General features: G+C 38.1%; 5 protein-coding genes and 1 long non-coding RNA gene across 7 annotated transcripts in view; 3 read left to right on the top strand and 3 right to left on the bottom strand.

The window, feature by feature from the left end:
- Nucleotides 1-21,334: 21,334 nt before the first annotated feature.
- On the bottom strand, nt 21,335-49,645 carry LOC311081605 (verrucotoxin subunit beta-like). Of its 2 annotated transcripts, none has more exons than XM_084112170.1 (4): nt 49,589-49,645; nt 48,957-49,049; nt 42,549-44,270; nt 21,335-25,927 (listed from the first exon to the last, which is right to left on the bottom strand). In XM_084112170.1, exons 2-4 carry the CDS (start codon nt 49,045-49,047, stop codon nt 24,867-24,869), a joined length of 2,874 nt encoding a protein of 957 aa, XP_083968296.1. In that variant the 5' UTR covers nt 49,048-49,049; nt 49,589-49,645; the 3' UTR covers nt 21,335-24,866. The 2 variants fall into 2 exon arrangements, with proteins under 2 accessions (XP_083968296.1, XP_083968295.1); XM_084112169.1 differs by lacking the exon at nt 49,589-49,645 and adding an exon at nt 49,322-49,449 and having other exon boundaries at nt 21,336-25,927.
- A 13,909-nt stretch (nt 49,646-63,554) lies between these two features.
- LOC311082046 (uncharacterized protein) lies at nt 63,555-66,897 on the bottom strand (the record flags this gene model as incomplete). Its single annotated transcript, XM_084112790.1, has 2 exons — nt 66,431-66,897; nt 63,555-65,419 (listed from the first exon to the last, which is right to left on the bottom strand). Exon 2 carries the CDS (start codon nt 65,316-65,318, stop codon nt 63,555-63,557), a length of 1,764 nt encoding a protein of 587 aa, XP_083968916.1. The 5' UTR covers nt 65,319-65,419; nt 66,431-66,897.
- A 16,776-nt stretch (nt 66,898-83,673) lies between these two features.
- On the bottom strand, nt 83,674-84,687 carry LOC311082045 (putative inhibitor of apoptosis; the record flags this gene model as incomplete). The annotated part of the gene is made up of 1 exon (XM_084112789.1): nt 83,674-84,687. One exon carries the CDS (start codon nt 84,685-84,687, stop codon nt 83,674-83,676), a length of 1,014 nt encoding a protein of 337 aa, XP_083968915.1.
- A 1,382-nt stretch (nt 84,688-86,069) lies between these two features.
- Nucleotides 86,070-87,422, top strand: LOC311081767. Its single transcript, XR_014606005.1, has 3 exons — nt 86,070-86,214; nt 86,890-87,014; nt 87,126-87,422. It is a non-coding gene; the product is annotated as an uncharacterized lncRNA (long non-coding RNA).
- Nucleotides 87,423-99,400: 11,978 nt separating this feature from the next.
- Nucleotides 99,401-117,053, top strand: LOC311082044 (uncharacterized protein; the record flags this gene model as incomplete). Its single annotated transcript, XM_084112788.1, has 6 exons — nt 99,401-99,517; nt 103,196-103,395; nt 103,497-103,656; nt 103,890-104,003; nt 116,059-116,118; nt 116,872-117,053. The coding sequence occupies exons 1-6, from the start codon at nt 99,514-99,516 to the stop codon at nt 117,051-117,053; spliced, it is 720 nt and encodes a 239-aa protein (XP_083968914.1). The 5' UTR covers nt 99,401-99,513.
- Nucleotides 117,054-129,932: 12,879 nt separating this feature from the next.
- The window catches only part of LOC311081871 (uncharacterized protein), a 4,725-nt gene continuing 1,191 nt past the window's right edge, over nt 129,933-133,466 (top strand). The window contains exons 1-7 of the mRNA XM_084112571.1: nt 129,933-130,321; nt 130,858-131,554; nt 131,715-132,193; nt 132,290-132,366; nt 132,461-132,638; nt 132,785-132,861; nt 133,039-133,171. Coding sequence (XP_083968697.1) covers nt 131,320-131,554; nt 131,715-132,193; nt 132,290-132,366; nt 132,461-132,638; nt 132,785-132,861; nt 133,039-133,081 — 1,089 coding nt within the window. The 5' untranslated portion in view covers nt 129,933-130,321; nt 130,858-131,319 and the 3' untranslated portion in view covers nt 133,082-133,171. The remainder of the gene's footprint in view (nt 130,322-130,857; nt 131,555-131,714; nt 132,194-132,289; nt 132,367-132,460; nt 132,639-132,784; nt 132,862-133,038; nt 133,172-133,466) is intronic.

Raw genomic sequence — 133,466 nt, 5'->3', positions numbered from 1 at the left:
GAGTTTTATGATCCGTTGCCCCACTAATAAATATTATGGTCTGAACCGCCATTTTTGTTATCCGTTGCCCCCCTAATAAATATTATGGTAAGTGCATTATGAAAGACAATCAATGAAAGTTATTTAGATGCAAATTAAGGCTATGTCTGGTTAAACAGTTATTGTGTGATTTCGTTTATTGTGCTTTGTCAACTTGAAGCATGAATTTGAGAAAGAAAATCATTTTTGGAAGAAAATGCACCACACACTTTTGTCAATGATATATAGCTAAAAGATTGTAAAAGCTTTCAGTTCACCCTGCCTAATTGTAGTTGAAAAGTCAAATTAAGCTTGATTAATGATATACTGTGACTGATAAAATAAACTACAGCATCGAGAATATAACTCCCATGTGTTTTTGCAGCATTTACAATTTTAGTCATAGTGTTATTATGCGAAAAAAACACACATAAGAAATTATTGCTGACAGCACTTTTATTTTCAGAGACAGTTTTTTCTTTCACACAAAAACACAACAGTGAGTGTCTTTCAATGCTTTTAAACACTTGTTTCCTTGTTCTTTGTCATATCACAAATGATATGAACACCGGTAAGCATTAGCCTCGATAGAGACGTATATAGTAGTCGTGTCTCCTTCATTGCTTATTTTTATATTTTGAATATATCCCTCCACTGCATACTGTAACCTTTTGCCTCGATCTGGAGGATATCGCGGAGGTATTGCTCCAAAAAAGGTCACTGACACGCACGGGTATACCTCTTCCCGTCATGCCAATCTGTCGCGCTGGTCGTGTTTGACCATTTGTTTGTCGGACATAGCAACAGTAACTAAGGGGGGCGGGGCTCGGCGAAAGGCTAATTGACCACTTCTAAAATCAGGAGAGAGAGAAGGCCATATCAAGAGGTTACAGTCACCTTCGTATTTGAATTTTTTCACAGTGTCCCACCAAAGCTTAATGGTTGTTTCGACTATGGGACTCCCCTCTTTTAACTGTATACTAGTTTTGTCACCCAGTCTTGATTGAGGTAGGGACGTTGGGATATAGTTAATTTCAATTTGTTTCCATTTAGAATAATACTTAGGTGAGCACCAATAGACAATATACCTCAATTGGGCAGCTGAGAAGTAATCTTTGAAATTTGAAAGGGAGAACCCCCCTTTCAATTTCTCCAACTGAAGCGTTTTAAATCTAATCCTTGGTTTTGCCCCTTTCCATACAAATCTACTCACTTGCTTATCCCATTTAGCAAACTGAGAGTCGGGTATTACAACTGGTAGAGATATAAATAAGTACATCAATCGGGGTAACAGATTCATCTTTATCACCTCAATCCTGGAATTAAAATCTAAAACTAGGTTTGTCCATTTTGTCAGATCCCTCTGTATTACCTCATTTATTTTACTATAATTAGCCTCGTATAATGTACTGAGTTCTCGCGTCAAATAAATCCCTAGATATTTAATTTGTTCTGAGTCCCATTTAAGTTTGTGTTTTCCCATAATTTGATCAGCTGGACTGTAATTTATACAGAGGACTTGAGTCTTGGTAATATTTAATTTGTAGCCTGATTTTTCTCCAAAGTCTTTTAAGATGTTTAAAAGTTTGGGGAACGTTTGATCAGGATTTTGAAGATATGCTATTATGTCATCTGCAAAGAGACTTATTCTTTGTTCTTCATTGGACACCATTACTCCTTTGAGCTCTGATGTTTGTCGCATATATTGGGCCAGAGGCTCAATAAACAGGGCAAAGAGGGAGGGGCTTAAACAGCAGCCCTGCCTGCTTCCTCTGAAGAGCTCAAAGTTGTCAGTCAAGTCACCGTTTAATTGAATCCCAGTCTTTTCAAAACTGCAAAAAGATAGTTCCAGCTGACTCTATCAAAGGCCTTTTAGGCATCAAGGCTTACTAAGACTGTTGGAATATTTTGTTTTTTAACTTCATTAATAATGTGTAAGGAACGTCGTATGTTGTCTTGAGCTTGGCGCCCCTTAATAAATCCCGTCTGATCCTCGTCTATTAAATCAGGAAGAAAGGACTCTCATCTTTTGGCTATAATGGAGGTAAATATTTTATAATCGCATTTAGGATAGAAATTGGGCGATATGATTCACAATATTCACACTTTTTCCCCTCGTTTAGTATGACTGAGATAATAGCCCCCCTCCATGAAGGGAGACATTTTGCATATTTTAGAGTATAATTAAATGAGTCCAACAGTAAAGGAGTCAAGTCGTCTCGAAATACCTTGTACCATTCATTGGGAAAGCCATCGCTCCCTTGGCTTTTATAACTTTTCAATCCACTTATTGCCTTATTGTTACGGCCAGCTCGTTTCGACCGTACATAAAGTATACAAGTACACTTAATTAATGACTTGCAAGATTTTATTAGTCTTCAAAATACAGAAATTAATATAACAAAGTCTAGGGTTCAAAATCAAAGGGGAAAAATCATAATCCAGATGGGGAGGAGAAAAGAGTTGGTATGGGCTGTAAACAAATAAAGGTTTGCAACAAATGACTTCTCCAGAGGGTGTCGATCCCCTGGACGAAGCGAAGAAGAGTGGTGGAGGCCAATGTTTTATCCTCTCCATAATTAAGTGGTGAACAGGTAACAGGTGTGTGCAATCTCCTGCGCTCTCATGGAAGAACAACGCCACCAGCAGGCGAACAAGTAAAACGCAGGGTCGTAACACCTCCCTCCTCAAAAAAAGATTCGGCAACGAATCTAAAACAAAAACAAAGAAAAGACAGTTAAACACTACCCAGAACGAACACAATAAAAGTTCTGGTGGTCCAGAGGAACGTCGTCTTCACTTCACTCTTCAACACCTCTGGGCCCTAGAGATGCAAAGAAAAAGAAGCGGACAACGCAGAAATAATGTTACGCTCTAGAAAGTGTGTCAGCTATAACGTTATCTTTTCCTCGAATATGTTTAATCTCAAGATGGAAAGGTTGTAAAATGAGACTCCATCGCATAAGTCGCTGATTTCGATTCCTCATCCGATTCAAGAAGACCAAAGGATAACTCCACACAAGGAGAACTCCATGAACTGAAACTAGATTCAGCCAGATTATGAGCAAGCAGATAGTTCACCTCTTGTTTCAGCAAATCTCTTTTAAAAGGATTGACTCGATAGGTGTTCTGTTTAACTGGACACGAGGTTCCTACGTCGATATCATGTTCTATGACAGAAGTGCGACCAGGAACGTCAAGGAAAAGAGAGGGAAATGACATCAACTCAGTGACATCACTCCTCTCTTTCTCTGTCAAATAAGAAAGATGAGAGGACAGGTTAAGAAGAATCTCAGAGTTTTTAAGTCGCCCGTCGACCTTTTCTCGAGAAAGAAAACTCTCATCCTCATCAGCATTCTCTAAAGAATCCCCACTCGTGCTGCGAAAGAGAGGAGACGATTCTGGAAAAGAGTCACAAGAGTTTACCACATTAACAGTAACAGAACGAACAGAAGCTATATACAATTTCAGCAAGTTACTGTGACAGACTTGTACTTTTTTTCTCCGGTCAGGAGTATTCAACAGATAATTATTATCGGAAAGACGTTTAGCTACACTGTAGGGGCCTGTAAATTTAGCCTGAAATGGATTGGCAGGTAGAGGCAGCAAAGCCAATACTTGATCACCCACCTGAAACTCTCTTACCTTAGCTTTTCTATCAAAATGTTGTTGCATTTTTAATTGAGACTTACTCAACTTCTTTTTAGCGAGAGCTCGTGCCTCATACAACCTACGCCGGAATCCACTCACATAATCTGAAATGTTTTCAGAAGGTTTAGACATTCGCCACTCCTCAGCTAACACAGCCGTAGGTCCTCGCACTACATGTCCGAACACTAATTCATTTGGGCTAAACCCAAGGCTTTCTTGGATTACCTCACGTATCGCTAATAACATCCATGGCAGACCTTCTTCCCAATCCGCATCGAGTTCCACACAATATGACCTCAAAAGGGACTTCAGGGTTTGGTGAAACCTCTCAAGAACTCCTTGACTCTGCGGATGATAGGCACTAGAAATATTGTGGTTTACTCGAAGTTGACGCAGGGCTTTTGAGAACTGTTTTGACATGAAGTTCGAACCCTGATCGGATTGAATAACTTTGGGAATTCCGAAGGTCGACATAAAATTAGTGAGGGCCTTCAAGACAGATTTTGTAGTGATGGACCTTAGCGGATAAGCAGCAGGATAACGAGTAGTCTGGCACATGACGGTTAGAAGGTATTGGTGACCAGTCTTAGACCGGGGCAGAGGACCAACACAGTCAACTATCAAATGCTCGAAAGGAGTGGAAACGACGGAAATAGGCTGCAACGGAGCAACAGGCACTTTTTGATTTGGCTTACCGGTGATCTGGCATGTATGACAAGATCGAATATGTTTTGCCACATCTCGTTTTACCTTAGGCCAATAGAACTGTCGCAAGACACGATCATACGTTTTACGAACTCCGGTATGACCAGCAAGTCCTTGATGAGCCAAATGTAACAGAGTCTCTCACTGTAAAAGGAAGCACAATCTGAGTTTTAGGTTCTAGAGAAACATCTTTATGCAGGACCACTGTCCGACAAAGCAGACCATCTTCAAGAAAATACGAAGAGGACAGAGGATCAGAACACTTCTTAGACCCTGCTGCAGAAAATAAAGGTTTAAGAGTGTCATCGCTCTGTTGAGCTCTAATTAAATCCTCTCGAGAGATCTGTAACAAAGAAGTCAGAGAACAGTCATCAACATCAGAAAGATCAACATTAGTTTTCTCAGGAGTGGACAGAACCTCAGATGTATCCGCAGATTCATTTTGCAACACTGTTGAATCTTTTTGGTCAGAAGACAACGAAGAGCAGGGCTTCAGGTCTCTTTGCTCAGGACATTTAGACACATCAAATCCTGGCTCACCTGTATTAACAGTATAAAAGAAGGTGTCATGCAGTGGAACTTCAACTTGATTTTCAGATAATGGTTTAGCCATTGATCGAGTAACTGCACAAGCTGGAAACAAAGCAGGAAATTCTCTACGATTTTCAACATCAGATTTCCTAGGTGTCGATGCTATTATGGGCGGAGCTGCCACACCACTCCGTCCCCAAACATTCCCACCAGCTAAATCATTTCCCAGAATAAATGTAATCCCAGGGACTGGAAGTGCAGAACGAACACCAACTACTACATCACCAGATACAATGGCAGAGGAAAGATGGATTCGATGCAAAGGCACTTCAACAAACCCCATCTCAAAACCTCGCACTAATACATGAGTTCCAGTAGCAGTTTCAGAAGTTAAAGGCAAAATTCCTTCTAAAAGAAACGACTGCGCGGCTCCCGTATCTCGAAGACGACGTACTGGCACCGTTCCATTTGAACCAGGCAATGACACATTTCCTTCAGTGATAAAGGGTGTATAATCAACGGAGGAAGTTATACACTGATCAACAAATTTATCACTAGAACCAGATAAATGACGATCTTTCTCATCACGAGTATCAACAGTGAATGGTGAGGTAGAAACCAAAGCAACACGTTTCGACAATCTCTCTTTCTTCTTGAGAATGAGACAGTCAGATATTTTATGACCAGGCTTTTTACAATAAAAGCAAACCATGACTCGTGAGAGTACAGGTTTACTAACATGTTCAGCAACTGTCGCCTTAATATTCCTACTCATCACAGGAGACTTCGTCTTAGGTTGAAAGCAAAACTTAGACTTACTCATATCGTTGGTTTTAAGACTGACTGAACTAAATGACCCACGATGGGTTAAGTAAGGAATAATTGACGACAGGCCGTTGAATTATTAGAAAAATAATGCACACCCGAGGTGGTAATGCGGTCACGACGCGAAGCGGAGTGGCCGTTCACCTCGGGTGTGCATTATTTTTCTAATAATTCAACGGCCTGAAGTCAATTATTCCGCTTATACTACAGTTACCACACCTCGAAACATTGTTCAGATTATGTATTTCAAGACGTTTGTAAAGTTTTTGTCATTAAAACGCTCTTGTATGTAGGCCTAATTTCTTACGCATCTAATCCCATGCCTCCGTTGCTAATTCCAAAACGTCATTTTAGAGTTAGTAACGGAGGTTTGAGCCACTGATAGCAGACTAATGCTGGGGACGACTAGCTGACACATGCTCTGACTGTTTTCATCGCAGCATATTTTAAACACCGACTTTGAACACAGACTGAATGCGCTGAACACGCGTTTGGACATGATCAGTCATAAGAATCAAATAACATTCATAACCGGCCTTAAAGTGTGTCCCCGGCTTTATGCAGTTGTTAATGCAGTTATTAGAGAGAGATGTGCAATAATGAGACAGAAAAGCATGTGCGTCAATATTATTATTTATTTATTAATTCAATTCGTTTTAATTAATTCGTTCATTCTTTTGTTTCTATTATTGACAGATGACAGTAGACTAGCCAAATAAATGAAACACAAAGCCCTTTTAACAAGTAGGCCAATCAATAATTATTTATTTGTTAAATTATCTGCAATAAAAATCCGTGCTGCAGGACTATCCATTTATTTAGCCTATATTCAGTTTAATTTTCTATTGATTATATAGGACTATATACTTTATTTATTAAAATTAAACTGCATGTTTCCATTGATTGTGAAGCTAGACATTGAAAATTGCAGATCAAGCGCATGGGGCTAAATGTTTTTTCTTGTTATGAATTGTATCCTATTTTCCGTTATTACAGTTGACTACGCGAAGTGATATGGAACTGTAATGCGGTCAAGACCTGCCTGGAACTACTTTAGCTGTGCGTTTCCCTGAAAATAATGCACACCTTAGAACGTTCGTCAACCAATCAGATTCAAGCATTCAACGGCCCTGTAGTATAACACAAATTCATCAGCCATGATAGCAGCTTCAGAAAGTGTATTCACCTTGTGTTCAGTGAGATGCGTAGCTACAGCGTGAGGAACACAATGTTTAAACTCCTCTAAGAGCACTAATTCTCTTAAGTGCTCTTTAGTTGTAACTTTCATTGAAGTGCACCAACGATCAAATAAATTCTCTTTCTCTTGCAAATTCAACATGAGTACATTCATCAGCTTTACTCAAATTCCTAAATTTTTGACGATATGCCTCAGGCACGAGTTCATATGCATGTAACACAGCAGATTTTACAACATCATACTCACCACTCTGTTCCAGTGAGAGTGCAGAATAAACTTCCTGAGCTTTACCTGTGAACACACACTGCAACAATAAAGTCCAAAAACTTTTCGGCCATTTCATGGATAAAGCAACACGTTCAAAGTGATAGAAATATTTGTCCACTTCTTTTTCAGAAAATGGCGGCACTAATCTCATATTTCTGTGAACATCAAACACAGGTTCACCTGCATTCGCATGTTGTTGTAGACCACGAGGCACATTCGCTTGTGAAACTTCAGCTGTCTTTGCTGCTAATTCTAACTTCTTTATCTGAAACGCTCTTTCTTCTCGTTCCTTCACTAACTCAAGCTCCATTCTTCGCATAGCTAACTGATGATCTAATTTTCTCTCTTCAAATTCTCTTTCTACCGCTCGCTCTTTCATAGCGCGATCGTCACATTCAGCACGAATTTTCGCGGCATCTAAACACAATTGCTTCTCTTGCAAAGACAATTCTGGAAATTTTGTCTCACTTTCACTCAGTGGCGGTTCTAGGATTTTTCTGTAACAGGGGCCATTAAGGGGCCACTTGTTACATTCAGGGGCCAAATACAGGGTACATTCAAGCACACAAAATCATTTATTCAGTACGGTGCAAATACATTTCGGCAGTCATTCCTTTTTCAAACGCTCTAATAAAAAATTCTGAGCCAGTAACGTTCGTAATGATTTTTTTCATTTATTTATACTGTGCATAAAGGACACAATGCACTTCTTTTTGAATTCCACCTTTCAAGTTTCATAATCATGTCGTCGCTTATAAAAAGTAAATTATTTTTAATTGTTTGGGGGTGGAATTGCATCTGTGAAAATCATCTCTTCTCGTCGACGATTGATGGGTGGGAATCTCTAGGCACCTCACGATTAGATTCGATTACGATTACGATTCAGAGGGAAGCGATTATAGATTATTAACGATTTTTTTTTTTTTTTTACTACTTGCTACTTTAAAAGCCAAGTATTCATGATGACCCATAACGAACTTACTTCCAATACTTCCTACAGTACCAGTCAAAAGTTTGGAAACATTACTATTTTTAATGTTTTTGAAAGAAGTCTCTTATGCTCATCAAGCCTGCAACAAAACAAAAAAAAAACAGTAATATTATGAAATATTATTACAATTTAAAATAATGGTTCTCTTTTTTAATATATTTTAAAATGTAATTTATTTTTGTGATGCAAAGCTGAATTTTCATCAGCAAGTACTCCAGTCTTTGGTGTCTTATGATCCTTCAGAAATCATTCTAATATGATGATTTGATACTCAGTTATTATCAATGATGGAAACAGATGTGCTGTTTAATATATTTTTTTGGAATACTTTTTTCAGGATTCATTGATGAGTAAAACGTTAACAGCATTTATTCATAAAAACAGCATTTATTCAAAATAAAAACATTTCTAACAATATAAATCGTTACCATCACCTTTTATCAATTTAACGCATCCTTGTTGAATTAAAGTACTAATTTCTTTAAAAAAAAATAGTTATTGTTCCCAAACTTTTGAACGGTAGTGTATATTGTTACAAAATATTTCTATTCTAAATAAATACAGTTCTTTTTAACTTTTTATTCATCAAATAATCCTGAAAAAAGTATCTCAGGTTATAAAAAAATATTAAGCAGCACAACTGTTTCCAACATTGATCATAAATCAGCATATTAGAATGATTTCTGAAGGATCATAAGACACCAAAGACTGGAGTACTTGCTGATGAAAATTCAGCTTTGCATCACAAAAATAAATTACATTTTAAAGTATATTAAAAAAGAGAACCATTATTTTAAATTGTAATAATATTTCATAATATTACTGGGGGTTTTTTTTGTTTGTTTTTTTTTAACTGCAGGCTTGATGAGCATAAGAGACTTCTTTCAAAAACATTAAAAATAGTAAAGTTTCCAAACTTTTGACTGGTACTGTATATACATTTTATTAATAAAACAAATGGAAGTGATTTGGCAAGTCAACTGTAAGGTTACATTTGCCAGCATATGTCCCAACCAAAGAACTAACAGGAAAATAAAGGTGTGCCTGTACTAGCAGCATACTTGTAAATTAATACACACTTCAGCATATTCTGAATCTCTAGCATTTAATAATAGACTTCTAACCAACATCCTCCTGTTAGTTCCAATGAGCAATATAATCCTTCAGACAAAAAAAAAAAACATTTTGCTGTAGCAAATTCACAAACCGTTTTCGTTCAAAAATATAGAATTATGTAGGCTACCAGCAGCTCTTATATAATGCTTGTGGACTTATGCATTTTCTGAATATACAAAGCCGCTCTTTAATATACACAACTAAATAATAAAGAGTTATGACTTGAAATGTTTGCTGTATACCACAATCAAAAACAGCTTATACAGTGAATGAACATCTGCAGAGAGCACAGTCAAAATGTAACTTTGTGTGACTGGCATTGCACTGATACACACTGTGAGTGTTGAGGGCAGTAACGTACGTATAACAGATCGGTTTACAGCATATTGAGGTGAAAACTAAACAATACAGAAAGCAGCTCTCATACAAAAAATACTAAATAGGTCACAATGAAATTGCCAGTTTTACATACGTTAGCTTTTAATGAAGAGGGTGCCGTTCGGATTTGGCGCTCAGCCATCATGCGTCTGTTATGTGCGCGCCACAGACTGTCCGCGCACTGCACGTCCGCATTAGAGTTCCGCCTTTTGCATTCCGTCAATATTACGTTATTAGGGAAAAATATATATATATTTTTTTAGAAATCGATTTTTGACATTTGTGAATCGATTCAGAATCGTCCACGTCCGCATCGCGATGCATCTAAGAATCGATTTTTCCCACCTCCCCTAGGAACGGGGGCCAATCAGGGGCCAATCAGATTTTAGCAGGGGCCAGGGCCCCTGTGGCCCCGCCTCTAGAACCGCCCCTGCTTTCACTATAAACATCAGCAGGAGTAGACACAAACGATTCACTGGGAGTAATTAACTCAGTGCTTACCTCTATAACTCCTCTATCAACAAGTGACCGCTTCAAAGTAGTTACAATAGTTTCCTTCAGCCTCTTTTCTTGAGAAGTAAGATCGACACTGAAGCGTTCGGCGATTTGCACTAACTGCTCCTTTGTACAACTCTCAAGCAAAGCTTCTGACGGACACGCAAAGAAATCTTCGACCACCGAAGACATTTTGTTCGTATATGTATACGCACAATAACACAAACGAAACTACTTAATTTAGCTTACACACGTGAGACGCTGTTTACCCGAAATACAACTCCCATAAGCCACTACTTCAAAAAGAAACTACGTCACTGTATTACGCAACCTATGCTCATTCACAAAACTTCCGAAGACTTCCCACAAGTCAAAACACAGTGTAGGCTAAGCGCGAGAATAAACCGCACTATACACACGAACGCAATGATTTACCTTTACTTATTTTTGTTGAATGGATTTACCGTTTACAATATGAGAAAACTCCAGCTCCTAACTCAGAAAACACTAACTAAATCCTACCTGGTCTTCAGAGATGTACCGGGCTCGGGGCGGCATTAAACGCTGAACTCCGCGACAATCAGTCAAACTGAAGGTCCGGAAGCGTACCCCCTACAGAGAGTTAATCTCCACCCAGGATAACCTCCAAAAACAAGAAAGGCAAAATAACAAAACAAAACAACAAACAGTGCTCCATCGGAAGGATTGTATTCACAATCCAGCTGGAAACACTCTAACTAACCAGAGTTCTCATTTATAAAAGGTAACCATTCACAAAAACATACACACACAACCCATACTTACCAACGTTTCCTACCCCCATAGGATCGCGGACGAGACACCCAATTTATGTTACGGCCAGCTCGTTTCGACCGTACATAAAGTATACAAGTACACTTAATTAATGACTTGCAAGATTTTATTAGTCTTCAAAATACAGAAATTAATATAACAAAGTCTAGGGTTCAAAATCAAAGGGGAAAAATCATAATCCAGATGGGGAGGAGAAAAGGGTTGGTATGGGCTGTAAACAAATAAAGGTTTGCAACAAATGACTTCTCCAGAGGGTGTCGATCCCCTGGACGAAGCGAAGAAGAGTGGTGGAGGCCAATGTTTTATCCTCTCCATAATTAAGTGGTGAACAGGTAACAGGTGTGTGCAATCTCCTGCGCTCTCATGGAAGAACAACGCCACCAGCAGGCGAACAAGTAAAACGCAGGGTCGTAACACTTATCAAGTTCTACTTTAGTAATGGGTCTAGATAACATCTCGTTCTGGGTAGTTCCTATGGAGGGGAGATCTAAATTTGTCAAAAAATCTTCAATTTCGTTTTCGTCTACTTGATCCGATTGATCATACAAGATTTTATAGTAGGATTGAAAGGTATCTTTAATTTTTCCTGGGTCATAATTTAACTCTCCAGTTGAAGGATCTCTAATTTTATTAATTGAATTTCTCATTTGTTGTGATCTTAGATGTCTTGCCAATATTTTTGTTGCCTTCGGGCCTGATTCATAAAAGGTTTGTTTTGTAAATCTCATTTTCTTTTCAATCTCTTCTTTTGCTAGTTCTGACAGTTGATTTCTTAAGTCTTTTATACTTTCAGCCAGCGGTACACTTTTATCTGAATGCTGTTTTATTTCTTGTTCTCTCAATTGTTCTCTTCTAATTTGGCCTGAGTTAGTCTTTTCAATTTATGCATATGTGCCGTTCTTGATATCAATTTGCCTCGCATAACAGCTTTTACAGTATCCCATATAATTATTGATTCTATTTGGTCATCCTTGTTATCAGAAATACAGTCTTGAATTTCTTTTCTCATTTCTTGCACCACCTTTTCATTATTAATGATGCTGACATTCATCCTCCATGTTGTTTTTCTAATTAGATTACTTAAATGAATGGTTAAATGGAGAGCATTACTCTGGCATTATTTTCATTAAAGAGTTAAAAGGAATAGTCAAACATTCGCTCACATTTAATGATGCACAGATATCATTAAAACCTTTTCATTTATGGAGTCAGATGAAATAACGAGAGAATACATATTCAATTGTATTGCATTTAATCAAAAAAATACTTTGCCTCAAGAAAAGACAGTAACACGTTAAGACCTTCCGCGCTGGTCGGATGCCGGCTTTGGGCCGATCAAGCGCAAGCTTACATTTATGACTATTTTCTAATCAGAAACATGTGGAGTCAGATTAAGCATAGAGCTAATAATACTAAAACTAAATTCTAATAAATTAAGTGAACTTCACTGGAGCGCTGAAAAGACATACACGCATTATACCTTCGCCCACCATTAGATTCTGTCGTTGGGCCAATGGGTGGTCTTTACAGTTCTGATGCACAAAGTTGTTTTTATTCTCTCTTATAACAATTTTCTTTTTATTTAAACCTATAAAAATGCAAATTCAGTTGACAGATTTCAACTCATATATAAGTATTTACAGATTGTTTGATACCTTTAGGACAAACAGTGTTGTAGTTCAATGGATTTACATTATTGCATACATTTATATTTCAGAAATGATTATAAAATGTGTAAAGCTAATTACAAAAACAGAGCCTGAACATTTACTATTAGTTTAATATCATAATGTCATAGTTAAATTGTTTAATTGATTTATAGGGCTAATTAATATATATTTTATTTGTTGAAATTAATCATTATCCAATGCAAAGGACATTAGTTTATTACGGAGCCCCTAAATGGACGTGGTGGGAAAATGTGGGATGGGAATATATTTTTCAAATCTTTTGCGTTCCCCAAAGAAACTTTGCGTTCCCTCGCAAACCTATAGTGAGCTCGACACACACCTGGTGTTTAATGTCCCGCTGGCAGTGTTTCAGACAGATCTGTGTGTTAATAATGAAGCGTTTACAGTGGTTGAACTTTGACTCAAATATAAAGAAAATACAGTCAGTGCTTAACTCAAGGAGTTCAGTGAAGTTAGCAATATATTCACAGATTCCAACTTCCCGGATCAATATCCGTGAGCTATGATTATTTATTATTAAACAATATAATTTGTGTCTTAACAACGTTTAAAGATAAACACTGAACTCCTTGAGTTAAGCACTGACCACATTTCTTTATATGAACATTTCTGGAAAGTCATAAAAACTTTAGTTCTGGTTTTCCTCAGTCAGTGACGTCTTTTCAACATAAGTCATGAAATCATTTTGCTTAGTGTTTCACCCAAAAATGTAAATTCTGTCATCATGTAGCCTATACTCACCCTCATGTCGTTTCAAACCTATGAGACTTTCGTACAACTTCCAAACACAAATGAAGATATTTCAGGAGAAAAGAAAATAATCAGGAGGAAGAGAACGGAGCGACTGACGTCCCATTAAAACACCACGCGTGTGTTATTCTCTGTCAATCTGAACATGAGAACATGAGGGGAATTATACAGATCATTCAGTCGAACTGACGGATTATTTGTAGCGCAAACTCATGATTTGTTTCAGTCTTGGTGAGTGGATCTTCCCCAAGCTGGAAGTGCCTCCCCTGATCTAACACACAGTCGACTCGTTAGGAAAAAGTGTGGATATAATCTCATCTAATGTCGACACACAAACATCACGAAAATACATTACAACATCATGGAAGTTATTATGAGAAGGACATCGCTGAACTTACCAATAATTTCGATGGAACTGTGTTGGTTTACGGTAGTCTCGTCTGAAGTGTGTGGACGAGAGCGGAACTGCGAGTTTATCTCTCACAACTCGGACTCTGTACTCCTCATAACTCATAATTCTCAGAACCAAAGGTAGCCTAGAATTTGTCAGATAAAAGTCGCAATTACATTTTTTAATAGCTAGTTAGTTTCAGTCACGCTTCTGTGGATGAACTGCAGGTCTTCTAAATGGTTTAAGTGAGGATTTAAGCCTCCTTTAAACTCTTAACAAGCTGTTTTATCTAGTGCATGTATATTGTACAACAAAACTCACCTATTAAGACTGCTGATGCTTGTTTTCCTCCCGCATCTGTTCTTCTTCTTTTATTGAAGAAATATCAAAACAAACAATACTTCAATCAAATCAAATGCTAGGGGAGGTATAACAGTATTATAGGAATACTTATGTACATGCCTGTAAAATTCTGATAGCTTTTTGTTTCTTCGAGTGCAATATTTACTCTATATAATGCTTTACTCATTGCATTCACTCACTCATGAATGTGAAATTTGGCCATCAAAATAAAAGCATTAATAAAATAAGTGTGTGTTTATCTTTGGGTTTACAATAATCCCTAGTAGAACATCTTTCCACATTAATGTCAAATTTGTATCAACATTTCCAACAATGAAATCAAGTACAGTGAAATCCTAATGAACATTTTTGTGGATAATTTGTAATTTATGCACATTCGTTCAACTTAAATTTCTTAAATTTCATGCATAACCCTTTTAATTCAGCTGTAAATATCTTACATTGGGTGTGGTTGCCGACCTCTTGTGGATAAATAATAATATAATATGATATTTCATGACTCTAGATGGCCTTATAGCTGTTAAATGAGCTGTTCCTCTGGGTCCTAAAGTCAGTTCACTTCAGTATGCGTTCAGATACACATGTAGACATTGGGTGCTTCTCAATATCCCTCCTTGTCTCCTCGCTCCTCCGTCCTCCATCCTATGACCCGGAAACCGATCGAGCTCAGCCATCTTGAAGGACATCTCAATTCTCTAATTGCACCGCAAGGAGTCAAGGATCGAGGAGTTAGGAGACTTCCTGAGGAGTCATGAGCGAGGATACACAGGTGTATCCTATGCGGAAGAGTTTTATCGACTTAAACGTGACGCACGTCTAAATTCTCCTCCCCCTTCACATCGGTCACAATCATTTTAATTTATACTTTACCTTTGCAGTTTATATAAACCACACATCTCACATATTTCAACAGGGTATCTTGCTTTATTATTATTTATTATGAATTTCTTAAATAAACAAACTTCAACAACATAAGGGCAGATCCTTTGAGCGCTGCTGATGACGCGATTAAGTGACGCTCGAGTGATCAAGTATTCCAATGTATAAAAAAAAGTTACATTCGAATCCTCCATCCTCGCGTCTTTTCCTTGCAGCCTTCCCTCGCATCCTACAGGGGGCGGAGCTGAGACGCGAGGAAAGGAAGCGAGGAAAGGAAACGAGGATGCACAAATAAGAAATGAGAAGCACCCATTATAAAATCATTTTTTGGAATTTTTTTTAGCATTTTTAGGTTTTTCTATGTGTACTGAAGCATTCCTCACATTCCCTTCATTCCTGAGGGGGTCAGATTGCCCAGCGAGGGTATTTCTTACCGTTTTAAATATCAACCACAAAACTCCTCAAATCCATTACTTTTTTTGTGTGTGTATTCGTGGTTCAAGTGTGACAAAAGTCCTGGGGTCTTGGGGTGCTTCTCAATATCCCTCCTCGTCTCCTCGCTCCTCCGTCCTCCAGCCTATGACCCGGAAACCGATTGTGCTCAGCCATCTTGAAGGACATCTCAATTCTCTAAATGCACCTCGAGGAGTTGAGGATTGAGGAGTGAGGAGGCTTCCTGAGGAGTCTTGAGCGAGGATACACAGGTGTATCCTATGCGGAAGAGTTTTATCGACTTAAACGTGACGCACGTCTAAATTCTCCTCCCCCTTCACATCGGTCACAATCATTTTAATTTATACTTTACCTTTGCAGTTTATATAAACCACACATCTCACATATTTCAACAGGGTATCTTGCTTTATTATTATTTATTATGAATTTCTTAAATAAACAAACTTCAACAACATAAGGGCAGATCCTCTGAGCGCTGCTGATGACGCGATGAAGTGACGCTTGAGTGATCAAGTATTCCAATGTATAAAAAAAAGTTACATTCGATTCCTCCGTCCTCGCATCCTACAGGGGGCGGAGCTGAGACGCGAGGAAAGGAAACGAGGATGCACAAATAAGAAATGAGAAGCACCCTTGGACCCCTCTGATGAACACTCAATAAAAAAAAATAAAAAAAAATATTTTCCAGGTCAAAATGACCCGAGAGAATGATGAATTAATGTATTGTTTAATGTAGTTCAGGAACTTGAGACCACCATTTTCATGAGTTCACTAAGTTTTTCTTATATAATGTATCCTATTTTTCCACACAGAATCAGAGAGCATCTTATCGATCTCCCTGGATATTTCATCATCAACCCGAAGAGCCAAAGCTGTACAAGTTAAGCGGGATATAAGATCAGAGCTCTCACTCTCATTGACAAGTCTCTTAGAAGACATTGATTAAAGTTTACTGAACTTCTATTCTTTGACTCTTATTTATAGTAATTCCTAGGTATTTGACTTGTGCTTGACTGGAATGTTATAATAAGATGCCCTGAACATTCTCTGACCGTCACAAGTTCACACTTCTTTACATTCAGATGAACACCAGATGCTTTAGAAAACTCTCCTATCACTTTAATCGCAGTGGGTATTTGTGTTATGATGAGGCAGGAATGAAGCGGGGAGAGAATCCATATGCAAGCATTACTTTTAATAAAACAAACAGGTAATCCAGGCAGACAACAGAACACAGAACTTAGGACAGGAACATGCAAACAGCTACAACGACCAACAAACAACAGCTGAAGCACAGAGGTTTAAATACACAGGCAAACAAGCTAAACAAGATAACAAGGGGGCGGGGCTAATTAGAAACACCTGGGAGACTAATAAACGAGAAAAACTACAAAGGACTACAAAACATGGCACAGGACAGGAAATAACTAAAATCCACACAAGACAAGGGGAACACAAGACAGGAATCATGACAATTTGGTTATCAATTTGGAGAAAGAGGGTGATGTCTTCTGCTAATTGTGTTATAACAAGTTCTCTATCAATAATAAACATACCTTTAACCGTACAGGCACTCTCACATGAACACCAGATTCAAGGACTTTTTAAAGCACCTTTTATTTTATATCAAGCACAATCAAATTCACTCCCCAGCATATGGAGCGTCATGAAAGACCTCTTAAAGACCTCAGCATTTCAACCCTCCTATTGCATGTGCATCTGTTTTCACCCAGAAGAGGTACAGAAACATTTCTACAAAAATACAGTTTTTTAGTATGAAAAATAAATGTTAGATTGTGTTTAGACGTTCTGTCACGTTCTGTCATGCTTTTCGTATTCTTCATTTATCTTTCTTTCTTTTTCTTTATATTGAAGAGATATAAAATTGTTACACATTTAGTGTCTGGGTCCGTTTCAACCCAGAAGTGAACTGTGACTTTACACATGAAATTATGCTGATATTATTTTAGTTAGATTATTACTTCTGTAAAATACATTTAGCCTCTTTCCTATAAACTCACACCCTTTTTTTCCTTCCAACTGAGACTGCATTTTGTTCATTAAAATGTTTGGGCATGCACACACACACATATTCAGAAAACAGAATATATTTTGTTTAAAAAAATGTTAATATAAAAAAAAAAAAAAAAAAAAAAAAAAAAATATATATATATATATATAATTCAGAGTAATACTGATGTTTTGAATGAGTAGGTTTCATAAATTTAGACCGGTTTGAGCTTCCTCAGACTGGTCTACTGGAAAAAGTCTCCTCTCAGAGAAGTGGGAGAAAGAGAGACCCTGTCTGGTGAATACCATGGTGGCACAACAAAATGTGACAACTCAGATCTGCCAACAATGAGGCAGCAGTCCAGCTTCTGTCCGCTGTCATGACTGCCGACCACAACCATTCTTCTGTGCTGATTGTGATGTCAGTATACACCGAAACCACGTCATAATTCCACATCAGGGATGCAACAATATGCTGTATTTCTTTTCTTTTTTTTTAGTGTCCCATTTAGGGCTGCACAATTATTGCAATCGTAATCGCAATATGATCCAACGCAACTGCCTAATGGTAAAATCTGCACATAATCATGCATAGGTACATTTGTGCCATTTGACTTTTATATTCACGTCATCTTCCTTGACTGTGCCACTTCTGGTTGGTGGGTGTGTGTAGTGCGTGAAGGGTACAAAACTTCTGATTGGTGAACTTCAGTCGGTCAGTGGGTGTTAGTCTTCTTGTACACTGGCTGTGCTTGCCTATCAGGGGTGGCACAAATTAAAGAGACATTTGGAATATTGACCTGAATCAAATCATTCACATTAAAAAATCGTATTGGAAATGGTAATCGCTTTATCTGTCAGAAAAAGCGTAATTATATATTGTGCAGCCCTAGTCTTGTTCTCAGTTTATTTAAATAACTTCACACTATAATAGGCTTCACAGGAATCTTTAAAGCTTTTCAAATCATTGATTTTTTTTTAATACTTCCCAGTAAGTACATAGGATGATGCATGTCTTTAATCCCTGCATATGATGTGTCTTTCAGTGTGTATTGTGCCGTTGAAGATGCCAGAGAAAATATGTAGTGGTTCTCCGGGATCGTTGAGTGTCAACACAGGAAAAGTTGTTGCTGTGGTTGCAATGAATGGTAAGAATAAAATGAACTTAAGGGAACATTCCAGATCAAGTGTAGCGTCCATATCACATTCTGGGCAAAGTGCCCATAGGGACCTGGTTTGGACTTTAACCTGATCCCACCCCATAGGGCTCTCCCACTCGCTTCCTGACACTTTTCATTGTCCTATTTGAATTAAAAAAAAACAAGGCTGTGCTATTGGCTTTGTAAATGTGTCCTGATCTATTTCTATTAATACGTTCCCTATAGAGGTCTGCGCTGGGCAGGATTTTCAGTCCTGCGTCCCCCGTTCCCGCAATATTCTGTCCCGTTCCGCAATAATGTGTAGTTTTTAGTCCTACTCCCGCCCGCATCTATAGCCTTATGTGCATCTCCCGCCCATGAAAGGCCGCAGGATAGGCAGGAGGGATGTTCAGTTTTGTGTTCTGTCTCACGAAAGAGGCACTTAAAAACTGAGAAAGACTGCCAGATGTTGTTTTACGCACATATTTCATTTGTGGAAGTGCAGTGAATCATCTGTTCCAGAGTTGTGCATAATACAGTGTGTTCTTGATTTTTCCAGGACGATATGATCTCGGTATGCCTGAGATGAAATGCGAGGCATGCAAAGCCACTTGTAGCGCTGGAGTGGATGACTTGGTCCGTAATGACTACTGGCCTGCTACCCTTCACTTTTCCACGGTGTACGCTACAGATGTGAAGAGTTGAAGATGGCAGCACCAGGACTGTCCTGCCAAGCATTTTTAAGAATGTTTGATCAACGAACTGTCCGCTTTGGCCGTGTGAGTATTAGTGGTGGGAATCACTAACAATTAGTACTAGTATTGACCAGTATCACAGAATGACTATGGTGACATTATCAACACATTGACTATTATAATTGGAGCATGTTGATGATATCAAGACAGAGATTCAGCTATACTCGATACATTGATAGAACATCATCTAAGATTCAAAGTCTTTGTGTAAAAACTACCGCTCAGTAAAAAATCGAAATTCGTACACTACATGTACAAAAGTATTGGAGCAATTTATCAACTCAGTCACTCAAAACATTAGACCTGTGTATAAGATCAAGTAGTGATGTCCTTGTCACATCCTAGTCATGCAGTTTGCATTCAGAAAAAAAGAAATAGGTCCATAAAGACATGGTTGGTTAAGTTTGCTGTGGGAGTTGAGGTTTTTTTTGGGACTTTGGTTGTAATGTTTTCTGTCCGTTACATACAAAGAGCCAAAAGATTTCCCATGATGCACTGGGCGGAGCGGCTGCCTGTGGAGGCTCGATGCTGGAGGATTTGGCGTCACCTTTGACCTTATTAACTTTAGTAACTTTAGTTAAAGTAACCTTTGCTGTGTCATATTGAAGGTCAATGTGTACCTTTCTTTCATTTAGATCTGAAGAACAAGCCTTATTTGATGGCATCTTCATTGCAAAAGGTGATGAAGTAGAGAGATTTGTGGATTACATTCATTCTACCACCAACCATGTAAACTTGTATAATATTTCTAAAAACACCACCAATAACATCTTACAGTTGACATTGTTTGGGTGAGTCCTGACTATTTATATCAACCTTTTTCCATGTTGTAGGTCTGGAAGAGGTGTCTGTGGAGGGGTCAGCTGCCAGGGAAACGTCTCAGAGATCCTCAAGTAAACTTGATGAGGAGGGACTTGAGCTTGCGGTCTGTCGACATGGAGTTTTTCTCGGCACTCTCAACATGTTCAGGGGAGAAATCTATGCTTATCCCCTCCACCTGCAGAACAAGCTGGCAAATAAGCCAATAAGTTTTTTTGCCATGGATGTAACCTGCAAGTACTGGCCCTACCTCAACAAAGTGGCAAACAGCTGCCCGGAGCTCCAGCACCTTCTTAGCATGAAACCATTCCTCTCAGTGTTTCATGCCAAAGCCCATGATTTTAAATGCGAGGTAAGAAAACATTAGCATGTCATTGACTGTCCCTGAACACCTGCAAAGGTATGTTGGCAGCTTTTAAGTATTTCCTTTAATAGGTTAAATGGAGTGGAGCTTGCCAGCAAGTTTTCTTTTATTGTAAATACCTTCTATTGTATGTTTTTGTAGGTATAACATTTTTCTTCTTTCGTTTCCTTTTTTTGTTATTTGAAGGCCACAAAACGCCTGGAAAGCCAACTTTAGGACCTGGAAAGCATGAGAATCCAGCTCAAGCTGAAGTTGAGGGCTGGGTCACTGATATTAAGGAGTGGGCAGAAGGTGAGAGTTATACTATTACTTCAATGTCTCAGTTCTGCAGAATAATGGGAGACATGCTTCTGCAAGTATTTACTGTTTTAAAATGAAATCATACATACACTGTTTTACTGGTCATGTACTTATACAATTAAAATTTTGATTTGAATTATTATTACCCATCATTTAAAGTCAACTTCATGTTATCAGGCCCATTTTTAATCTTTGAATATAGTCAATTTTATATAGTCAAATTTCAGCTTAAGAGGCAGTGTAGAGAGAAAAAAATATCTCTGATAGCCGAGGCACTCCTTAATTAAAATGTCTTTATTGTAAAAATGACATGTCCTAAATGGACAACTTTAAAATGCCCACGCGTAGCGGCATGGGGCCTTCTTCAGGGCATAGTGAAGCAGATAAAAAACTGATCTTATAATGACAAAGACACACAGGTAGAAGCAAACACACAGGTGCTGACAATCAGTATTGAAGGTCTGCAGGTAATTGCTAGGACACACCTCTCACACGGTTCTCAGCACTAAAGCTATAAGTCACAATAATAAACAGAAACACAGGCAACAAATAACATGCATATATATTCATAAATACCTCTCACATGGTTCTCAACACTGAAGCTGTTGGTCACAATAATAAACAAAGAAGCAACAGATACATTCATGCATATATTACTAGGGCACGCCTCTCACATGATTCTCAGCACTAAAGCTGTTGGTCACAATGTAAGCAAAAACACAAGCAACAGGTAGCATGCATATATTCATGCATACATATTCATGCATACATATGCATACACATATACATATACAATACATATGAAAAGTGAGTAGTCACAGGAAAGAACAATGTTCCAAAATCACAGAAAAGGTCTATAATCTATCTCCTCATTTAATCCTGGATAGTCCATTGCTTTGAAACTCCATATCCAAAAGGTTTCACGTTGCAATAACTGTTTTAAAATATCACCTCCACGTATTGATTTTTTAATAATTTCAATGCCCTGAATTCTCAAAGATGAAGGGTCACTATGGTGTATTTCTTTATAGTGTTTGGCCATAGGGTAATCTTCGTTATTGACTCGAATTGCGTATTTGTGTTCATAAAACCGCTCTTTTAGTTTTCTTTTAGTTCTGCCCACATAGAAACACCCACATGGGCATTGTAGGCGGTAAACCACATATTCAGAGTTACAGTTAATAAAACCATTAGTCTTAAATTCTCTCTGCGTTCTCAGATCACAAAAAGTCTTACTTTGAATAACACCCTCACAATGACTGCAAAATCCACAGTCAAATTTCAGCTTATCAGCCTATATATTGTTTTATATTTATTCATGCATATTTTAGTTAACTCGTTTACTCATTATTGTCAGTATCTATAAATGAACAGTATTTGCGCGCACCGTAACACAACACAGGCGCTAGAATCAGCGTGTTTTCAAGAGCGCAGGCTGGCCTGACCGCAGTTATTTAACCAGCACAATCACAGAGGCGTTTCCAAACACGACAGGCCTTTGCAACGTTTTTCACACAGGTTATGTTGTGACATTTGTTTCAGTGGAAAGTGACGACACTTGTGAGTGCATTAAAGTGTTTATTTTGTTTCTTCGCAATGTGACATCGCCACCTACTGGCCTGGCAGCAGAATACAGCGTTTTTAGTCGTTTTCACTGATCCGTGTGAACGGGGGTTTTGACAGCTTTATCGTCTGTCCAAAGGAAGAACTTTTCCATTTTTTGTACATCGTTGTCGTGTAAACGTTCCCTCCACTCTGTTGTAAAGATCATTAATTATTAAATGAGTTCAGGCTATAAAGCAGCTCTGCTGAAACAGCGATGCCGTCGATCAGCTCAGTTCAGCTCTTATCCTTGTTTAAAACAGTGTCTGATGAGATATTATCCTGTCCTTTAATTATTAATGAGAGAAAAGCAGTGGATGAGGATGAGGAGCAACAGAGGAAGAGGGACGAAGAGGATGGACAGACTATCACTGTACTCGAGAGATTGGCAGAAAAATAAATGTGAGGTTTTTAATATATCAAACGAAAGATAATAAAGCAATTTACAGTTGAAATACAACAGGAAAAAAAAAATTGACAGTAAAGAAAACAATGGATTAAAAGTAAACAAGAAAACAATTGTGTATTTTTAATGAAATCATATAAATGTACAATTAAAATGAATCATTTTAAAATAAAAGGTTACACTTCAGTCTGTTGTGTATAGTGAGGTTGTGTGTGTTTGGGTGCAGTCCCTCAGTTCTCAGTTCTCATGTTCCCTTGTTTTAATCATTAAATCCACTCCTCCGTCTCCGTCTCCTGCCTTTGCTCCTCGTTTCACAGAATGACTGACTGAGGATAACATACACAAGAGCAACAGGCTAACAGCGGCGAACAATCAAGTCTAATCACGGGGAAAACTTCAGAGAACTACAAACACACAACAGGAACAGCAGAACATAAGAGTCCAGGACACGTGCGACACGTTTCAGATCTGAGTTAAAGTAGGAGAAATATCCTGATTATCATAACCATCATATATGCTACCACTTTATAATCAGGTTCATCAGTTAACATTAGTTAACTAACTTAGTTAAGATGAACTAGGAGTGAACAATACTAATACAGCATTAATTAATATTAGTTCATATTAATTTCAACATTTACTAATACATTATCAACAGTGAAAGGTTGAATTTGTTAACATTAGTTAATGCACTGTGAACTAACATGAACAAACAATAAACAGCTGGATTTATACTAACATTAACAAAGATTAATAATTACTGTAACCAATTTATTGCTCATTGTTAGTTCATGCTAGTAAATACATTAACTAATGAACCTTATTGTAAAGTGTTACCATATATATATATATGGTAATACTTTACAATAAGGTTCATAATGTATTAACTAACATGAACTAACAATAAACGTGTGTGTGTGTGTGTGGTGTTTTAAATGCATTCATTGATTTAATTAACTTTACTTTTTTTCTTGTTCATACAGAATGAATAACTAGAATCAATGAAAGTAAAATAACAACATCCCAAAACAGCAGTTTGATACTTTCTGATCATTTGTGATACATGACATATTCATATTCAGCTCGTTCAATATAACATAAGTAAATTTTAGATGTATGATTTTCTCACAAGCCGTTCAGCAAAATAATACAGGTTTACATATACTGTACATCAGGTTTAGAAGATGAAGACCCTTTAAACTACTGTATTTTTCAAAGTATTGTAAGTATAATAAAAATGCATGCAGAGCATCTTAAGACAGAGTCAAATGTTTTAGTTTATAGTCGTAGTAATAGTAGATAAACGGTTAAAGTTTCACTTGAACAGATAATTCTTTACATTACTGAACAGGGCTCTTGGATCATAGGCTGGTATGTTTTCCAGTCTTCAGGAAGCACTTCTCCTCTGGACACCTTACTGATGATCTCTGCACTCTTCCTGACCTCCATCAAAGCCTGAATGCGATCTCGAAATCCAGTCCTGGCTTCTTGTTTCTCAGACTCGATCATCAGATCAATGTAGTCAGGAGTGGACAGAGGATTGGGCTTGAGGGCGATTTCCTCCAGACACTCCAAAGACTTTTGAGAACTTTCAATCAATCCAGTCACAATATCCTGGACAATCTCTAACTCCTTTTCAAGCTCTTCAAAGATCTTTTCTTTTGACATGACCTGTCCATGTGCATCCTCATATCGCCTTTTTAAATCCTGACAGGTTCCCTTTCTCTTTTCTGTGACATATTCCCATTTGTATTTCTGAGCAAAATGCACATTCCAGGCACACTTTCCTGGACACACCGTACACACTCCAGCTTTCATGACAATGCACTTATATCTATCTCTGTCATTTATACAAGTGCATTTGTCATTACATGTGAAGTGACACATCTGGCAGTTCATTAAGTAGTAGCCAGTTTTGCTTTCGTTCTGTTTTGGGACAGTTACTTCTACTTCATATTAATAATCCTTGTTTGCATCCATTTCCGCCTTGTGTTGCTCCAGAGCTGCTCTTGTCTTCTTGATTTCATCCAGTTTGATCAGACCAGCATTGATTTGGGGCTGAAGGCCTTTCACATGCACTTCAAGCTGCTGTCGCTCTTTCAGGACTTCCCGTGTCAGAGACAAGCTCTTGGTTTGCATCTTTATAAGGGATGTGAAGAACTTTCTCATGCTAGAAAATCCCAGCTTCCAGAACATCTTGTCAAAGTTGTCACAGTCAGACTCCTCATCGTCTGCAGATGTGTTATTGGTAGCAAACAGAGCAGAGTTGTTGAACTTGAAGTGCAGTGGCTCTCCAGACTCATTGGTAGAACAGGGAACCTCAGAGACTTTGATGGCCTCGAGAACAGGAGGTTTTTTCACATCTGCAAAGGTGACCATCACAAGGATGTTTTCAGCAATATCCTTCCCAAATATGGAAAGAATGGAGTCAAAGACGTATTTCTGTGTGTGTGTCAGACGGGCAAGTGAAGCCTGTACTACAAAACACATGGCATCAATGCGGTCGATCCCTCCACGGGCAGAAAAGAACTCCTGAATGTGCGTTGTGATTTTCTGGTCATGTGAAATTCCTCTGGTATCACCGAAGCCTGGTGTGTCCACAATGGTCAGAGAATATGGGACCTGGAAACCATCCCTGTAATTGATTTGATATGCCGTGATCTCTGGAGTCTGACTTTCAGCCTGGGATTTCTGCTTCCCTTCATCTACCAGCACAAACCGGAAGTCATCTTCCCATTGCACTCCCAGGATGTAGTTGATCATGCTGTTAATCAGAGTGGTTTTTCCTGCACCTGTGGCTCCGATCATCATGATGGTCTTGTTCTCTTTTCTGACGTTTTTCCCAAACGTTATTCTTCTGCAGAATCCATCACGGTTCTTCCACGCTTCAGACAGATGGAGTTTAAACATGGGCAGGTTTTCATTGCTTCCATTTTCTATTTTTCTGCTCCAGTTGTTCTTGATATCATGTGCAACACTTAAACTCTTTCCATCACTGTGGTCTTTTCTGCTGCTTGCTTAAAGAGAAACAATACAATAGTGTGAACATCCGGTCATCAATACAGTATAATTACTCAGTGTTCACACTGTGTAAGGCTGTACTGTATCTAGACTGAATCTGATGTCTTGTGTGAACAGCCTAATCTTTACACATGCTGTCATGACATGTTTCAAATGCATGTTACACAGTTTTGGATATTTAGCTGTTTTCCAAAAAATGTCAGACATTTTTAATTTCGAGATAATCTAAATCTTGAAGAGAAAATAAACAGATAATGATAAATAATAATAAAGCTAGTAGGTGATTTTCTGGCTCCTTGCAGACCTTGATAATCCTATTACAATACAACTACAAACGTCCCAAGGAAATCCTACAGGAACACCTGAGTTTTATGGAGATGGCCGTGACTGAAGGGACACACTGCCCGAATACTGTTTACAGGGTTCATACAGATTCTGCAAAATGAAATTGCAGGACTTTAAGCAGTACTTTTTTGGATTTCAAGGACTTCAATCAGCACTTATCAAACAATATCTTTATTTTATTTTATTGTTTTACTCAAATTACATATATATGGTATCTAATGTTTCATGTCATAGAGATCAGTCCATGACCAGCGCTGTCAGGCATGGGAAATCACCTTAACCATTGAAATGATATTGAAACTTTTTTTTTTTTTCCATGAATATATGATTGACTTGAAGAATCAAAGTTGTATTATATACTTATCATATAATATTAATATTAATATCATGCTCATTAATTAATATCATTAATATCATCATTAATATCATGCTCATAGCCATGCGAAATAGCATGCATAATTAGGGATGCGCCGATACCACTTTTTGCAGAACGAGTCTGATACCCATACTTTCATTTTTGGTGCTCGACGATACCGATTACCGTAACCGATCCCTGAATTATCACTGCATTTGTCATTTTTAAATGTATTAGTAGATAAACCAAAAGAATATAAATCATATTAGTTGGCTTAATTTGTTCATCAAATATATATTTCCTTCAGTTATTTCCATGCTTAATTAAGCCTGCTAAAATGCATTGTATGAGCTTCTGTTACTGTCACTGTTCATTATATTCCTCTATCATATTTTATCTGTCATTTAATAGCACAGCACATATTTAGAGCAGCTCCAGCAGGGCTCAGTGCTGAGGATCGGGTCAGCGGTTCAGATGTTGAGATACCAGTGAAATATCAATTATTTAATCCAAATTTGATACAGCAAAAACTACCAGCCTAATTAATGTGAATTTAAAACATTATTAAAGGTAAGTAAGCAGTCAGTAACAAAATAAGAGCAACTAATCAAATTACAATCATGACAAATAAATACAATAGAACAAAGAAAGGCTACAAATGAAATAAACCGTGTTTAGAGTTTTTCGGGTAGATCTAACAGGTACAGAAATATGAATAAAGTCATCAAATGTGAAAAAAATGCACATTCATTACTGTATAAATTAAATATAGATGGATATTTTTGTAAAGTTGAAAAGGGTAGCCTATTTAGTCAAGAGCAGTGAGTCATGTATTTGTCCTTTGTTTGATTAACACTGAAACACAGCATCAGGTTTATTAGACTGCTGTCCCTTTAAGACCGAACGCACCGACCCCATCTGAACATGACTACGGTCACTTGAGATATAACCGACTTTGTTTACTAGGATACTCGCTAAGACAGACTTTTTTACATAATTTAGTGTGAATTCGTCCGTACAAGCACAAGATGTGAAAGAGAATTTAATTCAGTATTCGCGCGCTGTCTGAGACGCTGGTTTGCGGCGCGTGCGCTTCAGATGTTTGCATTCATGAAACTTCTTGACCTGCACACGTCCTGTAATAATGTAGGGAACCACTCGTTATACATAAATCAGGTAACAGTTCATGTTTTACTTTACTTACATATACGATTTAGTTTTAATCCAAATAACACGTGCTGAGTGAACGATCAGCAATCAAGAGCATTCAACAGAAGTGCGCTCTCTCTCTCTCTCTCTCTCTCTCTCTCTCTCTCTCTCTCCTTCTCTCTCTCTCTCTCTCCTTCTCTCTCTCTCTCGTCAGTTAACATTATTAATAAGCTAACGTTACATGCTTAGTTTTATTTTCTTTGCCATTGATATCCGACTGAACTACAAACTTTCCACTGATGTCTGTTTAAAGGGATGTGCTCGACCAGCTCGCGCGTCTGTGCCGGTGCGCGCTCAATCCACTGCGTGTTTTCCTCTTATCAGCTCGCGCACCACAGCTATGTGTTACTGTACACATGCTGCCTGGTAGGCCTATCGGTTGTCGGAGCATTTTTACAAGTTCACGTGCTCGGTATCGGTGCTTCCCTATTTTTTAAAAAAAATTTTTTATTAATATGCAACAAAAACAAAACATACATAACAGCAGGTGACAGATACAAAAAAAAATACATACATAACAACCAACATGGTTTGTGTGAGTGTGTGCGCGTGCATGTGTGCGTGTATGCAAGTGTAATTGGGTGTGTGAGTGGAAGTAACTTTACAGATGTACAACAGACGTAATAAAAATTAATAAACACATAAAATACATATTTATGACAGTAATATTGATGAAGATAATATTAGTAAAAATAATAACTTGACGATGAGGAATAAATGATAATATAGTCTTATATAATAATTTAATAATACTAATATTAGTAGCAATAATAACAGCAATTAGACTTTTCATCAGGAATGAGGGGGAGGCCGGATGACAAGGAAGAGGAATAATGATAATAATAATAATAATAGTAACAATAACACTAACATTAGTAAGGCTATTACTAATATGGTATTAAAAGGCTGCCTCTGATCCCTCCTTGGCCACGGCATAAGCCAGACCCCCGCCCACGCCACACTACAATGGTCCACCAAGAAGAGGAGCTGCGCCCCCGACCCCCCCAAGAACACTCCCAACCTCCGTCCGCCACACACATTCGTACCCTAAATTATTATTATTATTTATTTTTTTTTTTCGTGATGGGCATATATGTATGTTTGCTAGTGTGTTGCAATAAAAAAGTGAGACAGGCAGTGTGGAACCAGCTCCATGCAAAGCCCAGGTCACCACGCCCATGCTACACTTGTCCTGCGTATGTTATTTAATATATATATACCTTACACCACTTGTTTAAGCTCCCAATCAATGTGTATGTATCTCATCTAATATGTGATGCATTAAAAAATCAAAAAAAAAAAATCTAACCTTTCATTGAAGTAAAAGAATTGAAAGTGGGGGGTAAATCACATTATAAAATAAATGCTTTTCTCCAAAACACGCTGGCCATAATTATTGGCTCCCTGTTATTAAATACTTTTTGCAACCTCCTTTTTCCAAGATAACAGAGAGTCTTCTCCTATAATGCCTGATGAGTTTGGAGAACACCTGACAAGAGATCAGAGACCATTCCTCCATGCAGAATCTCTCCAGATCCTTCAGATTCACAAGTTCATGTTGGCGCTTCTCCTCTTCAGTTCAGCCCACTCCTCCTCTATTCACCTTATTTTCCATGACAACAAGGGCGACACCATTACGCTCATTTTGTCATCTTACTTCCGGCTGAGCGGGACTTCAACTTCCGGCTGAAAGGACCTATGCTAGTTTCTATCGTAATTCTAAAGTTGTAACGGTAAAATATGTAAAGTATTATATGCTCAGTTAGGGGCTGCCATAACAATTGGATTAAGAGGATAGAACAATTTAACCAACGGTGTTACGAACACAATGTAGGCTAAAGCGATTGGAATGTTTTGGTGTACTTTATGATTTACACCACCACCACCACCTCAAGACGAGGAGCACCTGAGGAAATGGCGGAAGGCGCTAAACTTGAAGTGCTCACCCAAGCGCTCTTATGTGTGTTCGTACCATTTTATGGACGGGGAGCAGACTGACGAACGAACACCCTAACCCCGAGTACAGGCTCGGCTACGATGTTCTGGTAAAGAAGTCCCGCCGAGTGCTGAACAGGTTGTCAGATTCAGGTAAGCTAACTTACCTAACTGTTGTTACCCAACGTACCTATCTATGTGCTTGTTAGCCTAACGTTAGATGAAGTCCGTTCTATGAATACATTTAAGATTAGTAACGGGCCGTTCACAAAATACAACGAATCTTGCATGATTACCATTGGCCACCTATATGTCATATTTATTATATTTCGTTTACTTTGTGATATAGACCTAATTGGGTCTGAAATAAAGAATGAATGAATGAATATTCACGATAGTACAATATATTATGGTACATTACAGTCTTACAATAGCTCACATTATTCCTGTAAGGAGGCCAGCTAGCTACATCTCTCATTCAGATATTGATATTGACCTACGTAGAGTTAGGAGATTGTGTGTATACTGTCTCGTTTTTAATGCATCTCTCTTTTTCACACTGTTCTAAGTATGAGTGCATCATAAATTAATTCTCATGATCTATTTTAAGTACTAATGTATGAATGTTTATGGTTATATTATTTCCATAGATGCATCGATGGGCGTCAGTGTTGCAGTGGACAACTGTGAGGATGATCACAACCACAGGCCCCAGACCTGTGATGCAGACACACAATGGGAGGATCCATCTGTCTCTGACCACAACTACACTCCAAAATCTCAACTCAACCTGAAGCCACCTACATCCGAAATGAGAACACAATGCGTTGAGCCAGTGCCATAGTACATAACTCTGCTGAGAAAGACCACCTTTGTCAGCTCTACACAGGGTGGACATTGATGCATTCCGTTCAGTTGCCGAGCACCTTACCAGTTCACACACCAACAGCTTTCAGCTACACACTTGGGCTCCTGATGACTCTGATGAAGCTGCGTCTTAAAGGGTTAGTTCACCCAAAAATGAAAATTCTGTCAGTAATTACTCACCCTCATGTTGTTCCAACCCCGTAAGACCTTTGGTCTGTCTCACTCCATTTTTTTTTTTTTTTTGTGTTCCGAAGATGAACAAAGGTCTTACAGGGTTGAACAACATGAGGGTGAGTAATTACTGACAGAATTTTCATTTTTGGGTGAACTAACCCTTTAATTTATTGCAGGGTGATCTTGGTGAAAGGTTTGGTGTTTCTCAGTCCATTGTAAGCAAGGTGATTTCGCGCTGGCTTGACATCATGGAGGAGAAGTGTTTCAGAGAGCAGTTTCCAAACACAACATGTAGAGCACAATATATCAAAATATCACAAATGTATATATCGCAATGTGCATAATTTCTTTTAGCTTTAATAAGCTTTAATCAGTTTATATAATTCATACAGTGAAAAACTAATCAGTGTTTTACATTTACATTTGATTATTCAGTTTCTGTTGTTAATAACCCTAATGTAGGATAACCTGAACCCCTGAACCCCATGGTTTACACTGATGTTAAAATAACACTTCTTATATACAGTAAAACACTGATGTTCACTTTCACAAGTTGAAGGGATGTTTTCTTGTTACAAAAAGAATGTGAAACACATGTGTAGGTTATATAATTTTAAATCTAATTTGTTAATTTTATATACTTTAAGCATTATCGTATCACATATCGAATATCGCATTGTTTAATGAGTTATCGCATATCGCATTTTTCTTCAATATCGTGCTCTTAATAACTTTGTTTAGGCGATGAAGTAATGGCAGACAGAGGCTTCACCATTACCGATCTCCTCTATGAAAGGAAGGTGAAACTTGTCCTTCTTGTGAATCTTGTAAAACAGATTTTAACTGTTATGAATAGTTGTTTTTATAAACCTTTACAATGTGAGCAGATTTTACCTGTCAGTCATTTATTATAAAACAATATAATGTAAGCTCTGTAGATTCCCCTTAAAACTTAAATGAATTAAGTCTTCTAGTTAGAAAGAATAAGTCACGGTCAAGTTTGCAAATGAATACCATCATCTTGGTTTATTACTTATGAAATGTAATGGTGAAATGTATCTACATGAAGGTCAGTAGAAGGTGTCTCTAGCTTCCTGAAAACATCAAACACTTCTTACAACTGATTTTATACAACTTATTTAATCATTCATATTTAACCAATTACCTAATCTCCTATCCTTAAATATTCTCATTCCTTCTTATTTACAAATAATTTTCTGACAGGACGAAGTAGTTAAATATGTCCCCATAGGTTACCTCTGGCCACGTTAACAATGACGATGGATGAGACAATATGAGACCAACTGATCGTCGTATGAAGTTTTCTCAGTGCTCCCAATTTAAAACATTTACGGTATTAACGTTATTTGTCATTTTGATAAAGTTTTGGCTAACTATAAACAATCTTCTAACTACTGAAATAGCTACCGGATGTGCCGTGTCAGTTTAGCGGAAGTCGGATGACAAAATGCGGAAGCGCGAAGTATTAAAAGTGGGCGGGGCGGAATAAGGTGAATAGGGTTCAGGTCAGGGAACTGGGACGGTCATGGCAGAAGCTTCATTTTGTGCTCAGTTACCCATTTTTGTGTTGATTTTGATGTTTGTTTTGGACTGTTGTCCTGATGGAAGATCCAACCACGGCCCATTATAAGATTTCTAACAGAGGCCGTCAGATTTTGATTTTTTTATCTGTTGGTATTTGCTAGAATCCATAATACTGAACAAGATGTCCAGGACCTCCAGCAAATAAATAGGCCCACAACATATAAGATCCAGCAGTGTATTTAACCGTAGACATGGGGTACTCTTCATCCCTGTTTGCACCAAACACATCTGCTGGGTTTGCTGCCAAAAAGCCCTTTTTTTGTTTCATCTGACCACAGAATCCGGTCCCTTTTGAAGATCCAGTCATGTCTGATAACTGAATATGCTGGAGTTTATTTTTGGAGGAGCAAGGAGGATTTTTCTTGAAACCCTCCCAAACAACTCAAACTTTGGCCACTCAAACACTCCTCCTCACCGTACAATATAGACACACGACCTCTTCCTGGCAGATTCGTCTCATCTTTAGTTGATTATAACTTCCTAATTATTGCCCTGATGGTCAAAGTGGGGATTTTCAATTCTTTAGCTATTTTCTTACAGCCACTTTCTATTTTGTGATGCTCAACAATCTTTTGCTACGCATCAGAACTATATTCTGTGGTTTTACTCATTGTGATGGATGATTAACAGGGTTCCTGCAGGTTTCAGTAAGTCAAATTTAAGACCTTTTTAAGACATTTTAAGACCAAAAAGATTGAAATTTAAGACCTACATGGCGCATAACCAAAAAAAATTAAATTAAAAGAATTCTGAAAAAAATATTTTTATTTCAATGAATTCAGTAATTGAAAAAGCATTAATTTAATTTACAGACAAAGCAATCACATTAGTAACCTTCCACACCCAACAACATGCCAAATGCCCAAAACCTTAGGCCTAAAATGAAAATAGGCTAAAACAAACTTGCCCTCTAATAGAATATATTTCATCTCATATTTATTTACATTACGAAGCAGCATATTAATAGCCTAATAGAGATTGAACAGGCTTTAGAGATTATTTTAGAAAATTGTAGTTTGCATATTATACTGTAAAAACCATAATTATAGCTGATTTAAGTTGATCATAACTAGAGATGAAATGGCATGAACATTTATTTTCACGATTATTATGAAATCAATTTACCGAGTTTGTCGAAACCCCGCAAATAACAAATAAAATTATCAATATGCAAGTTTTGTTTACATAAACATCAAAATACTATTAAAAATGATGGCCAGATTTTAAAGTAGTGTCTTGCAACATGTTATCTACTAATATGTACAAGTTCAAATAAAGTTTTTACAAAAATGGTTTTATAAAAAGATAAACCTCACATATTTTTTTATAATACTATTATAAATTATAATATTTTTTAATATTTTTATAATAAGTCAAAAAAGATTAATTACTGACATTTACAATGCACATCCGCTTATCTAATATTATTAATAACATTTGGTCTGATTTTCCTGTGGCGTCTGTCGTTGCTAAGCAACCATACAACGCACTCTCCACAGCAACAAGGAAGATGTTTTCCATCTGGCTGCGGGTGGAAAAAAATTGCGCGTTGCTTCAATAGCTTGTTTGCATATGACGTCACGTCACTGCGTTGCCATGGCGCGAAATGCAGATGGAGGGCAGGAAGTGATTTGTTACATTTAGGAAGCACTATAACAAACTCAAAATGCCGATGTTTTGCGTCGTTTATGGTTGCTCAAATCGATTAAATCATGAGGAGTTTTATCGTGTACCAAAAGTTGTTGTTCATAAGGGGGAAAATGCATGAAATTGACCGAAAAACGCCGGAAAAAAATTACTTGCAAACCTACGTCTGCGGTCGGGAGGAGCCGAATCGTAAAACGCCCGTGTGTGCAGTGATCAGTTCGTCAAAGGTGAATTAATACAACTTATGTGGATGTTTGTGTAATGTTTGTGTTTGTGTCTTTTCTTTGAGTTTGTAAGTTACCCCTGTAACTGAAGACAAATGTAACGTTACAGGCAAATCTTTCAATTCAGTTGAAAAATCGCTCCTCTTCATAACGTAAGGATCACGTCCAACATATGTTTACATTTTTTGTTATATTTTTCGCTTGTAATAGCGTCTAAAGTAGTACAGTTCGGACTTTCCTCCATCTCGTCCATTCCGCTCTTCACTTCCTGCCCTCCATCTGAATTTCGCGCGTCATCACAATCACGTGACTGCAAACCACCAATAGCGCTTGCCTCATGCCCACATTTTAATAAACTCGAGCACACAAAAAGACGCGGTATGTGAACTGCCTGTTGGCGAGCGACCTCATATCAAGCCTCGGGCTACTGGTAGCAGGCGAGCGAGCTCCGCTTTGTAGGCTAACTTGTGTTGTGTTGAAGGCATCACGTGTTCACAGTACTGTGTGCCCCGGGGCTGCATTACATTCTCAATTATTGGTTCCGCCACTCTTTATATATACTACGTTATTTAATCAAAATAATCGTGGTTGACAAATGAAACTTTTGAGGAAAAATACAATACGGAGAAGTTACATACAGCACAATTTTTAAGACCCCGACATCAAAATTCAAGACTTTTTAAAGACTTTTTAAGGTATTATTTCCAAATTAATAAATTCAATGCTTTTAAGGCTTTTTAAGACCCCGCGGGAACCCTGGATTAAGGGGATTTGGCCTTTGTGTTTCCTCATATTTAAACTCCTGTGAAACAAGAAGTCATAGCTGGACAATTTCATGTTCCTAGTCACCCTGGTGTGCTAAATAAAGGTAAATATTAATGGGAATATACTTCAGAGATATTTTACTCGTAAAACATTCTAGGGGTGCCAATAATTGTGGCCGACGTGTTTTGGAGAAAAACATTTAATTTATAATGTGATTTACCCCCCACTTTCAATTCTTTTACTTCAATGAAAGGTTAGATTTTTGATCATATTTACCAGGGGTGCCATTAATTCTGACCACCACTGTAGCATAAATAATTTAGCTTAAATATTTAAATTATACTGCAGAACATATTAAACAGTATCAAACTAGCTTCAACATGACTTGACATGGACTTGGGCAGCAATTTACACGATAATTCCATTATTATTCAAATGACAGTAACTGAATACACAGAATATTAAAGTTTGAACAGCACAGAATGTAAAACAGATAACTTACTTCTTAATCACTCACAGAAACAACACACATGCAGCAGTGCATTTTGTGCAAGAAAACAAGTCAGTCTCTTCACCTGTGTATATAGACTCTGACACTGGTTCAGAAATGCCCTGACTTGTCCATGCCCGCTCAAGCACCAACAAAGTCACATTCATAAAGATTCCTCCAGGGGGCGTTGTTGGGCTTTCGTACAGGTGTATGTCATGGTTCTATTGTCAACTATTGTTCTATAGGAGAAAACGCCTTTTGTGTCTCACGGCAAACAAACTAAATATTACAAAATGGTTAAACGATTAAAGAAATGTTATTCATTTTACGGTTTTAAAGTGTAGTCTTGTTTAACATCATGTAATAATCCTCTGAAATGAGTTTGCAGCAGAAGTCACAAACAGAGCGAAATTTTATTATTTCTTATTAAGTAAATGAGTAAACTGCAATTAATACATGAGACTGAAAACATAATTGATAAGACAATTAAATGCAATAGAGTCAAAACATTAATGCCACTATTTTAATATTCATAAATAGGAATACGTACAAATTTGTATATCAGTTGTTAATACGTAAATATTTTACATTTTAGTGCTATAAATACGTCAGTATTATACATTTCTCTGTATTAAAACGTAAATTAATGTACGTGTAGTAGTACTACACTTTATGTAAAAATACACACGTATTCTCATGAGATCACGCTGCATTGAAGCTTGAATTTGTTGTCAGACGTTAATTTATAGATTTTATTTTCCTGTGGTTAGTTCAATTACTTCCTTTACAATGAACTTCTGTATGCTTTGCATTTATTAAGAGTAATTGAAGAGTTCAGATGCAAAAGCCTCTAAGTGCCATCTGAAATTTTCTTCTAGAATGATCATTTTAATCAAGCTCGTATATTTAAGTTCAACAATTTCACTTAAATGGCAATGCAAATGACCTATTAATCAGGCATGTACTGGCCATCGGGACTACCGGGAGATTCCCGGTGGGCCGCGGTCTGTGTGGGCTGGTGCGTGATGTATTTTGTTTTTAAATCATTATTAATCGTCAATATATTCTTAAGTATATTGTTGTATAGTCCAATTCCAGGCTTATGTGTCTCTCTCATTGGCCGCATGAAGCTGATGCGAGCTGCGAGACTGACAGGTATGTTAAACGTGTGATGAGCACATGTGACATGTTCACTGAGCATTGGCCAATCAGAATCAAGTTATAGACTTGCAAAGCGGCCGCTTTACAACTGCAGCGAATAGCCTACTGATGTGATGATGTGCAACGATGATCAAATCTCTAAACGTAAAGGAGGGGCCGATAAGTTGAGAGAAAAAAAAAAACGACAAGCACTTGAGGCCACCAAATGTGTGAAAATAAATGAATTATTTGCTAGAAGCCCGGCAAAAGACTTCATTGAAGATTTCAGCAGGGCGGGCCTGACTGCTGAGGTGAGACGGACATCTAATGATACACATACTGCATTATTTTGTTTCAAAGTTAAGAAATTGCAGCTGTAATAGGCCACCACTCACTGATCTATATAAATGACATTTATATACATCAGATCAGTGCTGCCACTGTATAATCTCACTGCTATTAAAAATAGCTTGATTAGTTTTCGTGCGCATGAAACAGTGCGTGAGTTATCTTTTGCATCTTCTTTGCGCCCGAATAGATAAATTCACACACAATTGTCAAAATAACTTTCTTGGTGAGAATAAGTGTGTAATCAATCGAGAAAAAAATCCCTTAAAGTGACAGGCAGCGCCGCAGCAGCCTTATAACTGCCGCCTAAACGATTACCGAATTTGACTAGAATTGTAATGAGACGCGTTTGTAAACCAAAATCAATTTTGATTTTGTTCCGCCAAAATAAAAGCTTGATGCAGTTTCCATTGAAGGGTTACAAATTTTAAATCTATTTCAAATATGCTTCCATACATAACATCATGGTAAAGAATATTGTATTTAGCGTTTAAGGTTGAGATAATGATTCTGCTCAGCAAAGTTGCAATTCCTGTTTTCTCCTTATTGTCTTTAATGGCTCTTGAAGTCCCAGTTTCACTCAGAGCCACAGTCCAGACGTTGAATCGTTAGGCTGATTGGATTAGCACATATGCGTTTGAATGGTTATGCTGATTGGATTGAGACTGGTAACACACTGGAGTCAGGCAGGTTCCTTAACCTGTATACTTAATTTGCATGCTTTGTTCAACCTCAATGTAAATCCCTCCCCCTAAATGTCTATAAATTTGCAAGGCAACTGTCTTGAGTTAGACTTGATGATGATGAACTACAGACTTGATGAACTACTGTCACAGTGTCTGGTTGTGTTCCCCGGGTACCCACTAGATGTCCTCCTTACCCCCACGGTGTCTTGCACTAGGAACTTCATCTCCCACAATTCTGTCTGTGATTTGCACCCAGGTGTCTGTATTTTGTATCACCAGCTGTCTCTTGTTATCCCCTTGTCATTCATGTATATAAGCCCTGTTTGTCTTGTGTTCTTTGTGAATCAATGTTTAACGTTACACCGCGTCTGTTGCCCGAGTTTTGTCCTGCCTTGTCCTGCCTTGTCCTGCCTTGTCCTGCCTTGTCTGTTTCTTGTTTTTGTTATTTGCCTACCTGGATTCTGACCTTTGCCTGTTTTGGATTTCGCTTTTTGGATTACCCTTTTGATATTAAACACCTCACTTTGCTGCACTTTGGGTCCTGTGCTTATTACCTTGGCGGTCGTGACAGATTGATTCACCCTCTAGGATCCAAGCAGTATGAGCGCCCGCCGCAATTTCCCCGCTGTCAGAGGGGAACAAGGAGGACCATCAGCACCAGAACCTAGAATGAGCATTTTTGAATGCTTTGCACTGTGGGCTCCGATTATGGAGGAGAGAATGGCGGTCAACTCCCCTGAGCCACAGCGCAAGAACACCGGGCAAACCAAGTCGGTTAAGGTTCCCCCCCGTGAACATTCTTTCGTGGGGACCCGCCTGGTAAAGTTTCGCGGTACCCGCGGAGGTCGCAGAGGAGGTGGAGGTGAGCGGGAGGAGATCCCGTTCCATTACCCGTTCTGGCCGCACATCGATCCAGAGGTTCCCCCGCAGCGGGCTCCACCTAGTCCAGAGCCGTCCACTCACCATCAGAGACGGCGGAGGAGGAGGAAACCTCTCGGCCTCGACCACGGGTCCGAGATGATGCCCGTACAGCCTGCTGTCACGCCAGAGACTGTTCACGTCACATCTGCCCAGCCAGAGACGGTTCACATCACGTCTGCCCAGCCAGAGACTGTTCACGTCACGTCTGCCCAGCCAGAGACTGTTCACGTCACGTCTGCCCAGCCAGAGACTGTTCACGTCACGTCTGCCCAGCCAGAGACTGTTCACGTCACGTCTGCCCAGCCAGAGACTGTTCACGTCACGTCTGCCCAGCCAGAGACTGTTCACGTCACGTCTGCTGAGCCGGTGTCTTCGGACAAGATGGCCGCCGCCGAAAGTGTTCCCGTCACGTTTACCGAGCCGGTGTCCATGGACAAGATGGCCGTACAGCCTGTGTCTGAGCCGGTGGTGTCTGTTCCAGAGTCGGTGGTGTCTGTTCCAGTCCCTGAGCCGGCAGTGTATGTTTCTGAGCCGGTGGTGTCTGTTCCAGTCTCTGGGCCGGAGCCAGTGTCTGTTCCTGAGTCGGAGCCAGTCTCTGTTCCTGAGCTGGAGCCAGTGTCTGTTCCTGTGTCTGTGTCTGTGTCTGTTCCTGTTCCTGAGCCTGAGCCGGTGACATCTATTCCTGAGCCCTCAGTGACCGCGACACTGGCCATTATGGCCACAGCCGTGTGGTGTGTGTGGGCTGCGCGCACGCTTGGACCGGTGGTGTCTGTTCCAGGGCCAGTGGTGCCAGTTCCAGTGCCTGAGCCGGTGGTGCCAGTTCCAGTGCCCGAGCCGGTGGTGCCAGTTCCAGTGCCCGAGCCGGTGGTGCCAGTTCCAGTGCCCGAGCCAATGGTGCCTGAGCCGGTGGTGCCAGTTCCAGTGCCTGAGCCGGTGGTGCCAGTTCCAGTGCCAGAGCCGGTGGTGCCAGTTCCAGTGCCCGAGCCGATGGTGCCTGAGTCGGTGGTGCCAGTTCCAGTGCCTGAGTCGGTGGTGCCAGTTCCAGTGCCTGAGTCGGTGGTGCCAGTTCCGGTGCCTGAGTCGGTGGTGCCAGTTCCAGTGCCATTTCCGGTGGTGCCAGTTCCAGTGCCATTTCCGGTGGTGCCAGTTCCGGTGGTGCCAGTTCCAGTGCCTGAGCCGGTGGTGCCAGTTCCAGTGCCCGAGCCGGTGGTGCCGGTTCCAGTGCCCGAGCCGGTGGTGTCTGTTCCAGTTCCTGAGCCGGTGGAGTCTGTTCCAGTTCCAGTGCCTGAGCCGTTGGTGCCAGTTCCAGTGCCTGAGCTGTTGGTGCCAGTTCCAGTGCCAGTTCCGGTGGTGCCAGTTCCAGTGCTTGAGCCGGTGGTGCCAGTTCCACCGTCCGAGGGGTCGTCTCCGCCGTGGCCGCCCGAGGGGTCGTCTCCGCCGTGGCCGCCCGAGGGGTCGTCTCCGCCATGGCCGCCCGAGGGAAAGTCTCCGCCCTGGCCGCCCGAGGGAAAGTCTCCGCTCTGGCCGCCCGAGGGAAAGTCTCCGCCCTGGCCGCCCGAGGGAAAGTCTCCGCCCTGGCCGCCCGGGGGAAAGTGTCCGCCCTGGCCGCCCGAGGGGTCTTCTCCGCCCTGGCCGCCCGAGGGGTCTTCTCCGCCCTGGCCGCCCGGGGGGTCTTCTCCGCCCTGGCCGCCCGAGGGGTCTTCTCCGCCCTGGCCGCCCGAGGGGTCTTCACCGCCCTGGCCGGCCGAGGGGTCTTCACCGCCCTGGCCGCCCGAGGGGTCTTCACCGCCGTGGCCGTCCGAGGGGTCTTCACCGCCGTGGCCGTCCGAGGGGTCTTCACCGCCGTGGCCGCCCAATGGACTGTTCGCTTTGCCCCGACCACCCGATGGACTGTTCGCTTTGCCCCGACCACCCGATGGATTGTTCGCTTGGCCCCGGCCACCTGAGAGACTTTTGGTTTTCCCCTGTTTCCCCATCCTATTGTCCATGTTTCCCTGGCCCCTGTCTTATCCTAGTTCCCCCGTGTTTGTTCCCCTGCATGGACCTGGTCCCCCGTCCCTCCCCTGGATCCTCCACCGTGTTACCTCCCTCCTGATCTCTTGGTTTGTTCTGTGTTCCGTCTTGGAGTGTCTGGGAGCCACTCCGTAGAGAGGGGGTCATGTCACAGTGTCTGGTTGTGTTCCCCGGGTACCCACTAGATGTCCTCCTTACCCCCACGGTGTCTTGCACTAGGAACTTCATCTCCCACAATTCTGTCTGTGATTTGCACCCAGGTGTCTGTATTTTGTATCACCAGCTGTCTCTTGTTATCCCCTTGTCATTCATGTATATAAGCCCTGTTTGTCTTGTGTTCTTTGTGAATCAATGTTTAACGTTACACCGCGTCTGTTGCCCGAGTTTTGCCCTGCCTTGTCCTGCCTTGTCCTGCCTTGTCTGTTTCTTGTTTTTGTTATTTGCCTACCTGGATTCTGACCTTTGCCTGTTTTGGATTTCGCTTTTTGGATTACCCTTTTGATATTAAACACCTCACTTTGCTGCACTTTGGGTCCTGTGCTTATTACCTTGGCGGTCGTGACAACTACAGACTCGGAAGAATAAATCTCTTCTGCTTATAAGATCCATCTCAAGTCTCCTGGTTTTTGCTTCGATGAAGGAATAAAAAGTTCCCAACACCATCAAAATAAAAGATCATGTGCTTATCACTTTCAAGTAGAAATTAGTACAAAACTAATTATGAAAGTTTCCTTTATTTCTCAGTGCAATTTGTTTTACAATATATGACTATTACTGCCATGGGATTAATATTATAACTATCATTAGTGTAATGCAGACAGACTAACTAAAAGATGATTGAGTTTTTCTTTGTTCAATTTGCACACTGAATATGGGTTGGAGCTTTTAATTTAGAACTCTCAAACTGCACCAGATTGATGAATTTAACATTAAAATGCACAAAATTTTATTACGGGGGTGGGGGTGGGGGTAAAACCCACCCCAGTTTTACTAAAAATCCTGTGAGAAACACTGGTATTGCTTTGTCAGTGCAGCTTATAGCTTGTTTTAGGATTCATCACTGTGGAGTATAGTTTTTTTTTTTTTTTGTAAATTTCTTTTAATAAACGACAATTTTTTTATTTTATTTCATCTGTTAACTCTCGCTCGTTCCTACTCACTCATTACATGGCATTAGTGGTTTTAAGGAAAAGGAGTTGATATACATATTCAATGGCGTGCAAAGATGGGTGGAGTTTATGATCATAATAGTGAGCCAGTATGGGCCAAAATGCCAGGGACGATTTTTTTGTCCCAGTCCAGCCCTGCTATTAATTGGCATTTAAGTGAAATTACTGAACTTAAATATACAAGCTTTATAAAAATTATCATTCTAGAAGAAAATTTCAGATGGCACTTAGAGGCTTTTGCATCTGAACTCTTCAATTAATAATGATTATTATTAAAGAATATAAATAATGAGATTTGCATTTGTTAAATATATTATTTATATGAATCATAATCCTTTCGTCTTCAGGGATGACTGAGGTCTTTCTACAGTGGGCTTAAGAGTCAACAGTTTTTGTGTGTTAAGTTGATTTTTCTCTGTGTGTGTGTGTGTGTGTTTTGTTTATTATTGTTATTGTTTATTCGTTTATTTTATTTTTATGTCAGCTATATTTTAAAATGTCCGACTGGTTTTCAAATATGAAATATGGTTGTCAATACAAACATTAACTGTGTGAAGGAAGCAAATATATATATATATATATATATATATATATATATATACACACACACACACATATCTATATACACATATACTGTATATATAGATATATATAGATATAGATATAGACATAGATATATTTTAGGATAAGGATTAATACAAAGAAAAGTGCACATGACACTCACCTGAAGACTGTATGGGGCCGATAGTGTCACTGGCTTCACTCACTCCCACTTTACCCACTATCCTGTAGCGGATCGAGTACTGCTTTCCAGACTCCAATCCAGTCAGAGTAAAGTCTTCATCAGCTGTGTTTATGATAATCCACTGTTCCTCAGTGCCAGAATCTGCTTTCTCCTGCTGGTACTCCACTCTGAACTGCACAGTTTCTCCAGTTGGGGACTTCTGCAGTTTCAGGGACACACTGTCCTCCAGGACCTTCATCACTTCTGGTGGAGGAGGCTTCGACACGGGCTGGAACTGTGTGTCTGTCAGCATCCCTGATTCATACAGATAGATAGAGGAGCCAGGACTGGAGGGATCAGAGATGGCAGAAATAATAAATCGATATCTCTTTTCATCTTTATAAGCCTCTGAAAAACTTCTGAAAAGAGATAAGTTCTTTCTCATCTTTGACATGACACCAGGATCGTTTAACCACTTTCTGACAGATGCTAACATGATAGAATGCGGTTTCATTCCCACATCAAGCTCTTTAAACTCATCAGATTCCAGAAACTTCTTCAGGGTTGAAAGATACGGGTCTTCATTCAGAGATGTGAAGGTCAAGCACACCACAACATCAATATTAGGATTAAAGAGGATGGTGTTGAGACGGTTTGAGTCTACAGTTTTGATTCCCTTCAGTATCTTGGTGTGAGAACTCAAGAGGTTAACTTCAGCCTTTGCATGATCTAACCACTGGTTAAGCATTTCGGCATTAAAGGGGGAGCTGTAGTGGATCTTCAGGATGTCTTCCAATGACTTTTCCTCCATCTCTCCTCCTCGTATAGCAGGCAAGACCTTGGCCACTGCTTTTAGGAATACCATTTTGTAAATGTTAAGAGAGCCCTGAAATAAACGGAGCCTCTCTTTGATGTCTTTGAAAACATTTAACAGAGTTTTTCTGGAGAAGTCGTTGCATGTCCTCTCTACTTTTCCCAGGTCCTCTATTATATCTTCAGTGTTGGAAACCAGACGTGTGGTGATTTCTCTCTCCAACTGAGCAGCTTTTGTATCCAGTAGAGAAAGAGGATAGAGCCAGACTTTTATTGGAACTGCATTCTCTGGTTTCTTCTCCAGTATAGTGGGAAGCTTCTTGTACACCTCTAGGGCGCCCATGTAAGTGGTGGGGTTCTGCTCAAGGTGGAAGTCACCATAAAATGTGCAGGAGATGCTCTCAGCCCTATCCTCATGACCTTCTGTCATTTCTACAGCTCCTTTCCCCTTAATAGAAAATAGAGGAATCTTTTTGACCATGACATTCAGTTCTCCCTCAATCTCCTGCTTTTCTTCGTCTTCTGAAAATGTCCGTTCAAACACCATGACGGCCTGAGCTCCGTATAGTACAGCCGTGACCACATGAGTTGCAGTTTTCTGGTCAAAGACCTGAGGGTAAGTGATCTGTCCCAGATGGCTCATAGTGAGCTGGTCAAATCTTGTGGTTTCCCTGTAATTCATTGTAACTCTGGACTGTTGGTTTGAGGATTTGGTGTCATGCAGGAACTTGGCAGATCCTTCCACCTCCACCAGCCCTCCTAAGAAGCTGGCCTTCAGGGAAGCACTCACATCCAGGAGACTGGACTTACTGGAGAGAGAGTCGGAGCTACTGAACTTCAAATCTGTCATGGGCTTTGGACGGGTGTCCAAATCTTCATTCAGTGACTTCTTATCCCACAGAGTGACACCTGAAATGAGACATGGCTTTAACAGTTCAGTCAAGTCAAGTCGCCTTTAGTTATATAGCACTTTTCACAATACAGATTGTTTCAGCTTTAGTGATAACAGGAAAATAATGCAATAAAGTTTGTTTCTAGAAGAAAATAGCACCATCATCCAGCTTAAGTAAGTTCAGTGATGGTTAATTTTTGTTGTAAAATTATTAACTTAATATATATATATATATATATATACACTCACCTAAAGGATTATTAGGAACACCTGTTCAATTTCTCATTAATGCAATTATCTAATCAACCAATCACATGGCAGTTGCTTCAATGCATTTAGGGGTGTGGTCCTGGTCAAGACAATCTCCTGAACTCCAAACTGAATGTCAGAATGGGAAAGAAAGGTGATTTAAGCAATTTTGAGCGTGGCATGGTTGTTGGTGCCAGACGGGCCGGTCTGAGTATTTCACAATCTGCTCAGTTACTGGGATTTTCACGCACAACCATTTCTAGGGTTTACAAAGAATGGTGTGAAAAGGGAAAAACATCCAGTATGCGGCAGTCCTGTGGGCGAAAATGCCTTGTTGATGCTAGAGGTCAGAGGAGAATGGGCCGACTGATTCAAGCTGATAGAAGAGCAACTTTGACTGAAATAACCACTCGTTACAACCGAGGTATGCAGCAAAGCATTTGTGAAGCCACAACACGCACAACCTTGAGGCGGATGGGCTACAACAGCAGAAGACCCCACCGGGTACCACTCATCTCCACTACAAATAGGAAAAAGAGGCTACAATTTGCACGAGCTCACCAAAATTGGACAGTTGAAGACTGGAAAAATGTTGCCTGGTCTGATGAGACTCGATTTCTGTTGAGACATTCAGATGGTAGAGTCAGAATTTGGCGTAAACAGAATGAGAACATGGATCCATCATGCCTTGTTACCACTGTGCAGGCTGGTGGTGGTGGTGTAATGGTGTGGGGGATGTTTTCTTGGCACACTTTAGGCCCCTTAGTGCCAATTGGGCATCGTTTAAATGCCACGGCCTACCTGAGCATTGTTTCTGACCATGTCCAGAAAGAATGCTTTCAGCACCTTGTTGAATCAATGCCACGTAGAATTAAGGCGAAAGGGGGTCAAACACAGTATTAGTATGGTGTTCCTAATAATCCTTTAGGTGAGTGTATATATATAATATACAGTCGTGTACAGAATTAATCATACCCCTGGTAAATATGAACAAAAATGGCTATAAAAATAAATCTGCATTGTTTATCCTTTTGATCTTTCATTCAACAAATTGGCAAAATCCTAACCTTTCATTGACGTAAAATAATTGAAAGTGGGGAGTGGGGAGTGGGGAATAATTCACATTATGAAATAAATGTTTTTCTCCAAAACACGCTGGCCACAATTATTTATACCCTTTTATTAAATACCCTTTTGCAATCTCCTTTTGCCAAGATAACTGCTGAGTCTTCTCCTATAATGCCAGATGAGTTTGGAGAATAACTGACAAGAGATCAGAGACCATTCCTCCATACAGAATCTCTCCAGATCCTCAGATTCCCAGATCCATGTTGGTGCTTCTTCTCTTCAGTTCACTCCACTCATCAGGTCAGGGAACTGGGACGGTCATGGCAGAAGCTTCATTTTGTGCTCAGTTACACATTTTTGTGTTGATTTTGATGTTTGTTTTGGATCGTTGTCCTGATGGAAGATCCAACCACGGCCCATTATAAGATTTCTAGCAGAGACAGTCAGGTTTTGATTTTTTATCTGTTGGTATTTGCTAGAATCCACAATGCCATGTATCTGAATAAGAAGTCCAGGACCTCCAGCAGAAAAATATGCCCACAACATATAAGATCCAATGGTATATTACATTGTACACATGGGGTACTTTTTATCCTTGTGTGCACCAAACCCATCTAGTGTGTTTGCTGCCAAAAAGCTCTGAAAATCCAAGCATCTGACCACAGAACCCTGTGCCGTCTGAAGTTCCAGTCATGTCTGACAACTGAATATGCTGGAGTTTGTTTTTGGATGAGCAAGGAGCATTTTTCTTGAAACCCTCCTAAACAACATGTGGGGATGTAGGGGTTGTTTGATTTTTTTTTTAATAGGCTTTCTGACCCCAAGACTTAACTAATCTCTGCAATTCTCCATCTGTGATCCTTGGAGAGTCTTTGGCCACTCAAACTTTCCTCCTCACTGTGCATTAAGACAATATAGACACACGTCCTCTTCCTGGCAGATTCGTAACATCTTTAGTTGATTATAACTTCCTAATTATTGCCCTGATGGTCAAAATGGGGACTTTCAATTCTTTAGCTATTTTCTTACAGCCACTTTCTATTTTGTGATGGTCAACAATCTTTTGCTACGCATCAGAACTATATTCTGTGGTTTTACTCATTGTGATGGATGATTAAGGGGATTTGGCCTTTGTGTTTCCTCATATTTAAACTCCTGTGAAACAAGAAGTCATAGCTGGACAATTTCATGGTCCTAGTCACCCTGGTGTGCTAAATAAAGGTAAATATTAATGGGAATATACTTCAGAGATAGTTTACTCGTAAAAAAATCTAGGGGTGCCAATAATTGTGGCCGACGTGTTTTGGAGAAAAACATTTATTTCATAATGTGATTTACCCCCCACTTTCAATTATTTTACTTCAATGAAAGGTTAGATTTATGCGATTTTTTTGAATGAAAGATCAAAAGGATAAACAATGCAGATTAATTTTTTTACAGCCATTTTTGATCATATTTACCAGGGGTGCCATTAATTCTGACCACCACTGTAGCATAAATAATTTAGCTTACATATTTAAATTATAATGCAGAACATATACAACTAAACAGTATCAAACTAGCTTAAACATGACTTGACATGGACTTGGGCAGCAATTTACACGAAAATTCCATTCTTATTCAAATGACAGTAACTGAATACACAGAATATTAAAGTTTGAACAGCATAGAATGTAACAGACAACTTCTTAATCAATCACTCACGAAAACATGAAAGATCAAAAGGATAAACAATGCAGATTTATTTTTTTACAGCCATTTTTGATCATATTTACCAGGGGTGCCATTAATTCTGAGCAGGACTGTATATATATATATATATATATATATATATATATATATATATATATATATATATATAGCCGCTCTGGGAAAAAAACGTGACGTCATCGTCCAGCTCAGTTCAGTTCTCATATAATAATGTCAATGCAGGCAGATCAATAATATTGTTGAATATTAACGTGTGATGACGCAATGTATTGTTCAAGTCATCATGCCGATTTTGTATCTCTAATGCTGCGTTCACACCAAATGCGAATATGCGTCTAAATTCGCACCTGCCGCGTCTAGTTATATGCGTGACCACTTTGTGTTCATTCGCGCGTCAAGAGCGAAATCGACGCGCGTAAAAACAAAACTTTGAAGCGAAATTTACGCGCCTCAGAGGCGAAATCCGGAGGCGAAAGTTTCGAAACCCATTGGCGGCCATCTTTTTTAGATGTTTATCGAGCATTAGCAATAGCATTAATCGAGAGAGTCACCGCTCGTATATGCTCTGGAGAGCAGAAACAGCTGCGTAGGGGACATCGTCGCTGTACTCGGGTCCACCAGACCCTCCGGAGGGTTTCAGGAGTTTCACAATTTGCTCCACGAGCTGGGTTTGGTGGACCTAACGGTGAGGACGCTGACAAGGACAGCGTAGGCCGTATAAGGCCTCGGCCTCGAGTGGTCGCTGCCTGACATTTATTCAAACATTAAACCTGAAACTAAGAAACAAAAACAGACGTAAAAAGTTTTTAAAACGCCGCCTACGTCATAGCTCAGCGCAAATCACGTTGTATCTGAAGGGCAACGTTGAACCCAGCGGCAAGCGCCGCGCATACCGCGTCCTGTGTGAAAGGCCCATACGCGCCAGACGCTCAATTCGCGTCTTTCGCGCGAACTAGACGCGCGAATGAGGCGAATTCGCGTCTACCGCGCTGCGCTAAACGCCTCATTCGCGCCGCAAGACCTCCAGACGCGCGTAAACCCGTCTTACCATTGACTTAACACCCCTCATTCACACTGCACACGTCTGCAGCACATTACGGCTGCGACACGGCTACCGGAGATGATCGCGCCCATTCTAGTCAATGCTTGTGTTTACACCGGCCGCGCCGCTTCGCTAAATATAGGCGCCTAGTCTATTTTTGACGGACGCGCGTCCAAGTCGCACCGGAAATACAAAATAAAAGTAAAAAAAAACTGTCAATTTCAAAATAAACACCCTGTGCAGACTCCCAAACATATTGCACGTATACTGGCCAACTTATCCATGGTACTAGAAACCCCAAAATCAGAAAAACACGTCGGACAGGCAAATCACGTGGTCTCACGCATCCAGTCGCTCCGCTTCTGATATGCTCCCGGTGTGAGTTGGCACCGCGTGCAGGACGGAATAAAACCTTGTCGCAGCCGTAATGCGCCGCAGGCGTGTTCAGTGTAAATGAGGGGTTAACATTGAAATCACTCGCGCCAGATGCATATTCGCGTTTGGTGTGAACGCAGCATAAGACCACTAATGTAATAGTTGAGTCCTTTATCTTAAATCTCTAAATTACCACATTGTTGATTTACATTTGGGTGAAAAAGAGAGTAATAAGTATTTTAGTAGGTACTGTACACACCTGGAATGAAGGTATCCTTGCGGCAGTCATACAGCATACCAGGATACAGAGGTCTTCCTAGAGCTGCCACTTCAATGGTCTGAGATCCCATGGCTGCAGGAAATAACAGTGAACAATGGGGATATTTATACATTTGAAGATTAATAATGACTACTTTATCATTCTAAAATTATTTTTACTTGTTGCTAATTTCATTAGTTTACTAATTGTTTTAACGTTCCTTAAAATGCAATTTAATCCAGTGTTTAAAAATTCAAAAACACATTAAGGCATAAATCCTTACGGCTACGTTTACATGCAACCAAATAATCTGTTAGTAATGGGATTGACGGCTCAATCTGACTGAAAAACCTTCATATACACACCTTAATCGATCCGACTGAGCTCGATCCAAATGAAATTTCGATCAGATTGAAAGGGGCGGTTTATTCCTTTTCTAATTTATCGAGAGAACATGTAAACACTCAATCGTATTGAAAACCGAAACTGAAAGGACTGTGCATCTGCAATGACGTAAAATGGCGAAATGACGCGCGGAACGAGCTGATGTTGTTAAATAAAATTTCATAAATGACTTGTGTTATACTAAAATATCACTATCGTCTGTGAAGTGTAGCAGAACAACATCTCACCTGTCCTTGTTTCAGACTCTCATCCACAGACGCTTAGTTTTGGCCGCGGAATGAAAATATATTGAAATATACTTTTACTGTTTGAAAAACATAAGCAGCACAGCATAATGATTCATGTGCTCGTCGTCTCCTCATGACCAGAAATAGATATGAAGTCTGCTCTTTAAAACAAAGAAAAGAAGCAATGTATGAGAATTTAATGTGCAAACAGCAGGAAATTCTGTAGAGACATTTGTGTTGCTAATGCATTTTGAGTCTTCCTGCAATACTGTTGTTTCAAACACCTCATGATCAGTAGGTGGCTGTTTCGTCCCATGTGATAAGTGTGACTTGTGTTTTGGAGTTTGTTCTCTCTCCCTCTGTCTCTCGCTTTTTACTTTCTTTTTCAGCAGGTTGATGCGGGTATTTAATTGTCTCGTTCATCTGTCAATCTTGGAGACGCATAACAACATCGCGTGACTAAATTAACACTTTTTCAGTGTTTATATAGATCCACACTAAATCGAGTTATACTTACACTTTAAGTAGTGTTTTTTTTTTTTTTTTTTTTTACACTTGATAGAGTTAAAAAACAAAAAAAAACAAAAAAAACACACTTTGCACCAGTAGCGTGGTTTTTCCCCGACGGTGGTCCGCTACCGAGCTGCTGGTTAAGCGTTTTTCTCGGTCGGTCCACGGGTCATATTATGATTTTTTTTTTCATTACTGGATAATTTTAATAGTTATAATTAGATCCAATGTAGGCTAATATGAATCTTTTATGAATTAATTAATCAAAAACAAAGTACACAACTGCTAATAACCATTGTAAATATATACATTTTATTGGATAGAAGACACAAATGGATAACATACTCAAAATAAACACATGTAAATAAACATAAAATAACGTAATAAAAAAATAACAAAAAATTCGCATAAGCTGTATGTGTGCTTGGCCATCCAGTGGTGTTTCAGACTGGACGTGCTGCGATGATAGCTCAGTTCACAACGACAAAACACACAGATCACTTTGGTCTTGTCAATTGAACCATTTGGCAACTTTATAAAAGTAAACTTTTCATTCAGAATCTTAATGGCATCCATTTCGGCGTCTCGCGCTCACCATTTATCTGTTATATATATATATATCCGTTATATCCATTATAACGTAACGTTAAAGGGGTCACACACTGGATGAGAAGCGCAGCGCAGCGCCTCGTATTTAAAACTCAAACACATTATTCTCTATGAGTGTACACACACCGGTGGCGCCATTCAGCGTTTATATTGCTGGCCATAAACTGAGAAAGTGCATGTCCGATGTGCGATACAAGTTGTCCTAGACGCGGCTTCTCGTCCACTCTTTAGTCGATAGGCAGGAGGGAAGTTCAGTTTTGCGTTCTGTCTCACGAAAGAGGCACTTGACAACTGAGAAAGCTGCCAGATGTCTGATTTTAAGTTTCTTGGTTCTGAATGTACTACATGGGAGATAGAAATGTAGGCTACTCTTCTTTATAAATTCACAAACATCTGAAGTAGCCCAGTGGTGTCCTCTTCTTCCGTCATGCTTTCAATTTCAAGTTTCAACAACGGAGCAGCAGGAAAGAGTTGAAACCACGTAAACAACACTGTCATTTAGGCTGCCTAACAGAACATCCAGCTGAACTATAATTACATACACTACTTGTCTACCGTACACTACTTGCCTGCCTTGGCTACCGTATACAGACTGGGCCTTACGCTGATTTCCTAAAAGAGTTTGCAGATTTTCTCTCAGACCTATTAGTTAATGTCGATAAAGCATTAATTGTTGGAGATTTTAACATACACGCAGATGATCCAAATGATGCGTTAGGGGCTGCGTTTACAGATTTATTAAACTCTTTTGGGGTCAAGCAAAACGTTACCGGACCAACTCATCGTTTTAATCATACACTCGATTTAATTATATCACATGGAACCGATCGAACCGATATAGATATCATTCCACAAAGTGACGATGTCACTGACCATTACATGGTAACTTGCATATTACGTACTCCTGTAATATATCATGCTGCGCCGCGTTATCGACCAGGCAGAACAATCCTCAATTTTTCAAATTGCTTATCTGATCTGTCTCAGCTGCTCAGTGAACCCAAACAAACAGATGAATTAGAGGAATTATCTAGCACTATGAGCACCATTCTCTCTGGAACATTGGATATTGTTGCACCCATTAGATTAAAAAAGGTCAGAGAGAAAAGTAAAGCACCATGGTACACCAATACTACGCATGTTCTAAAGAGAGAAACCCGTAATTTAGAGCGTAAATGGAAAAAAACTAATTTAGAGGTCTTTAGAATCGCATGGAAAGACAGTATGTCACGTTATAAAAAGGCCCTAAAAGCGGCCAGGGCTGAGCACCTCCGCAAACTAATAGAAAACAACCAAAACAATCCTAGGTTTTTATTTAACACCGTGGCTAGACTAACAAATAAACAGATGTCACCTGAACAAAATATTCCGTTACAGTTTAGTAGTAATGATTTCATGAAGTTCTTCACTGAGAAAATAGAAAACATCAGAACCACAATTGTAAACGTTCAATCCTCAATCGCGCCTTATAATTCAGCCTCAATTATCACCTCGCAAGAACAATTACAGTGCTTTACAACTATAGAACAAAAAGAGTTAAATAAACTTATCACTTCATCTAAAACAACAACATGTTTATTAGATCCTATACCCACTAAACTACTGAAAGAAGTGTTACCTGTAGTGGAAGAGCCTCTCCTCAATATTATTAACTCGTCTTTATCTTTAGGTCATGTTCCAAGAACATTTAAACTGGCAGTTATAAAACCTCTCATTAAGAAACCACAATTAGACCCACATAATCTAGCAAATTATAGACCCATTTCAAATCTACCTTTTATGTCTAAAATACTAGAAAAAGTTGTGTCCGCCCAACTGGGCTCTTTCTTGCATGAAAATGACATCTATGAAAAGTTTCAGTCTGGATTCAGACCGCATCATAGCACTGAAACTGCGCTCGTTAAAATCACAAATGATTTACTTTTAGCTTCTGACCAAGGCTGTATCTCAATAATAGTTTTGCTTGATCTTAGTGCTGCGTTCGATACTATAGATCAGTGGTTCTCAAACCTGTCCTGAAGGACCCCCAACACTGCACGTTTTCTTTGTCTCCCTAATCAAACACACCTGATTAAACTCATCAGCTCATTATCACATGGGTTAATGAGCTGATGAGTTGAATCAGGTGTGTTTGATTAGGGAGACAAAGAAAACGTGCAGTGTTGGGGGTCCTTCAGGACAGGTTTGAGAACCACTGCTATAGATCACACAATACTCTTAGATCGACTACAAAATTATACTGGTGTTCAAGGACAAGCATTAAGCTGGTTCAGATCATACTTATTAGACCGCTACCATTTTGTCTATTTGAATGGAGAAAAATCGATCATAACTCCAGTAAACTATGGAGTGCCGCAGGGATCTGTGTTGGGCCCTCTATTATTCTCAATATATATGATGCCACTTGGAAATATTATAAGGAAACATGGAATTAGTTTCCATTGTTATGCTGATAACACTCAAATATATATTTCATCACGGCCAGATGAAAACGCTAAATTATCCAAATTGACAGAGTGTGTTAAAGATATAAAAGATTGGATGACGCGCAATTTTCTTTTATTAAATCCAGACAAGACAGAGGTACTAATCATCGGTTCAAAAAACCACCCACAAAACCTCTCACAATACAACTTTAACATAGTAGGATGTCCTGTTACTTTATCCTCTACAGTAAAAGACCTGGGTGTTATATTAGACTGCAACCTGTCTTTTGAAAATCATATTTCATATGTTACAAGAACAGCCTTTTTCCACCTTAGAAACATTGCTAAGCTACGTAATATCCTATCAGTTTCTGATGCAGAAAAGCTAGTTCATGCATTCATGACCTCGAGACTAGATTACTGTAATGCTTTATTAGCTGGTTGTCCTGCATCCTCAATAAACAAGCTACAGTTAGTCCAAAATGCCGCCGCTAGAGTTCTAACTAGATCAAGAAAATATGATCATATAACACCAATTTTATCATCACTACATTGGTTACCTATAAAGTTCCGTATTAATTACAAGGTATTGCTACTGACTTATAAAGCCCTAAACGGCTTAGCTCCAGTCTATTTAACCGATCTTCTATCGCCCTATAATCCATCGCGCTCTTTAAGATCACTAAATTCGAGGCTTTTGGTCATACTTAGGATATCTAGGTCCACCAAAGGAGGGAGAGCATTTTCACATTTAGCTCCAAAACTCTGGAATAGTCTTCCTGATACTGTTCGTTGCTCAGACTCGCTCTCCCAGTTTAAAACTAGATTAAAGACGCATCTCTTCAGCCAGGCATTCATACAATACTTTTAATCTTACAGTTAAATCCGACCTCTAGTTCATAAACGCCAGAGGAGAACTGGCCCCCGACTGAGCCTGGGTTCTCCCAAGGTTTTTTTTTTTCTCCATTAGGTCACCTGATGGAGTTTTTCGGTTCCTTGCCACTGTTGCCTTTGGCTTGCTCAGTTGGTGATATTTGGGGATATTTAATTTAATTAATCAATCAACAATACTATTGATCAGCATTACCAAACGTGGACATTTTCCACTAGAAACAAACATTGATGTATTGTTTTAATTTAATACTGTGAAGCTGCTTTGATACAATCTATGTTGTGAAAAGCGCTATATAAATAAACTTGACTTGACTTGACTACTTTCTCATTTGTATATGTTGTTTTTTGTGGAAGTGCAGTGAATCATCTGTTCCTCCCGCACCAGCAAACACACCTGTCTCATCCCGGCCAGTCCCGCATAGAGCTTTCAAAACCTGTCCCGCGCTGCAGTCTTTTGTGTCGGGACATGCGGGAGGAACCTCTAGTTCCCAATGCATTTGTCAGAGTTGTGCATAATACAGTGTGTTCTTGATTTTTCCAGGACGATATGATCTCAGTATGCCTGAGATGAAATGCGAGGCATGCAAAGCCACTTGTAGCGCTGGAGTGGATGACTTGGTCCGTAATGACTACTGGCCTGCTACCCTTCACTTTTCCACGGTGTACACTACAGATGTGAAGAGTTGAAGATGGCAGCACCAGGACTGTCCTGCCAAGAATTTTTACGAATGCTTGATCAACGAACTGTCCGCTTTGGCCGTGTGAGTATTAGTGGTGGGAATCACTAACAATTAGTACTAGTATTGATGAGTATCACAGAATGACTATGGTGACATTATCAACACATTGATTATTATAATTGGAGCATGTTGATGATATCAAAACACAGAGATTCAGCTATACTCGATACATTGATAGAACATCATCTAAGATTCAAAGTCTTTGTGTAAAAACTACCGCTCAGTAAAAAATCGAAATTCGTACTCTACATGTACAAAAGTATTGGAGCAATTTATCAACTCAGTCACTCAAAACATTAGACCTGTGTATAAGATCAAGTAGTGATGTCCTTGTCACATGCTAGTCATGCAGTTTGCATTCAGAAAAAAACAAATAGGTCCATAAAGACATGGTTGGTTAAGTTTGCTGTGGGAGTTGAGTTTTTTTTTGGGACTTTGGTTGTGATGTTTTCTGTCCGTTACATACAAAGAGACAAAAGATTTCCCATGATGCACTGGGCTGAGCGGCTGCCTGTGGAGGCTCGATGCTGGAGGATTTGGCGTCACCTTTGACCTTATTAACTTTAGTAACTTTAGTTAAAGTAACCTTTGCTGTGTCATATTGAAGGTCAATGTGTACCTTTCTTTCATTTAGATCTGAAGAACAAGCCTTATTTGATGGCATCTTCATTGCAAAAGGTGATGAAGTAGAGAGATTTGTGGATTACATTCATTCTACCACCAACCATGTAAACTTGTATAATATTTATAAAAACACCACCAATAACATCTTACAGTTGACATTGTTTGGGTGAGTCCTGACTATTTATATCAACCTTTTTCCATGTTGTAGGTCTCTGGAAGAGGTGTCTGTGGAGGGGTCAGCTGCCAGGGAAACGTCTCAGAGATCCTCAAGTAAAATTGATGAGGAGGGACTTGAGCTTGCGGTCTGTCGACATGGAGTTTTTCTCGGCGCTCTCAACATGTTCAGGGGAGAAATCTATGCTTATCCCCTCTACCTGCAGAACAAGCTTTTTTGCCTTGGATGTAACCTGCAAGTACTGGCCCTACCTCAACAAAGTGGCAAACAGCTGCCCGGAGCTCCAGCACCTTCTTAGCATGAAACCATTCCTCTCAGTGTTTCATGCCAAAGCCCATGATTTTAAATGCGAGGTAAGAAAACATTAGCATGTCATTGACTGTCCCTGAACACCTGCAAAGGTATGTTGGCAGCTTTTAAGTATTTTCTTTAATAGGTTAAATGGAGTGGAGCTTGCCAGCAAGGGGCCGGATTGACACTTGGGGAGGAGGTTGAGCAGTGTAACGCCTTCCTCTCTAGGATTGCTGTGACCACGAAGCACATGTCCAGAGCAGGTAAGGTAACCACACACTGCACTACTTAGATTGAAAGTGTCACAAGAAAAGTGTAGCCAGTGAGGGACATGTGGTACAACACAGATTAGTGTATTTTTTTCTTTTTTGCAGGACGTACAGACATGCTTACACTGATGGCCATGCGCGGGAATCAGCAAAAGTTTAATAACTTGGCTACTTCACTTGCCTGCCGATACCAGAAGGTAGAGATGAGTATTGTTATTTTCTTATATTGTAGATACCTTCTATTTTATATTTTTGTAGGTATAACATTTCTCTTCTTTCATTTCCTTTTTTTGTTATTTGAAGGCCACAAAACGCCTGGAGAGCCGACTTCAGGACCTGGAAAGCATGAGAATCCAGCTGGCAGTGACCCAGGCTGAAGTTGAGGGCTGGGTCACTGATATTAAGGAGTGGGCAGAAGGTGAGAGTTATACTATTACTTCAATGTCTCAGTTCTGCAGAATAATGGGAGACATGCTTCTGCAAGTAATTACTGTTTTAAATTTAAATCATACATACACTGTTTTCTTGGTCATGTACTTATGCAATTAATTTTTTTTTTTAATTATTATTACCCATCATTTAAAGTCAACTTCACGTTATCAGGCCCATTTTTAATCTTTGAATATAGTCAATTTTATATAGTCAAATTTCAGCTTATCAGCCTATATATTGTTTTATATTTATTCATGCATATTTTAGTTTACTCGTTTACTCATTATTGTCAGTATCTATAAATGAACAGTATTTGCGCGCACCGTAACACAACACAGGCGCTAGAATCAGCGTGTTTTCAAGAGCGCAGGCTGGCCTGCAGAGGTGTCAAGTAACAAAGTACAAATACTTCGTTACCTTACTTAAGTAGAAATTTGGGGTATCTATACTTTACTGGAGTAATTATTTTTCAGACGACTTTTTACTTCTACTCCTTACATTTTGATGCAATTATCTGTACTTTCTACTCCTTACATTTTAAAAATAGCCTCGTTACTCCTATTTAATTTCGGCTTGTTTTCATTCCGGCTTGTCGTCGTAAAAAAAACAAAAAAAAGACTCCCGTCTCCTGAATACACATCGCTAAACTGATTGGCGTTGTGGTGTCTTTCTAACTTGTGAGAGGCTGTAGTCACATTTGGTTGTGCGCAGCGCCAAAAGTCCTCCGAAGGAAACCTAGATGCGGTAAGCGAGGTAGAAATCGGGGAGAGAGAGAGAGAGAGACTTTTTTTACTTTTAACCCCCCTTTATTACAAAATATTCAAGGTTTCAACAAAACCTTACATAGATTTAAAAAAGTAATTTAAAACACAAACATACAAAGATAAATAGCACAAAAAACAAGCAAGACAATAGCACAATTAAATGTAAATTTGCAAAGCACCATCAAAATCAGATTCACATATGCACTGGTTTACTCCCCAAATGTGATTGAAAGTCTCCAGGTCTTTAACCAAGTTATAGTAAGCATATTCCACCTTTAATCTAGTTTTAATTAACCCTTTTAAAATTAACATTGCATCAGTTGTCCCAACATTATTTATTTTGCTTTTACGTGAAATCCAAATTCCCATTTTTGCTTGCCCAAACAAAAAATTAAGCAAAACATGGATCTGCTTTCTGTTTCTGCTATACTTTGGTCCATAGATAAATAACATGGGTGAAAACACTTCTCCCAAAACTGTACACCATTCTTCTAATTGAGAAAAAAAATGGCACAAGCCTCCCACATTGAAAAAATAAATGAAAGACAGTTTCAGTCATCCCACAAAAAGGACATCCCTCCTGAACCTGGGGATCGAGGTGTGCTCTGTATCTGTTTGTAGCTATTAACCCATGCACAACTCTCCACTGAAGGTCTCCAGACCTTTTTTCAATGGGAGGCTTGTACAAGGCCCTCCAGCAACCCCTCAGGGAAGAGCCTGATCCGAATAGCTCTTGCCATTTTGACTCTTTAACTCCTCCTAAAGAGTGAGAGTGTGAAACTTTTACACATGTGACGTACAGTGCTTTCTTCTCAGTTTTACCGAAACGGTCCAGTACAGGTGTCTTGAAGGTCAACAAAGACCCCTCCTTTTCTTTAAAACTGATCCGAATAGCTCTTGCCATTTTGACTCTTTAACTCCTCCTAAAGAGTGAGAGTGTGAAACTTTTACACATGTGACGTACAGTGCTTTCTTCTCAGTTTTACCGAAACGGTCCAGTACAGGTGTCTTGAAGGTCAACAAAGACCCCTCCTTTTCTTCAAAAATACCCACAGCCGGAATTATTCTTAGTTCAGGAAAAGTTAAATCCATATCTTATTAGTTGTTTCCACACTGCATTTAAATTCCGTCGATAGGCTCTCAAGAATTTCATTTAACAGTCTTTGTGTCCGACGAATTGATCTTATTCCAATCTTGGAGGCTAGCATTTCAGGAGACATCCATCCATCTGAAGTTATTAAATGTCCAATCTTTACAACTCCTGCAGCTTTTAGAAGATTCCTCATCGATGGTGATTTTAAAATCGCTGAGTCCACTATAGAGCTGTGCATTAGGGGTTCCTCCCTTCACCAGAGACCTCCCTCATCCGTGATGTCTCTCGAGATATTAAAAGTCCTCCAGGCTTTGAACACTGAATGGTAAAAGGAAGTTAGTCCAGTCAAATCAACATTTTGAATGTCCAGGAGAAACAAATGTTTATCCAGCCCCATCCCTCCTGCTCTTCTAAGGATGGCACAAGCTACTCCAGACCAGCTGACATCCACTCCGTAGAGGAATCTTTTTACTGTCTGTAGTCTGAAAGCCTTAATTCGGCTTTTTATATCCACTAGTCCTTGTCCACCTTCTTGTCTGGGCAGAAACAAAGTTGATGCTTTTATCCAATGGTTACCGGACCAAAAAAAGTCTGTTAAGCGTTTTTGGATTTTTTCAACCACATCTTCAGGAGGTTCCAGAATGTTCATTTTGTGCCATAGCATTGAGGCTACAAGGTTGTTGCAGACTAGGGCTCTTCCCCTATAGGATAACTGTGGTAGCAGCCAACGCCAGCAAGACAACCGAGCACACACCTTCTCCACCAGGCCCTCCCAATTCTGTCTCTTGTAATCCTCCCTTCCTAAAAACACCCCCAAATATTTTAACCCAGATTTTCCCCATTTTAAATTACCTGGGAGAGCTGGAGTGTTGTGGTCTAAACCACACCACAATGCATCACTTTTTGCCCAGTTTACTTTTGCAGATGAGGCTTTACCATAACTTAATAAAATCTCTTTTAAAACCTGAACATCTTTAGCATCCCTTAAAACAACAGTAATATCATCAGCATAAGCTGAAACTTTTACATAATCATTAAAAATAGCACCTTGTACCCTCAAACCCATTAAACTCTCTCTTAGTTTACATAGAAGAGGTTCTATAGCTAAGCTATAAAGCTGACCAGAAATTGGGCATCCTTGCCTGATACCCCTCTGTACCTTGACAGGGACACTCAGGCCTCCTGCTATCTTTACCATACATGTTGCATTATTGTACAACAACTTTATCATTTTCCTAAATTTCTCTCCAAACCCAAAAGCTTCTAATACTTTAAAAAGATATTGATGATCAACATGATCAAAGGCTTTCTCCTGATCAAGTGACAGTATTCCTACATCAATATTATTACACATTGCATACTCAATGACATCACGTACTAAATGCAGGTTATCAGCAATACATCTGTCTTTTGTACAATAAGATTGATCTTTGTGTATAATTTTGAACAATATTTTGTTCAATCTGTTGGCAAGGCACTTTGATAAAATGTTATAATCAGTGCAGAGAATTGCCAAAGGTCTCCAGTTCTTTAACAGGGTAAGATCACCTTTTTTTGGAAGCAAAGTTAAAACAGCCCGTTGGCAGCTCTTAGGTAGAAAACCAGTACGATTACATTCCTTGAGCACCTCAAATAAATCAGATCCAAATGTTGTCCAGAAATGCTTATAAATTTCACCAGGAAGTCCATCTATGCCTGGGGTACGACCCGACGAAAGACCCGTTACGGCATCACTTAATTCCGCAAAAGTTAAACCAGACTCCAATGCTTCTTTATCTTCTTCATTTAGACAATGAAGATTTTGTAGGAATCCATTTTGTGTCGGAATGTCTATGTCCTCAGGTGAGTATAAATGCGAATAAAAATTCACTGCTAGTCTGCGCATTTCCACAGGTTCAGATGTACATTGTCCATTGTCATTCTTCAGGTTATACATTTGGTTAACTTGTACACTCTTGCGTTCCAGATTGAAAAAAAAAAAGAGTTGGGACTGTCCATATCCTTTATAGATAAGAATCTATTTCTCACAAGAGCTCCTTTAACCTTTTCATTTAAAATAGAGCTTAATTTTAATTTCTTCTCAGACCACTCATGTACATTGGAAGAAAGATCTCCTATCATGTTTTTTTCAATGACAAGGATTTCTCTTTCAAGCCATTCCAGAGATTGTTTAAAAAAAAAATTTGAGTGAGATGTATACTGCTGACAAAAATCCCTTATGTGAGCTTTACCAATTTCCCACCAAAGAATAACATTATCAAATCTTGTTTTCTCTTTTTTCCATGTCTCCCAAAAAAATGTAAAAGATTCACAAAAACTCTTGTCTTGTAGCAATTTTACATTAAAATGCCAGTAAACACTTTTGTTTTTCTTAGAATTCAAAGTACAATCAATAGTGATTAATTTGTGATCAGTGAAAGATGTGGGGACAATGGCTGTGTGAAAAATTCTACTTTTCATACTATTTGATAAGTACAGTCTATCTAGTCGTGCTGCTGAAATCCTCCCATCACTAACCTTTACCCACGTATATTGTTTAACAGAGGGATTATTTTCTCTCCATATATCAGTAAGATTAGAGGTTTTAATAACATTAACACTTGTCTCCTAAACGACAAAACGTGTTTGAGATCAGTGTTTTTACAGCCCAATGGGATGTTTCTGACAGGACTTGCGACTTTACCGTATCGGATTAATTCTTTAACAATCATTTGAGACAAAAGGCGGTACATTGGAAATAGTGACTTTAGTTGCCGGAGCCGTTAAAGGAGTAACGGGCACAAACATTTCCTTAATCCATAATCCATTCTCAGTCACCTGGTTAACTAACTGCTCTGTTTTTAAAAACACGATAACAGCTTTGTTCATACGCGATGCTGAGAGAATATTGTCGAAACCAATAATTTCTCCCACCACCACGAGAACATCCTCCATGCTCACGCCAATCTCAGGTACACACCTGCATCCATTACGCAACGACAGGTGCGAAACTCCCTGTCTAACTTCAGAGGCCATACCGGCACGCGACAAAAGCCGCGAGCGGCTTCAAATACTAAAATATAAAAAAATATAAAAAATAAATAAAAATATTAAGACAATTGAGGGGAAAAAAGAAATAAGAAACACATACAAGGTGCTCAATATTCACGCTCGCTCTAACCAACACGCTCACTCGCCCCACTACACTCGCACATGCGCAGAGAGAGAGAGAGAGAGAATTTTTTTTCCTTACATTACTTTTAGTTTTGAAACAAGTACTTTTATACTTTTACTTGAGTAAAAAGCTTGAGTTGATACTTCAACTTCTACAGAAGTCTTTTTAAACCCTAGTATCTATACTTCTACCTGAGTAATGAATGTGAATACTTTTGACATCTCTGCTGGCCTGACTGCAGTTATTTAACCAGCACTATCACAGAGGCATTTCCAAACACGACAGGCCTTTGCAACGTTTTTCACACAGGTTATGTTGTGACATTTGTTTCAGTGGAAAGTGATGACACTTGTGAGTGCATTAAAGTGTTTATTTTGTTTCTTCGCAATGTGACATCGCCACCTACTGGCAGCAGAATACAGCGTTTTTAGTCGTTTTCACTGATCCGTGTGAATGGGGATCGTTTTGACAGCTTTATCGTCTGTCCAAAGGAATAACTTTTCCAGTTTTAGTACATCGTTGCTGTGTAAACGTTCCCTCCACTGTAAAGGTTCAAATGTTGTAAAGGTCATTAATTATTAAATGAGTTCAGGCTATAAAGCAGCTCTGCTGAAACAGCGATGCCGTCGATCAGCTCAGTTCAGCTCTTATCCTTGTTTAAAACAGTGTCTTATGAGATATTATCCTGTCCTTTATTTATTAATGAGAGAAAGCAGTGGATGAGGATGAGGAGCAACAGAGGAAGAGGGACGAAGAGGATGGACAGACTATCACTGTACTCGAGAGATTGGCAGAAAAATAAAGCTGAACTTTTTAATATATCAAACGAAAGATAATAAAGCAATTTACAGTTTAAATAAACAAGTTTATCAACAGGGAAAAATAAATTGACAGTAAAGAAAACAACAGATTAAAAGTGAACAAGAAAACAATTGTGTATTTTTAATGAAATCATATAAATGTACAATTAAAATAAATCGTTTTAAAATAAAAAAAGGTTACAACTTGTCCGTCTGTTGTCTATAATGAGGTTGTGTGTGTTTGGGTGCAGTCCCTCAGTTCTCAGTTCTCATGTTCCCTTGTTTTAATCATTAAATCCACTCCTCCGTCTCCGTCTCCTGCCTTTGCTCCTCGTTTCACAGAATGACTGACTGAGGATAACATACACAAGAGCAACAGGCTAACAGCTGCGAACAATCAAGTCTAATCACTGGGAAAACTTCAGAGAACTACAAACACACAACAGGAACAGGAATATATATATATATGGTAACACTTTATAATCAGGTTCATTAGTTAACGATCTAAGAATGAACAATACTTATACAGCATTTATTAATCTTAGTTAATATTAATTTCAACATTTACTAATACATTATCAAAATCAAATGTTGTATGTGTTAACATTAGTTGATGCACTGTGAACTAACATGAACAAACAATGAACAGCTGGATTATTACTAACATTAACAAAGATTAATAATTACTGTAACCAATGTATTGATCATTGTTAGTTCATGCTAGTAAATACATTACAATAAGGTTCATCAGTTAACATTAAAGTTTTACCATATATATGTGTGTGTGTGTGTGTGTGTGTGTTAAATGCATTCATTGATTTAATTAACTTTACTTTTTTTCTTGTTCATGCATAATGAATAACTAGAATCAATGAAAGTAAAATTACATCTTCACAAAACAGCAGTTTGATTCTTTCTGATCATTTGTGATACACAACATATTCATATTCAGCTCGTTCAATATAACATAAGTCAATTTTAGATGTATGATTTTCTCACAAGCCGTTCAGCAAAATAATACAGGTTTACATATACTGTACATCATGTTTAGAAGATGAAGACCATTTAAACTACTGTATTTTTCAAAGTATTTTAAGTATAATAAAAATGCATGCAGAGCATCTTAACACAGAGTCAAATGTTTTAGTTTATAGTCATAGTAATTGTAGATAAAGGGTCAAAGTTTCACTTTAACACATGATTCTTTGCTTTACTGATCCCTTTACTGATCCCTTTACTGTTATTATTTGCCTTACTGAACAGGGCTCTTGGATCAAAGGCTGATCCTTTTTCTCTTGTTGCAGGTTTGTATTTTTTCCAGTCTTCTGAAAGCACTTCTCCTCTGGACACCTTACTGATGATCTCTGCCCTCTTCCTGACCTCCAGTAAAGACTGAATGCGATCTCGAAATCCAGGCTTGGCTTCTTGTTGCTCAGACTCGATCATCAGATCAATGTAGTCAGGAGTGGACAGAGGATTGGGCTTGAGGGCGATTTCCTCCAGACGCTCCAAAGACTTTTGAGAACTTTCAATCAATCCAGTCACAATATCCTGGACAATCTCTAACTCCTTTTCAAGCTCTTCAAAGATCTTTTCTTTTGACATGACCTGTCCATGTGCATCCTCATATCGCTTTTTTAAATCCTGATAGGTTTCCTTTCTCTTTTCTGGGACATAAGTCCATTTGTATTTCTGATTAAAGTGCACATTCCAGGCACACTTTCCTGGACACACCCTACACACTCCATCTGTCATGGCCCAGCACCTATGTCTTTCACTGTCATTTGCAATTGTGCATGTGTCATGACATGTGAAGTTACACTTCTGGCAGTTGGATAAGTAGTGGCCAGTGTTGTTTTTGATCTGTTTTGGGACATTTACTTCAAATTCATATTCAAAATCCTTGTTAGCCTTCATTTCCGCCTGGTGTTGCTCCAGAGCTGCTCTTGTCTTCTTGATTTCATCCAGTTTTGTCAGACCAGCATTGATTTGGGGCTGAAGGCATTTCACAAGCACTTCAAGCTGCTTTCGCTCTTTCAGGACTTCCCGTGTCAGAGACAAGCTCTTGGTTTCCATCGTTCTAAGGGATGTGAAGAACTTTATCATGCTAGAAAATCCCAGCTTCCAGAACATCTGATCAAAGTTGTCACAGTCAGACTCCTCATCGTCTGCCGATGTGTTATTGGTAGCAAACAGAGCAGAGTTGTTGAACTTGAAGTGAAGCGGCTCTCCAGACTCATTGGTAGAACAGGGAACCCCAGAGGCTTTGATGGCCTCGAGAACAGGAGGTGTTTTTCCATCTGCAAAGGTGACCATCAGAAGGATGTTTTCAGCAATATCCTTCCCAAATATGGAAAGAATGGAGTCAAAGACGTATTTCTGTGTGTGTGTCAGACGGGCAAGTGAAGCCTGTACTACAAAACACACGGCATCAATGCGGTCGATCCCTCTACGGGCAGAAAAGAACTCCTGAATGTGCGTTGTGATTTTCTGGTCATGTGAAATTCCTCTGGTATCACCGAAGCCTGGTGTGTCCACAATGGTCAGAGAATATTGGACCCGGAAACCATCCATGTGATTGATTTGATATGCCGTGATCTGCGAAGTCTGACTTTCAGCCTGGGATTTCTGCTTCCCTTCATCTACCAGCACAAACCGGAAGTCATCTTCCCATTCCACTCCCAGGATGTAGTTGATCATGCTGTTAATCAGAGTGGATTTTCCTGCACCTGTGGCTCCGATCATCATGATGGTCTTGTTCTCTTTAGTGATGTTTCTCCCAAACGTTCTTCTTCTGCAGAATCCATCACTGTTCTTCCACGCTTCATCCAGATTGAGTTTAAACATGGGCAGGTTTTCATTGCTTCCATCTGTTATTTTTCTGCTCCTGTTGTTCTTGATATCATGTGCAACCCTTAAACTCTTTCCATCGCTGTGGTCTTTTCCCATGGTGCTGCTGCTTGTGTTTTCTCTTGATGTCTTCAGTGTGTCATTAACAGCAGACTGGCTCAGTCTATTTGTCTTTTCCTGATCTGTTTCCACACGAGCTGCTTAAAGAAAAACAATACAATAGTTTGAACATCCAGTCATCAATACAGTATAATTACTCAGTGTTCACACTGTGTAAGGCTGTACTGTATCTAGACTAAATCTGGTGTCTTGTGTGAACAGCCTAATCTTTAAACATGCTGTCATGACGTGTTTCAAATGCATGTTATACAGTTTTTGGATATTTTCCAAAAAATGCCAGACATTTTTAATTTCGAGATAATCTAAATCTTGAAGAGAAAATAAACAGATAATGATAAATAATAATAAAGCTAGTAGGTGATTTTCTGGCTCCTTGCAGACCTTGATAATCCTATTACAATACAACTACAAACATCCCAAGGAAATCCTACAGGAACACCTGAGTTTTATGGAGATGGCCGTGGCTGAAGGGACACACTGACATTGCCTGAACCCTGTGTTTGCTGCTTAAGCAGGTGAAGAAGTGCTCTACATCACCAGAAGGGCATCTGCCTCATCACATCCTCAGATTCTTAATATCACAGCCTATTGTAGTTCTTGTGTTTCTGCTCGCCTCTTCTCTTTTTCTGTTCCTTCCTTCAGTGATTCTGCTTGTTAACAGCAGGTGTTCATCACTAATGCTCAATCGTCAATCGATTAATGTACTTTAACACTCTGTGGAGTGGGACCATATGAACACTGAGCCATGTTGATTTAACACTGAGGATTTTGATCCGTCTATCCACACCATCCTAGCAACACCGTAGCAACCATCTTACAAAGTTTATTTTATCTGTCTGTTTGTCTGAGAGACAACATTAAACCTTCAGATTTCAATATATGAAGTAGTACTTTAGGTTTTCATAAAAGCCAACAAAAAAGTTTGTCTTAACTTTTTTTTATCAAGTTGAATACAGCCAACAGGAGTGTCTACATGCACACCAATATGCTGAAATGTTGATGCAACATGATTTGATTACAGCATAAAGTGTGTGTTTTTTTGTTTTTTTACAAATAAAGATTACATTTACTCAAATGTTTTGTTGACTCACCTCTTTCTGTGGCTTCTGTAGAGAAATCTTCATATTTTTTACAAATCAAGTAACGTCCATCACTGCCTTGAACACTTTCCTCAAATTTCGCTATAAGGTCGGCAGGAGTGCTGTTTGTCCCCAGTCTGTAGTGTCTGTTACAACACTTATTGATGATTTCCTTTATGACGTCATTGACTTCGGTCGGCTCTGCCCCGTCAGGCTCTTGTGTCGTGAGCACCAGAGTGTGTTCAAACACTGTCAGAGAAACAGTTGAGCACTATCTCCACACACACTTTCTCTTCTCTCGAACACTCTTCGGGTTTGAGGACCAGAACGATCACATGAGGTCCCGGCGCAGACAGAGACACACACTCCTTCACTCCCTGTAAGATGTTATGTTGTGAGAGATCTGAGCTGAGCAGGAGAGGAGAGTTGATGACCGTCACGTGTTTTCCTCTGCGTTTCTCACTGTACAGCTCAACATCATCTGAAGGAGGTACACTGTCAAACGCTGCTCTTCCTAAGATGAAGTTTCCCACTCGGCTGTTTTCTGATACACTCCTACCCAGAAGAACAATCCTCAGATCACTCACTGAAACACACAACACACAGGATGTTACAGTGTGTCACAATATAACGTGTCACTGTGAAAATGAAAAATAGGAACCCTTTACTCAGTTCAATTCAATTCACGTTTATTTGTGTAGCGCTTTTCACAATACACATAATTTCAAAGCAGCTTTACAGAGAGTGCATGAGTCCACATTACAATCTACAGTGATCTCAGATATCAGAGGAAACTAAGTTTTGCATTTCAGAAATGTACACAAAAAATTTATTAATTTAAACAATGTAATAATTGAATGCAGAAACAATGAGCTCATTGAAGAAATGAATACTTGTATGTTAACAAATGATTATGACATTTATAAAATATAGCAAAATAAAATATATTATCTATGTAAAATATAGCCTTTAGGTTCCTCATTACCCTGTATGGTGTCTCAGTGTATCTATAAAGACTAGACTTACTCTCAGGAAGAATCATGTCTTTGCTGTTTCTTCTCCTGGTAGGACGAACACGGACCACATCTGCTGAAAAAAACATTTCAATTATATTTGATACTTACAGCACAGTAATTCTACACCTCAGTTTTACTGAATAAATAAATACTGGCAAACAAACAACAAAGCTTTCTTTCTAGACGCTTTCTTTATTAAATTCTCAACATGATCAAAATTACTGAACACAACAACAGAATTGTAATTTCAATTATTAGTGAATTTAAGTGTTTGATTTTGGTGATATTCTCTGTTGATTTATTCTGAAGATTAATCATGACATGATTTATTTATGAAGTGTTTCATACAATATACACTCAAAGGCCACTTTATTAGGTACATCTGTTCAACTGCTCGTTCACGCAAACATCGGCTGCGTCTGAAAACTTAAGGCGGGCATTAAATGTGTGATTTCAGCAAAGTTACCAACTCACACTGTACGAGTAGATCTCATGCGAAGTAAAGCCAAAGCTCATGTTTTATGTGCTTACACTGTACAGTCTGAACGTCGAGCTGCGACTTCACTGCTCACTCTATACGTGTGAAATATGTGCGATAAACTCCCGTGCCGGGTTGCGCCAATAGACCATGATATTGTGTATCCAGAGATATCGACAATTAGCATTTCCAATTTATGCATTAAATTATTGTTATTATTAGATTGATATTACAATTGCCTCACAATAATTTCATAGAGCATCACAGCATAACCGACGCGCTGTGAGGATAATAAAAGATTAGATAGATCAGCTTACTCCTCATTAAAAATGATTTAAAAACATTTAGGTCTATTACACAATGAATTATAGGCCTATAATTAAAATGATTAACAGTCTATAATATTTCTGAACACTGCAATAATCAATAATCAATGAAAATTAAGATCAGTTTTATTTAGAAAATAAATTGCTTGACATAAAATACTTTATTTTATTTTTGTATTTTACAGTATGTATATGGGCCACAAGAGAAATATTAAGAAAATACATGAATGTAGCCTACTGTCAGCTGGAGAACAATAATGTCACGTAACGTACACTTTTACCGCCTTTCAGTGTCCATAAACTCGATAGTCGGCTAGAAAAATTACTTTAGAGAGGAGCATTTTGATTAATATGCACTATATTACATATTTATTATATTTTTACTTAACATGCTGCCTACGCAATAGGTCTTCAACCCTGCTCCTAAAGGCTCAGTAGCCTTCAAAGTTTATATCTTATATTAGAGAGCCACTGCTGTGTTCCTGTATTTACAGTAGTGTCGAGATGGCATCACATGCCGTTATATTCAGAGCTGGTCACGTCCTCGGACCAGGAATTATGCGTTCCTATAACACCACTATCAACCCCTAAATGAATCTGCAGCAGTCTGCAAATAGACAGGATATGACAGCATTTATAGGATGCATTGAGGAGGAGGCCGAATTACACTCAATGGCCATTGACGCTGACATTATTATGGCCAGTGACACTGGCTCAGATTCTGTGTAAAGGACAATTCTTTGTGACTGTGTGTAGTTCTCAAGTTGAATAAAGGCGGGCATACACTGTGCGATGTCTGTTTGATTTCAGCAAGGAACCTACTCACACTGAACGAGTAGATCGCATGCGATGTAAAGCCAAAGCTCAGGATTTATGTGCTCACACTGTACGGTCCGAACGTCGAGCTGCGACTTGACTGCTCACACTATACGTGTGAAATATGCGCGAATCAGCGCGATAAATCCTCGTGCCGGGTTGCGCCTATGGAAGATATCATGTAGCCTATCCAGAGATATTGTCAAAACAAGCATCAGCTATCAATATCAAGAAGATTTAGCATTTCCAATTTATATATTAAATTATTAGTAGGCTAGTATTATTGTATTATTATTATTATTATTATTATTATTATTATTAGGGAAGGCCTATAGGCTATTAAAGTGATAGGCTACTATAATTAAATTGCCACGCAACAATTTCATAGCGCATCACCGCATAACCAACGCGCTGTGAGGATAATAAAATATTACATAGAAGCTTACTTCTCCGCATTAAAAATTGTCTAAAACATTTAGGTCGATTACAATGAATTATATACATATAATTAATTATTAACAGTCTATAATATGTCCGAACACTGCAATAATTCATCAATGAAAATTAAAAACAGCTTTATTTCCAAAACATTTTTTAACAATAAAAGAGGCAAAGTGTAGCCTACATCGCAGGTGGCTTGGAAGAAGTGGGTAATGGTTAATCCATTTTGCAACACGAACTGGAGGTAAGCAACAGTAATTTGTAGCTTTGAACTACAGAACTTTAAGATCTCCCTTTTTTCGTTTTTTTTTTTTTTTTTTTTTTGCTGCAGATGATGTTTTTGCTCAGGCGCAGTGAGGGAAAAAACACTGAGTTTAGGGCAATCGGTTCGTAGCTCTGCTTCAACTGTGCGATATAGTCACGAGGAGCGACCAAAATTTCTAACATGCCAGAAATTCATCCAACCATCCGATTGCCGGTCGTGAGAGGTTAATCGCCTCTCTTTTCCCCCTGTACACTGCACGAACACTGCACGACAAACGACGCACGACAAAGCTGAAAATCGGCCCGACCCGAAAAAGAGTCGCACGAGTCAGAATTCGGCTCAAAATCGGACGAAAATCGCACAGTGTATGCCCGCCTTTAGATATTCAGTTCCCACTTTAAGAACCTTAGTTCCCAGGACATCCACAAGATGTAAATGCTGATGCTGTTAAAGGAGGGCAGGCGTAAACGCATGACAGGATGACTGAAATTAAATGTTTAATAATTGCTTTTTTCTTTTTTGGTACTCGCCGATACCAAGTACCGTAACCGATCCCTGAATTTTCACTGAATTTGTAATTTTTAAATGTATTAGTCATGGGCGTCAGTTTGGTTTGAAATGTGCTGGGGACAGAGACGCATTCGGAAGTGCATTTTTTCCGAAAATTTTTTTTTTTCTTTTTTCATTTTTCTCTCTTTCGCGCAGGTTATGTTTTGAAAGACGATGTCCTGTAGCTCAGGCACGGCCCCACTTTTCAACAGGCCCACCCAAAAAAAAAAAAAAAAAAAATTTTTTTTTTTACTATATTCTAATTTTGTCAATAATTATAAAAAAAAACGCCAATAAGCTCATAATTTGTGCTAAAATAGTGTTTAGTTTTAAAAAACATTTTAAAAAGCTGGTTATATTTTGATGTTTCTGCTTTTAGTTGGGTCAGACAATGATTACCAAATTTCTCTCTCATATTGCTCCTCATAACCACTGAAAAAGGGTAAAAAAAACGAACCAAAAGTCAAATTAATATGGACGGAAGTTAAAAGTGGTGGGTACAAAATGACTCATGACGAAATCTGCTGGGTACGCGTCCCCACCGTCCCCCCCGGTATTAGTATTATATGGTATACGATATATGGTATTAGTAGATAAACCAAAAGAATATAAATCATATTAGTTGGTATAATTTGTTCATCAAATATATATTTCCTTCAGTTATTCTCCTGCTTAATTAAGCCTGCTAAAATGCATTGTATGAGCTTCTGTTACTGTCACTGTTCATTCTATTGCTCTGTCATATTTGATCTGTCATTTAATATCACAGCACATATTTAGAGCTGCTCCAGCAGGGCTCAGTGCTGAGGATCGGGTCAGCGGTTCAGATGTTGAGATACCAGTGAAATATCAATTATTTAATCCAATTCTGATACAACAAAAACTACCAGCCTAATTAATGTGAATTTAAAACATTATTAAAGACAAGTAAGCAGTCAGTAACAAAATAAGAGCAAATAATTGAATTACAAATAGGACAAATAAATACAATAGAACAAAGAAAGGCTACAAATGAAATAAACAGTGTTTAGAGTTTTTCGTGTAGATCTAAGAGGTACAGCAATATGAAAGTCATCAAATGTGAAAAAAACGCATATTCATAACTGTATAAATTATATATAGATGGATATTTTTGTAAAGTTGAAAAGGGTAGCCAATTTAGTCAAGAGCAGTGAGTCATTTATCTGTCCTTTGTTTGATTAACATTAAAACACAGCAGCAGGTTTATTAGACTGCTGTCCCTTTAAGACCGAACGCACGGACCCCATCTGAACATGACTACGGTCACTTTTAGATATAACCGACTTTGTTTAAGTTTAAGACAGACTCTTTTACATAATTTAGTTCATTCGTACAAGCGCAAGATGTGAAAGAGAATTCAATTCAGTATTTGCGTGCTGTCTGAGACGCTGGTTTGCGGCGTGCGCTTCAGATGTTTGCGTTCATTAAACTTCTTGACCTGCACACGTCCTGTAATAATGTAGGGAACCACTTGTTATACATAAATCAGGTAACAGTTCATGTTTTACTTTACTTACATATACGATTTAGTTTTAATCCAAATAACACGTGCTGAGTGAACGATCAGCAATCAAGAGCATTCAACAGAAGTGCGCTCTCTCTCTCTCTCTCTCTCCTTCTCTCTCTCTCTCTCGTCAGTTAACATTATTAATAAGCTAACGTTACATGCTTAGTTTTATTTTCTTTGCCATTGATATCCGACTGAACTACAAACTTTCCACTGATGTCTGTTTACAGGGATGTGCTCGACCAGCTAGTGCGTCTGTGCCGGTGCGCGCTCAATCCACTCAGTCCACAAGTTTATGAGCTTGGTATCGGTGCTTCCCTATTATTATTATTTTTTTATTAATATGCAACAAAAACAAAACATACATAACAGCAGGTGACAGATACAAAAAAAAAACAAACATACATAACAACCAACATGGTTTGTGTGTGTGTGTGTGTGTGTGCGTGTGTGTGCAAGTGTAATTGGGTGTGTGAGTGGAAGTAACTTTACAGATGTACAACAGACGTAATAAAAATTAATAAACACATAAAATACATATTTATGACAGTAATATTGATGAAGATAACGATAATATAGTCTTATATGATCATTTAAAAATACTAATAGTATTAGCATTAAATTACAATATATAAACTTAAGTTGTGATGTCACACTATTCTGAAAACTCAGATTTCTAAATATTTGCATTTTCAAACTTTGATTTTAATTTCAATATTGTAAAAACAAATTCCTTAAATAAATAAAACATAAGAGGATGTAGATCAGATGGTCCTTTATTACAAAAACAACATAAACTGAAGGAGGAATTTTTTTTTTTTTTTCAAAGAAATAACAAAAACATTCATACATCCAACGCTGTTGACGAAGATCTGACGGTGTTGACGAAAAACTGACGGTGTTGATGCAAAAACTGACGGTGTTGACGGAAAAACTGATGGTGTTGACGGAAAAACTGACAGTGTTGACAAAAAATGTTTGAATGTTTTACCTCAGATTTGTGAAGTGTTCACCTGTTTGTCCTGATATGTTCTGACAATAAAGAGTAGTTTAAAACCACAATTAACGCTCTGTTTTCTACAACTTTCACTTAGGAGCAAAAATCTGCCTTTAAACTTGAAAGAAATAAAGATTTGACATTTATCGTGATAATTATCGATATCGACTGATATAAAAAAAAATTTTACCGTGATAATTTTTTTTTGCCATATCGCCCAGCCCTACACTGGCTTCTCATTTCTCTATCTCTGTCTCTACATATAAATATATATATTAAAGTGCTGGCAAAGTTACACGTTACACAATAATAAGCAGACCACTGCCTGCCCATTATCTACAAGTCAGATGTGTATGGTTAAATAATGTAATGCATGCTATGTATGTGCATTTATGTGTAAATAAAACCCTGAAATAACAGTTTAACCCTTCACTATATTCACAAATAATATTATATTCGCACATTAAGAGGTTATTGGTGGATTTGTCAACTCCGTCAGCTTACAGGTCAACTCCGTCAGACATAGAACCTGACGGAGTTGACGTCTGACGGAGTTGACGTAAGGGCATGTATTTTCCCGCCAAAACATGTATTGTACACTGCAGCTAGGTAGTTTTTCCTCAGTTGCTTGCTGTCCCAATAACCTCACTAAAATGCTTAAATTCAATCCACTATGGTTTAAAAAAGGTATCTTAACAGAAAGATGGTATTGACATGGTGCAGCTGTGACCATAGGAATATTGACATGGTTTGTCTAATATATATAAAAAAAATGTAAAACGCACCAGAGCATGTGTGGTAGTGCTGAATTCACCACAGGCAGGGAGATGAACAGGGGTCCTCAGGGATATAGCTGACCATGCTATTTCCTGATTTAAAGAGCATTATGAAAAAATCTGACGGAGTTGACAGAAACTGAGGACACAACTTTAATAGGCAGATTTTTATGGAAAATATTGTTTGATGTTCACTTCATGCATTGTTTTTTATATTTATACCCCTTATTTTTTATTTGATATACATGTTTTCACAATTGTAGAGCTTTTTTAAAGTTTTTTTGGGATGGTTAATATTGTGACCTCTTGCTGAGGACAAGGACCTTCTAACCACAGACCATACATTTAAACAAATTTTCCCCAAAAAGATAAAAAGGTTTATTCTAAAAATCAGATAGGTATATACAATTCCTTTAGATTTAACTTTGTAAGTATGTCAATCATGATGAATTTCTTAATTTTTGCTATAAATTAGACTTTTCTATGTGGGACATGTTTTGTCCCGACTCTCAAGAATCAGTGAGCAATAATAACAGCAATTAGACTTTTCATCAGGAATGAGGGGGAGGCCGGATGACAAGGAAGAGGAATAATGATAATATTAATAATAATAATAGTAACAATAACACTAACAATAGTAAGGCTATTACTAATATGGTATTAAAAGGCTGCCTCTGATCCCTCCTTGGCCACGGCATAAGCCAGACCCCCGCCCACGCCACACTACAATGGTCCACCAAGAAGAGGAGCTGCTGAAAGTGGGGGGTAAATCACATTATAAAATAAATGTTTTTCTCCAAAACACGCTGGCCATAATTATTGGCTCCCTGTTATTAAATACTTTTTGCAATCTCCTTTTTCCAAGATAACAGAGAGTCTTCTCCTATAACGCCTGATGAGTTTGGAGAACACCTGACAAGAGATCAGAGACCATTCCTCCATGCAGAATCTCTCCAGATCCTTCAGATTCACAAGTTCATGTTGGTGCTTCTTCTGTTCAGTTCACCCCACTCCTCTCCTATGGGGTTCAGTTTAGGGAACTGGGACGGTCATGGCAGAAGCTTCATTTTGTGCTCAGTAACCCATTTTTGTGTTGATTTTAATGTTTGTATTGGACCGTTGTCCTGATGGAAGATCCAACCACGGCCCATTATAAGATTTCTAGCAGAGGCCGTCAGATTTTGATTTTTTATCTGTTGATATTTGCTAGAATCCATAATGCCATGTATCTGAACAAGAAGTCCAGGACCTCCAGCAAAAAAATAGGCCCACAACATTAATGATCCAGCAGTATATTTAACCGTAGGCATGGGGTACTCTTCATCCCTGTTTGCACCAAACACATCTGCTGGGTTTGCTGCCAAAAAGCCCTTTTTTTGTTTCATCTGACCACAGAATCCGGTCCCTTTTGAAGATCCAGTCATGTCTGATAACTGAATATGCTGGAGTTTATTTTTGGAGGAGCGAGGAGGATTTTTCTTTAAACCCTCCCAAACAACTCAAACTCTGGCCACTCAAACACTCCTCCTCACCGTACAATATAGACACACGACCTCTTCCTGGCAGATTCGTCTCATCTTTAGTTGATTATAACTTCTTTATTATTGCCCTGATGGTCAAAATGGGGATTTTCAATTCTTTAGCTATTTTCTTACAGCCACTTTCTATTTTGTGATGGTCAACAATCTTTTGCTACGCATCAGAACTATATTCTGTGGTTTTATTCATTGTAATGGATGATTCAGGGAATTTGGCCTTTGTGTTTCCTCATATTTAAACTCCTGTGAAACAAGAAGTCATAGCTGGACAATTTCATGGTCCTAGTCACCCTGGTGTGCTAAATAAAGGTAAATATTAATGGGAATATACTTCAGAGATATTTTACTCGTAAAACATTCTACGGGTGCCAATAATTGTGGCCGACGTGTTTTGGAGAAAAACATTTAATTTATAATGTGATTTCCCCCCCACTTTCAATTCTTTTACTTCAATGAAAGGTTAGATTTTTGATCATATTTACCAGGGGTGCCATTAATTCTGACCACCACTGTAGCATAAATAATTTAGCTTACATATTTAAATTATACTGCAGAACATATACAACTAAACAGTATCAAACTAGCTTCAACATGACTTGACATGGACTTGGGCAGCAATATAGACTCTATATATATATATATAATATATAGACTCTGACACTGGTTCAGAAATGCCCTGACTTGTCCATGCCCGCTCAAGCACCAACAAAGTCACATTCATAAAGATTCCTCCAGGGGGCGTTGTTGGGCTTTCGTACAGGTGTATTTTATGGTTCTATTGTCAACTATTGTTCTATAGGAGAAAACGGCTTTTGTGTCTCACGCCAAACAAACTAAATATTACAAAATGGTTACGTAAATATTCTACGCTTTAGTGCTATAAATACGTCAGTATTATACGTTTCTCTGTGTATTAAAACGTAAATAAATGTACGTGTAGCAGTACTACACTTTATGTAAAAATACACACGTATTCTCATGAGATCACGCTGCATTGAAGCTTGAATTTGTTGTCATACCTTAATTTATAAATTTTATTTTCCTGTGGTTAGTTCAATTACTTCCTTTACAATGAACTTCTGTATGCTTTGCATTTATTAAGAGTAATTAATAATGATTATTATTAAAGAATATAAATAATGAGATTTGCATTTGTTAAATATATTATTTATATTAATCATAATCATTTTGTCTTCAGGGATGACTGAGGTCTTTTTACAGTGGGCTTAAGAGTCAACAGTTTTAGTGTGTTAAGTTGTTTTTTCTGTGTGTGTGTGTGTGTGTGTGTGTGTGTGTTTGTTTTGTTTTTTATTGTTATTTATTCGTTTATTTTATTTTTATGTCAGCTATATTTTTAAATGTCTGATTGGTTTTCAAATATGGTTGTCGATACAAACATTAACTGTGTGAAGGAAGCAAATATATACACACACACACACACATATATACACATATACTGTATATGGGTGGTTGACGTGAACTCAAATCCAAAGTGGAAAAAAAAAAAATTCTAAAATGTATGTCAAATGTCTTATAATTGTATTGCTTAATGTGTGAATAACTCAAAACTGAATGTGTCCCTTTCTAATTCCTTATTTATTTAGCATTTTATTAACTTTTTTGTGTGGTAGTCCCAAATATTGTCCACCGGTGTGACAACATTTTTTATGTTAATATTTAATTCAGAGATTGTGTGACAGATAAGACAAATATGCACAATCCTTATCAATTTGTCCTCATTACATTCCCACATCAAAAGTAACCAATAAAAATTCACAATCATGTTATTATCCCACTATAAGATGTACACATAGGGACTTTACCCAAACGTCTGGATTATATTCATTATAATTAATATAAAACCTAATGAAGCTTCATTCCATCCTTATATGTGAGTAGTTCTTATACTATACCATGTGTCAAAATGATTGATGACTTCCGGTCCCGCCCACTAGATATGACATCTGGTCCCGCCCTTCCGGTTGTCCGTTGACTTGTCCCGCCCTTTCTGGTGTATATTGATAAGGATATGGATTGTCATATTGACCGTTCGATCATGTGTTTTGACAGTTTTATCTACCGGTGTCTTTCCGGCATATGTTGTTGTTATGGTTTGCCCTATTGTCCTAGCTAGTCGTAGATCATTTGGTTTGACAGAAAGTTTTTGACCCTATTTGACCCTTTTTATCCGTAGATCATGTGGTTTTGACAGAAAGTTTGAAGACTGTGTCACACAAGCATTATCTCTTGTGCACACGAGTTGGGTGTATTTTCTGTGTTTGTGATAGACATCTGTTTTTGACAGAAAGTTTGAATTTGTTGTCCAGTTCAGTTGTGTGTGTGTGTGTGTGTGTGTGTGTGTGTGTGTGTGTGTGTGTGTGTGTGTGTGTGTGTGTGTGTGTGTGTGTGTGTCTGGCTATATGGCATCACAAGTGCTGTTAGGAAATGTGTCAGCATCTGATATGATCCCCTCCACATTCCTGAGGTAACAGCAAAAGTGAGAAAAAAGAGAGTTGTCCCTAATCATGTTTTATATTTCACACAAATGATATACAATAATATCTTAGCAAAAATCTACTGAAACCATTTAATTCAGTTTTAGAGAAACAAAAGAATAAAATGAATAAGGATTTTACTAAATACTAAAACCTATCACAAAAAACAATTAAACTAAGGTTGAAAAACATTCTATCCTTTAAAAGTATATAATGAAATGCTTATACAATATATCTTACTAAAAAATAAAAATCATCTTACATGTTAGAGAGAGTTAAAGTATGTCCTACCACGGATGTCCACAAAAATGCAATGTATGAATGGGTTCAAAATTGTTTTACACAACTGAATTCATATAGTCATTCCTGAATGACCTCACACTGTCTCAAAACATAGCGCGTCTAATGTATGTGTGTCAAAAAGTAAAGGAGCCGTGCGCGTTTCTGTGTGTGTGTGTGTGTGTGTGTGTGTGTGTGTGTGCATGTGTTAAACATAAATCACAGAGTGGTTCTCTCTCACACCAGCGTCTCTGACTCAGAGGGGTGTATTCAGTGATGGGATGAGTCATTTTGAATGCTGTGTTGGGGGTAAATTGATTTCAAAGTTTTAAAAAATATTTGTTTCATAACATATAGATGTCCATACATCCTATGAATGAGATTGCAGTTGTAATAGAAAAGACTGTTTTTTTTCCTGACTCTGCTCCTTCGCATACCAGAGCACAGTGAAAGTGAGGAAGGGGTTTCCTAATATCACACTAACAAAAGTTGAAAAACATACCTTTAAAAGTATATAAAATATATCTTATTGATCCAATTGTTTTAGCTGAATAAATAAAATTGTCTTACATGTTTAGAGTTACAACTCTTGAACTTACATGTTCAAGAAGCTGTTGAGAGTTAACATAAAAATCACAGAGTGGTTCTCTCTCACACCAGCGTCTCTGACTCCTAGGGTTTATTCAGTGATCAGAATGAGACATTGTGTTAGGGCTAAATTTATTTCAAAGTTTAAATGATATCTTTATCAAATATTTTTAAATTAAATTCAGTACATTATTAAAAGTCTTAATAAAAACAAAATATTCTACAACGATGGTCTGTGGAAAAATTCGACTTGAACTTAAAGTATATTTTTTTATTTATCATGGGTATGTAAAATAATTTGAAGTGTCAAAAGTCATCTCACGCCTGTGAAATGTTCAATAATTCCTTAAGTTGTATCTGTGAGAAAATGACAACAACATAGGCTTATCTTCAGAGAGAGCAACCATGAGAACATTTAGAAACTGGGAATCTTCCAGAAATAAGGTCCTTCCGATCAGCGCTGAGAAAGAAGTTACTAGACAATAATGATAGCTTCAGGATATCGAGTGACAGACTCTGTGCATCGTGTCAGAGCGTATGTCATGTTAGTCTGCTAACGCCTTTCCAGAGCCAAAGTTTTGTACACACTAAATTTATTTCAAAGCATAACCTTAAACGTTTACATTAGATATTTTAAAAGATTGATTAAATTAAATCTTTAAAGTTTGAATACATACTCATCTTCTATTTATCTTTTAGAAGACTTATGTATGATATAAATTATTTTGCTTAACGGTGACCTAAAGTATAATTGTTATTAAACAATGTCTGTTCAAAAACTGTACTTGGTCGTCTTAAATCTCATTTATATGAAAAAGATTCAACCAGCATTTTTTGTCCATGTGAGGGTTTCAATTTTTATGGTGGCGGCTTTCCATAGCTATCCCGTACACCTAAACACGACCATCACAGAAAACTACATTTTCAAAATGAAATAAATAAATAATTTAATAAAATGTAAACAAAGTTTTAGCTAAATAAAAACACCTTACATTTCCAGAGAGGCGAAGTAGTTCTTTATGCAATGATAAAAACGATCCAAAAAGCAAATAGTTTAAGTTGTCATAAACATAACAGCCCCAGACCCTTCAGTGATAAACTACAGTGTGAACTGAAGCTTCAGCATATAGGACGACAGACCAGATGAGTCTCGGGGGACAATGTCACAGTAAATCTAGTCTGCGTTTCAGAGCATACTACATCCAGAGTTTATACAAAATTCATTTAAAAGCATAACATTAAAAGTTTAAATAAAATCTTTAAAGTTTTATTAAAATCATATCTTCTATTTATCTTCTTAGAAGACTTGGGTATTATTTTTACTAAACAGCGTCTGTCCAAAAACTTTAGATTGTTGAAAAACTGTGCTTAGACGTCTTAGATCTTTTGTCCATGAAACATGTTTGTCACAATGTTTTGCTGATGCATTGTTTTTAAGAAATCCGAGGACTTCACATTGCTCTTATTTAGACTAAGTTGTATCATTTGGAAAATCACCACACAATTTGAGATAAGTAAAAATCACACATCGTCTTAATTCAAAGTATAAGATCGTATAAGGTCATTTTTACTCGTATCTCCCGAACTAGGGTGAAACCCTTTACTGAGAATATACTATCGGTCATCTACTCAAAATACATGTAGAAGTTTCAAATGTTAGCATTTGTTGATGGTGGCCGCATGAACAGACTTTGGGGAGAGCTATAGCAGGAAGCTATGCCCTTTGACCTCCTCGATTTTGCAGGCCTTTTTGTTAAAGATTTAAAAAGATTCCCATCTAGCGGTGAAATTCTATTTTGCATTTAAACGAATAGTGCTTTCTAGCGGTTCTCCCATCTACTGGCTTTTTCAACTTTGGTAAATGTGCCAAGAATCTATGACAACATGTCTTCCGATAGCGCTTCATAGAGTTTAATTGTACATGTTCTATATAATGATTTACACAACCAAGCTTGTCATTTAGACCGTACCTTTGACTTACCCGTCGAGAAGAAAGCAGGCAACTTCCCTTTCAAAGTCTTTCTCCTTCATTAGCTCTTTCCACCTGGGAAAAGCTATCCCGATATTTATTTACATACCGATAAATTAAATTTGAATTTAATTAAAACTTCTCCTGTGGCTCGGCATAACTATGATCCAGCATTATATTGTACCGTGCAGTGCAGCCTTTCAAATGTGCCGCGGGAAGTATCAACGTCTCCCATATGGTCTAGCGGTTAGGATTCCTGGTTTTCATCCAGGCTGCCCGGGTTCGACTCCCGGTATGGGAAGACAATTTTTTTATCATTGCCAACAAAATTCAAGTTCATCAATAATTATTTTTTAGTTATTCATAGTCTTAGAGGCCTACACGAACTGCAGAAACATGCAGTTTCTTGAAGATTCGGTACTGAATCATTTTCACAAATACAATTATATTGAATTCAGAAAATTTCAATTTAGTACGTCATCATCATTTAAAAAATTTTTTTAAATGATAATTTTTTTGTCAATTACGCCTTTTTAATGTAATACTTAAAACGGTTTTAAGTCATAATTTGGTTGTTGAGTATAGTAGTGTTGCACCTGCATGCCCACTAACACACTCTGACTCTCACAAGCGAGTTAGTGTTAGTAGAGTATTAGTGGACTGGTAGGGTTAGAATAAGTAATATTAGAATAAAATATCTGTTGGGGAGCATCACAATAAAGAGTTAATGTTTAATGAGTTAAATGACAACATACCATTTTTCAACCGAGCGAATCTGAGCATGAGAGGCCTTCAGAAGTCATAACTTCAGGGGTAGGCCAGTTGGCGAAAACACTGCGTGTGTAAAAATCAAATACTGTATGACACTTTTCAAAGTTAGAATAAAAAGTTAAGCGTCACAAAGTCTGACACAAGGCCATTAACTTGTTCTTTTTGTTTTATAAATGTATTTTGCTTATTTCTACAAACATCAACCTGATAAATATGAATACGATTAAACAAGATCATTTTTAAGAAAAACAGTGTTTTTAAAATACAACAAAACCATGATAATGTTTAGTTTAGATGTGGATGGCTAAGTTTCAGGCATAGTGCAACCAGATTTCTCTAACATCTCACTCACAACGCAAAACGTTGTAAATAAACATTTTCAAACTGTAATTTAACCATATTTTATTAATATTATGTTGATTTAAAGTTTTTGTTATTAACTAATGCCTACTAACACTTCAACACATAAAATTAAAGAGATCTCAGATCTCTCAGATCACAATCTACAGTTAGATATTCTCCTATGTGTGTAAGTAGTTGTGCTTAAATCTTTGGGTGTATTTTGTCACACTCTTGTAAAGACTATGGACTAACTTAAAACATAATCCTTATACAGGAATGTCCATGTAAGATTCAAAAGACCAATTCACTAAAGTTTCCAAATGATGATGGTTTTATTACTCCGCTAGATTTAGTCATCTTGTTCAGGCGACACTGTTTCACATGTTGTATGTTGGACCGTATATTTTTTAAGTGAAGACGTTTTCTTTGAGAGTCATTTATAGAAATAAATGGCCATTAATAATTTAAGTGATAGTTTGACTAAATTGATATCAATCACACAAATACGAATCACACAAACTGTTTTACACTTAAACTATTGCACCGAGAGATGCATATTCATCAAAGCTTGAGGCTGTTTAACAAAGTTCCACACTTTGGTAAAACCTGCTGATAAAATTGCACAAAAGTAAATTCTAATTCTTCATCATCATGAGCCATTTAAAACAAATACAGAAAAGCCACTATAGTTGACATCTTGTTTCTTTAGTTTTTGTACAGTTTGCAAAAAGTACCGTACATAGAGCGTGGTCAAACATGTTCATATAGGAATGTATCCTATACATTATAGGTCCTCCTTCTACACGATAGTGTTTGACTAAATCTTTCTGCTATGTCTACGAAACAAAGGATGAGTATTGCTGTTTTTCTGTTACCTATTACACTTCAAACTCGTCTAACTATTACACTTATTTTGTTATTATTACACAGTTAAGCTAATGAATCACGGTTGATGCGTGGTATTTTTACGTGAAAGGTGGGGGTGATTCATTTTTCAGTCTGGCCCCACCAATACTGTTAGGCATCGTCTTTTAGGCCTGATCCAGAAAACAGACGTTGTGTCTTAATAATTGTTCTTCTTTTTATTCTGCAATAATGCCGAAATGTTTTAACATATCGTAAATTTCAATGGTTAGATAAATCATCTAACTATTATATCTAACAATCAACAGTTATATGTGAAACAAGCACAGTCGCATTAGAGTTGGATTCTTGTTTATATTGAACATTGTTATTGAACCGTTTTTCAATATTATTGAAAATAATTGTTAAATAAAAGCGCTATTGTTCTCGGCCTCATCAAAGTTCACATAGTTTTCACCGGAGCATATCGACTCTGAAACAAGACTTTGTTTAAAAGATTTTGTTTGCATTTCTTCTGAAACAACAATTTTTAACATCACTATCGCAACACTTATCGTATTGCCGGGTGCGATTGTAATGTTTTGTATGCCGTTTTCTTTACACTCACCCCGGATATCTGTTTCCTACAGTTAGCTGTAATGTTAGTGAACTCTAGGTCTTCTCTTTGTTCATATACGACAGTATTCGCATGAATTGGCTTGATTTGATAAAATTATGTTTTAAACCATCATCTTCACTTGAGACATTTACATGATACCGTCCTAGTTTTTAAATAGCGCTAAAATGTATATTTTAATATTTTAATTATATCTCTGGTTCTATGTTTTAAAAATGCCGCGAAACAAAGACAAGGATGCCTCTGTCTGTAAGCGACCCTCAAAATCTGTGCATACAACAAAATTTTGTCTCATTGTTTGAAGAAAAACTTAAATCAGCTGGTGCTTGATAACTATTGAAGTTATGATGCGATATTTATCACGTTTTAATTTTAACTCAATACTCTATGAACTTTAACATCTTGTTGGTCAAATTAACTTAAAGCCTGCGCATCCTAGCTACTTTCTAAATGTGTGTAACAGAACTTATGGTGAACAATTTAGCCATATGTTTTAAACGTGTAATGTTTAAACAAATTTTGTTACTGGACTGAGTGAAAATAATAAACTTCTCCTTTGTTTTTATTATTTATTAAGTTAAATGCAAATGATAGGAAAACTTTAGGATAGGAAAGTACGGACAGTGCCTTTGACCAATCCTCTACATATGGGGCACTTGCGCAGAGAAGGTGCACATTCTTTGCACACAACTAGGTGACCACAGGGGATGAAGACAATGTTCACTTCCTTATCCATGCAAACTTTGCATTTGCGCTCCTCTTGAAGTCTTTTTAACTGTTCCTCCATAGGCAAGTCTGAAAGATCTTGACTAGGGGATGCAGCTTCATTTGTCTGGGGCGTCGGGCCACACTCAAATTCCATCTCTAAAGCAGACTTCACCACAGGATTGTTCTCTTGTTCTCTCACAAATTCTCTTGAGTCGCTGTCTCCATTAGTCAATAGCTGCTCAAATAGTCTTGGCAATCTTGCTTGAATCTGATGAACAAACTCTTGGCCCTTTTCTTGCAAGAGGTATTCACATCTTGGAAACCACTTGGCATGTTCTACCCATGGATCATCACCAGACTCCCAACATCCAAGTACACCATCGCAACAAAAGCACTTCACGTCAACATTATGACCAACATAGTAAAAACCAGCCTTAGCCAATTGTTCTGGTCGAACAGTTATTCTTGAGGGCCAGTAGACAAATGTGAGCAACCTTTCTTCACACCGTTGCATTGCCGATACATTGAAAGGGCTAGATAAACGTACATTATCTGCACAGTCACCTCGAACGAAACGGCAGTTGGGGTAATGCCTCTGGTGTTCTGATACTGCACGATCTCCCGGTTCCCAGTTGCTAAGCTGGCCTCCACAACTGAAGCAAGCCACTCTGTCGCCCTGGCCAAGGTAGTAGAAACCAGCTTTGGCAAGCTCGGCCGGAGATAATGCAGCAGGAGTCCATTTCTTAAAGGTGTCAAGGCGTTCCTGTTCCCGACACATGCCAAGATTGTGACAAGCCGGAGGGCGCTGGTGAGACATATCCTGGTGAGACATATCCATGTAACCCACCCACTCCTCTGTTTGGCCTGAAACGGATGCCGTGGTGGTCGATGTTACGGGTGTGGACATATAGTCCAACATTTACATTGCGAAGCGGGGAAAAGGCACTTTTGATGAAGGCTCTGGATGAAGACATAAAATTGTGACCACTCAAACCCTTCTCTCTGCCGGACATCCCATGACTAGTGTCTAGTCGTCCGAACACATAATCTTATTAAACTGATTAAATACCGTCTATGATGCAGGACCCGATGCTAAGAACAAAATCAAATTTTGTTCAACAACACAAAATGTCCTTTTTCTGTTCTGTACACAGCGGGCAATTTAGTTGTATCATTTGAAAAATCACCACACAATTTCAGGTATTCACATCTTGGAAATGGTTGCCGCCTCAGGAATACAAATATTTAAATATTTAATCTTTTAAATCGTGTAGTATTTTTTTATTATTCTAAATATTATTATTTTTATGTATTCTATTTCAATGAGCTCAGACATTTTTTTAACCAGAAATTTTTATTTCAACATTATACTTTCATACATTGAAGAAATTTGAGTGAAAGACATTTACAGATGGTCTAACCAGAATAGAAAATCTCTGCAGGTGATCATGTCTTTCTCTAGGCTATAGTTGACCAGACTTTCAACTATTTCACCAACGTCAGTTTTTGCATTTTTTGACACCAGTGACACACAGAGATCCGTTACAAATGTCCATATACCGAGAATTTCGTCAATTTCAAATTCGTCACTACATGCACCCAACACATCCAGAACTTTTCTGAGGATTAGGCCGATCGGCTCTTTGCCGTTAAAAAACATGGGCGTTACATCAGGCCATGACTTTATTAAGCCTCTTTCGTCATCCATTTCATTTTTGAGATTTGTCACACGTTTGGTATCCTGCGCACAATCGTTTTTCATATCACACACAGCGTCGATAATCCTGTGCATCAAGCCAACCATTTGGCCTCTAAAATGATCTTTAAACATACTGTCTAACATATCTCTTAAACGACAGTCTTTGCCCGTGGCGCACTCACACGCCGGATGATACTTGTGCCCGGCATCGCCAGAACTCAACGGGGAGTCGCTCTCCTTTAGGTTTTGCGTAGCCATTTTTCAACTTTTCAAATTTTTTCAAATTTTCCTGGAATCTCCTGAGTCCTTGCGGCACAATTATCCAAGCCTTGTGTTTTTGGGTTGGAAGTTTATGGGTCAAAACTCGTAGAAGCGTAGTTTGCGTCAGGTTCAGGCAAACAGGACTTTCAACTTTTTGCAGTAGCACAGCAGTCTGAGGCTAGTAGAGCTAGAGCGTGCGTGAAATATTTATTAGGCTGGGGTCCGCCCCACTGTTGTGTGTAGAATGTACGGAGGTTGGCCTCAGGAAAGCCATAAATAACTAGTTCCTGCATAACCAACAAGTCCTACATGTCGCCAGAGAGAAGTTTGAATCGTTCGAGTCATACACACAAGTGCAGCGATGGAGCGCATGAACACAAGCAGTGTGAGAGGATTCCTGAGATCTTGCGATGATCTGACTGAGAAGATTCGCTGTTCAATACAGAAGAAACTCATCAAGAAGTACTTGAGCAGGTATAAAAACCTATTTTATTTGTGGATTAAAGAATAGAATAAAAAATAGGTATTTCTATAATAAAAGTATTTCTCTCTCACTATGGACACACAATCCCATGCATGCCAAACGATCATTTGGCACAACTTATCATTATCAACATATTTTTTTGATAAAAATAACTATAAAGAGTTCCAAATGACACTTTTAAGCGCTCCAAAGTTCACTTTGTCCACAAAAAGGAACTTTGCCTTAATTTACTGAAGGCTATGGATGTTAGGTAAATTCACAATATGTACACATTCATGTACACATGTTATTTGTTTCTTCTCCTCTCACATTAAGTCACAATTTAGAAAAAAAGAAATTAGAAACAAGTTGATTATTTTTGTCGTTGTTTAACATTTCTCAAAACATTTGTCAAATATGAAATGTTTAGTTTAGCTACTTGCACCTTATCTCGCACTTTATGACCGTTATCAGCTATTATCAGATACTATTGTCCTAACAATAGACTATTGTTTTAGCTCTGGTTTAACCTGCTGTTCACCGGCCATCATGTGCTCTAACACTGCAGCATCAGCCGGTTCATTGACTTTGAACTGGTGTATGAATGTGTTTATTTTATGTTAACTTTATTTTTGCTATTGTACATACATTTTATTCTTCTAACTGTTTATCTTTGGTTAACACAGTTGGAGAAGAACAACAGGGAGGTTGGAAGACACAGTAGAGGAACTACAGAATAAATATGGAGAGAAAACAGCATTAAAAAGGATCAAGTCCATAGTGAAAAAAATCAGAAAAAAGAATATCAAACGTAGGAAAAGATTTATAATTTACTTTGTTAGTAGTCAATATGTTTCTCAATAAGTTTTACTATAACGTTTACATGGTTTTGGTTGTGTATTTAATTGTTCATTTTTAACAGATGGTGACGTTCAGACGCTGAGCATTCAAACACATTCTGGAAACATGACAAACCAACAGCCTAACAACCTTCCACAACGACAGCATATTAATACTACATCATTCGGACGGCTATTAATTCAGATCCCTAATCAGCTTAACTTCACAATTGACCAGAAGAATGGTGGGACAATAGTTGCTCCAATCATGGTAGAAAAGACAATATATGATGATGTTAACATCAGTGTGGTGAGTGTCTGATCATTTAAGAAACAGTTGCTTAGTTAAGAAATGATTTGTGTATGTTATATATATATTTATGTATGTTTTTTTTTTTTTTTTTTTTTTTTTTTTTTAAGTTAGTCCATAGTCTTTACAAGAGTGTGACAAAATACACCCAAAGATTTAAGCACAACTACTTACACACATAGGAGAATATCTAACTGTAGATTGTGATCTGAGATCTCTTTAATTTTATGTGTTGAAGTGTTAGTAGGCATTAGTTAATAACAAAAACTTTAAATCAACATAATATTAATAAAATATGGTTAAATTACAGTTTGAAAATGTTTATTTACAACGTTTTGCGTTGTGAGTGAGATGTTAGAGAAATCTGGTTGCACTATGCCTGAAACTTAGCCATCCACATCTAAACTAAACATTATCATGGTTTTGTTGTATTTTAAAAACACTGTTTTTCTTAAAAATGATCTTGTTTAATCGTATTCATATTTATCAGGTTGATGTTTGTAGAAATAAGCAAAATACATTTATAAAACAAAAAGAACAAGTTAATGGCCTTGTGTCAGACTTTGTGACGCTTAACTTTTTATTCTAACTTTGAAAAGTGTCATACAGTATTTGATTTTTACACACGCAGTGTTTTCGCCAACTGGCCTACCCCTGAAGTTATGACTTCTGAAGGCCTCTCATGCTCAGATTCGCTCGGTTGAAAAATGGTATGTTGTCATTTAACTCATTAAACATTAACTCTTTATTGTGATGCTCCCCAACAGATATTTTATTCTAATATTACTTATTCTAACCCTACCAGTCCACTAATACTCTACTAACACTAACTCGCTTGTGAGAGTCAGAGTGTGTTAGTGGGCATGCAGGTGCAACACTACTATACTCAACAACCAAATTATGACTTAAAACCGTTTTAAGTATTACATTAAAAAGGCGTAATTGACAAAAAAATTATCATTTAAAAAAATTTTTTAAATGATGATGACGTACTAAATTGAAATTTTCTGAATTCAATATAATTGTATTTGTGAAAATGATTCAGTACCGAATCTTCAAGAAACTGCATGTTTCTGCAGTTCGTGTAGGCCTCTAAGACTATGAATAACTAAAAAATAATTATTGATGAACTTGAATTTTGTTGGCAATGATAAAAAAATTGTCTTCCCATACCGGGAGTCGAACCCGGGCAGCCTGGATGAAAACCAGGAATCCTAACCGCTAGACCATATGGGAGACGTTGATACTTCCCGCGGCACATTTGAAAGGCTGCACTGCACGGTACAATATAATGCTGGATCATAGTTATGCCGAGCCACAGGAGAAGTTTTAATTAAATTCAAATTTAATTTATCGGTATGTAAATAAATATCGGGATAGCTTTTCCCAGGTGGAAAGAGCTAATGAAGGAGAAAGACTTTGAAAGGGAAGTTGCCTGCTTTCTTCTCGACGGGTAAGTCAAAGGTACGGTCTAAATGACAAGCTTGGTTGTGTAAATCATTATATAGAACATGTACAATTAAACTCTATGAAGCGCTATCGGAAGACATGTTGTCATAGATTCTTGGCACATTTACCAAAGTTGAAAAAGCCAGTAGATGGGAGAACCGCTAGAAAGCACTATTCGTTTAAATGCAAAATAGAATTTCACCGCTAGATGGGAATCTTTTTAAATCTTTAACAAAAAGGCCTGCAAAATCGAGGAGGTCAAAGGGCATAGCTTCCTGCTATAGCTCTCCCCAAAGTCTGTTCATGCGGCCACCATCAACAAATGCTAACATTTGAAACTTCTACATGTATTTTGAGTAGATGACCGATAGTATATTCTCAGTAAAGGGTTTCACCCTAGTTCGGGAGATACGAGTAAAAATGACCTTATACGATCTTATACTTTGAATTAAGACGATGTGTGATTTTTACTTATCTCAAATTGTGTGGTGATTTTCCAAATGATACAACTTAGTCTAAATAAGAGCAATGTGAAGTCCTCGGATTTCTTAAAAACAATGCATCAGCAAAACATTGTGACAAACATGTTTCATGGACAAAAGATCTAAGACGTCTAAGCACAGTTTTTCAACAATCTAAAGTTTTTGGACAGACGCTGTTTAGTAAAAATAATACCCAAGTCTTCTAAGAAGATAAATAGAAGATATGATTTTAATAAAACTTTAAAGATTTTATTTAAACTTTTAATGTTATGCTTTTAAATGAATTTTGTATAAACTCTGGATGTAGTATGCTCTGAAACGCAGACTAGATTTACTGTGACATTGTCCCCCGAGACTCATCTGGTCTGTCGTCCTATATGCTGAAGCTTCAGTTCACACTGTAGTTTATCACTGAAGGGTCTGGGGCTGTTATGTTTATGACAACTTAAACTATTTGCTTTTTGGATCGTTTTTATCATTGCATAAAGAACTACTTCGCCTCTCTGGAAATGTAAGGTGTTTTTATTTAGCTAAAACTTTGTTTACATTTTATTAAATTATTTATTTATTTCATTTTGAAAATGTAGTTTTCTGTGATGGTCGTGTTTAGGTGTACGGGATAGCTATGGAAAGCCGCCACCATAAAAATTGAAACCCTCACATGGACAAAAAAATGCTGGTTGAATCTTTTTCATATAAATGAGATTTAAGACGACCAAGTACAGTTTTTGAACAGACATTGTTTAATAACAATTATACTTTAGGTCACCGTTAAGCAAAATAATTTATATCATACATAAGTCTTCTAAAAGATAAATAGAAGATGAGTATGTATTCAAACTTTAAAGATTTAATTTAATCAATCTTTTAAAATATCTAATGTAAACGTTTAAGGTTATGCTTTGAAATAAATTTAGTGTGTACAAAACTTTGGCTCTGGAAAGGCGTTAGCAGACTAACATGACATACGCTCTGACACGATGCACAGAGTCTGTCACTCGATATCCTGAAGCTATCATTATTGTCTAGTAACTTCTTTCTCAGCGCTGATCGGAAGGACCTTATTTCTGGAAGATTCCCAGTTTCTAAATGTTCTCATGGTTGCTCTCTCTGAAGATAAGCCTATGTTGTTGTCATTTTCTCACAGATACAACTTAAGGAATTATTGAACATTTCACAGGCGTGAGATGACTTGTGACACTTCAAATTATTTTACATACCCATGATAAATAAAAAAATATACTTTAAGTTCAAGTCGAATTTTTCCACAGACCATCGTTGTAGAATATTTTGTTTTTATTAAGACTTTTAATAATGTACTGAATTTAATTTAAAAATATTTGATAAAGATATCATTTAAACTTTGAAATAAATTTAGCCCTAACACAATGTCTCATTCTGATCACTGAATAAACCCTAGGAGTCAGAGACGCTGGTGTGAGAGAGAACCACTCTGTGATTTTTATGTTAACTCTCAACAGCTTCTTGAACATGTAAGTTCAAGAGTTGTAACTCTAAACATGTAAGACAATTTTATTTATTCAGCTAAAACAATTGGATCAATAAGATATATTTTATATACTTTTAAAGGTATGTTTTTCAACTTTTGTTAGTGTGATATTAGGAAACCCCTTCCTCACTTTCACTGTGCTCTGGTATGCGAAGGAGCAGAGTCAGGAAAAAAAAACAGTCTTTTCTATTACAACTGCAATCTCATTCATAGGATGTATGGACATCTATATGTTATGAAACAAATATTTTTTAAAACTTTGAAATCAATTTACCCCCAACACAGCATTCAAAATGACTCATCCCATCACTGAATACACCCCTCTGAGTCAGAGACGCTGGTGTGAGAGAGAACCACTCTGTGATTTATGTTTAACACATGCACACACACACACACACACACACACACACACACACACAGAAACGCGCACGGCTCCTTTACTTTTTGACACACATACATTAGACGCGCTATGTTTTGAGACAGTGTGAGGTCATTCAGGAATGACTATATGAATTCAGTTGTGTAAAACAATTTTGAACCCATTCATACATTGCATTTTTGTGGACATCCGTGGTAGGACATACTTTAACTCTCTCTAACATGTAAGATGATTTTTATTTTTTAGTAAGATATATTGTATAAGCATTTCATTATATACTTTTAAAGGATAGAATGTTTTTCAACCTTAGTTTAATTGTTTTTTGTGATAGGTTTTAGTATTTAGTAAAATCCTTATTCATTTTATTCTTTTGTTTCTCTAAAACTGAATTAAATGGTTTCAGTAGATTTTTGCTAAGATATTATTGTATATCATTTGTGTGAAATATAAAACATGATTAGGGACAACTCTCTTTTTTCTCACTTTTGCTGTTACCTCAGGAATGTGGAGGGGATCATATCAGATGCTGACACATTTCCTAACAGCACTTGTGATGCCATATAGCCAGACACACACACACACACACACACACACACACACACACACACACACACACACACACACACACACACACACACACACACACACACACACACACACACACACACACACACACACACAACTGAACTGGACAACAAATTCAAACTTTCTGTCAAAAACAGATGTCTATCACAAACACAGAAAATACACCCAACTCGTGTGCACAAGAGATAATGGTTGTGTGACACAGTCTTCAAAATTTCTGTCAAAACCACATGATCTACGACTAACTAGGACAATAGGGCAAACCATAACAACAACATATGCCGGAAAGACACCGGTAGATAAAACTGTCAAAACACATGATCGAACGGTCAATATCACAATCCATATCCATATCTATACACGCCAGAAAGGGCGGGACATGTCAACGGTCAACCGGAAGGGCGGTGACCAGATGTCTTATCTGGGGGCGGGACCGGAAGTCATCAATCATTTTGACACATGGTATAGGGTAATAACTACTAGTAGGTAGACACAACACAATGGTAGCAGGCCAACAGCATTCCCCAGCACCATGGATAGCACTTTTCTGAAACACATGGGTAGCAGCAAACCAACCAAATAAAAAACAACATAGTGTAGCAAATATATATTCTAAATTTTACACAACGAATGTTCATTTTACCTTAATTGTTCTTCTTCTTGAATTTATACTTTTTGTCTGTCCGTACTGCATCCAGGAGAGTTTTCTCTTTCAATGCATAGCTGTAGAACTCTGTGCAGCTATATCCAAAGTTGCTCTTGACTTGAATCTCACTCTTGATAAGATCCACAGAGCACCGGTTTCGTTGGTCAGTCCATGCTGCAGTCATCAGTGAAAACACTCTTTCCACATGTGCATTTGTCACAGGGATGCTAAAGAGAAAGGATTCAAGTGCAGTCAAATTTGGTGTGTTTGTGCCTTGGAGCAAAATTGACCACTTCTCCACAACAGGAACTGTTCTCTTTACAACCTCCTGCTGGCGTGGCAAAATCACACAGTATTCTTCATAGAGTTCATCCATGTTTAGTTCATCTCTCATCTGGAGGATCTCCACCACATCACAGAGATGAGAGAACGTGAATTCACTCTTAAGTCCTAACAATGCTACATGCTTGTGAAAGTTGCTGTCTGAGAAGTCATACCATTTGTCAAGGTAGCTGAGTGAAGTACTGTAGAAATTAGAGAAGTCCTGCTTGATTGCTGTTGCTTCACAGTCTGGAAACTTTTGGAGAAGTGCACTCGTTTCAACTCCAAAAAAGGAGTCTGCCTGCCGCTGCTGGAGCTTTCTCTGAAGAGTGGAGAGAATGTCATATAACTCACAGACAGTTATATTGTCTCCCTCCAACAGCAGTATAACATCATTGAATGTCTTCAGTGCATTATGGAGGAAGGACAGATAGGCCTGTAACTGAAGAGGGAGCCCATCACCGTGTTGATCCTTTTTAAAAAGCTTCCATAGCACCTTTGGACAGTGTTCCTCTCCTAATGACAGAAAGTAGGCCTTTACTGCAGGCCAGCTGACATGAAGCCTTGAGACAGCAGGCCATATACTTAGCCATCTTGTAGGTGCATGCCTCAGTACAGCATGATAGTCTTGATCCACAAATTCAAACAATGATTTCAGTTCTTCAGTGCGCTTTGCAGATGATGAGAAGTGACTGTAAATCTTGTTAATTGTACATTCGATGTCTATGTCTAGTTTGTCTCCAGCATATTTCACACAATTATGCACGACATGAGCCATACAATTAGCCTTGATAATGCCAGCATTATCTGCCTTCAGCTTCTGATAAACAGATTTGAACTTTCCATAATTCACACTTGCGTTATCAGCAGTGTAAGCAGAGATCATCTCTAGTCTTAGGCCATTCTCTTTCAGTTTGTTAGTAATCTGATGGTGAATTGATTCTGACGTCTCTGCGCTATCCTCGTAAAAATCAACAACTCTATTCTTTAACCCAAGCTCTGGGGTCCAGTATCTCACTGCCAGGGGGAAAAGCTTGGTGCTGCCGTGGTTAGAAGCATCTGACGCCACTGAAAAAAACGGTGTGTGCGTTCCACCCGCAAGCATAGGTGATGTCAGTTCTTGAATACATTTTTCCACTGAGACCGGAGCAAGGACATCTGTTACAATAGATGCTGCTTTGGTGCGGCCACACGACATTTTTTTAGCTATTTCAGAATCTGGAAAAATTACTGGGGCTAACTTGTTACTGCAGTCGGTAGAGCGATATGAATGTGTGTGATGTACGGCATGATAAATGTTCGTCACTTCTGCCGCCGAAACTTTGTCAGCCTGTGGGTCATTTGGTGTTTTAAAAAACGATTGCACTGATTTGCATGTTTCTCGATGATGTGCTTTTTTTCTGTGGTACTCACATGCACCATGTCGCTTCACATCATATTCTCCACCATGTCCCACAGAAAAACTGCTTTTGCATAAAATGCAAAAAGCTCTCTCTGCTTCGCCATCTACAGGTCTTAACCAAGAGTATGTTGCGATCCATACGCTATTAAAAGTGCATCTTCTCTTTTTCGTGGCCACACTGGCCATGGCTGCTTTGCTTAACTGACCGAACAGCGCGCGCGCTCTACTGTTTGAGTTTGTTGACAATGTTGAGGCGGCGTTCGTGCACCAGTCAACAGTTTGATTGACGTACGACTCAGCCTATCGACTAACGCTTTTATTGCTCTCCTCTGAACTAATGGATATAAGTGAACAGTACGCCTATGGACGTATCCGTGTATTTATTAGGCAGCGTCGAATGAAAAAGCGGGACAGATGCTCAATTTGCGTGAGGCTGGACAAAGGGTAAAATTGCTGTACAGTACAACGTAAATCGGGACAGGTGGTCACCCTATCCACAGGAATACTCCAGACAGTCTTTTAAAATATACAACTTATATACATAAACACGCAATACAGCCAAATTGCTCCACGTCATTTATTTTTGTGGAAAGCCAGTGCAGGCCTGAGCGGCGGTCATATTTTGTACCGCCATGCGGTACATCTAGTTAATAATGTTATTTCAACATAATATCTCGTTATTTCGTAATATGTACAATATGTGTGTGTGCAACAAGCAAGATGTGCATTTGTAAATCAGGTGACAGGCGTGCATTGATTTTTATTAATAAGCAGTGTCGGCTGCAACTGCAAAGATGAAGTTGACGATCGCCACCTCCGTAGTGAACGCGCAGAGAGAAATGCACATCATGGATTACATAATCAGAGAGTTGCCTATTTCTTTTCATTTTGAATTGTTTCGTTTAAAGACATTTCAAGCTTTCTTTATGTTTCTCATGTCTGTGTGAGGCATAGGCCTACACTGAGTTTCGGTTAAGTTAGGATGAGGTGCGCTCTAGTTCACGTGCAATGCAAGTGACCGCATCGCGCCGGCGCCTCTATGATTATATTGTCTGATTTGCTTCTTCTTTATTAAATACAGGCAATTGGTTGATGTAAAATTGATTAAAATTAAGATACAATTTATACAATATGAAATTCACTTTAAAGAAAGGCTTTCTACAAAACAAAACTTAATGAAGTTGTAAGTTGCTCGTCCCCAAATAAGGGAGTGGCAACGCTAGTAGCGTCCACAGTGTTTTCCTCATGATGTGTCGGGGAAGAGAAACACCTGTGTTTCATTATCAATCAGGGATCAAAGCCATAAAGGTATGATGAATTTGTTGTTTGGGGGTTTTTTTGTGCGTGCTGCTGAGTTCTTTGCCGAGGCTGCCGTGCCGGGACGTGGGTTGGAGATAACCCACGTTATCATACGTATCATACAAATGCACATACGCGTGCGACTGGGAGGGATATTTTGTTGGGGTTTTTCCCCTTAAAGTTTGGCGGCCGCCATCGATTTCCTTGAATGCGTGAACCCACGTCCGGTAGCGGGTAAGGAAGCCAGCAGTACACTCTCATTTTTAATGTTATTGATGTGTGTCTTGGTATTGCTATGTTCGCCGGGGAGGCCTTCATTTATGTGTGTGATTATCGGTCCCCCGGCGCTATTTGTGTGTAAAGTGAGCGTGTGTGAGTAAGGGGGTAGGAGAGCAGGTTACCTCCCATATGACTCTTATACTGTATAGCTATTGACGACGGCTATGTATTTAGCATGAGTGGTATTGATGGTATGTCCTGATATTTGGTGTGTATTTATTGCTGTGGTATTTAAGTGATTTATATGACTTTATATGAGGTTTGCAGTGCAATGAAATTATGCGTGTTATAGGTGATCACATGAATTGATTTAATGCATGTATTTAACAACCTTGGTAACCTCGTGCTGAATATATTGTCCTGTTTGATTGATGCTTTATTTCTCTTTAAGCTTATTGATTAAATGTTATCATTAATTACAAAATAGATGATTAGAATCGTACCTGTCATTGCATCAACCTGCTGTCCCCCCCCCTGGATTTTAATACTATGCTTGTCAAAAAAAAAAAATGAATAAGAAACAATATCAAGACTAAAACTTGTCAAAACTCCGCAAATCACAACAAGCGTATCAGTGAGAACACTAGTTCAAATAGCGCACACACTCAAACCTGACTGCACATCACATTTTTGACTTTATTGATTCTGCTTTTATTCTTAATGCAATGGACCGGTCAACGGGGTATAAATTAATCCTTAAAGGGATACTCCACCTCTGGAAAGATGAATGTGTATTTAAATTGGGTCATTTATGTAGAAGAAATGTGAAATTATTTTTGAATTTGGAGCTTTCTAGACTGAGAAAAGCCAGAAAATTTATTTTTGGCTCATGTGGATGAAAGACAACAACTCCCAGAATGCACTTGCTTCGCTGCTCTACGAGGCCACTCCCAAGCCACGCCTACTGGTTAGAGAGCAGTTGTAAACAATAAAGCTAACAAGTCTCCGTGAGTCTGCCCGGGTTTTTGAGATCGCATCGCACAAAATGTCCGGGATTCGGCTTTTGCGTTCTACAGTCGCCATTCTTCATGTTTACTGTGGTGAGCAGGACGAGGCCGAGGGCCGCGGGAGAACGACGCGAGGCCGGTGGCGTGATTACTGATGACCGACACCTGTAAGGCACTGGTTTCGTATCTCTCACGGAGGAGCGGGTATTTTCTTAGCAATGGTAAAACGCACATCAACCGATCATGCCACCGGCCTCGCGTCTTTCTCCCGCGGCCCTAGCCTCGTCCTGCTCACCACAGTATGATGAATGGCGACTGTAGAACGCAAAAGCCGGTGGCGTGATTACTGATGAGCGCCTGTGAGACGCACCGGTCTCGTGGGCTATCTCTCAAGGAGGAGCGGGTATTTTCTTAGCAATGGTAAAACGCACATCAACCGATCACTTGTTTAGCGTTCATGTAAACACTACATTCAGATTCACCGATCGGAATGAATTCAGTTAGATTGAAACAAAAGGTGTGCATGTAAACAATGAATGGCGACCGTAGAAAGCAAAGCCGAATCCCGGACATTTTGGATGATCTCGACGGCCGGACATGCAGGTTTCTGCAGGTAAAGAGGTAAATACAGATTTCTCTCGTCTCAGGGGAAAATGAGAAAATGTTGCACGACCATTCAACAGTATGACTGGGTTTCTAACATTGCAAAGCTTAATGCTTAATGATCACTCCAAGTGGAGTGGAGTGATCATTTGCATGATCGTCCAAGTGGGTGGAGTGTTCCTTTAAAGGATGGGACTTCATGGGACATTTGCACAAAAAGAATAAATAACTTACCGTAGCCTATTTTATCATATCAGTCAAAAAATGCGCCATGAAGAAGAAAAAAACATAGCCTAAGTCGCACTGGGCTAAGTCGCATTTATTTAGAAATTTATTTCACACAAAAAAAATAATAATAAATGTTAACATTAGTTAACTACCTTAGTTAACATGAACTAAGAATGAACTGCACTTCTTCAGCATTTATTAATCTTAGTTAATATTAATTTCAACATTTACGAATACATTAAAATCAAAGGTGATTTGTTAGCATTAGTTAATGCGCTATGAACAAAACAATGAACAGCTGGATTTTTATTAACTAACATTAACAAACATGAATAAATACTGTAACAAATGTTTGGCTCATTGCTAGTTCATCTTAGTTAATACATTAACTAATGAAACTTATTGTAAAGTGTTGCCATTATTTTTTGTATGTTTTTTCTTTGCAGCTTTTCACTGCCTCTTTGATCAATGCCACATTTTTTGGGATAAATAATACATTCATGAGGCTTATGTCACTACACAACATGAATACCCATTCAAAACATTCTTTCAAATATACATTGAGAAAAGTTCTGAGATTGTGTCACTGTTTTAAAGGGAAAGTTCACTGAGAAATGAAAATTTGCTCTTAATTCATTCAACCTCAAGCCATCCAAGATATAGGTGACTGTTTTTCAGTTAAACAGTAAAGAAGATTTTTAGCTGAAACTGTGGTCTTTGGTGATTCATATAATGCTATTCAATGGCTACTGTCACTTTGAGAGTAAAAAAACAAACATATTACAGGCAAAACAAGACTGCCGTGACACAGGACTGTTTGCAGAGGCTGTGGATTACAGGTAATAATGTTGTAAATAATGTTCAGTTTCTTAGACAGACCAATTGTTTTGCTTCATACGACCTCAATGAATCGTCAGGAGCCACAGGTATTCATTTTGTTTTGCCTGTAATGTTTTTTTAACTCTCAAACTGACTGTAGCTATTGACTTGCATTATATGAATCATCAAGGACCACATTTTCAGCTAAAAATCTTCTTTACTGTTCAACTTGTAGTTGCGTAGCTGTCAATGGAGGGAAAGAAATCTCAGATTTCATTAAAAAGATCTCAATTAATTTGTGTTCAGAAGATGAATGAAAGTCTTACGGGTTTGGAACGACATGAAAGTGAGTAATTAATGACAGAATTTACATTTTTGTGTGAACTATCCCGTTAACGGCAAGTAGAGACTTAAGTGTTTTATATAAACTGAGTACTTGTGCAAAAAGAAAAAGAAAAAGAAAAGATGCACAGTGTCACTGTCTTGCATTGTTTTGTGAATTTGTTTTAATATGCTTAATAAATAAAAAATGGATCAAAAGATAAAGCCCTTGAATATGTCAAATTTTTTGTCCAAATAATTTTTCTTTGAATGCATGTTTACTGTGAAGTAGTGGCTGTGAGTTAGTGCTGACACTAGATTATCAGGTGGTATTTTAGTGTAAAAAAGTACAGTAATTCAACTTTTTTTATTGCCTAAGCATTTTGTGTTAAAAACAGAAAAAATATCAGTGGCATAAAACCATAAGATTAGATCATGTAAATGAGAAGATTGGGCCAAATCACAAACCACAATTGGGCCAAATCGCCATAAAGGAATCCGGAGCTGGCCCAGTTCTGGTCCAGATGAGGAAAAAACGGATCCGTGCCGGTATTGGCCCGTTGTGCCAAAAGACACCAGCCCGAGTCCGTTGCGCGGATCTGGGCCAGATGATTTTTGCTATCTGGGCTACTTGCCTCACAGACCTGAGACAGATAGCTTGAAATGTCTACTTGTAAACAGAACCATTCAAAACGAAAGAAAACAGACTGCACATTGTTGATTCACATTTGGGTGAAAAAGAGAGTAATTAGTATTTTAGTAGGTACTGTACACACCTGGAATGAAGGTATCCTTGCGGCAGTCATACAGCATACCAGGATACAGAGGTCTTCCTAGAGCTGCCACTTCAATGGTCTGTGATCCCATGGCTGCAGGAAATAACAATGAACAATGGGTATATTTATACATTTGAAGATTAATAATGACTACTTTATCATTCCAAAATTATTTTTACTTGTTACTAATTTCATTAGTTTACTTACTGTTTTACTGTTCCTTAAAATGCAATTTAATCCAGTGCTTAAAAATTCAAAAACACATTAAGGCATAAATCCTTCCGGCTACATTTACATGCAACCAAACAATCCGTTAGTAATGGGATTGACGGCTCAATCTGACTGAAAACCCTTCATATTATACACACCTTAATCGATCCGATTGAGCTTGATCCAAATGAAATTTCGATCGGATTGAAAGGGTAGGTTGATTGCTTTTCTAATTTATCGAGAGAACACACGCAATCGTACTGAAAACCGAAACTGAAAGGACTGTGTATCGCAATGACGTTTGCGGAACGAGCTGATGTTGTTGTTAAATAAAATTTCATAGATGACTTGTGTTACACTAAAATATCACTATCGTCTGTGAAGTGTAGCAGAACAACATCCCACCTGTCCTTGTTTCAGACTCTCATCCACAGACGCTTTGTTTTGGCCGCGGAATGAGGTGTTTTACTGTTTGAAAAAAAATACCCAGGTAGCAAACAGACGTTGGGCCAACGTCAATATTGGTTGGTTACGTTGGCCCAACCTATCTGACAGAAATACAACGTTGGGCCAACGTTGGTATGGTCAGCTGCAATGGCCCACCACTTCCTCACATATATGCATGCAGCATTTCATGTTTTACCATTCAGTAAACATGGGTAAAAGAGTGTCTGGCTCCTTTTTATGAAGTTGTTTCCAAGCAATAGGTACAATGCATCAAATGTGTGAAATTAGAACAGTGTATTTATTAAAGAGTACAAAGAGATGACAGGACATCATATGACAAAAGATGGTTACATAAAATAAAAACAGTAAAAATGGATAACATTACCTCTACATTCACATTTTGTGTTAAACTGAATATAGCATTAGTGGGTAAAATGAGTTGGGTTCAATCTCTCCTTTTTTAAAAAGTACTTTATTATTAAAGTTTATGCTAAACAAGTTTACTGTATAAATACAGTATAAGTAATAACATACAAAACCAAGACAAAATATGTGCAAACCATTGCATAATGTGCAAAATATAATATATGCATTGAATGTGTAAAGTCCAGGATCTTTCATAAAGTGCTGTGACACACAGTCTGCTGTAAACGTTACATCTGGTCTTAAATCGATTTTCCCTTAGGCATACTTTTTTTTTTGTCTGGTTCCGGTTTCCGACCGACCCTGTCAATTTATGTGCGACCCAAATTTATTTTATGAGCTTGGGGAAGAAATAATACAAATTAAATAAATAAACAAATAAAAAAACTTTGAGGCTAACTATAATTTACGTTTTTGTACACGGTGATGCATGACGTAAGCGGTACTACGTGACGTTAGCAGGTTCCAGCTCACCACGCCCTCCCTTGGTACGAGCTACTATTTTTTTACAGTCTATGGCTACCACGCAGTATTGCATCAGTTAGGACAGCTTCAAGTTAGCGTCGAGATTTATCTGTATTTTAAGGTACGTAGGTGTAGGTTTGCTGGTTGCAACAGCACTGCTGGACGGTGTTGTGCCGAATTTCGACCCCCTGCCAAATTATTACCCCCCTCGCTGAAGTCAGTACCTGATTGCCTAATCCTAACCCCACCCCTAATCCTAACCCCTCCCCCACAACTAATCCTAAATCTACCAATACTAGGGGGGTAATAATTTGGCAGGAGTCAAAATTCGGCACGACAACGGCATATTGAAGTAACTGTAATTAACGTTAGTTATTTGTTTGGCAGCATACTAACTATGTCTGCAAACAACATTTATTCAGACAGAACACTTAAACGTCAGGCAAAGCGAAGGGCTTACAATATCCTTAGTGAGGTTTACGTCAATGCTGAATCTGACGCAGCCGACGTAAACGTATGCCTGGAAAAAAACGCCCCTGCTGATGATGTATGGTCAGATGCTGCATCTGATTGGCCCATGTCCTATGAATCGGACGAGTTAGAGACTGAAGGCTTGTTCGACATCGGCTGCGGCTGGATGTATCCGATCGGCGAGAGTAGCCGCGTGCAGGCGGGGAGGAGCTGCAAATGGAGACGTGAAGTCGGACACTTTCTGGTTCCCGTAGTGACCCGCTCACGTGGTGTTTGCATACTTTACCACAGAGCTGAAATTAAATAAATGCAATATTTGCCAAATAATGTTTCAGAGACATTTTAATTCAGTACTTTATGTACTGCTTCACACAGCGTCTGTTTGAACAAGAATAAAGGTCAACATAAGCTACTATCAATGAAGTGGAGTCTACGTTTTTTAAGCAGTTTTAATTAGATAAACATGACACAATATAACATCGCAACTACATGAAAAGAGTGTTTACTGTTATAAAAAACATTTGAGAGCTTTAGAGGAACTAAAGGTGTTCGAATAAACACGAAACACACGTGATCGTTGTCATGCAATGGATCTGGCCAATCGTAGAACAGCTGTGTCGTCATCAGCCCTCGTGCAGCCCAATGCAGCCGCTCTTGAGAAGCTGCGCTGGCTGAGTTCTCCGGCTACTCTCGAATCGCTCTCGCAGTACTTTGATGGCATACGTCACAGTCACGTGGCGTCGGCGCTGGATCAAGTCGGACAAAATTTCTAACCGGCATGCACTGCTTCAAGTCAGCCGCCGATCGGTCTGCGCAGAGCTGCATGAAGTCGAACAAGCCTTGAGTTTAATGTTGACGATAACGTGATTGATGGATTTTGGTCAGATGCTCTGACAGAAACTGACTCAAGTGATGACGAATTTGTTGAGTCTGCTGAGTGTCTTGGGGAGGAGCTCAGAGGTTGGGCAATAGACAGCCAAATACCACAATGCCATCTAAATGGGCTGTTGGGCATCCTGAGAAAACATCATCCATATCTCCCAAAGGATGCCCGCACTCTTTTAGGCACTCCAACTAAATATGAGGTACAGCAGATTGCTGGTGGCACCATGCATTATTTTGGAATTGAGAAAGGCATTAGGCATGTGTTAAACCAGATAGACCCTCTCCCAAAGACCATTCATTTACAAGTGAATATTGATGGACTACCTTTGTTCAAAAGCAGCAATAAGCAGCTCTGACCTTTTACAATAGTTTTTTTTACAGGAGTTTTTAGTAATTATCTTTTTAGTCTCTAACATGGATTAGAAACTGTTCAAGGAACGAAATAAAATGTATGTAACCAAAAAGGAGAATAAAACCAACTTCGACTGGCTAAGTTGTATTATTTCTCGATAAACCTTTTAAGCCCTGCTTTTAACAATTAGCCTTAACATCAATGTGCTTTGATTTACAACTACAATAAAAAAAAAAAAATTGGGGACGTTATGTAAAATGCAAAATAAAAACAAAATTCCAAATCTTGTAAAATCATATTTAGCTGAAAAAAGGACATAGACAACATAACAAATGTTGAAAATGTCAAATTTGACTATTTTATGGGCAATGTAAGCACATTTTGAATTTAATGCCAGCAACACGTCTCAAAAAAAAGCTTGGATGGATTCAACAAAAGGCTGGAAAAGTTATGTTATGATAAAGGCAACAAAAGAAGAGTCTCTCTCTTTATACGTTCAATTCTGTGTAGTTATAATGTTGCATTGTATGTTTGTCTGAATCAGAAAGAGAACTCCGGCTCTACCAGATGCTGGAAGAGATAAAGGGTCAAGTCAGGCAGAATACGCTCCTCCTTCAGGCCATTATGCGAAGAGAGAATGCAGCTGAAGTTGTAAATGAGGAGTTTCAGTTTCCATTAAGGAGCATGACAGGCATAAAAGATCTGGAGGATAGGCTGTCAAACAGAGACACACAACGTTCTCTGGTAAATTCAAATGATGTTCTGTTACTTCACTTAAAAGAATACAAACATTGTAGAGATCTAGACCTGATTTACTGCTGCTTAACACATTTTTTTTTTCATAGACAAGATATCTTACCAGCTTGGGTGGAACATCTGCCAAAGACATTGTCCACAGAATCATGAGGGAAATAATAACCAATGAGTTGGCCAACAATTTTAATTGGCAAGGGAGAGGACAGAAGAGCCCATTTTCTACACTCTTGCTAGCAAAAGTTGTCATAGGTGATATGTTTTAAAAAACATTCAAAACATAGACATAACTTTGAAATAGCAAAAGTGGAAACAACTCCTTACATATAATACACATAATGTGTCATTGAATGAAATACAATGCAAGTCAATGAAAGAATGCCAATCAATCCACTAATCGTACAGAACTCAACAAAATACTCCTCAGATATGATCTGTCTGCTAACCCTTTCTCTGTTTAATTTTCTTTAATTTCATGCTGACAGATGCAGCCAAAAAACAAGGAACAAAAGTGGTGGAAGCCGAGGAAAAAATAAAAACCTGGCTGAAGTATAGTGGAGACCGAAATGGAGGAAGAAAAAAAAGAGCAACAGAAAAAGGTACACAAGCCCTTTTTAACTGCCATTCTATCTAATATTTCTAATCTATCTAGCCTATATATAAACTACTTTACACTTCAAGCTTTTAAAACTTTCTTTCTTTCTTTTATTCTAACTCCAATTCAAATTCAACTAAATTAAAATTTTGACAGTTGGAAAGGCCCATTAGCTGCCATTCTATGTACTATTTCTGTTAATTCCCAGCATGCTTTGTATGATTGAATTAAGAGAATAAATGTTAAAATTAAGCGTTTATGTTTTTTGAGAAAACAAGAAAAGGGAAGGAGTTATATTGTACAATTGTGTTTAATGTTCAATTACATTGGAATTATTAGAACCATTTAAAGAAGGGGGAAGGGTTACCATTGTGGAGAAGAGTGGAGCATTTTTTTCAATATAAAATAAATAAAATATAAAAATTCTGGAGATAGTTTATTTATTTATCATTGCTTTAAACAACAGAATGATACAACATACCAGAGCCAGGGGAGCAAAACGCATATAAAAAAAAAAAAATATATATATATATATATAAAAAGGAATTTTTTTCTTTAAGGAATACAGAAAAAAATGGCTTTTTGTTATAAAACTTACACTCATGGATGTGAAATTTGACTAATAATATTAATAGATTAATTACAAAAGCCTCCTTTATCACACAGTTATCAAACTTTGAATAACCAAAAATTACAATTTCAAAAAGGAAAACAAAATTAAAGAGTACCTTTTTCTTAATAAATGACGACAGCTCATAGCACAACTTTTGCACATGACTACAGTACCAAAAAATACGAGGTACAGTTTCCAAGTGCAAGGAGCAAAAAGAGCAGCTTACATCAATGTCTTTCTTAAACTTACTAAGAAAATGCTTGACAGGGTAAAATTTGTGTCATATCTTGAAAGAGATTTCTTTGACCTTGTTTGTAACAAAGAATTTATGAGGTAATAACCAAACACTTTCCCAATCAAGGTCATTAACAAATTTAGCCCAATAGGCAATAGAGCAAGATTTGGTAACAACGTCCTTTAAAAATAGTGCGCTAATAGATTGCAATAGGACTGCAAAAAAAAAAAAAAAAATTTTACCACATACTGTGTCCGTTTGGTTAATTACGGGTATATCAACTGATGACAGCACACCTCTACATAAGGAAATTATACCAGAATTGATTGGAGAAAATACAAGAGCAAATTCCTTGGGAGTCACAGGAAAATTAAAGTGCAAAAGAAACTCCTCATACGTCATAAGGAATCCTTGAGCGTTAAACAAATGACAAACCAAAACAATATTCTTTTCAAACCAGCTTTTAAAAAAAAAAAAAAAAATTATGCTTATACAAAATACAATTGTTATTCCAGATTAAACAACACTGAGGAGAGAAGTTGTGCTTGTAGATCAGTTTCCAAGCCAATAAAGCTTGAGCATGAAAGGCAGAAAGTTTCACTGGCAATTTTTCAATTTTATAATCACACATTAGTAAAAAAGAAAGGCCCCCAAGTCGATCAAAAAGAAAATTAGGAAAACAATTCCACAAAGAAGGTTTTTTCAAACAAAATTTTAACCAATTAATTTTAAAAGTATTATTTAAAGTAGAGAAATCTAGAAAATCAAGGCCACCACTTTTAAGCAAATTTAGACCAAGAGATTTATGAATATAGTGCACTCGGTTCTTCCATTGAAAATTTTATAAAATCTGATCAATAGTTTTGATAGTTTTATTGTCTAAATGTATAGATGAAGCAACATAGATCAGTCTAGAAATTCCTTCAGCCTTTGAGAGAAGGACTCAACCTCTAAGGGACAAGTCCCTTAATAACCAGAGATTAAATTAGCTTTTAATCCTTTCAAAAGCAGGATTGACATTCAGAGAAACTCTATCTTGCTAATTTTTCGAGACAACAACTCCCAAATAATTAACAGCTCCTTTAACAGGGATACCGTCTATAGGTACAAGGGAGGAGCTTTTCAAGGCTAATATTTCACATTTTTTAATATTAAGGCATAGACCTGAGGCATTTGAAAAGAGCTGAATACTTTTAATAGCCTGATGAACCTGATGAAAAATAAGGCTGTGTCGTCCGCTAGCTGACTAATTAAAATATTTCTGCCAGCAATATGAATCCCTTCTAGTTTACTATCCTTAATGAAATGACAGAAGGCCTGTGCTACAATAAGAAAAAGATATACAGAGACTGGACAGCCCTGTCGAATCCCTCTTTCTAGAAGAAATCTCTGGGTTGTGCCATGTGCTAACTTTACAGAGCTATTTCCTCCTGCATACAAAGTTTCCATGGCATTACAAAAATAGGGCCCGAAACCAAAACGCTCCAAACAGAAAAAAAATGAAAGGATGCTCAATAGTGTCAAAGGCCTTGAAAAAGTCCAAAAAAATAATTGAACTGTCATCCTCGATAAGATCAGAGTAATCAATCAGGTCGAAGACAAGCCTAATATTATTGAAAATATGGCGGCCTTTCAAAAAACCTGATTGATTTTCGTCAATAATTAAGTTTAAAATCGACTTGAAACGGCTTGAGAAAACAAGGGCAAACACTTTATAATCATTATTAAGAAGGCTGATGGGTCTCCAGTTGTCTAAGGAAAGTGTGTCCTTTTTAGGCTTAGGTATTAAGCAAATGACACACTGCTTCATACTTGCTGTTAAGCAAATGACACGCTGCTTCATACTTGCTGTAAGCTCAGAGCAGTTTAAGCTCTATATACACTTCGAGGAGGAACGGGGAAATGATCTCAGAATAAGACCTGTAAAATTCAGCCGTTATCCCGTCGTTACCAGGCGACTTGATACATTTTAGCTGAAAAACTGCTTCCTTAACCTCATCAACAGTAATTGGTGAATCACAAAAGCACTTTTTCATCCTGATTAATGGAATTAACATAACCAAGGTGCTTACAGAAAGCATCTAAATTAGCTACATTACATTTAGAACTATAGAGTTTTGAGTAAAATTTATAATATTGGGAAATTTCTTTAGGATTTTCTGAGACAGACCCCTCAATATTTAGTTTATAAATAGAGTTGTATTTAGCCCTAGTTTTCTCAAGTTTGAAAAAATAAGATGACTTGTGCCACCTTTGCCTTGACCTAATGAAAGCACCTTCTGCTCTTAATTTATACAAATCATCTAACTTAATTTGCAAGTCAACTAAATGTGCTCTTTGACTATCTGACACATTTTCAGGTAAAATCCTAGTAATAGACGAAATTTCACTGACAACTTCCAATTCTGTAAGCCATTTTGTTTTAGCCAAATTAGAACTATATTTTCTTAAATATTTTAAATATTTCAAACTTTAGCAGTTCCCAATTGGTACCAAATGAATTTTCTTGTTTAGCTTTACTCCAATAATACTTAATAATTCTTTCCAGCTCTTGACTTTGACCTCATTATGGTTAAGAAGCGAGCTATTCATCTTCCAATAAGAAAAGCCCCTGTTACAACTAGCTTCAGAAGCAAGCAAAATTTTAATACGAACAGCCTTATGATCTGTTAGTGGAGATTTATAGTTCTTATGCTACTAATGTCTGGGAACGTATGGCCAAACCCAGGGCCATATAATACATCCGCCTCAACTTTTACTACCCCAACTGAAGTAAAATCTAGGTCTAAAATTAGCAGCTGATATTATCTCACCACCATTGACGCATCTGTTCAATCTTTCCTTAACAACCAATGAAATTCCACAGATCTGGAAGTCTGCATTCGTGGTTCCTTTGATAAAAGGGGCGACTCTGCTTCATTAGATAACTACAGACCTATTTCAAAGCTTTGTATTTTGTCAAAACTTTTGGAAAGATTTATCAGTGAACAACTGACACAGTATTTGCAGATTCATAAACTTTTGACTATCAACCAATCAGGATTTCGTAAAAAACACAGCGCTATTACAGCTGTCCTAAAAAGTCCTATATATATATATATATATAAACTGTCTTGATGTTAATATTGAAAAAGCAAGGTTTCACTTTTATGCAGACGACACTGTCATCTATTGCTCTGCTCTTACAAAACAAGAAGCTCTGAGAGATTTACAATCAGTATTTGATACTATGATACTATCCAATCAAAGTTTTTTATTTTAAAGCTGGTTTTAAATGTTGAGAAAACAAAATTCATGTGGTTCTCCAATTCTAGAAAATCTTTAATTCAATTGTTCTTCTGACTTTACAAGGAAAACTGATTACATTAGTGTCAGAGTATAAATACCTGGGCATCATAATTGATGACACATTCAAATTTAATTCACACATTAATTACTTGAAACAAAAATTAAAGTAGTAGAAGTTAGGATTTTATTTTAGAAACAAGTCTTGCTTTTCATTTAATGCAAGGAAGAAGCTTGTGTCTGTGACTTTCTTGCCGATTCTTGATTATGGGGATGTAGTGTATCAGCACGCTCCCTCTTATATTCTTGCGCCCCTAGATGCTGTGTATCACAGTGCCATAAGATTTATTACGAATTGTACATTTTCTACACATCATTGTGCATTATACAACAGAGTTTCTTGGTCTTCTCTTGCTGTACGAAGGAAAATGCATTGGTACTTATTGATATACAAAGCAATTTTGGGTTTTCTACCATCTTATCTTTGTGGTATGCTGAAGCAAAAAGTAGCAGGTAACTATTCATTGCGTTCACAGTCTCATTACAATCTGCATGTACCTCAAGCTAGAGCTAAGTTCGGTGAAACTGCTTTTAATTATGCCGTACCAACAGATATTAACTCTTTCCAAATGACATTGAGGCTGAATCATTTGGTGTCTTTCAGCAATTTTACAACACTTACACATGCGCTAGAGAAAGATTTAATGACTTGCAAATTCTTCTGAGATTGTATTTTTAATACCAATTTATTGTGTGCTGTATTGTTTTATTGTTATATGCGTGTTTGAATAAGTGGGCCGTCTATCTTGGCCAGGACCCTCCTGTAAAAGAGATTTTAATCTCAGTGAGGTTCTCTCCTGGTTAAATAAAGGTATAAATAAAAAAATAATTGAGAATTTCTGATTTTATTTCTTCCCCTTTGTCTAGGAGTGAAATCTGTCTCACTCGCACGGAAACGTGCATTTGGAGGAAAATGATGACTGTTTGTTCTCTTCAGAGCTGGAGAACTGCTGGAGAGTCGGAGTCTGTAACGTGGAGCGCTTCTGTGTCTCACACGGCCTCTAAAGACACCCATCCTAACAGTATCTCGTGAAATCCCAAAAATAAATCAGATAAATTAATGTAAACAATCAAAATAAAATGGAGAACAAGCCTATCGTGACGTTTCGGTATATGTAATACCTTATACCGTCAGGCTTGAAAATAAATTTAAATAAAAAAGAGAAATACAGGAAAATATATTATAAATTAATAGCCTATAGTAATAATATATTTTGAAATAAATATATTTTTCTAATGATTGTCTTAAATAGTGTTCTTTTTAAAATTCGACACTACAGCGCGATCGTCGTGTCTGCACATTCAACAAGTGTGTGAGAGAGTGAGCGCGCGCATTGCGCGCCCCCCTTAAATAGACTGCCGTTGAAAATGTATTTATTTATTTATTTATTTTTTCGAAAAACGGCTAAACTAAGCTTTAAACAGTCAAAACAAAAATCCAAGTCGGCGAATTGATAGTAAATAAGTGAAAGGACAGATGTATAAAAGGATTTTTGTGGAAAAAAGTTCAAATTAAAGAGTTACACGATGTTTTAGTGTAATTAGGTCACTCTCTCCTCCGCACATGGTCGAGCAAGAGTGGAGAGACAATGAAACAACACCACGAGTCCACGAGGGAAAATGGCGATATAAAATCGAATTCTTGTCACAATCGCATGGGAATGGTGTGTACATGTAGCCAGGGTTGTGCCTAATCATGCTGATTTGAACATATTTTTGTATCTGTGTTGTACATGTTGTTATTCATTTTTAAAGTACTCAACTCATACGACGACATCGGATGACGTCACGACCATCGTTCGTCGTGTGGAATGTGGTTTTCCTCGTCATGAGGGAAAATGTTTATTAGATCAAAATATCGAGTTTTAATGCCTCAAATCATGCTATTCATATCCTAACATCTCAATCAACTAATATTCGGGTAAGATGGATCATATTTTTAATTCTGGATGTTGTTTTTAATTTTTAATGTGTTCCTCAGAAGGAAAATAATTAATTTTAGAATCAACCAAATTAATTTTCATGTCAAAAACGGCTTATATGTGTAGTCAATGTTGTATTTAACTGATATTCAGATGGGATGAGTTATATTTTTAACTTTAAATGTGGTTTTTGATTGTTCAAAGATGAGATATGCAAAGCTCTCCTGGTCCTTTTTAAAGGAAAATGAAGATAATATGAACATGGAAGATTGAAGAGCACTTATAGTTCTTCATCTATGAAGATACTACTTGAAAACAGTGTAGAAAATATTGCAAAACCGTAAGACATGTAGGAGGAGTAAAATAAATAAAACGTTAAAAGAAAGACAATCCTTGTAGTATTTTTTATGTATGTAAGGATTCATTCTGTAAAATATTTTAATGTAAGGATCAAATATAAGTGTCCAGATAATGAAAAAGGAGACTTTTTAAGCTTTTCAATTAAATATTTTTATTATATTATCAAAAAAACAAAATATCAATTAATGAAATATTTATTCATTTATTTATTGAAGAAACCCTCTTTTGGGTCAAAAACTTGTATCATATTTATATGTATATTTACTAATACATTCCCTTCTCATGTCAGAAAAAAAATCTGGTTTTGTTCTGATAAATCTTTTTAATAAAAATAAATACATGAAATCTTTTTTAATCACATGAACTTCACTTTTTGAGTCATATTTATTTATATTTCTCCTCCTGTTTGTGCATACAAACAACAACATTCATTTGTCTTCAGTCAGTGCTTATAAACAACTTGCATACAAACAACTATTTTGTTGCTGTATATAAAATGATTTATTGAATATTTTCCAACACACTGCTCTATTTTGCTGCAACCCAAAGACTCTAGTACCCTTCATGATTTTTACACAATAAGAAATATCATGAATAAAGGATAGAAAAGAGTGACTCATGACTGAATGTGGTTTGCAAAAACTTCTTAAACACTGTTTGTGGTTTTAAAGAGAAGTTATGAGGGCATGTGCACTGCAAACAAGGCCCGACAAGGGCCGGTCCAAAGCTCAGAGACGGAGGCACTGGCTGGTTAGGGGAATGAAACGTCCAAGGCTCAAACCTAAGGTCTGATCCTGCTTGTGCTCGGTCCATCCGTCCACTGACCACTCAAGACCAACCCGAGCCAGACCAAGTTCACCAGCACGCACCCCCTCTTATTTCTCAATTATATTATTAGTGTGACCTCTTGATCCCTTAGATAACCCATGTAATAATTAGTAATCTCACAAACCATACAATGGCCTCAAATTATTTTTTAACCACATGAATTATGTTCTCAGGATTTTTAAACTACATGAATTGTGTTTTTTTTTTTTTTATAAATTAAATAATTGAATAAAATTACACCACTCAAAAGGGGGTAAGATGACCCGGGGAACCCAACGGCGGGCTTATATGAGTCCGGGGAGAACCGTTAAGGTTGCAAAATTCATAATATAGAACAATATTACAAGAGATTGATTATAAATTTAAGAAAACGGTTTAAGAGAACCCGAGCTATGATCCGAAGGGTTCTGTGACCCGGGGTAAATTAGCTCAGGGTTCGAGTGGTTAAGTTTGGGGCAGTGTAAGGGGTGTGCCTATTGAGGTTACGCCAACAGGTAGGTTTAGGGCTATGTCTTACTCTCAGTTCATTATTGGTCTGGCCTACATACTGTTTCCCACATTTGAGTCAGTATATGAGATAAATACAGTTTACACTCTCATGTGACAGAGTATGAGACAACTTGAAAACCATTAAACCTATTCTTCACCCATCTTGATGGGGTGAAATACTTGCGCTTGCCCACCTTCAAGAAGTTTGATAAATTAGATTTAACGGCCCGGTTGAGCGGTGTACTAAAACACGAAAAATGCGCCACCAAAGGAATAATTTTATTCCTGTTCGTCGTGTCCGGGGCAGGAGGTTTAGGTGTGTCAAATGATTTAAGTGCATTTCTCAGGAAAGAGCGTGAATATCCACGCTGTCTCAAGGCCTTGAAAAGAGTGTTTGTTGCCGATGCTGCCTCTCCATCTCCATATCAGCAAAAATGCTGTACAGCAACCAAACCAGCAGCACTTCCATTTCTCAGCGCCGAAAGCGGACCTTTTCACTGACATAATGACGCAATGAGGTGCGCTTGCTAGCCTGATCCATTTACGTGTTCTCCGAATGCTCAATAATCAATAATTTGACACAAAATATTGATTTAAAAAGGAGTTTATTGATTTAAAAATTATTATATTGCCTGAGTGAACAGAACTGTGTCCATGGCAACGCTCTGTTTTTCATGGCAACGGTGTGTTATACTTCGTCTATTATCAAGAAATAACACACCAGAATTCAACCAAGCCATGTAATAATATTTGATATTTAAAAATATATATAATTTAAGAACTATTTGTTAAAGACTTGTCCTTTCTCACAAACAGGATTTTTTTTAATTTCCCCAAATAGGCTTTTTTTACCCTATTGAGCAAAATTATCCCTTTCAGTCTTTCTCTCCACATTTTGAACATAATGTATGTGTGTGCTTTCTGAAATAGAACCGATGCCTATTTTTCACGCGACACGCAAGCGTGTTGGAAGCGTTTCCAGGCAAAATAGAATAGGAAAAGATGTTTCTATGTCATTTTGACACGAATACATATTAATACATGACATTTTGATGTTTGTATATACGGTTCAAACAAGAACGAATTATTCTGTAGCCTATTTTGCCGTCAACACTGCCGACGTTGTCTTTGCTGCTATATATTTATGTTTAACATGAAGTATAGGCCTTCCACAACTCTCTCCCCACATGTCAAATATATCACCAATGAGGCTTATCATATGTTACCAATATTAAACATTGTTTAATATAATCGCTGTTCATATTTTTATTCAAAGTTCAGAATCAAGATAAAGCTCTTATGTTTCTTATGATAAATAAGATAATGCTGCTAAATTTATAATTTTTTTTACCTTGAATGTCATTGCTCTAATTTATTTTTTATATTTTGATATTTCATATTTTGTTCAAATGTTTAATCTGTAATTTATATCTGCTCTTCATATGTTCATTTATTAGTAGTGTGTTATATGATTAGAATGTTGTCCCGGTTTTAAAATAAAGCACAGCAATGATATTTGAGAGTGTTTCTCCCTTTTCAGGAAAAGTATCGAAAAAGTATCGAAAACGCAATACTTGACTTGGTATCGGTATCGAAACAATAATTTTGGTATCGTGACAACACTAATCTGGTGCACTTTGAATCACCCGAATCCACTGTTAAAAATAGATAATCCACCCGCAAACCGCCCATATTCTCTGATTTAGATATCTGCATCTGATCATCACATTACAATTATTCAGATTCTCAGTGTTAAGCATGATAATATGGTAACATATCACACTGAAGTAGGCTGATTTAAAATGAACATTTATTTAAAATAAAAGTTCTTCTTTTGGCAAAATGACATACCGGTAATTCCTTAATAGCCTAAACAGAGGCTTTACTCCCTTCAAACTTAAATTGTCAATGTTTCATTACATCATTTTTTGTAATTTTTTGTACCTTTTATAAAGGGCATTTTTTCCCTTATTTTATTAAATGTTTGCTCCATCTTTCATTTCAAATTCTTAAATTTGATCAATATATTCAATTAAAATAATAAGACACTAGGCTGTTACCAATCAAATTAAATAAGTTACATTGAAAAATTATAACTGTATTAAATGAGATTATTTTAAATATTTTTGAATATACAAATAAGGAATGTTGAAAAGATGATACTTTATGAAACTAAACCGCCAGTAGGAGGCGGCAGAAGACCGTCTTAATGAGCGAGTCATTGAGTCATTTATTCAAACGATTCGTTCAAACGGCTGATTCATTCAGAATGAGGCAGTTTATGAATGAGTCATTGAATCTTTGACTCAACTGATTCGTTCAAAGCGCGGAATCATTCAGTAATGCAGCAAGTGTTGCTGTGAGATGCGCGATGGTTCTGCTGTGATCTTTGTTTGGGACTATTTTCACTGCTGAAACAGAACAAAAACAGTCATTGCGTCTAAACGTAAGTGACTTAATTTTAACTATTTGTTTATTGAACTATTATGAAATCAGTCTCGGTTTCAATCTTGATGGCATTCAGGAAAACAGCTCTCTGGTCGTGTGTAGCCCAGGCTATATATTGTTTCATAACTATAATGCTCAACAGCGCAACATTGTTACCGTCAGTACATTAGGTAGGCCTATATTATTATCAACTATAGGCTATCAATCGCCACTTACATTTAATGAAATAAAACAGAATCATCCTCATGTTTTCGGTGATTCCCTAGTTATTTATACAATTCTCTCTCACTTTTCCCTTAAAAAAACAACAACAAAAAAAACACACGTGTCCCGGACACAGTCTATGGTCCCTGACAAGCGTTACTCGAGCCCTGATATGTTTTCCTTGATGGGTTTTCCCTGAAGAGAATTACGTTGTTGAAAAGAAAGTAAAAGAGTGACGCACGTTCATGGCATTTTACCGTGATGAGAGTTCCGTCTTTATTAAACTCAACACATTATAATGATTTATCTGTCATCCACCCTCGATTAATTGGAATGGAATGTTTGTATTACTTGGCCCGCCCGACCCGCGGATTATCCGCGCAACACTATACGGTTTGAGAAAGGACACAAGCGGTAACAGCAACAGAACCGTCACGGTGGGAAAAGTGTATCTGAACTAGTGTTGCACGATATACCGGTACTAGAAAGGTATTGCGATAACCTGCTATTAAAAACGATACAATATTAACTTTTATAAAGATGTCGCCTTCGCTATTGCAGTTCATTAGCCAAGGCGACATCAGTATATATATCTATACCCGCCCACGCCGTCAGATCAGTTGGACGCGGCTTTGTTCAAGAGGCAAAAACTATATAAATACGGTTCGTTTTCTCACACAAACCGCTCGTTCCGTGTCTTAGGCCATCAAAGTGTACTTACGATGGGGAATTGTTTCATTTGGACGATGGGGAATTGTTTTAATTTGGACTTGTGCATGCTGTTTTGAGACAGTGACCGCAGACCTGCATTATATGACTGACAGACAAGAACGGTTTGACCTAAAATATCAAAATTGAAACTACTGAGGAAAAAAAGACACCTACATCTTGGATGCCCTTCAGGTAAGCTAAAACATACCAAAATTTAATTTCAAAGTGAACTATCCCTTTAAGTTTCGGTCCACGACATTTGGACAAAACTGCTTTTCAGTGAACCCTTACGAAAAAGAAGTTTATTCAAGTGTGCTATTAGTATACTTCTTTTAAACTAAAAAATAAGAAAGGTTACTTTCAGTCTACTTTTTATATACTTTTCAGAAATATACTTTATGTACTTCTCAGAAATAAACTTTAAATTCCACTTAAGTATACTTGACTTATACTGACAAAAAAGGCTAAGTATATTTGGCCTATACTTGTTGATCGAGATATACTTAAAAGTATAATTAAGTATTCTAAGTATTCTTGGCTTGTACTTGTGTTTACTATTTTGATTGAGTAGCTTATTAAATACTTTTTTAAAATTATAATATTACACACCGTCTTATAAACTAACATGTTCAGCTTTATATAGTAACAAACTTTCGGGTGGATTAGCTTATAGAGTAAATAAAATAAGCATGGAAAATAAGTTTATTCAAGTGTTCTATTAGTATACTTCTGTCACAGGTCGGAGTGGGCCAAGCCAGACTGCGCCCACCCCTAGACCACGGTCACCCAGAGGAGCGTATCAAGGAGGAGGCAAGAGGCAGGAGTAAAAGGAATGGCAACTTTATTTTATTTTAAAAGCAATTAAGAAATCTTAATCTAAAGTTCCTTGTCCTCTTCTTCCCAGGGACCCGGAGCAGCACCGCCGCGAGTATGGACCGGCGAGTATCTCAGATGAGTATCACAGGTAGATAAGGATATCGAGGCGCACTTCCTTCACAGACTGGTGTCAGACTCCCAGTGGGAGAGCGTTGGACAGGTGCGTATCACAAGCGAGTAGAGAGGATGGGGATCACTTCCTTCACAGGTGAGTGTCAGACTTACGGTGGAAGGGCGTTCGACAGGTAAATGTCACAGGTGAGTAGAGGAATCACAGCTCACTTCCTCACAAACTGGTGCCAGACTCACAGTGGGAGAGCAGGAGACAGGTGAGTATCACAGGTGAGTAGAGGGTTCAAGATACACTTCCTTTCCAGACTGGTGCCAGACTCGCGGTGGGAGAGTAGGAGACAGGTGAGTATCACAGGCGAGTAGAGGGTTCAAGGTGCACTTCCTTTCCAGACTGGTGCCGGACTCGCAGTAGGAGAGCAGGAGGCAGGTGAGTATCACAGGCGAGTAGAGGGTTCAAGGTGCACTTCCTTTCCAGACTGGTGCCGGACTCGCAGTAGGAGGGCCGTAGACAGGTGCGTATCACAGGTGAGTAGAGGGTTCAAGGTGCACTTCCTTTCCAGACTGGTGCCAGGCTCGCAGTGAGAGAGTAGGAGACAGGTGAGTATCACAGGTGAGTAGAGGGTTCAAGATACACTTCCTTTCCAGACTGGTGCCAGACTCGCAGTGAGAGCAGTAGACAAGTGAGTATCACAAGTGACAGAATCGACTTCAACAGCAATACACAGTTCTCACATGGGTTACAGGAGACGGATAATGTCACACCATGCAGGTAGACTTAAAACTGCAGCAGACTCAAGTCGCAGGCTGAGCGGGGCTTCTCCAGGACAGACAGAATCAACTTCAACAGCAATACACAGTTCCCACGTGGGTTGCAGGAGACAGATAACTTCACACCATGCCGATGGGCTTCAGGGCTGCAGCAGACTCAAAGTCACAGGCAGAGCAGAGTAAGGCAGACAAAATTAAACTTCACACAGCAGTATACGGTTCTCACGTGTGGTGCAGGAGACAGATAACTTCACACCATGCAGTTGGGCTTTAGGGCTGCAGTAGACTCAAAGTCACAGACAGAGCAGAGCCTTCTCTAGAACGGACAGAATCAACTTCAACAGCAATACACAGTTCTCACGTGGGTTGCAGGGGACAGATAACTTCACACCATGCAGGTAGGCTTAGGACTGCAGCAGGCTCAAAGTCGCAGGCTGAGCGGGGCTTCTCTAGAACAGACAGAATCAACTTCAACAGCAATGCACAATTCTCACGTGGGTTGCAGGGGACAGATAACTTCACACCATGCAGGTAGGCTTAGGACTGCAGCAGGCTCAAAGTCGCTGGCTGAGCGGGGCTTCTCTAGAACAGACAGAATCAACTTCAACAGCAATGCACAATTCTCACGTGGGTTGCAGGGGACAGATAACTTCACACCATGCAGGTAAGCTTAGGACTGCAGCAGGCTCAAAGTCGCAGGCTGAGCGGGGCTTCTCTAGAACAGACAGAATCAACTTCAACAGCAATGCACAATTCTCACGTGGGTTGCAGGGGACAGATAACTTCACACCATGCAGGTAGGCTTAGGACTGCAGCAGGCTCAAAGTCGCAGGCTGAGCGGGGCTTCTCTAGAACAGACAGAATCAACTTCAACAGCAATACACAGTTCTCAAATGGGGTAGCAGGGGACAGATAACTTCACACCATGCAGGTAGGCTTAGGACTGCAGCAGGCTCAAAGTCGCAGGCTGAGCGGGGCTTCTCTAGAACAGACAGAATCAACTTCAACAGCAATACACAGTTCTCAAATGGGGTAGTGTTGTCTCGCAGAGGTTCTTCTTTCTAGACACCGCACGTAGATGTAAGCAATCTCACTCAGCTCTCACGGTGATAGTAGACCCCCAGGACACATGGGCGGTTGCACAGCAATAAAAATATTCTTCCACACACACACACTGCAATCCAACTCTAAGTATGCAATCGTGAGGGGAAACGTCACTTAAAACACTGCAACTTCACTCTTCTAGTGCGCATAAGGCCGGCACTCACCCGCAAGTCCTGGTCCACCACACTGATGATCGCCGAGGGTGGACAGAACACTCGAGAGATTTTTCCTCACGGTCACAGACGGACTTCACTTCGCCGAACTCCAATCGGGAAGAGGAGGTGAGAGATCGACAAAGAATCAATATTTCACTCGGTGAAGGGTGTACACATGCTCCAAACGCTTCAATCCAATACCCAATTTAGTGGAGAACACACGCAATTATGAGATTCAGTTGGTTAACTACTCATCTCTCTCTTCTCCAGCTCAGTCAGCGCATTTCATTCCTCTGGGCCGTCCTCGCGTCCTCTCAAACAACGCTCCTCTTCCTTCGAGACAACCCCTCAACTGCAGTGCCCATAACCAATTCCCCACGGGAGAGAAACCACCAACGATCGGGGGGAAAGACGATCCAGATCAACAGGGCAGAAGAACAACACAGCACCACAGCATGGCAACAGCACAACACCCAGCCTTCTCCTTCTCGTGTGTTTTATCCTCTCAAGAAGCGGGAGTGGCCTCAATCAGACGCTCAGAGTGAAGTCCCTACACCTGTCGCCAATCTGCCGATTAGTTGTCATGACGACAAACACTCATACAGATCTGGAGCTGTTTGTCACCCCGTGACACTTCTTTTTAACTAAAAAGAAGAAAGCATACTTTCAGTCTACATTTTATATACTTCTCAAAAATATACTTTATGTACTTCTCAGAAATATACTTAATTACACTTAAGTGTACTTGACTTATACTGAGAGAAAAGTCCAAGTATACTTGTACTCAATCTTTTGATCGAGATATATTTAAAAGTTTAATTATTCAAAGTATATGTAGTTGTGTTAACTCTTTTGATCGAGTAACCTATTAAATATAATTTTTTTACATAGTTTTTCATATACAGTCTTATCAAACTTTGTTTGAAAATATTGATTAAAATATTGATATAAAACAGATATGTTTCTAATTCTGCGTATCTGAATTTTTGTGTAGGCTAGTCTACAGGTGTACATAGGAATTTACTCTAATTAAACTTTTCCCCACCATTGACTGAATTTTCCAGCTATCCATGTTTTCACTGGTATACGGTAGGGGGCGATATATGACTGTACAGAATCTCCAGATCAAAACACAGGAGAAGAAGAAGCTGAAACAAATGATCAGTGCTCACTCAAATGTAAAATAATGTGATCATCAAACATTAAACAGCTCAATGTTTCCAAATGAAATGAAGCGTAGGCCTAACCCATGAAGAGAAAACGACTGAAGCTGTGGGGGTGTCGGACTCGATTTACTCATCTGTGTTTGATCATGGTTCTGAATCTGATCAAGGCGTAGTCTTTGACAAAAATGTGATTTTCTCAACTATTTTGTTTAAAATGTTGCCTTTCTTTATGAAACTTACCGACTTTCAAGTGTTGATAAAAAAGGATGCATGAATCTAATAAAATGTTTTTAAAATTAAAGTAGAATTAAAGGTATTTAATCATATAGGGATTGTCAAAGTTTTTTTTTTTTTTTTTTTCGTCATCTGAATTTTTCGTCAACGATACCAGGGACACCGAAACACCGGGGAACATGAAATTTGGTGGGCATGTAGCCCCACTAGACTTTTAAGGAAAATTTCGTTTGGTCCCCGGGGGCCACTCCCCCCCCGCGCTGGGCCCCCCCAAACCCAAAAAATGCAGTTTTTCTTAAATAACTACCTGAACCGTGGCACCGAGGATGAAGAAATTTTATGGCATGTTGCTCTTAAGGGCCCACATCAACCTAGCCCATAATCACTCATTTGTGATTTGCGCCCCTCCCATAAAAAATGAAAATGCAATATTATTCTGCTTTAATCGCCCCTATCTTCAGTTGAGATGTTCAGAACTGCACCATATTTCATGTGTATGATTAACTTGACATCCTCTGGGGGTATGCTAAGTTTCGTAGAATTTCATCCATGGGGGGGTATAAAATAAATTCATTTATGTGCACATTTAGTGACTGTACACTCATCGGCCTGTAGATGGTGGTGTTGAGCGAAGGGTTGCTGGTTTAGGATGATACTGTCACACACACACATGCAGGAATACAAACAAACGCAAGCATGCACACACACTGACATCCACACGCACAGACACACACCCATACACACACATACAAATCCACATGCACAGACACACACACACGTGCACACACATACACGCACAGAGACGCACACACACACAGACACACACATACACAAACACACACACACACACACACACACACACACACACACACACACACACACACAGACAGACATGCACATACTACTACTTTTTTTAGGTATCAGCCATATACCCGATTTACCAATACCCAATGTGTTATGCTTGGGCAGTATACTAATGACGTGGGTGGGACATGTTTCATGCCATGTTAGATCACATCCTGAGAGTTTACGCTTTCAGAAAATATATAGTTTATATAGTTGAATCAGTTTTCTCTTCATGGTACAGACCAAAATGTATTATGTGTACAATTTCTTCACCTAAATCCATAAAATCCCATTAATTTCAATGGGACATTTACTTAAGTGTTCTACTAGGTACAGTGGGAATGAGTTTAATTTTGTTAACATTGTTTTTTTTAAAACTCTGGGACCAGGGCTACAAGATAAAACCACTTTTTTGGGGAAAAAATGTTTTTTATTTCAGTAAAACACAACAAACCCATGCCAAAGTCAGATGACGTTTTCACATTATGGATGTTAAGTGTCTAAACTAATGACTTTTGATATAAAACTTAAATAGTAATGGCAAATAATTACAAAACTCTAAATTATCCATGATCCACAGGAATACTCCAGACAGTCTTTTAAAATATACAACTTATATACATAAACATGCAATACAGCCAAATTGCTCCACGTCATTTATTTTTGTGGAAAGCCAGTGCAGGCCTGAGCGGCGGTCATATTTTGTACCGCCATGCGGTTCATCTAGTTATATATTAATATTAAAACAGAGTAGTAAGGGGATCACTACATGAGATGCAACTAATCAGAATTGCACAATACCGAAGAGAAAAAACAAATTTGCACAATCGACAGTTTCAGATCACGGTCCACTTCTTTGGAAGAGCTTATCAGGTGAACTGAAAATGCAAACATAGTTGTACATCTTTAAAAGAAATCAAAAAAAGTGGTTCAAACAAAAGCAGTTTTGTGAACACTGATGGTCATACACTGTCTCAGCTTTCTGTTATTATTGTTTCTGTTTTGTCCCTGTTAAAAAACTTATGAATATGAGTAAAGCCTGCCTAAGGTCCGAGGCTCAGGTCAGGAAGCAGACAGACTGGATAAACACACCGTCTGCTGGCTGTTTCAAGTCACAGAAGTCAGATAAATCCCATCACATAGGGTCAAAATGTTACTGATGTTAAACAAATAAAAAACGAATATAATACAGATGAGCAAATGATAAAGCTCGGGTTGCTGAATATTATATCGCTTACTTCAAAAGCACTCATTGTTAATGATATAATTACAGACTATAACCTAGATGTGCTGTGTTTGACAGAAACCTGGCTAAAACCAGATAATTATATTACTTTAAATGAGTCCACCCCGCAAGATTACTGTTATAAACATGAGCCTCGTCTGAAAGGCAAAGGGGGAGGAGTTGCTGTAATTTATAGTAATATCTTCAGAATAGCTGAGAAGTCTTGTTTTAAATATACTTCTTTTGCTGTGTTGAATGCTTGAAGTGGTCACTTATGCTCCCAAAAATCTGTGCAACCTCAATGTACAAACTGTTACGAAGTCTGTTAACAGGACGTTAACACAGGCCAAAGGACACACTGAAGACGGACGCAAAGATGCGCACCAGACACAGCAAGATCACTGTTCATGATGCTCGAAATATAGGAAGAAAAATAAATATTGAATTGGGTGGGTTTATATGAATGTATCTCTGAAGGAAACTGACTGTCTTCTGAATAGTTTCGATGGCATTTTTCCTCTTTTCCTCTTACCTCGTATAAAGTCGTGTTTATAAGGTATAAAGTCAGACCATTCTGTATTTGCTTTAAGTCTTGAAATTACGCAATCTAGTTTAAATCAAAAACAACTGCTCATGCTACATGTGTGCAGCATCTTTGTTTGGATTGTGATTAAAATGCAGTGGTTGACTCATTTCATATGGCTACAGTTTTTTTTAAAGACCAGTTTGGACTGTTATAGAGCAAAGAAACAACAAATAAATTTACTTAAAGAAGACGAAGAAATAAAAAACGGCAGCTGGTATCGGTATTGGCCAATTTGCTTGTAAAAACAACTCCGGAAAACGGATGAATTTCACATGAAAAATCTATAGGTAGATCTTATCTTGCCTGTCATCAAAGCTGAGGTCAGGGATCTTGGGCTTGAAAAGGTTGGTGACCACTGACTAGTGTGAATGATTAATCCCGCTTGAGATTTGTGCTGGCTACTGTATACAGGCCACCAGGGCACCATACAGACTTTATCAAAGAATTTGCTGACTTTCTATCAGAGTTGGTATTGGCTGCAAATACAGTACTAATTGTTGGTGATTTTTAATATACACATCGATAATGAAAAAGATGCATTGGGATTGGCATTTAAAGACATTGTAAACTCTATTGGAGTTAAACAACACGTGTCAGGACCTACTCATCGTCGTAATCATACTCTAGACCTAATATTATTTTTCATTTAGCCAAGGCTGCAAAGCCGACTCAGTGTTACAAATAAAAACTATCACTTCTGCCACTTTTGCTTTATAGATAATATTCCTGATCAGTTTCATCATCTCAGCATCCCGGATAGCTTAGAAGAACTCGATATTGCAACAGAAATGATTGACTCTCTCTTTTCCAGCACTTTAGACTAGGGGTGTGCACGAATAGTTGAATATTTGAATATTCGATCTGTAATTATTATTAGAAAACTAAAGTACTTTTCCTATTTAGGCAACTACGTTGCTTTTCTGGCCGTAAATGCAGTGAATCCTTGATAAATCCCAACCACTAACTCATAATTAAAGTTATAATTAAATGCACTGGGTGGCGCTGTGGAGCGTGTTAACAACTTGATTGTATTTAATCTCAATGTCGTCCTTGCGAAGTTTGTAATTGCTTAGATGAAAATGATCTTGCTAAATAATATTGAAAAAAAGAATAGAGAAAAAATATTGGTCCATCACTGCATCACGACTGCTGGTAAGCGCATCTGAACCCCACGTGAGACGAGATGATGCCTTATAGCAAAATGATTTTGAGCCATAGTTTAAGAACAGAAAATGTGCTGTTAGACGTTTTCTCACTCAATCATGTGGATATTATTGTTTTTCTCAACATGAACATGTGAAACAATATAAACACGATAGCCATATTTTGACTCAAGTGTATATGTACATTCTATATGATAATTGGCGCAGTCTGCTTTTCTTTTTATGCGCGCTGCTTGAGCTTAAATGGTTTTGTTCTTTATATTTTTTGTTTACACATATTGTCAGTGCCACTGCTAGCAATTTTGGTGCCCTAAGCATAATTCCTTTATGATGCCCCCCACCCCGACCCCAAGATCCTAGCCCTAACGTTTAAGTTTAACTTTTTATTACCAAACATATAACTAAATACCAATAATAACACAATAGCAGCATCACAATATAAAACTTAAGAACACTAAAAAGATAAAGTAAAATCTTAACAGCTTTGCTGACTTTGTAAACATATGTAGAATAGCCAACACACATTTGAAAGTGCAAATTTTTCAAATATTTATCAAATTTATCAAAATAATCCATACATGTTTTTCCCAAATTCAGTGTCACTTTGAATAAATTACATTAAATAACCATCAATAAGTACAAACAAGAATAGTCAATCTTCTTAAATAAAACAAAGATTTAGAGGATGAAAAGTCACAACTTTACTTACTTTGTAAACACAGTAGGCTATGTAGAACAGATAAAACACACATTCAAGTAAAGTGCAAAATCTTCTTAGACCAAATGTTTTCAAAATAAACCAAAGACATACATTTTGAGAGAGCCATAATGCTATTCTGTATGGATCATATTTAACAGGAATTGTTAGCCTACCATGTGCACTGCACTGACTGCTAACGTTAACTGTTACTGAGAAAGTATTAACCACGTCACGTCAAAATAAACCATAAACTACTGCTCAATATCTAAAGAAAGATAGTAAAGAAAGTAACAGCTAGCTGGCGTCAGTTAAAATAGGTCATGTTTAACAGTAAAATCTCAATTTAGCTTGCGCCGAAGTTATAAGTTATAATAACATAGTTTGCAACATAGTTAATGTTTATAAATAACATTAACGTCAGCAAGTTTGAGGCGCGTTACGATTAGCAGCAGCACATGCAGCACATTTCCCGTATATATTGCCTAATAATATTTCTATAGGCTAATGAAATAATATCGGCATTATAATTTTTATTTTTTTTCATTAGGCTATTTTTGGTGCGTGATGCGCGTGATGGGAGCGGCGGCGCTACCTTAAAATATAACCTAAGCTTGTTGTGTATATTGCCTAATCACAAGCTTGTACAGAAATGGTGACAAAAACTTTTAAAAAAACGCCTTTCTCATTAAACATCATTTAAATAAATGAATATTCGAATATTAAAATTTGTGTATACATTCAGACATGTGAACATGGATCTGTGTAGGTATGTACATCGAATGGAGGTGGTTCATGTCCTGGGAGACACTGTGGAGCACATCACCGGAGACAGAACCGGTTGCAGCCTTTCTCCTCCAAAACATTGTGGGGCCTGATTGCCAGGTAGTACTGCTGCAATATCTATGAAAAAAAAGTCCAACAAGTTATTACATTTAAAACATTAGTGGTAAGCAAACTACTCTGTGTTTCACAATGAAACTTACAGCTTCCTCAGCCTGGCTTAAGGCAACCCTCATACCAACTGAGGTTTTGTGTGTGTGTGTGTGTGTGTGTCTTTGATTCTGTGTGTGTGTGTGTGTGTGTGTGTGTGAGAGAGAGAGAGAGAGAGAGAGACAGTGTTTGTGTGTGTGTGTGTGTGTGTGTGAGAGAGAGAGAGAGAGAGAGAGAGAGAGAGTGTGTGTGTGTGTGTCTCTGATTCTGTCTGTGTGTGTGTGTGTGTGTGTGTGTGTGTGAGAGTGTGTGTGTGTGTCTCTGATTCTGTCTGTGTGTGTGTGTGTGTGAGAGCGAGAGAGAGAGAGAGTGTGTGTGTGTGTGTGTGTGTTTGTATATGTGTGTTATATATTGTTGATTAATAAACTTGTTTAAAACAAAAATAACTCTTCACGTGAAATAAATCCTCAGCTGCACAGATCCAGTTAAAACACATGATGCCTTTATAAGACCTAAATAAAAGTCAAAGAATCCCGTTTATCACAGAATATTGTATAGTATAAATGCTGACATGGGTTAAAGCTCCAGTATGCGACTTTGGTATTTGACCACAAGAGGGCGCAGTTTCAACAATAACAAAGGCGAAGCTTGATGACGCTATGAAGGAGGTGACGATGGGAGATGTCGTTTTTAATGCGTTTTCACCATCTAGCGATATATCTACATGGAATTAATGAATCATGATCACGGATGAGGTAATTTATTCGTTTTTGTATTACCTGTCTGATCGTATTATTTTATTTCATCATAATTAATGAACTGCAAGGAACGTGAAATGTTATGCTATATTATCCCGTTACAACATACAGCTATTTGTCAAATGATTTGTTTGGTTAATGTTGTGCAGTTTTACGTTTTTATGGTTAATGCCGTGTTGTTTAACGTGTTCAAACCAATATCTAAAAGTAAATTTGAACGAACATTTGCAAGTAATGACTAAATATATTTTTTTAACATCATATCCGATTGTATTTAATTGTACTGCCATAAGCTCGGTCACCACACGTGATAAAAAGCCTTACCAAAGTACAAAGAGCAATATAACTTTGTTTATAAGTGCTATTATTGACAGTTGCATGTCTTACCTGTCTATCAATACACTCGCGAGAGCAGAGTCTCGGTCTAGTCCAAGATTGACGCGCAACTCTCTCCATCTCGAAAACGCCTGCCGATATTTATCCGGGTTTTATTCCTCCGTTTGTCACACAGTCTGAGTGTATCCGAATATGGACGCTTTCGTTTTGTTTGCACTTCAATACTCTCCAAAGAGTTCGTGATCCATAACAGCTATAACCATACAGTCTATGGCTATAACGCTTTAACCACCACTTCCGCATTTGACCATGCGATATTCCGGTGTGGTGGGTCATATTTTTTAGTTTATTCTTTTTTTATTCTTTGTCAGACGTCTTTATTGTTTATTGTGATAAGAAAAAAAACCTCAAAGTTGTTGTAAAAAAAAAAAAATAATAAAAAAATAAATCCGGTGTGGTGGAATATCCTATCACATGGTCCACACCGGAAAAAAGGGATATTGCGTCACTGAGGCGCGACATTTCTTTTCCGGGACGGCCAGTTATTTAAAATCGGAATTTCTCTGAAATAAAAAATCTTTGGAGACTTTTGAGATATTGTAAGTACACAACTGGAGGAAATATATCACACTGTGCAAGTTATTTTTGGAAATTTTATTACAAAATTCCTACATATTGGAGCTTTAAGGAAGCAATTTTCCAGCTAAAATGTAACAAGTCGCCTGGTAACGACGGGATAACGGCTGAATTTTACAAGTCTTATTCTGAGATCATTTCCCCGTTCCTCCTCGAAGTGTATATAGAGAGCTTAAACTGCTCTGAGCTTACAGCAAGTATGAAGCAGGGTGTCATTTGCTTAATACCTAAGCCTAAAAAGGACACACTTTCCTTAGACAACTGGAGACCCATCAGCCTTCTTAATAATGATTATAAAGTGTTTGCCCTTGTTTTCTCAAGCCGTTTCAAGTCGATTTTTTGACACTATTGAGCATCCTTTCATTTTTTTCTGTTGTTTTCGGGCCCTATTTTTGTAATGCCATGGAAACTTTGTATGCAGGAGGAAATAGCTCTGTAAAGTTAGCACATGGCACAACCCAGAGATTTCTTCTAGAAAGAGGGATTCGACAGGGCTGTCCAGTCTCTGTATATCTTTTTCTTATTGTAGCACAGGCCTTCTGTCATTTCATTAAGGATAGTAAACTAGAAGGGATTCATATTGCTGGCAGAAATATTTTAATTAGTCAGCTAGCGGACGACACAGCCTTATTTTTCATCAGGTTCATCAGGCTATTAAAAGTATTCAGCTCTTTTCAAATGCCTCAGGTCTATGCCTTAATATTAAAAAATGTGAAATATTAGCCTTGAAAAGCTCCTCCCTTGTACCTACAGACGTTATCCCTGTTAAAGGAGCTGTTAATTATTTGGGAGTTGTTGTCTCGAAAAATGAGCAAGATTAGAGTTTCTCTGAATTTCAATCCTGCTTTTGAAAAGATTAAAAGCTAATTTATATCTCTACCTCTAAGGGACAAGTCCCTTAATAACCAGAGTCCTTCTGTCAAAGGCTGAAGGAATTTCTAGACTGATCTATGTTGCTTCATCTATACATTTAGACAATAAAACTATCAAAACTATTGATCAGATTTTATTAAATTTTCTATGGAAGAACCGAGTGCACTATATTCATAAATCTCTTGTTGTAAAAGTGGTGGCCTTGATTCTCTAGATTTCTCTACTTTAAATAATACTTTTAAAATTAATTAGTTAAAATTTTGTTTGAAAAAACATTCTTTGTGGAATTTTATTCCTAATTTTCTTTTTGACAGATTTGGAGGCCTTTCTTTTTTACTAATGTGTGATTTATAAAATTGAATAATTGCCAGTGAAACTTTCTGCCTTTCATGCTCAAGCTTTATTGGCTTGGAAACTGATCTACAAGCACAACTTCTCTCCTCAGCGTTGTTTAATCTGGAATAACAGTTGTATTTTGTATAAGCATAAAAGTATTTTTTTTTTAAAGCTGGTTTGAAAAGAATATTGTTTTAGTTTGTCATTTGTTTAACGCTCAAGGATTCCTTATGACATATGAGGAGTTTCTTTTGCACTTTAATTTTCCTGTGACTCCCAAGGAATTTGCTCTTGTATTTTCTGCAATCAATTCTGGTATAATTTCCTTATGTAGAGGTGTGCAACAAATCTATTCTAAAAATAGTTTTTTGCAGTCCAATAACAATAAATCTATCAGCGCACTATTTTTAAAGGACGTTGTTACCAAATCTTGCTCTATTGCCTATTGGGCTAAATTTGTTAATGACCTTGATTGGGAAAGTGTTTGGTTATTACCTCATAAATTCTTTGTTACAAACAAGGTCAAAGAAATCTCTTTCAAGATATGACACAAATTTTACCCTGTCAAGCATTTTCTGAGTAAGTTTAAGAAAGACATTGATGTAAGCTGCTCTTTTTGCTCCTTGCACTTGGAAACTGTACCTCGTATTTTTTGGTACTGTAGTCATGTGCAAAAGTTGTGCTATGAGCTGTCGTCATTTATTAAGAAAAAGGTACTCTTTAATTTTGTTTTGCTTTTTGAAAATGTAATTTTTGGTTATTCAAAGTTTGATAACTGTGTGATAAAAGGAGGCTTTTTTAATTAATCTATTAATATTATTAGTCAAATTTCACATCCATGAGTGTAAGTTTTCTAACAAAAAGCCCATTTTTTCTGTATTCCTTAAAGAATGTGAAAATTATTTTCTACAATTCAATCTAGTACTAATAGAAAAGCTATTAAGACTGTTCATTTATGTACTAATCTTTGACTATATAATGGTCTTGTACTCAACTCTTCTCCACAATGGTAACCCTTCCTCTTTAAATGGTTCTAATAATTCCAATGTAATTGAACATTAAACACAATTGTACAATATCAAGTCCTTCCCTTTTCTCGTTTTCTCAAAAAAAAAAAAAAAAAACCACTTAATTTTAACATTTATTCTCTCTTAATTCAACCATACAAAGCATGCTGGGAACTAACAGAAATAGTACATAGAATGGCAGCTAATGGGCCTTTCCAACTGTCAAAATTTGAATTTAGTTTGGAGTTAGAATGAAATGAATGAAAGAAAGAAAGAAAACGAAAGTTTTAAAAGCTTTAAGTTTACAGTAGTTTATATATAGGCTAAATAGATTAGAAATATTAGATAGAATGGCAGTTAATGTGTTGCTGAGATACGAGCGATTTTCTTCTGAGATTGTGACGTCACTGATCTCTGAGAAAAACACCACTCAAAATCATGAAACTTAATATCGTTCTTTATCTGAATCCGTTGAGTTTTCACAGAGATATTTGTGTGTTATAGCGTTCTCGTAGCACCATGTTTGTTTTTGTTGCAAAGCACTCTGGGATATGGCGTCTTCGCTTCTACCGCGCTATTGTTCATGTAGACAAAAAAACTTCACTTACCATAATGCATTGCAACAAAAACAAACATGTTGGTGCCCGTAACGCGCTAACACGATCATTCACTACATCCTATCTGTATGTCACTCTTTCGAACTTATGCACAATGCATTTAACCATCGCTTTTGACACTCCACCGGATGTCGGATCTGCAGGATCAGCTTACACTAGCCTGACGTCGTCATACTCAATTCTAGTCAGAATGTGAGTCTGAGACCGCTCCATAGAGATTTGATTATGGGGCGTGTTTCAACCGAACCAGGAAATAAACGGCCTCTGCACTCAATTGGATAGATCTAGAACCAATCAGAGCAAGAGAGTAAGTGACGTATGTTGAGCGACGGATAGTTGTCAACAGAACTCAACTGCACGCACGCTGAAAGAAGTAGAAGGAGATGAGTGTAAATGATCTTTGCCGGCGTTGTAAAAAGAATTTAAGAATACACGGAGTACTTACTAACACATCAAACATTTTCGAGCAAAATACTGAAGGTGAATGCATATACGAAAAAGTTCTCCGTCTAGGATTACAACTCGACAATTCAGTAAACAAATCTAATCGCATTTGTCGGGCCTGTCAGAACTTTGTAACACGGTTGGAACGCGACATCCTCTTGTTTAAAAAATGGACTGACGACGAAGTAGACCAGACTGAAAAAGCTTGTTCATCTGAGGCATCAGATAAAAGAGACCGGGAGCCTACCCCCTCCAAGACGCCCAGGGCTCTGAAGAAGTTTTGCCCCAATCCGTCAACTCCAACCGGTAAAAAAACACGAAAAAGCATTACAGAGGTAAGCTTGTTGTTGATGAATTTCTACTTATGATATGATTATGAGAATAATTTCTATTGCCAAGTTTTTCATTAGTGAATAGTGAGTCGTATTTATTGTCCAGTGTGATAAAACACACTTGCATTGCCACACTACTCATTTCAGTGTAATCTGCCTATGATTAAACCATATTAGTCATATTTGCAGATATATGGTAGCCTAGTGTGTATCCTGGAAGTCAGCTCGAATTTGAGTCATGCAAGATGTAGTATGAGCTAATTTTACCAGGATAAACTAGCACATGATGTTGTGTGATTTGGCCTTTGCCAACATGTAATTACATTTCCTTGTGTAAATGGGCTAACATGTTACACAACCCCCATGTCTGTGCACTGCAGTTTCTCACTGTTTCTCAGACCTTGCTCTGACCTGCTCTGCAAATGCATATGGGGTCACCATATTTAACCGTCTGTATATTCAAATGTAATGCCAATGCACATTATACTTATCTGGCTATTCCATAATTCTTCACACTGAATAATTAACTTATATTTCAGGTTGTCACCCATTACCCATCACAGATCGTGGCCAAGGTATGTCATCCAGAAGATGCCTTAATAGTGAACAACATTAATAAGAAAAAATGGACAACAGCTGCAAAGTTAATATTGAATCATAAATGCCTATTGGAGGAAATAAAGGTGCACATCCTGGAGCTAGTAAGCAATGAATGCAAAAATATCTGTGATCCAAACAACGGTTTCATCCTGTGGAAGTCATCTCCAGATGATCTGAAAGCCTTTTCATTCACCAGCTTAGAGGCAGACCTAAAATGTTTTTCACCATTCCTTTTCTCCATTCTCACAACTGCTACCAACCACTCTCAAACTGCAACTTGTGTAGCAGCTTCCATTGCTTTGAGAGGAAGAGAAGCCCGCCTGTCAGCCTTTGCATACTACCTAGGTAGTATACTACATTATGGTGGGGCGAAAAAATCAGTGTTTCAAAGGCTGAGCAAAATGGCCATAACAACAACTCACCAAAATTCTGTAGAGAAGCAGAAGGAGTTGGCACTGCTATGTGGTGGATCTCTAAAAATGTTAAAAGTCCAGAATGAATTTTTCTTGAACTCTGAAGCGGAAGGGAACATCGATGTTGGTCAGAGAGTTGACACCAGCAAAGACCAAAGCACAAGTGATCCGATGAGTCCACTTAACACAGTCCGGAAAAGCATGGAAGAGCTTCACTTGTCAGGTGAGATTACAAATGACCCATACAGAAACACACCTAACACATCAAATGCAGTGTATTGCAAATGCAAATATTATGTGTCTATCTTTTGATTAATAATAATAATAATAATAATAATAATAATAATAATGTCTTGTAATTGTTAATACTTTTTCTTTTCCAGCAGACGAAATGGCTCAAAGAATAAATGACTCTGAAATAGCTGTGCTACCTTTCAGCAGAATAAGTGACTCTGAAGCAGCAGAGCTGGGCTTGAGCTCCTCTGCTTTTCCGATCACACACCCCACTCCTCCACCAACATATTCCTTAATATTTGACAATTTGGACTTTTTCATGCGTGCACATCATCAGTCCACCCTCCACAGCAACAAATCCTTACACTGGATTCATCATATTGCAGTTCAAGATAGAATCTCGACACATCACCTTGGCAATGACAAACCGGACCATGACATCCTTCAGTACGACCTTTGCAACTCACTCCCCGGACTAGAAACCCAAGCCTATATGCGTCGTGAGTTCATTGTTCTTGGGAGCCGCATCCTTACCCAGTACCTGGCTGTGTTTAAACCCTTCTCGAAGGTAGTGGTTCACCACATGCCACATCCATATACAGAGGAAATGGCTAAGTGCTCCACTGATGTAAGTAATTAGTTAAATCTGCACAAAAGAAATACTTAATATACATAATTTCACCACAAACTTAACTACAATGTCATCTATTATTTCTTCTCAAAGTACCCTCTGGGACTGCTCTTCAAAGATGAAAACAAAACGTCAGATTTGGTAGACGTACTTCGCCACCTTCAGAAAGAGTAAGAATATAATCAGCCTATACAGTCACTTTTTTGGCACTAAAAGGGTTTCATTGCAGCTTACAATTCCACCGTTTGTGTGTAATCCATTTAGGTATGTACCAAAAGGACCAGACGGTGTGTCAAATATATTAGTAGGAGGTGACCGGTTGACTGAAGGGAACTGCCGAAACATACAGTGGGCCTTCGCAGATGGTGCTACAAAGGAAGACAGACTGGAAGGTCTCATCTTTAAGTTTGAGGACTGGCATGCCATCAGAAACCTATTTGAAGTGAGTAACAAACTATAGAATAATGTTGATTAGTAAAGAAATTAAAGAGTCACACCAATGCTTTAGAATATATATATATATTACTTAAAGTGCTTGTTTGACAAGTTATGTTTATCCTCTGTTGATCAAAAGTCTTCTATTTTAAGATCTATCATCGGATTTTCTATGATGGTGCATCCTCAAAAGAACATGGCACACTTCTTGCCAACATGACGAAGTTGAGGTACAACATCTTGTATCTGCAAAACCATGAATACATAATGTGCAATTATTATTATTGTGTTTACAGTCCACTTCATCATTACAAAATGCTTGTCTTTACAGTCTAAAAAAAATTTACTGTTGTTTACTACAATGATACTATGACAGAAGTATTTTTTGTTAACCATGCTTTCCACAGTTGTTTCACAGAAATCCAGTTCACATGTCTGGATATTTCATGAATTGGGTTGTTATGGGATGGGGAACACAGTCCTGCTATCATGAAAGCAGCCCTACTATTCTCTGGGTGCATTATTTCAAGTAATGCAGTGGTATGGTATATTTTAAACTTAAAACATATTTTCACTAACTGTGTGTGGGCAGTTCAGGCTTTGTCAAGATGGTTGTGGGTTCGTTTCAGCGGTGCTAAAGTGCACACTGGACACACAATACTCTTACTGCCCTGAGTAAAAGACTGTTTTTAACACATTAACGTGTGCATGCGTGTGTGTGTGTGTGTGAGAGAGAGTGAGGCAGTGGTAGCATAGAGGTTAAGAACCTGGTCGTCGTGCAAAAAAAATTGTTGGTTCAATGCCCTTATTCAATTCCCTTGTAATATAATTGAAA

This window comes from Abramis brama (assembly GCF_963993115.1).
Source record: "Abramis brama genome assembly, chromosome: 4".
NCBI classification, from domain to species: Eukaryota; Metazoa; Chordata; class Actinopteri; order Cypriniformes; family Leuciscidae; genus Abramis; species Abramis brama.
Note: the sequence above shows the minus strand (reverse complement) of the source record. Positions and strands in the feature narration are given on the sequence as shown.

Coding starts and splice junctions, on each gene's coding strand:
- LOC311081605 (XM_084112170.1), bottom strand. CDS start 49,047: ATGGGATCTCAGACCATTGAAGTGGCAGCTCTAGGAAGACCTCTGTAT. Junction 44,271..48,956: donor CAAGGATACCTTCATTCCAG/GTGTGTACAGTA, acceptor GTCTCATTTCAG/GTGTCACTCTGTGGGATAAG. Junction 25,928..42,548: donor CGGCCCCATACAGTCTTCAG/GTGAGTGTCATG, acceptor TTTCTCTTTAAG/CAAGCAGCAGAAAAGACCAC.